Source organism: Rhineura floridana, chromosome 14 (genome assembly GCF_030035675.1).
Source record: "Rhineura floridana isolate rRhiFlo1 chromosome 14, rRhiFlo1.hap2, whole genome shotgun sequence".
NCBI lineage: Eukaryota > Metazoa > Chordata > Lepidosauria > Squamata > Rhineuridae > Rhineura > Rhineura floridana.
The window spans coordinates 24,336,489-24,480,201 of NC_084493.1; the positions used below are offsets into that span (position 1 = coordinate 24,336,489).

The 143,713-nt window shown below is 44.2% G+C and overlaps 5 protein-coding genes across 6 annotated transcripts in view; 4 read left to right on the forward strand and 1 right to left on the reverse strand.

Moving 5' to 3' along the window:
* The first annotated feature begins 5,969 nt into the window (after positions 1 to 5,969).
* LOC133369737 (cytochrome c oxidase subunit 5A, mitochondrial) lies at positions 5,970 to 23,296 on the forward strand. Its single transcript, XM_061595226.1, has 5 exons — positions 5,970 to 6,383; positions 11,124 to 11,240; positions 17,193 to 17,314; positions 17,987 to 18,109; positions 23,131 to 23,296. The coding sequence occupies exons 1-4, from the start codon at positions 6,305 to 6,307 to the stop codon at positions 18,098 to 18,100; spliced, it is 432 nt and encodes a 143-aa protein (XP_061451210.1). The 5' UTR covers positions 5,970 to 6,304; the 3' UTR covers positions 18,101 to 18,109; positions 23,131 to 23,296.
* Positions 23,297 to 26,307: 3,011 nt separating this feature from the next.
* Positions 26,308 to 44,595, forward strand: FAM219B (family with sequence similarity 219 member B). The gene is made up of 6 exons (XM_061595980.1): positions 26,308 to 26,517; positions 33,179 to 33,275; positions 36,130 to 36,223; positions 38,216 to 38,293; positions 38,723 to 38,771; positions 41,411 to 44,595. The coding sequence occupies exons 1-6, from the start codon at positions 26,431 to 26,433 to the stop codon at positions 41,564 to 41,566; spliced, it is 561 nt and encodes a 186-aa protein (XP_061451964.1). The 5' UTR covers positions 26,308 to 26,430; the 3' UTR covers positions 41,567 to 44,595.
* A 753-nt stretch (positions 44,596 to 45,348) lies between these two features.
* Positions 45,349 to 73,686, reverse strand: MPI (mannose phosphate isomerase). 2 transcript variants are annotated; one of them, XM_061595977.1, is made up of 9 exons: positions 73,598 to 73,686; positions 72,325 to 72,495; positions 65,392 to 65,519; positions 58,434 to 58,634; positions 56,708 to 56,849; positions 55,420 to 55,602; positions 54,473 to 54,646; positions 51,916 to 52,124; positions 45,349 to 49,542 (listed from the first exon to the last, which is right to left on the reverse strand). In XM_061595977.1, the coding sequence occupies exons 2-9, from the start codon at positions 72,338 to 72,340 to the stop codon at positions 49,324 to 49,326; spliced, it is 1,272 nt and encodes a 423-aa protein (XP_061451961.1). In that variant the 5' UTR covers positions 72,341 to 72,495; positions 73,598 to 73,686; the 3' UTR covers positions 45,349 to 49,323. The 2 variants fall into 2 exon arrangements, with proteins under 2 accessions (XP_061451961.1, XP_061451962.1); XM_061595978.1 differs by lacking the exons at positions 72,325 to 72,495; positions 73,598 to 73,686 and adding an exon at positions 71,947 to 72,246.
* A 269-nt stretch (positions 73,687 to 73,955) lies between these two features.
* SCAMP2 (secretory carrier membrane protein 2) lies at positions 73,956 to 112,693 on the forward strand. Its single transcript, XM_061595082.1, has 9 exons — positions 73,956 to 74,205; positions 87,996 to 88,076; positions 93,694 to 93,783; positions 95,569 to 95,686; positions 97,126 to 97,254; positions 106,233 to 106,392; positions 107,514 to 107,615; positions 109,875 to 109,992; positions 110,373 to 112,693. Exons 1-9 carry the CDS (start codon positions 74,149 to 74,151, stop codon positions 110,517 to 110,519), a joined length of 1,002 nt encoding a protein of 333 aa, XP_061451066.1. The 5' UTR covers positions 73,956 to 74,148; the 3' UTR covers positions 110,520 to 112,693.
* A 26,369-nt stretch (positions 112,694 to 139,062) lies between these two features.
* The window catches only part of ULK3 (unc-51 like kinase 3), a 19,802-nt gene continuing 15,151 nt past the window's right edge, over positions 139,063 to 143,713 (forward strand). The window contains exon 1 of the mRNA XM_061595868.1: positions 139,063 to 139,101. The gene's annotated coding sequence lies outside the window, so the exon portion shown is untranslated. The remainder of the gene's footprint in view (positions 139,102 to 143,713) is intronic.

A 143,713-nucleotide genomic window follows, 5' to 3' on the forward strand; every position in this document is an offset into this window, starting at 1 on the left:
ACACCCATGGCAGAGACTTATTGACCCAGCTGGGAAAGCTTGTTGGAACATACATGCCTTCTGTTAATTCCAGAAAGTGCAGATAGCGGGTGCCTGTCGTAACTCTCCAGGAATGCTCTTCCACAGAACAGGGACAGCCATACTGACAGCCAGGCTGTTGCTTCCTTTTCCCATACATTGAGTTGATTCACATGCGCCTTTGGCATGGCAGGCTGTGGGCTGACTGTGTAGTGGTTCTGCCCATGGTGGAGAGGCTACCCATCTGAACCCTTCCGTTCAAACGCAGGTAGTCAGCAAGCACATGTTCAGCCAAGATGCGCAAGTTCCTGCCTCTGAGCTCTCAATATGTCTACCGGCATTTTGAGCTTATGACTAACCACTTTGATGACAGCTCTGCTCACCGCAGGCATTGTTTTTATAACAAGTAAAACGTTCCATCTTAAAATTAGTACATGAATGAAGTGCTACCAAAGTAAAGCCTATGGCTCAGTTGGAGAACCTGTGGCGCTCCGGATGTTGTTGGACTCCAACTCCCATCAGCCTTGTCCAGTGTGGCCAATGGTCAACGATAACGAGAATTGTAGCCCAACAACATTCAGAGGACCACAGGTGCCCACCCCTGGCATATGCCTTCAATCTTTAGCATATGCACTTGGAAGCAAATCCCACAGAAATTATCAGAACTTGTTACCAAGTACACTTGCATAGGTCTGGGTTGCAAGGCAACTCCCTTGCAAATTTCTAATGTTATGCCACATGGTGAGGCTGTAAGTTAAATAAACATTTTTTTAAAAAAATGAGCAGAACACAGAATCAACAGTTTAATGATATTAAAACAAGATATGCAGGTTTTCTACTCCTGTTGTAAATACTACTACTACTAATAATAATAATATAGCAGATTTCAACCAAAGATTTTATGGTCTAGAATTTGGTGGCCAGGACTTTTATTCCTTTAATATTTGTTTAAAACAGGGTTTCTAAATTCATTGACCTCTTGAAAGTTGTTATCAATCCCAACCCAAATTCTTAGGAATGCAAAGGAAATAAAATCAAGGAATATCAATATATAATCAGCATTTATTAATCATCAATCACCATTACTAGGAATCATAAAATAAAAAAATAAGGAAACATGACAAGTGAAAATAGTAATACCATACTTTTAATCTTCTCTGAGATGAATGGGTCTGATGGGCTTTAACAAGTGTATGATTACTGAGCTGTAGGTTTGCGAATTTGTCTTAAGTCACCACATTCTTCAATGTCCAGGCTGTTTCTGTTGTTCAGAAAAGCAAGGGGGTGGGCCCTGTACATGTACATGCCCTGGGGCGACTTATCCATTAGGCACAGTAGGCACAGTAGGCACAGTGCCTAGGGCCCACGATACTTTTAGGGGCCCACGGAAATGTTTCAATTTCTTTTAAAATCAGAAAAAAATGAACTTTTAGGGTCGAAGAGTACTGTACCTTTTAAGTAATCAAAACGGAGAACACTTTGATATATGCACTATTATTTTGTACTATAGTGAGAAGCTTAGTGACTGTAAACTGTATGGCCAATATGGCCTTGGCCATAGGCACCAACTGAATGATGGCGGATAGGAGGCCCACTTAGCTTCAGCGCAGTTTACTTCTCGCAATAACCAAGATACATACTTCGACTGCATTGGTATAAAGAAGCTGGATTATATTCATCTTTATACCAACGCAGTCATAAAATATATTTTTAAATATTTTTTTATGGAGGAAGGGGCCCACGAAGGCAAAAGTGCCTAGGGCCCAAGAAAGTCATAATGCGGCCCTGTACATGCCCTTTATTTCTGAGGCTCACGGTTCTTAATAATGTTTTCAGACTACACCTCTTTTCCACCCCAGCCCTTTCTCAACACTTAGGTCTTTATTCACCTACTGCACAGTCCCATCAACCGCACGGGGTCAATATTGACCACTTTGCAAATACCCTGAAGGAATGTTGACTTTCTCCTGTCCTGAATAACAATCTGCAATCTGCCCAGATTCTCTCCTTTGCATCAAGCTGCATTAAAAACATAAGTGTCTTGCTGGATTGGACTGAGCATCCTGCTTTCAATAGTGGCTAACTGGATGCCTCCAGGAAGCCCACAAGTAGCACAGGAAGGCAACTACTGTCGTTTGTCCTTTCTCCCCATAGCAACTGGTACTCAAGGCTAGATCACCTAGGGACAGGTTGGGGATTCTGTTGGTGTACCGTCCACCTTGCTGCCCAACAGACTCCCTAACTGAGCTGACGGAGGTGGTCTCGGAGATACTGTTGAGATCCCCCAGACTGTTAGTAATGGGGGATCTCAACATTCATGCCGAGGCTACCTTATCTGGGGCAGCTCAGGACTTCATGGCCGCCATGACAACCATGGGGCTATCCCAGTATACCATTGGCCCCACCCATGTAGCAGGGCATACTCTAGACTTGGTTTTCGCAACTGGACAGGGAGACGGTGATCTGAATGTGGGGAGCTTTACATCAGTTCCTTTGTCATGGACAGATCACCGCTTGTTGAAGTTTAGACTCACAGCGACTTCTCCCCTCTGCAAGGGTGGAGGACCCATTAAGATGGTCCGCCCCCAGAGACTAATGAATCCGGATGGTTTTCAAAGGGCTCTGGGGAGTTTTCCAGCTGATAGGGCTGGCGCTCCTGTCAAAACCCTGGTTGAACTGTGGAATACAGAAACGACCCGGGCAGTTGACATGATCGCTCCTATGCGCCCTCTCCTATGTCGAGCTCATACAGCTCCATGATATACTCTGGAGCTGAGAGCAATGAAGCAACATAGGAGACGGCTTGAGTGCAAATGGAGACGAACTCCTGACGGATGCAATTATACACTGGTAAGTGCCTATACCAAGTCATATTTAGGGGCAGTGAGAGCAGCAAAAAAGCAGTATTTTGCTGATACTATTAAATCATCCCTCTGCCGTCCAGCGGAGCTTTTTAAAATTGTCCGTGGATTATTACATTCTGGCCCTAGGGACTTGGTAGAACCATCAGAGGCCCGCTGCAATGCTCTTGCTCGACACTTCCAAGATAAAATCTTTTGCATCCGTCGGGACTTGGACTCCAATGTTATTACAGTTGAATCAAACGAGGTATCCGGAACACAGTCTTGTCCTGATTTTTTGGATGAATTTCAGTGCAGCTTGAGGATGTTGACAAGGTGCTTGGACAGGTGCGTCCAACCACTTCTGTACTGGATCCTTGCTCTTCTTGGCTATTTAAAGCTAGCAGGGATGGAACAGCCAGCTGGGCCAGGGTAGTGATTAATGCCTCATTATGAGAGGGAGTGGTCCCTGACTGCCTAAAAGAGGCGGTAGTGAGACCACTTCTGAAGAAATCTTCCCTGGACCGAGGAAACTATAACAATTATAGGCCGGTAACAAACATCCCATTTTTGGGCAAGGTCCTGGAACGAGTGGTTGCGGACCAGCTCCAGACACTCTTGGATGAGACTAATTATCTGGATCCATTTCAATCGGGTTTCAGGCCTGGTTTTGGCATGGAGACAGCCTTGGTCGCCCTGTATGATGACCTCTGCCGGGAGAAAGACAGGGGGAGTGTAACTCTGTTGATTCTCCTTGATTTATCAGCGGCCTTTGATACCATCGACCATGGTATCCTTCTGGGGAGACTCGCTGATTTGGGAGTTGGAGGTACTGCTTGGCAGTGGTTCTGCTCCTACTTGGCGGGTCGTCTCCAGAAGGTAGTGCATGGGGAGCATTGCTTGACACCCTGGGTCCTCCAGTATGGAGTTCCGCAGGGGTCAGTTCTATCCCCCATGCTTTTTAACATCTACATGAAGCCACTGGGTACGGTCATCAGGAGTTTTGGAGTGCGCTGTCACCAGTATGCTGATGACACGCAGCTCTACTTCTCCTTTTCATCTTTTTCAGGTGACGCTGTTGATGTGCTGAACCGGTTCCTGGTCGCGAGAATGGACTGGATGAGAGCTAATAAACTGAGGCTCAATCCAGACAAGACTGAAATGCTGTTAGTGGTTGGTTCTTCTGACCAAATGATGGATGTTCGACCTGTTCTGGACGGGGTTGCACTCCCCCTAAAAGAACAGGTTCGTAGCTTGGGCGTTCTCTTCGAACCATCCTTGTCACTTGAGGCTCAGGTAGCCTCGGTGGCACAGACTGCTTTTTACCAACTTCGGTTAGTGGCCCAGCTACGCCCTTATCTAGACAGAGACAACCTTGCTTCAGTCGTTCATGCTCTGGTAACCTCTAAATTAGATTACTGTAATGCGCTCTACGTCGGGCTGCCTTTGAAGACGGTTCGGAAACTGCAGCTCGTGCAAAATGCAGTGGCCAGATTGTTAACTGGGACCAGGAGGTCCGAACATATAACACCGATTCTGGCCCACTTGCACTGGCTGCCTATATGTTTCCGGGCCCAATTCAAGGTGTTGGTTTTAACCTATAAAGCCTTACACGGCATGGGACCACAATACCTGTTGGAACGCCTCTCCCGATATGAACCTACCTGTACACTTCGGTCAACATCGAAGGCCCTCCTTCGGGCGCCTACTCAGAGAGAAGCTCGGAGGGTAGTGACAAGAAAAAGGGCCTTCTCAGTGATGGCCCCCGAGTTATGGAACGATCTCCCCCTTGAAATACGCCTGGCGCCAATGTTAATATCTTTTCAGCGCCAGGTTAAAACGTACCTCTTCTCCCAGGCATTTTAAGCACATTTTAATTATGTTAATCTTTTTAATCAGTTAATCTTTTTGCATCATAACATCTTGTATTTACACATCATATTTATAGTATTTTAGTATATTAACAGTTCACTGTTGTATTTTTTTGAGTGTTTTTAATTTTATATGTGGTTTTAAATTGTATATTGGTTGTTTTATTCTGTTGTGAACCGCCCAGAGAGCTTCGGCTATGGGGCGGTATAGAAATTCAATAAATAAATAAATATCACCTCTGGCCATGGAGGCTCTATATGGCATTGCCATTGCCAGTAGTGGTTGGTAGATCATGAATTTGGCAAATTTTCTTTTACCAATAAAAGTATGGTAGCGCAGTTGTGTGTTTCTAAACAACTAACCCTTAAAGGTCACAAAGGAGTGGGAAAGCTTTTGAGTTTATCCAAAGTATGATGAGCTGGAAAACTTCTGATGGATTTGAAAGCTTGTTTGTGACCTTTTAGCTAGTTCAAATACAAATTCATTCTACTGTAGCATATTTGTTTCTTTATTTAGAAAGATCACGTCATGCATTTCAATCAAAGATTGGTTCACAAGTTGTTTTAAAGCAACAATGCTATAAAAACAATCTTTGGGATTTCCTGCTCCTAACGGATCCACACAGCTACATGTAATCACACACACACACACCTGGTAAAGCAAGCCAGTGTCTATCACCAAATCTTGCATCACTGAGTTCCCAGGTGGATTATGTGGGAACATACAAGATGCCTTATACTGAACCAGACCCTTGATCCATCAGTATTGTCGAAACTGCCTCTCGCACCAGTTTTGGAGAAAAGAGATAAAAGCAAAACTCTGCTGGGTTCTTTCTTTACCCAAACACCCTTTAAATAACAACAACAACGATGGTGATTTATTGAATTATTGATTGTAACCCCCTTGGGGCTCGGATCTATAAAGGAGCCATGCACGTACACGACTAATATTTACATAGTGCCATCTATCCGCGTGGCTCCTTACAAAGTACAAAAAGGCAGGGTTCTGCCCCGAGCATTTCACACTCTTCAAAAGTCCAACAGACTGAGCAACTCCCATGCGAAAGCGCCTCGCCTACCGCCGACTCCCACCCAATTCTTTCGGGGAAAAGACGAGCAACCCCCGCCTCCTGTGAGGAAATAGCGCCTCTGTCGCCGCCTTTCCTTTCCCTCACAAGAAGGCCCCGCCCCTTCACTCGGCGGCGCTCTCCCAGAAAGCGAGCGATTGACGGCGCGTGCGCAGCTCCGGGAGGTTTTCTCTCTCGCTTTCCCTCTCTTCTCTGTCTCCTCCCTTTTCTTTTTGATGGGAGGGCAAAGGTTTGGCTGCCTTACGCCACCGTAGCCTCAGCCCCTCCCACTTTTGCCCTCGGAACGTCTCGACAGCGGGGAGTAGCGGCGCGTGGCTGTAAGAGAGGAACGGGCTGCCGGAAGCCAAGAAGCGAGCAGCTGCAGTAGCCGCGCGGGCGCGCGCCAGCCCACCGCCTCAGCCCTGCCGTCTTCTCTCTCCCTCTCCCGGCGCCACACACACGCACACCCGTTTACTTCACAGTCGCCCCTCTTTCTTTCTCCTCAGCCATGTTGGCAGCCGCTCAGCTCCTCCGCCGCTGCGCCGCGCCCGCCCTCCGCGGCTTGGTCCCGAGGGCGTCCCCCGCAGGTGAGGCGCCGGGTGAAGGGGTGACCCTTCTTCTCCTCCTTCCCCTACCTGGCTTATTCCGCCTAGGCTGGTGGCGCCGGTGTCGGCGGCTCTTTTCCCTCCAAGGCCGCGCCGTGTCCTTGCCGTGACCCCGGTTGCCTGGGAAGTCACTCGACGACCTGCGGCCTGGTGCCAGATCACCGACCCTGCTCTGGGTCTCTTCTCTTGTTTCACTGCTCCGTTGCCCATCTTTATGCCACATCTTTCGGTTCCGGCCCAGCATGGTTTGAGAAACGGGACTTTTTCCTCTTAGCCCCCCTCCCACACACACACGTTTCCTTCTAAGGAGGATCGGGGCAACAACACCCGGTCACTTCCCTTTTTCGTCCTCACAACAACCCTGTAAGGTAGGGTTGGCCATGAGAGACCGGTGTGACCTTGAGACAGGCATTGTTACCATCTTCGGCTGGCACAAAGAAAGGCGGATGGGGCGGTGGCAAACATTGGTGTTCTGGGTCTTGTTCGCTTATCAGGTGGTGGGTGAGCCTCTCCACGCATGCACATGGTGTCTTGTGTTCGCTGTAGTAGCTAGGTGACATTGAATGTGTGACTGCTCGATTTCGAGGAGAGAAGGAGGTCAACTGGGTGGAGGTGTATTGGGGAAGAAGAAGCAGTTTTGCTTGATTATTGCAGTGTGATAAAATGATTTGGACCGTTCTTAGGAATTTTGCATTTTTCACTATCTTTGGCCTTGGTTTCTCTTTTTTATTCTGTTATTTGGATTATCTCTCCAAATCCATCCCCCCCAGCCACATTTGATCTGCAGTGCATTTTTGTCCTTCCTTTACTGATTTCACTTTTTGTGTAGTTCTTTGCTGTAATTTCCTACACAGAATAAATAGGTTGAGTTTACAGGCCTCAAGTAACTGCCAGTCCAGGCTTGAAAACAGGCTGTTGCAGTCAGGCCATGCATGGTCTTAGTATCCTGAAGGAAATGTACAGTTTATTGGGTGACTTTCGGCCAGACACTCAGCTTTGCTTATTGTGAGAATACAAAGGAGTGGCTGATCATGTATGAATGCTGTGCTGACTTCCTTGAAGGGAGGGTGTGGCAATTATGTCATAACATCTCCCATGCAGTAACACTGTCTCCCATTCTAATTACAGAAGAGCAGTTAGGGTCATATTCCATTTCTCAGTACTTTGTAGGAGGGATTCAAGCCAATACAGGATCTTCAGGTTCGCACAAATAAAGTGGATTAAAGCACTGTGTCTCCTTAGCACAACACATACACTTTAAAAAATCTAAGCTTTTTGCAGTTTGGAAAGTGATGGGTAAATGCATTGAAAAGTATGGGATGAACAAATTATTAATGGGAAGACAGAACCACCCTGCAAACAATTCAGAACAAATGTTCAATAAAGACTGGATGTTGTCTAATCACTGCATAAGCTTTGTGGAAGCAAATCCGATGAATACTGGGGGAAAAAAGTGGAGGAGCCCTTAGAGAGCAACATCTTAAAACAATTCTAGATTTCTGAATTTATGTATGTGTAGATTTGACTTGTAAACCATGATCTTTTCAAGGTCATTGGAATCTCAATTTACATCTGACTTAGCTCTCTACAATCGCTCCTAGTGATGCTGTTCGCATCTTAAACCATTTGCTTATTTTTTTGCCTTGCATGCTGACAGATCCTTTCCCCAGATGTTTGCCAGATCAACTTTTTCTGTATAATCTTGTGTATTGTATTTGCAGGAGTCACATACTAGATATTGACATTTCAAAACTTAATAACTGAAGTGGCTCACAAATCTCAATCTGTGGTGTTCTGTTGCTTAAAGTGTGGGTGATATTTAAGAAACCCAGGTTTAAACAGTCTTGTCAATTATGTATAAAGCAGGGAAATTGGGGCCTGGTTCTTAGAGCAGAAGGAGAGCATGAAGTTAGGGGTGTTAAACTGCAGACAAGGAGGAACGTTTACCTCCTTGCAGCCTCTGTCCAAACATCCCATTCCCTACCACCTGGGTCTGATATTGGAAAGGGGGCTTCTTGGGAGAAAAGCACTTGGGGGTTGCAGAGAAACAAAGTAGGTGTAGGTTAAGCTCCTCTCGCCAAACCATATGCAGTGAAATCAGTCACCATATCCATATGCTGCTGAGACAGACCTGGTTTTAAAGAAAAAGATCTCTTATTGAACCATTGCGTATGCCTTAGCTTGTTAAGGGCATTTAACATCAAGGTATCCAGAGTTGCTTATTTTTTTGAAGCTGGCTAAGATACTTACAACTAAGATTTTCCCTTTACATTCTCTCTTCTGTCTGCCGTTGGCCAAACCATTTTAAAATGCTTAATGTTATCCAGACCTTTTCTTTTTTCCAAAGTTTTAATGTGCGCATGCTGATCTCAAAGTCCTGAGCCTATTGCAAAGCCTTTATTGGCCTTAGTTCAGTGGGATTCATGCAAGCAGTTGCTGAGCTGGCTACAAGTTAGCCTTGAAACTGGTCCATAAAGGTGTGTTTAAAGGCAAGTGTCTCTATATTGTGTTTGATGAGACAGTGAATGTGAGAAGTTCCTTGGAACCAATGTTGTGCCCTGTTTTCTCATCAGCCTGCTCTCTGCTAGTGGTGCTGAAATCTTAAGACAAATAGGTCAACTTAGTGATGAGTGTAGTGGAACTTCAAGGAATTAGCTTTGCAATTATGGCAGATCCCAAAGAGATAGCTGGGTTAGTCTGCCACAGTAGTCACAAGTTTTGTAGCTCCTGAAAAAACAAATGCATTAACAACCCATCTTGGGTCACAATCTTTTAGTCTTTTAAGGTGCTGCAAGACCCTTGAGTATGGAATGAGTATCTAAATCAACTCCCAGCATGGAAATGGGTACAATAAAACATGACTAATGTTGCTATAGGGCATTGGAGAATGCTGTTGCTGATGTGATCCTGACATCAGTGTCTAGCTGTTGGCCTAGATACTTAAATGCTGAATTGTGTCTTGTACATATCCCCCAAGTTCAGATGAAGGCACTAAAAACTAATAATGCATCTATGTTAAAAACGTCAGTAGTTTTTACATTCATTTAACAGACATGATTTACCTCAAAATCTGACAAAATAGTAATTACCAAGGGTACTGAAAATTATCTTCGTCCATCAGCATTGCAACATTGCTTGTTATACTGTGGGGGTAGTTAACTGTGGAACATCTGTTCTGAGGCTGAGGCTTATTAACTTAAGAACCCAAACATCGAGAATGAAATGGATAATTTGCAGCATAAATGCCAGCATTACATTTTTAGGCTTTGGGTAGTCTTTAACACCTGGTATTTTAAAATTCTAAACTTACCTAGTTTCCTCTGTGAATTGTGCAGCACTAAGGCAGCTTCCTGAATGAAAGATGTTCTTATGCTCATTTTAGTTTATTGTCCTGCTGAATTGGACTAAACGAAGTGAAATTTTGAATTAAATATTCTTTCTGCAGCAGCAAATGTAGTAATTTGAAAGACTCCTCTAAGTGTGGTTTAATATATTTTTAAAAACCCAGACAGATTTATACTAAATACCTATGAAATGACAGTGAAGTTATATGCTGTATTGAGCAGAGTGTGAACTGGTACTCGAGTCACAGATGTCTAACCTATCCCCACTTACAACCCTTAGATTATATCTGTTCCAAATTTCTGCCAGGCAAAATGGTCAGTGCCTTATCTTTGAAACTTTTTGCCTTCAGATATTCATATGATCCAGTCCCTCCCACTCCTTAAGAAGCGCCTCAAGACATAACTGTTTTCTCAAGGTTGTTCCATTTAAGTGAAATTTTAATCTTTCCATTATCTTCCCTTCTTTCCTTTCTCCCATGTGTCTGTTTTTGTTTAGGTTGTCAAATTGAGGGAAGGTTTTTGTTGTTCTCTGAACTATTCTGTTCAGGATCCTGACTGATTGTAGATGCTTACAAAGTAGTAGTAGTAGTAGTAGTAGTAGTAGTAGTAGTAGTAGTAGTAATCCTGGCTTCCACCCTTAAGCATTCAGGGACTTACTGTTTTTCCCTGGAAGTACCAAACTAGCTTTTCCCCACCATTTAAACAAGCACACAAGTTACCAGCAAAAAATAAAAGGTTTGGAGGGATATTTGTAGTGTATGAATTAAAAAATCCAGATAATTTACAAATTGGTAATTAGACTATGGGAAAGCTTACTCTTCTTAAGGGAGGGTAATTAGAAATGTTTTAGGTGATTTAACTTTCCGTGAAAGTTGAAAATACATTGCTCCAACAATGCAAATCAATACTCTGGAGTAATTTTTCCACTGTTTGCCTGCTGTCACATGTAAGCATATGCCCACACTCTCTTCTGCCAGGAAATGGGGAAACTCTTACACAGTAGCCATTGTGCACAACTGTGTTTCCCCAGCTGGGTGAACCTTGCACAGTGGTGTGGCTGCTGCCTGCTTTAGTGCATAGTTTTACTCTAGTAGGAGAGGGAGAAGTGACATAATGCTTCAATGTGTTTTCCTTGAGTGGGACACCTCGTGCTGTGCTGTGGCAACTGTAGGATGGCAGTGACATGGGTAGGCAGGCAGGTGCATTTGCAGCTTGGCTATGCAGGGACAATTGCTCCCAGCCTCTGGTAAGCAGAAAACTGCATTACTGGGATATCTGGTGTACACAGACTTGGTGTGGTGTACCTGCTATAATGCAGCTTTACCCTTGAACTCTTTATCCGCTTTCTTTTCTCCCCACTTCTGTTTTTGTGTTACAGCGGTATTGCCTGTACGCTGTTATTCACATGGGTCACAAGAGTCAGACGAAGAGTTTGATGCTCGCTGGGTGACATACTTCAATAAGCCAGATATTGATGCCTGGGAGCTAAGGAAAGGTAAGATTGAGAGGGAATATTGAACAGCCTAAGAATCCTCTTTTGCTGTGTGGTGGTGCTGCTGAATGTATTTTTGCAAGCCAGTTGTATTAAGCAGTATTATCTATCCCTTTTCAGTCCTTGCCTAGCATTCCATCAGCTGTAATGGAACTACTCCAGAGTGAGAACTTCTAAGACTAAAGCTCTGATGTTTTAGTTACTGCATGAGTACTACAAGATTGTAATTTATTATAAATAAATAATAAATATAATAACCTGTTGAAATTAAAACTGATTCAATGATTCTGTCAGTCCCTTGATATTTATTTATTTATTTATTTATTTATTTATTTATTTATTTATTTATTTATTTATTAATTTATTAATTAATTAATTAAATGTATATACCGCCCGACTAGCAATAGCTCTCTGGGCGGTGAACATAAAATAGCATAAAAATACAATGAATAACAAAATAATACTAAAATACAATCATCAATCCAATACAATAAACATTTTAAAAAGTAAATCAGTGTAACTTAAAATGCTTCAGAGAATAGGAAGGTTTTGACCTGGCGCCGGAAGGAGAGCAGAGTCGGCGCCAGGCGTACTTCCTCGGGGAGACTGTTCCATAGTTCGGGGGCCACCACTGAGAAGGCCCTAGATCTTGTCATCACCCTCCGGGCCTCCCTGTGAGTTGGAACCCGGAGGAGGGCCTTCGTAGCAGAATGTAGTGCACGGGCCGGTTCATATCGGAAGAGGCGTTCCGCAAGGTATCGTGGTCCCGCACCGTATAAGGCTTTATAGGTTAATACCAACACTTTGAATCTAGCCCGGAAACATATTGGCGACCAGTGCAAGCTGGCCAGAACAGGTGTTATATATTCGGACCGCTTGGTCCTTGTCAGCAATCTGGCCGCCGCATTTTGCACTAGTTGTAGCTTCCGAACTGTCTTCAAAGGTAGCCCTACGTAAAGCGCATTACAGTAATCCAAACGTGAGGTTACCAGAGCATGTACCACTGATGTAAGGTCCTCTTTACTCAAATAGGGACGATATTTGAGCGATGCCTTGCCTTTTTCAAGGCATATCTTTGTGTTGGAGAAATAGGTAGGACTGGCTGTATAAGAACTTCTGCAGTACTTCAGCAGATAGTGATATTAAGACTCTATGAATGAGCACTAAACTTATAAAATCTCTTTTACTGCTGGACTACTGTTTAAGATAACTAAGACAAATAGTGGTAACGAGAGAGGAAATTCTAGGCTTAACAGACAATATAAAAACTGACAAATCACCGGGCCCGGATGGCATCCACCCGAGAGTTCTCAAAGAACTCAAATGTGAAATTGCTGATCTGCTAACTAAAATATGTAACTTGTCCCTCAGGTCCTCCTCCGTGCCTGAGGACTGGAAAGTGGCAAATGTAACGCCAATCTTCAAAAAAGGATCCAGGGGGGATCCCGGAAATTACAGGCCAGTTAGCTTAACTTCTGTCCCTGGAAAACTGGTAGAAAGTATTATTAAAGCTAGATTAACTAAGCACATAGAAGAACAAGCCTTGCTGAAGCAGAGCCAGCATGGCTTCTGCAAGGGAAAGTCCTGTCTCAGTAACCTGTTAGAATTCTTTGAGAGTGTCAACAAGCATATAGATCGAGGTGATCCAGTGGACATAGTGTACTTAGACTTTCAAAAAGCTTTTGACAAGGTACCTCACCAAAGACTTCTGAGGAAGCTTAGCAGTCATGGAATAAGAGGAGAGGTCCTCTTAGGGATAAGGAATTGGTTAAATAACAGAAAGCAGAAAGTAGGAATAAATGGACAGTTCTCCCAATGGAGGGTTGTAGAAAGTGGAGTTCCTCAAGGATCGGTATTGGGACCTGTACTTTTCAACTTGTTCATTAATGACCTAGAATTAGGAGTGAGCAGTGAAGTGGCCAAGTTTGTTGACGACACTAAATTGTTCAGGGTTGTTAAAACAAAAAGGGATTGCGAAGAGCTCCAAAAAGACATCCAAACTGAGTGAATGGGCGGAAAAATGGCAAATGCAATTCAATATAAACAAGTGTAAAATTATGCATATTGGAGCAAAAAATCTTAATTTCACATATACGCTCATGGAGTCTGAACTGGCGGTGACTGACCAGGAGAGAGACCTCGGGGTTGTAGTGGACAGCACAATGAAAATGTGGACCCAGTGTGCGGCAGCTGTGAAAAAGGCAAATTCCATGCTAGCGATAATTAGAGCTGGAAACACTCTTGATCTTGTTTTTTACACAGGATCAGATGAAGAGATCTTAGCAGTCTCTGACTTATCTATTCGTCCATTACCATGGACGGATCATTAATTAAATTTAAAATTCCACCACTATTTACCCCTTCTACAGGAAAGAATCCCATTAAAATGATTCGTCCAAAAAGATTATTAAATCCAACAACTTTTTTATCTACTGCTGAAAAACTCCTAGTTCCTCGACCTAATGAGTCTATTGTTGATCTAGTAGATTTCTGGAACAATACAATGTCCAGAACTATAGATATTATTGCTCCGTTACGCCCTCTCACACACTCTTGATCTAAAGTTGCCCCATGGTTCTCTAAGGAGTTGGCTGATATGAAATGGACCTATAGGGACTTAGAACGCCGTTGGCTGAAGACATGGAGCCCCTGCGACCATCTTCAGGCAAAAAATTTTTCTGAAACACTATATGTCATCTAGAATTACGGCTCAAAGAACCTTTTTCTCGGCCAAAATTGCATCTGCTGATGGCCGACCAAAAGAACTCTTCCGGGTGGTTAAGAATTTACTTAACCAAGACCAGCATAAGCCGAATCCTGATCATTCTGCTTCTCATTGCCAAGAACTAGCCACGTACTTTAGTACTAAAATTGCTCAGATCCGTTTCGACCTTGACACTAAGAATATTATAATTTCCAACCCCCTCCCTGCCACTCATGTCTGCGTTGCCACCTTAGACTCTTTTCAGATCGTACATCCAGCAGATATAAATAACCTTTTGGAAGGGATGAGACCTACCACTTGTCTACTTGACCCTTGCCCTTCCTGGATTATAAAACAGTCCAGAAAGGGACTCGCAATTTGGATCAGTGAGTTGATTAATGCCTCCCTCCAGCAAGGTCACCTTCCAGGAAGCTTAAAAGAAGCAATTGTTATTCCATTATTAAAAAAGCCTTCCTTGAACCCTTCCTGTTTAGACAGTTTTCGTCCTGTTTCTAACTTACCTTTTTTAAGTAAAATCATTGAGAGAGTTGTAGCCGCGCAACTCCAGAGTTTTCTGGAGCTGACGGATTACTTTGACTCATCTCAATCTGGTTTTAGGCCAGGTCATGGAACTGAGACTGTATTGGTGGCCTTAGTAGACGATCTTCGGAGAGAGTTAGACAAGGGGAATGTGTCCTTACTAGTTCTCCTCGATCTTTCTGCAGCGTTCGACACGATCGACCATAAAATCCTCCTAGACTGCCTCTTCGAGATAGGCTTGCGAGGCACTGTTTTTCAGTGGCTCCGCTCGTTCTTGGAGGGCAGATCACAGAGAGTATTGCTTGGGAATTTTAGTTCTGATCCCTGGCCGTTATCATGTGGAGTTCCACAAGGCTCGGTGCTTTCACCGATGCTATTCAACATTTACATGAAACCGCTAGGAGAGATCATCCGGAGGTTTGGAATTCGATTTCACCAATATGCTGATGATACCCAGCTTTATTTTTCCTTTCCTCCGGATACGAAAGATGCCATCCTCCCATTAAACAATTGTCTAACAGCAGTAAAGACCTGGATGACGCAGAATAAACTTAAACTAAACCCAGATAAAACAGAGGTGCTGGTGGTTGGACATCGAACTAAGTTGGAAACAGGGAATGTTCCGATATTAGACGGAGTTGTACTCCCTTTAAAGACTCAAGTCCGTAGTCTCGGTGTTCTCCTAGACTCGGCCTTAACTCTAGAGGCTCATGTTCTTGCAATCTCTAGAAGCGCTTTCGCCCGCCTGAAGCTAGTTCGCCAATTGCGTCCTTTTTTGGAGCTTTCTGACTTGACCATGGTTACCCATGCCTTGGTCACGTCTAAACTAGATTATTGTAACTCACTTTATTTAGGTCTTCCCCTTAGAATACTCCGCTAATTGAAATTGGTTCAGAGAGCAGCTGTTAGGATGCTAACTGGGGCGGACGTCCGAGCTCACACTACTCCGCTTTTAAAACAACTACACTGGCTTCCAATCTCCTATCGAGTTCAGTTTAAAATCCTGGTTTTAACGTTTAAAGCTTTATCGGGCTCAGGTCCTAGTTATCTATCAAATCGTTTGTCATTTTATGAACCGGCCCGTCCTTTAAGATCTTCTTTAGACCCTGGTCTTAATATTCCCTCCTTTTCCCAAATTCACCAGACAGGCATTAGGAATAAACTGTTCTCAGTGGGGGCACCAACTCTTTGGAATGCTCTTCCCCAGGAAATTTGTTCTTCCCCTTCTCTGTTTAGTTTCCGTCGCCAAGTTAAGACCTTTTTATTTCGGTTAGCTTTTGAATTGTAATGTGTGATATACTGTATATTTCTTATAATGTTTTATAACTTGTTTGGTATGTTATACTGTACTATGTTGTTTTATTATGCTATTGTTTGCCGCTTAGAATTCCTTGGAACTGAAGCGGGATATAAACTTTTTAAATAATAAATAAATAATAAATAATTAGGAAAGGTATTGAAAATAAAACAGCCAATATCATAATGCCATTGTATAAATCTATGGTGCGGCTGCATTTGGAAAACTGTGTACAGTTCTGGTCGCCTCATCTCAAAAAGGATATTATAGAGTTGGAAAAGGTTCAGAAGAGGGCAATCAAAATGATCAAGGGGATGGAGCAACTCCCTTATGAGGAAAGGTTGCAGCATTTGGGGCTTTTTAGTTTAGAGAAAAGGCGGGTCAGAGGAGACATGATAGAAGTGTATAAAATTATGCATGGCATTGAGAAAGTGGATAGAGAAAAGTTCTTCTCCCTCTCTCATAATACAAGAACTCATGGACATTCAAAGAAGCTGAATGTTGGAAGATTCAGGACAGACAAAAGGAAGTACTTCTTTACTCAGCGCATAGTTAAACTATGGAATTTGCTCCCAGAAGACGCAGTAATGGCCACCAGCTTGGAGGGCTTTAAAAGAAGATTAGACAAATTCATAGAGGACAGGGCTATCAATGGCTACTAGCCGTGATGGCTGTGCTGTGCCACCCTAGTCAGAGGCAGCATGCTCCTGAAAACCAGTTGCCGGAAGCCTCAGGAGGGGAGAGTGTTCTTGCACTCGGGTCCTGCTTGCGGGCTTCCCCCAGGTACCTGGTTGGCCACTGTGAGAACAGGATGCTGGACTAGATGGGCCACTGGCCTGATCCAGCAGGCTCTTCTTATGCTCTTATAAGAGGAGGTTTAGAGATCTTATTAGGCACATTTTATTTGGTGAGCTTTTGTAAGAGGAGAGGCTGAACAGCAATGGATAGCTTAATAAGTAACCTTTTAGAAAATCCTAATACGTGTAAGTGCTTAAGTGAGCAGGAAACATATTTACAAACATTCAGAATTTTGAAAATTTTGACTTTGAACTTCAAAAATCAATTCAATAAATGCAAGTTTTGTTGTTGCACTTAGAATCTGTTGTTGGATAGGATGCAAATAAAAGTAAGGAAATTGAAATTTTGGAACTGAAATAGCAAAGCTGAGATTTGTTCCCAGAGTTTGCATCCTGAATGTAAGCAACATCTCAGGTTAGCTCTACAAATTGTGAATGCTGTGACAATATCAGATGGTGTGAAAAAATGGGTTCAGAAGACACTTGAAGAGCAGAATAAAATTTGGTATTAACTATCTGTTTGCTTGGATATATTGAGAAATATGAATGTTGGGGAAAGAAATAGAATCTGTGTGGCACACTTCTGAATATGTTCTCACTGTTGTTTGCTCTGACAGGAATGAATACACTTGTTAGTTATGACCTGGTTCCAGAACCAAAAATCATTGATGCTGCTTTGAGGGCATGCAGACGACTAAATGACTTTGCTAGTGCGGTCCGTATCTTAGAAGCTGTAAAGGTTAGTGAAATGGCACTGAGTTTGAACAGCCAACATCCTGCTTTTGCATTTGGCTCTGTTTGTAGTGTATGTATATTTGGGGTGGGGGTATGGTTTTGACTTTGCTAGTGATCCATAGAAAGAGCTAGTGCTTTGTGTAAAGAGACTTGTTGGATGAGCCTTGAGGGCCTTACAAATCTATCTAGCCAGCATTGTCTACTGTAACTAGCAGTGGCTTTCCAAAGCCTATGACATAGATCGTATCCCTGTTAACCTTGACCTTTTTGACAGGGGATACCTGAGGTTGACCGTAGAACTTTCTGTACATAAAATGTGCTCTACCTGAACTATGGCCCCGTCTGGTAAACTTTCAATCTTTTGTCTGTTTCCGTACCAAAGTTTATCAGGCTACTTATAATGCAAGCCTATATATGTATGCAGAAGTAAGCCCCGTTTATCTCACTGGAACTTGTTATCAGATGAATATGCAGCCTTATACAGATGCAAGTGGCCTTAAAAGTTGGATTTTGAAGCAGAAACTTGTGGCTTATTAACTCTTGATTAATTTTTTCTTCTTGTATGAATTTTTGGGTAACCATTGAAGGATTAACCCTTTTGGCCTTAGGTATAAATCTGTCTTGATTTTGTTAGATCTCTGCCCTTTTTTTAAAAAAAATGTGTTATTTCAATTAGGAGAAAGCAGGACCTCATAAGGAAATATACCCATATGTTATCCAGGAACTTAGACCGACTTTGAATGAATTGGGAATCTCAACTCCAGAGGAACTTGGTCTGGACAAAGTGTAAACATAATTGGTAAGAGAACAAATCTTCAGTCCTTTAGGAGGAGCCATCCAACTTTAAATGCCAAATGGGGAATGTTATTGTTAGAGGGAGTTGTGAAGAACTCTTTAAAAAAACTGCATGCTGTTTTAGTATGCAATTAGAGAAATGTTGGTGTACACCTGCAGAAAGGCTAGGCTACTTGATGTGATCCAAATAGCTGAAATCCTATCTTGTGTAGAACATGTAGGCTCATTGTCTACATTTGCCTGAGAAAAAATGACTTGCAGATTCCCTGCATTCACCTAGGTTTGCTTGCTTTTTTTTGTGGACCATGCTGGATTTACTTGAAATACAGTTCTTGCACTTAAATGATCTAAATACTGGAGAAAAATGTAGTGAACACCTCTCATATATCTTGGCTGGGATAACAGTTCACTGCTGGCAACCAGGAGTATTTTCCCTGCAGTCATATTTGTTGAACTCACAGTAGGGGTTCCCTAAGCTTAGTAACTGCTGTTCTCTTAACAGAGCAGCATCAGAAACTATGCAAACAAGTCAATCTCTTAAATAGGACGTTGCTATGGGAGCAGGATATTTTGTGGCAATGCATGCAGCACTCTGCTAGCTTTAAAATGTAGCCCTTTTAGCCTACAGGAAAAAAGCAGCAGAGCCCCTATTAAGGGTCATGGTACCAGAGAGGGGACAAGGAGGAGCACTGTAGACAAGCAGAGCCAGATTCCTCTAAATTCATTTGCAAGCCTGCACAAATCTGAATTTGCTTTGGTGATAAAATACTGCTTCTTCATAAATATTCATCTTGGGAAAGTGGCCTTCGCAGGGAGAAAGTTTTTTTAATATACAGTGCCATGAAAAAGTATTTGCCCCCTGTCTGATTTTCTGCATAGTTGCATGTTTTTGGCACTGAATGTTATCAGATCTTGAACCAAACCTAATATTAGGGAAAAGGGAACCTGAGTGAACAAATAACACCATTGTTCCAGAACTCTGGACGATTGTCCAGGTGCTTGTGGGCAAACAATGTTCTATGGACAGATGAGTCAGAGGTGGAACTTTTTGGGCAACATGGGCCCTGTTGCATTCCACATGAAGAACCTCATACCAACGGTCAAGCATCGTCAGTGGCAGTGTCATGGTTTGGGAATGCTTTGCAGCATCAGGACCTGGATGACTTGCCATCATTGAAGGAGCCGTGAATTCTGCTTTGTATCAGAGAATTCTACAGGAGAATGTCAGGCCATCCGTCAGCTGAAGCTGAAGCACGGCTGGGTCATGCAGCAAGACAATGATCCGAAACGCACAAGCAAGTATACATCAGAATGGTTGAGGAACAAGAAATTTAAAGTTGAGAGCTGTGAGAGACTGATCGAAAACTACAAGAAGTGTTTGGTTGCAGTCCTTGCCAGGTTTTGAGTCTAAGGGGGCAATTACTTTTTCATACGGGGGCATTGGGTGTTGCTTAACTTTCCTTAATAAATAAATGAAATAAGTATCAAAATTTTGTGTTATTTGTTCACAGGTTCCTTTTTCCCTAATATTTGGTTTGGCTCAAGATATAACATTCAGTGCCAAAAATATGCAACCATGCAGAATATGACAGGGAGCAAATACTTTTTCACAGCACTGTATGTAAGAAGGATTTGAGCTATTCTAATGCTACAATCGTTGTAGTGAACTGTGTCTCAACCTGTGTCCTTACTTGCCACCACTTAACCATAATCTGCAGCTAGGACACCATATACTGTGTGTTCTGGGTAAACACTAGAGTAATGCAGACTTTGAATGAAGAGCTACCACTCTACACATTTATAGTTATATGCCAACCTAAATTAGAAATGGATTTTGGTGGTTCCTAATCCTCTTCCCTGCAAAGTCATTCAGGAGTCTGAAACATGAAGATTTTGAAGCTGACTTCCTGCATATCCTGGAGATGGTTTATCAAGAATATTTATTTATTTATTTATTCGATTTCTATCCTGCCCTTTCTCCCAGCAGGAGCCCAGGGCGGCAAACAAAAGCACTAAAAACACTCTAAAACATCATAAAACAGACTTTAAAATATATTACAACAAAACATCCTTAAATACATATTTTTAAAAATCTTTAAAAGCATCTTTTTTTAAAAAAAAAGCTTTAAAAACATATTAAAAAGCAATTCCAACACAGACTGGGATAAGTTCTCTACTTACAAGGCTTGTTGAAAGAGGAAGGTTTTCAGTAGGTGCCAAAAAGATAAGAGATGGCACCTGTCTAATATTTAAGGGGAGGGAATTCCAAAGGGTAGGTGCCACTGCACTGAAGGTCCATTTCCTATGTTGTGCAGAACACACCCTGGTATCTTCAGGCAGCCCTCAACTGCAGAGTGCAGTGATCAACTGGGCATATAAGGGGTAAGACAGTCTTTCAGGTATCCTGATCTGAAGCTGTATAGGGCTTTGTGCACAAAAACCAGAACCTTGAACTTGGCCCAGTAGCTAATGGGCAGCCAGTGAAATTATTTCAGCAGCGGGGTGACTTGTTATCATTTTGCACCAGCTGCAGCTTCCAGAGCAATCTCAAGGGCAGCCCCACATAGAGTGCATTACAGTAATCCAGCCTGGAGTTTACCAGTGCATGGACAACAGTAGTCAGGCTATCCCAGTCCAGAAATGGCCACAGCTATCAGCGGCTGAAGCTGGTAAAAGGCACTCCTAGCAACTGAGGTCACCTGGGCCTCTAGCGACAAAGATGGATCCAGGAGCACCCCCAGACTATGGACCTGCTCTTTCAGAGGGAGTACGACCCCATCCAAAGCAGGCAACTGAACCACTGATCCACAGCACCTCTGTCTTGCTAGGATTCAGACTTAGTTTATTGGCCCTTATCCAGCCCACCACCGAGTCCAGGCAGCGGTCCAGGGCTTGCACAGCCTCTCCCGATTCAGATGTTAGAGAGAAATAGAGCTTTTATATCCTACCTTTCCATTAAAAAACATGCCCTAGAGAGTCCTCCAACCTTCTGGCGCAGATTTTCAGGGTGTACAGGGGCTGCAGGGGAGAGAAGGAGAAAATAGTATTGCAGAAGCAGAAGTCTGCTACGCTAGTAGAACAGCAGCATTAGATACAACCCAAAGCAGTAAGCAAGCCTAAGCAAAATCAGTCCGGTATACCAAATTCCTGTTTAACTAAAAAGTATACAAGGGCAAAAAAGTTAAGCAAACATAGCCATAGAACAAAGAATTGGAGGGCTGCTGAGATATATGGAATAAATATAGGAAAAATAAGTAAACTAAAATAAAGTGGACTGCAGGGTCTTTTAATTCCTTAGAATGTATATATGTTTTGAGATAATGGGGAAAATACAAAGATAACCACAAAAAAACGGGGAAGAAGTCACTACCAGTATATGAATGAATGGGCAAAGAAGACAAGAGGCAATGGAGCGTGTAACTGTGATACAATGCAAACAGATGTTACAAATGGTCAAGATGACAGTGAAATACACTACAGATACCAAAATACAGGGCAAATCACAACAGACAGTTAAGTATGCTGCAAATGCCAAAACCAGTGAAGTGTAACACTATGACAGCTCTGGATTGTAAAAAAAGTTTCAATGCTTCTTCAGTTACCACTACTTCGAAAATTACTGTTTTTTGAATCAGCAGCTGGCCTTGATTCTCCCACAAAAATAAACATTGTTAAAAATATAAGGTGAAATATGTGAAGATTGGAGGGAGAAATATCAATAATTTAAGATATGCAGATGATACCATACTACTAGCAGAAACCAGTAATGATTTGAAACAAATGCTGATGAAAGTTAAAAAGGAAAGCACAAAAGCAGGATTACAGCTGACAACAGAAGATTTACGTAACTTCAAAGTTGATAATGAGGACATTGAACTTGTCAAGGATTATCAATACCTGGGCACAGTCATTAACCAAAATGGAGACAATAGTTAAGAAATCAGAAGAAGGCTAGGACTGAGAAGGGCAGCTATGAGAGAACTAGAAAAAGGTTTTCAAATGCAGAGATGTATCACTGAACACCAAAGTCAGGATCATTCAGGCCATGGTATTCCTGATATCTGTATGGATATGAAAGTTGGACAGTGAAAAAAGTGGATAAGAGAAAAATAAACACATTTGAAATGTGTTGAAGGAGAGCTTTGCAGATATCATGGACTGCGAAAAAGACAAATAATTGGGTGTTAGAACAAATTAAACCAGAACTATCACTAGAAGCTAAAATGATAAAACTGAGGTTATCATCCTTTGGACACATACCGAGAAGACATGATTCACTAGAAAAGACAATAATGCTGGGAAAAACAGAAGGGAGTAGAAAAAGGGAAAGACCAAACGAGATGGATTGATTTCATAAAGGAAGCCACAGACCTGGAACTACAAGATCTGAACAAGTTGGTTTACAACAGATGCTGTTGGGGATCGCTGATTCATAGGGTCGCCACAAGTGGTAATCGACTTGAAGGCACATAACACACACACAAACACACCAACATATGAATGATAAGGATATAAAGATGTTAGAACTAAAAAAAAATTGGAAATAAGTAAATACCTCTACTGGAGAAAATGCCAAGTATTCCCAGGAAAAGCTAATCTTCAAGAAACTGGCAAGAATGCCTTCTTATGTGGTAATTATCCCTACAGTTGTATAAACCAAAAGCCAATTGGTTTAATATTAGGAAATCCAAATTGCTGAGAAGTCCATATTATGCCTCCTAAAGGATAAGCAAAAAAACTCTTACCAGGAGAAAAACTGAACGCTGCTCGAAACCCGGCTGGACCCACAGCTGTATTTGTATGAAAATACAAAGATGACACAAGACTTGAGGATACAAATGGTGGTCTTTTTAAACCGCTCTGTGCAGCAAACTGTTCATCTGCAGCTGCTTGGCATGCAAACCGGAGCATCTTCCAACCATATCATCCTTTTTCTGAAGTGTTGTAGTGGTGGGGAGAGATGGAGAAAGCCTGAAAAGAGTATAGAAATGCCTGAACTAATCCATGATATCTGTTCTTTTCCAGATGAGCTTCCCATGGGTTTATTGTTAATGCTACCTGATTCTACAACAATTGCCTGGATACAGACGTTATAATATTACTTATTTGAAATTACTACTTCCTTTTATTGAGTCCTGGAATATGTGTTGTGAAGCTGGACCTAATAAAGGGGAACTGGTTTGAACTGAAAGTTATTTGTAACCTGTGTGATTATATACTGGAGAAGAAATAGTGTTGTTTTCCTTGAGAAAAGTGAGTATACATGGGGTGTTGAACTTAATCCTCAGTTTCAAAACCTGAGATGGGATTCTGACACTTCAGGATGTTGACACCAATAAATGAGATTCAATTTTTTATCACCTGCATGTGGACCCATACTTAGGTTCTGAAGATCTTTATCATTAGATGCTTTTGTTCCAAACCACCATGTGAGTGCATGAAATTAGGCATGGAGTTTGACTTCCTGTCCCTTGCACAAATTGCTATGCTGCTAGAGAAATACAGAAAAACCACAGCATTAAACTTGCTTGTTAATATCAGCTTTTATTTCATTTGTATAATACCTGGCCCTTCCTCCAATCAGATGCACAGAGGTGGCTGATGGCAAGAACCAGATAAAACAACATATGAAGACATACAATAAGAAAACTGTAAATAAAACCACACTTTCTGATAATCAGTGATAGTAATTTATAGTACCACTCCTGTAATGCCACTTTTTAAAGAAGCAAGTTTGTAGCTCTTATTGTGGTAGATGCTTGAAAGTGTGTGATAAATACATGGTGAAACCTCGTAAGTTGTAGATGCTAAATAGATCCAGACTAAGTTAACTGAACTTAGATCAAATTGAACTCTGTGGGGCGTTTGTATCCCCATTGAAATCAATGGGACGCAAGGGTAACTACCTTAGGCTGCAATCCTGTACACTCTTACCTAGGAGTAAGTCCCATTGAATTCAATGGAACTTACTTCTGAGTAGACATGTATTGCATTGCACTATTAGTCTGGAACCAACCCTAAAATTTCCGTTGGTCAGATAGCAAGGCTTCCTCTTCACTAGTAAATTGCAGAATTATGTAAAATAAGAATCCTGCAAATACATTTCATGTGCACAAGTTATAGAGGTAACGCTTCCTTGGCATACTTTTCTTTTTTGCCCAGCATGAACACACAAGCACATTACATCATTATTCTTAAGGCCAGGGGTGTCTAACCCATGGCCTCATTAATGTTGCTGGACTGCAGCTCCCATCATCCCTATATGCTGGCGATACTTGTTGGACTTGTCCAACAACAACTAGAGGGCCACAGGTTAGACAGCTGCATTAACACCCTGATCAATCTGGAATGTGCAAGAAGGCCCATGAGAAGCAGCACATACAGCTGTCAGACACGTATTTATATATATATATACATTTGGGCTGAGAACACCTTGCCATTCTCTAAGGGAAAGGTATGGCGTTGGCCTCTAGGAGCTCCTGTTCATTGGCAATGAGGCAACTTCAGCTCCTGATCTATTCCTTCCCTCCGATTTTTAACTTCAATAGCATAGTGAAGTGTTTCTGTGTGTGAGAGGGAGAGCACTTGTATCTCAAAATCAAACTCACTATCTTTTTGTCAATAGTTCATATTCCATAGCACAGAACTCTGTTCCTCTTCCCAAAAGGTTTGAATGGTAATAAGTCCTTGGAGTCTTAACTTGATTAGATTTGCGCAGTATAAGGAGGGGAAATAGAACAGGAAGAGCCTTAAAACCTCACCTTAAAACTTCTTTGCTAGTAGTGCCAAGTTTACATTTCAGACCTTTGTACTTACAATTGTAAAAGCAGCTTTTCCTCTAATCTGTACCTACAGTCTGTAATGAACAAAATGTTGGAACAAGTTATATTTTCAGCATCACAACTAGGTTTTTTTTTGCTTTAACAGTGCTGAAAACTGGATAAAGAAATAATCCTAGTACCTGGCAATTAACAGTTTAAATACAAAGAGCTTTTCTTTGTCATCAGTCCAATCAAAAATTTCAGGAAGCAACCTTTTTGCCTTGCTATTAATGGGTTTTGCAATCTTTGTTTTTACTTTTCATAATCTTCTATTGCTGCTCTTAAAATTATACTGACCAACTGCAGGAGACCTATAAACATGCAGGAGACCTATTACCAGTTCTTGGCTGTGTGTGTTGTCTAAAGCCATTGAAAGGAAATTAGGAAGCTAATGCTTCTACAACAGCTAGGTTTATGAGGGTTTTTTTTTTAGAAAACAAGAAAAATTTGCTTAGATATCGTAAACTAAGCCTCACCAATTTTGATTGGAAGACGGGAGTGATAGCACATCCTGAATATTTAGTGGTAGTTGTTTCAGACCTTAACAAATAACCCTGACCTAGAGGAAGGGCTGTGGTACATGATTTGCACACTGTTGGTCCTGGTTCAATCCCTGGTGGCATCTATAGTTGGGTCTGGGGAAAACACCTGCTTGAAACAATAGAGAGCTGCTACCAGTCAATACTAGGCTTGCCAGGCCAGCAATAGATGTGATGTGGAGTAAAGCAGATTCCTAGGGCTGCAAAAGGCTCTATCACATTAATGAAAGCTCTTCCATGAAACAAAGGGGGAGAAAACCCAACAAATTACCTGCACATTGAAAGGTTGCATTACATGTAGCCTGGCAGATATCTATTAAAGTTGTTGCCCCCTTGATATGCTGGTTTTCGGTGTGCAGGGATTTGTTTAGTGGTAGGAAAACTAATCAGAATACATACTCCTACATAACGCGTTAAATAAATCTTTACGGAATTCAATATCGGGGAAAGGAGTGTCAGTCTGGAGTGGTACAATCTGTGTGCCCCCCCCTTCCCCACAATAACTGGGCCTTTCTTACACCGCTGTATGGAATCCTCGTCTCGAGTTTCCCAGGGGTGCGATAAGACGGCAAGCTTTAAATTATTGACAGACGGCTGAGCTATGCGACGCTTAGAGTCACCATAAACTGCGACACCGCCAGGAGCCTAGACTGTCGCCTCCAGTCCTATTAACTTTTAGTTGCTCTTCCTCCTTTCCTGTTTGGAAAAGGATGGTGAGTCGCCTCGCATTGGTTGGTCCTTCTCCCCGCAACAGCAAATGAGCGCTGCCAACTCGGGTAGTAAGGCGTGGGACACTTTAAAACTGACCAATCGAGGGGAGGGTGGAAGGAGCGTGAGGCACCGAATTTTGGAAGTCTCGATGGGGCGGAGGGGAGGAAAGAGCCTTTGTCTTGTGATTGGCGGGCCAGTGCGATGATGCTGAGCTGGAGGCGTGGCTTCACTATGCCTCTCTGAGGAAAGCGGCTATGGCGACAGGAGATGGAGGCGGGGAGGAGGTGCCGAGTCGGAGAGATGCCGGGCCGCAGCCTGGGCCTGGGCCGAGCAGTGACTTGGTGAGGGGCTGTCCCGGCCTGGGCCTTCAGAGGGGAGGGGGCCTAGCTTGAGGGCTCTGTATTGGGAGAGGGATTCGGTGGCAATTTGGGGCCTTCTCGCCTTGGAGCCCTCCTGATTCAGGCCGAGGGTCCCTCCAGTCCCGCATCCTGTTAACCGCAGGGACTCTGGGAAGCATGAAGATCGCAGCACTCCTGCTGCTGTTGTGCCTCTTCCCAGTGGCTCATATTTAGGGGTACATTGCTCCTGCACATGGAGGTTCTATTCATAGCTGTCACATTTAAAAGCTGTGTATAAACCATGACTTTGCATAGCACCGGCCAGCATGACCAGTAGTCAGGGATGATGGGAGTTGTCTCACAACCCCTGGAGGGCCACAGGTTCCCCAATACTGCTCAAGTCCAGCATCTGACTGTAACATATACATACATGTGCAGACAGACATGGTTGTTACCCCTCTGCTCTACAAGTGGTTTTCAGAGGTAGAATTTCTCTGGACAGTAAGGTTCATTTCTTTCCTACCATGTTTAAGAACTGTGGATAAACCATGACTCTTTCTAGTCTAGGTGTGGGAAAGCCTTCCGCCGTGACAAAGTTGCTGAACTACAACTCCCACCATCCCTGGCCATTGACCATGCTTGCCGAGGCTGATGGGAGTTGTAGTTCAGCAGCATGGGGAGGATCAAAGGTTCCCCACCTCTGTTCTAGTCCCTGCTGCATCAGAGCACATGCCTCTGAGCATATGGTGAGTGGTGACAACACCTGTCATTTCTATAGATAGAGAATTATATTTTTGTATGTTTGTTGGTGTTCTTATTTTGCTTCTTTTCTGTGTTACTACTGTTTCTACAGAGAATCTAAACTAGAAAATTTTATTTTCCTCATTATTCATCCCAGAAATCTGTGTCAAATTTATTTTTATTAATTTACAAACCTTTTTATTGGTCAGTGTCATATGATGGTGTAGACAGCCTTTTGTGTTTCAAATTGGAGGTTATGTTCTATTTCTATTTTGAGTGCATTAACAGTGGAATCTGAAACTGTAGTTAGATGTAAAATCAGACTGATTCCAATATGTTGCTCCTTCAGCAATGACTCTAGCTGTTGGGAAAAAGAGGATGCATGTTTTCATCCTGCTATGAAATGCATCCTTCATTTAAGGCAAGGTGGGCGCGGTCAATTAAAAACATAGAGCACACCTAGCATTTTGCTAGAATATATTTCACCTCCCACTGTTTTATCTTGTGGAAATTGACACACTCCTGAGGTCCACTGGAGACTGTTCTGCAGAAGTCAGTGCCATTATTATGTTTGGAGTTTTTTTAGTGTAAATTTTGCAAAGTGTTGCTGTACTTCACATATTCACAGAAATAGAAACAAAAGAAAATGATTTCCTATAGGAAACTTCACTAAAATTGCAAAGGAAATCAGACATATATATTCAAAGTGACCATCTGAACTATATCAACTGTCTTAATAATGTTGCTTCCTCCCTGCTAAAACAAGATCAGCACAGCACATGTCTTCTTTCTATTATTTGGGCTGATTGCAGGTGTTGCCACCACTCACCATATGCTCAGAGGCACATGTTACCAAATTCTTCCAAGCTACACAGGAAGTGGATTGGACTGTGAAAGACCAACCCAAATGGTGTTTGCTTTTTGACCAATTTGTAGGGCAGTACAATATCTCAGAGAGGAGTTCAGGTCTCCTGCTCCCCTGGTGCATTCACTATAGCTACCCAATTTCCCTGCTTCTTAAAGTTTGATAGAAATAGCTGTGGGCTATAGGTACATTCTTAAACCGCAAGGTTTTTTGCCTATTAGTGAATTTCCCTGCTTTTTAATCCGGGAGGTAAGAGATGGGATCCTGTGCAGGTTAGCACCAGCAGTAACAGAAATAGTTCAGCAGTGTATTTTAAATGTTATATTAGCATCAAGAATGCCTTTACTTTTATAATAGGCTCATGGCTTAGTGGCAGAGAACATGCTTTGCATGCAAAAGTCCCCACATTCAATACCCAGCATCTCCAATTAGGGCTGGGAGAGATCCTTATCTGAAACCTTGTCAGTCAGTACTGAGCTAGGGACGTCTATTGTTATAGGAGAAGGCATTAAAAAGGATCTTATTCTCAACCCAGCAGCAAAAAAAGGAGGGGCATGGCTGTGACTATCATGAAGAGACCCTGCACTTTTTAATTTGCTACTGCACTACTGGTCACAAACAGAAAAACCACTTGGTCACCTCATTAGTGTAATATGGTATTACACTAACTGCAAATGTTTGATGCCCCTGCAAATGTTTGATGAAGACCTTCTGTTCTCTGCAAAAGATGAAGAGGAAAATACCTCTTCCCTACACAGCAAAGGCTTTCACAAAAATGGGAGGCAGTGACCAACACAGCACTAATTTCAGATGGGGGCTTCAACACAGGACTAACTTCAGATAGTGAGTGAGTGAGTGAGTGAGTGAGTGAAAGATTTAAGATTAAACAACCAAGAGCTAAATTCAAGATTAAAGTGTTAAAAACAAAGAGTCGCATCAAATCTCAAAATAACTACAGCAATGTTATGAGCACAGGTCAAACAGCCACACACACTTTAAACAAAAAGTATTTGAGCGTTTGTCATTTATAAACCCATTTAAGGATTTATACCACCAGCATCAACCCAAACACAAGAAGCCTCTATTTTTCTCCCATGAGTGGGAAAGCAATGATCCACCCATTGCCGCCCTGGACTCCTTCTGGGAGGAATGGTGGGATATAAATTTAATAAATTAAAGAAATAAATGCTGCTGCTACAGTCAATTTAAAAGTTCTTTTCAAAAAAGAAAAAGAAAAAAACACAAAACCAAGAGACTGAACAGCACTGGACTACACTTCAGGGTTGTCATACACAACTCCCTCTCAGCCCCCCCCCCCAATATCTGTACAGCCACACTAGGCTACTTTGCAGGGCTGCTGTAACCTATGCATATATCCACCCCTCCCCACTGCTACACTATGCATTTACTAATGAGTGTGTGTGTATATGTGTGTGTGAGAGAGAGAGATAAGATCCAAGAGCTAAATTCAGGATTAAAGTGTTACAAACAAAGTGTCTCATACAATCTCAAAATAACTACAACAATGTTATGAGCACAGGTCAAACAGCCACACACACTGCAAACAAAAAGTATTTGAGCTTTTGTAATTTATAAACCCATTTAAGGATAGGAGGTGGGGAGTGGCAGGGCGATTGAGCCAGCGGAAATAACAAGCTGCGGGAGACAGCGGGGGTGGGAACACACACACACATCACCATAACTCACCTCCATGCTGCTGCTGCCTTCTCCATCATCTTTGCCCTCTGGCTTTCTCCCTCCACAGGCCATTTCCCCCCCCCCTCTCTCGTGCTTCCTCACACAGAGCACGAGGGAGCAGCAAGCTCAGCAGAAGGCCAGTGTGAGTCACATGTCTGTTGCCTACCAATCACAGGAGCAGACTTCCCCTGCTTCCTCCAAGTAACTGGAAGGGGGGGGGAGTGAAACGAAAGAACTGCTTTCTACTGCGCCTGTGTGACGTTACCACCCACATAATGCATTTTTTAATCTATTAATTAAAAACAAACCATGCCGTTTTTTTACTTTAAACCTACTGAAGATGAAGGTCTGTGTTTGGGGCAAGCTCAGGGATTTGATTAGAGATACCTTACAGTCATCTCTGATTTTTAATGAATTTCAACAGTTTATGAGAATTTCTCAAGAAAAAAGTCCAAACAGCTTCTTGTTTTTCTCTCCCCCATTTTTCACTTTAACCTGTGGATTCTCCGTTTGGGGGTTGTGTATCACCAAGAAAACTTTCAGAGTTGTAGAGCAAGTGATTCTGAATCCAACAGTATAACACTTGTAAGTTTTTGTTTTGAATTGGGACTATACAAAGCACCAGAAAGGGGTGTGGGGGGGTATTTTCATTTAACATGGTAGAACGTGAAAAATCCCTACTGGCTATAGTATACAGCCACTCTTGTGGCTGTATAATAACTGACATATATGATGTCAGTTGCAGGACAAGTAAAGGTTGGATTTGGACAGAAGAGGCATTGCAGGAACTGCTGGGACTGTGAACTGATTGTTGGCTAGTTGGGAAGCGCTGCACACACTTCTTTGCCTATGTAGTCTGATTTCAAACTCCATGGGCAAAAACAGGTCATCTGCCGTAATTGTGATGTCAGGTGATTAACAGCTGGGCAGATCTGCTCACCTGTCCAAGATAATTCCCCACCCCGGTCTAGTCTATCCTGTTTCCCACAATGCCCACAAATGGCTCTGGGAAGCCCACAAACAGTGAATAAAGTTGATAGCTATTATTCCCCCAGCAAACTGATATTCAGGGTGCTCCCTTGCACATGGAGAGTCCATTCTTAAGAACTGTACATACTCCTTAACCTTAATTTATCTAAACCTTTTGTAACAACATGTAGACTTGCTATGATTAAGGTCTGCCTTCCCCACCAGCTTATTTGCTGCACAGTGGTTGTTCAGATGCCTCTGGGGAGCCCACAAGCAGGGCCTGAAAGCAATACCTTCTCCCGCTGTTGTTCCCACAGCAACATGTATTTGTTGCTACATGCTCTACGCTGTCCCTAAATATGTTCAGCTGTCATGGCTAAATGCAAAAATGAGAATCAGTGGCTATTGGTCATGATGGTTGGTTACTGTGGCCAGGTTCGCAGACAGCATGCTCCTGAATACCTGCCCTGGTGGGGAGCAACAGCACGTGCCTGGTGGTATCCATAGGTGACAAGGACCTGCATGTAGGTGAGTGAGCGGGCCAGTGGAGGAGAGACAGAAACCAAGTGGGCTTCCGAAGGAGGGAAGCCCTTTCTTCCATGTCCGGCGAAGAAATGCAGTGGGCCTCTGGAGGAGGGGGTGCAATTAATCACATGGACAATTTGGGCAAAGGGAAATTTGCTGTTAGAAATACTATATTGGCAGGTGATGGACATTATCATCATCATTTACTAGTGGGACTTGCAACAAAGTGCTCCTTGTTCAGGATCCCTCTGCTGTCAGCCGCCAGTAGGCTAGTAAAGGTTTTTTCACAGGCAGGTAACTTTCATGGGCTTATTTACCAGGATGGTCTAATCTTCTTTTAAAGTCATCTAAGCCTTAGGAAAGGGGGAGCCAGATGTTGAGACCTCTGGAAAAAGAAGGAGGGGTGTTGTGGAAAGTCACTGAGCCAGAGTTTAGGACTTTGCTTTGGAACGTGTGCCGAGGATGGGGGTGTTGAGAATTAGATTTAGGTGGAGGGGGGAGGGTTACTAACTGTTGGAGGAGCTGGGATACAAGCTGAGACACATCCACATTATCATTCTTTCCCGTTTTCAGGCCGTTGCTTATGTTGCCAAAACGGCACCACCCACAAGAGGGAAGTATCAGCAGTCTTGGGGAATCCCCAAAATTTGCATAAGCACTAAAAATCTTTAGAGGAAAAAACTTTAAAGGGGTGCAAGATCCCTAAAATGCCCAGTGGCCATGGAACAATGAGTTGACTGTTGGGAGGAAGGGAACAGAACGGAGTGGCTGTGATCAGGCCAAAGGCCCATCTAGTCCAGCATCGTGTTCTCACAGTAGCCAACCAAATGCCTGCGGGAAGCCTGCAAGGAGGACCTGAGTGCAACAGAGCTTTCCCCACTTATGATTCCCTGTAACTGGTATTCAGAGGCATACTACAGTGGGAGAAAAAGCTGGAGTAGCAGAATTTGCTGAACCCCATATGCTAGAGGTTACTAAGTTAGCTGCTTAGAATGATAGGGGAGGATCTAGGAAGTCCTGGACATGGGATTTGGGACAGGTTTAATGTCTCTGAGGAGGCCCCACCCTTTCCTCCTGCCTGCCAGTTCCTCTCCCTACATTGCTGTTGGGTTGGGCCTACTTTCAAACTGACTTTTAGTGCTGAGTGCAGGAAGCAAGACTTCCTCAAGGAAGCTGGCACTTGGAATGATCTTGAGCTGGGTTTCAAGCCCCTGCACCTGCAAACAACCACATGGAAATAGCTGAATGATGCAAGCAGCCTTGAGTGAGCACTTGAGACTCTGATTCTTGCATGTTTGAAATCTTTGCACTGGTCGTCTTTCCTTTGACCTAGAAGTGTGCATTGAGTGCTAAACAGGGAGGAGGTGCAATTAATCACATGGACAATTTGGGCAAAGGGAAGTTTGCTGTCAGAAATACTATATTGGCAGGTGATGTAAATCTATATAGCCCTGCCATGAGAGAGAGTTGAATTTGGGCATCATCATCTTTATTTAGTAGTGGGACTTGCAACAAAGTGCTCCTTGTTCAGAATATCAGCTACTCTGTTCCATTACACACATGCATGTACACACACTAGTCCTTCAACATTCAATGTTTACTAAACACACTCATCCTTCATTCGGCTGTTTTGGGAACAACAACAAAATAATTTTTGTACTTTTGCAAACCTCTCAAGGCGTCTTATGCTAAAGCAGTGCAACAATGCCATAAATAAAAGGTGTATATGTGTGATACGGGGCCCGCAACGTAATCAATAAGAACCTTGATATTCTAAAAGGCAGGGAAACTCTCCTACTTAGGATCTTTGTGCTCTCTTTGGGGTGGACATTATTCATTGCAACTGCTGTTAAACTGTTCTAACAGGGGCAGAGGGATAAGAAGAGAACAAGCAGGGAAGCTCCAGTGGAAAAAAGGGGGCCGTACATCATGAGCAAAGTTCCTTCATTGCAGAATAAGCTACGTAAGTCAAGACCAGAATCTAAATCACATGGGAAGCCTTCACAGGTACAGTAGTCTCCCCACTTGAAGAACATAGGAAGAGCCCTGCTGGATTAGACCACAAACCCATCCTCTCCAGTATCCTCACAGTGGCCAACCAGATGCCTATGGGAAGCCCACAAAGCAGCACATGTGCATGATAGCATGCTCCCCGCTCATATTCCTGAGCCACTGGTATTCAGAGTGTTGAAAAAGGGATGAATATCACCCCCTTTCCTGGAGTTTTCCTTATACAGTAGGGCCCTGCTTCTCAGCATTCCGCTAATACGGTGCCAGTGAGGCGATCAGCTGGAGGGGGGGAAGATCAGCTGTAGACCGCTACAGCTGATCTCTTCTGGTGCGATCAGACTCCTGTGCTCAATCTGATCGCGCTGGAGTAGGGGAAGATCAGCTGTAGCGCTCTACAGCTGATCTCCGGCGCAATCAGCGGGTTAGGTGCCAGACCCCTGTGCTACAGCTGATCCGCTTTTTGGTGGTTTCCGCTTTTCGGCGGTTTTCACTTTTCGGCAGGGGTCTGGAACCTAACCTACCATATGAGTGGGGCCCTACTGTTTGGTTAGGTTAGAGACAGTGTTTTCGCTTTTAGCAGACACTTGCTTTTAGCATTTGTTGTTGTTCATTGTCCCAAGGCATTTTGAAAGAGTCCCTGCTTTGACTCAGGATGCCTTGTACAAATCTCATTTTGCCTCGAAGAAGCCCAGAATCCCTCTTAAACACCCCACTTTGATTCATTATTTGCCTGACACTGCTGCTCACCTCTAGTTGAAACGAGATTGTTGTTAATAATAATATGTCTGCTTATGGCCATCCGTGTACATGGAATTTTTCAAAGAATGACAATAGAGGTCCATGCTCCAAGGGACTTACAAAGCTATAAGGGAGACAACAAAAGGGATGAGAATGGAGGCAGGAGAAGAATATGTGATGACTGCAGTTGTACATACTTATTATTTATTAGATTTATGTCGCACACCTTCCTCCAAAGGAGCCCGGGGCTTAATTAGGCTTAATTGCAGTATGGCAGGGATGATGGAACCTTCATAGCCAGTGGTCAGGGATGATGGGAGCTTCAATCCAATAATGTCTGGACAGTCACAGGTTTCCCCAACCTGCAGTAAGGCATGGAGACTAGGGGGTGGTGCCAAAGGCCTTGTGGATTAATTTTTCCCTAATTGACTTGACTAGGGAGGCAGAAACAGTCACGGTTTTCTCCAATGCTAGGCAGAAAGTGCGTCAGGAGGAAGGAATGGAAATAACATGGGCAATAAGACTATCAGTGACCACTAGCCAGAATGGCTGTTGGAGGCAGCGTGCCTCTCAAACCTAGTTGCTGGAAATCACATGTGGGGAGAGTGTTGTTGCAGTCAGGTCCTGCTTGCTGGCTTCCCAGAGACATCTGGATGATGGCTGTGATAACAGGATGCTGGACAAGATGGGCCTTTGACCTGATCCAGCAGCGCTCTTATGTTTTGAACAGACCTTCCCACCCTGCATTTGGAAGATAAGCAAATGGTGTGGATTCACCCGTACACAAGGGAGAGGGCCTTCTCAGTGGTGGCCCTGAAATTATGGAATGATCTTGTTGACGAGGTGCGCCTGGCGCCAACACTGTTATCTTTTCGGCACCAGGTCAAGACTTTTCTCCCAGGCATTTTAGCATGTGTTTTTAAATTGCTTTCTAAAAATGTGTTTTAAATTTGTATATTTGTTTTTAATGTTTTAATTGTTTTAAGCCGCCCAGAGAGCTTCGGCTATGGGGCAGTATACAAATGCAATAAATAAATAAATATATAAGTATAACTGCATGGGTGGGAACGCTTCGGAAATTTTCTGTGATGGCTCCAACAGCAGTGGTGTAGTTAAAGCAGTGTTGCCATACCCCTGCTTTAATGGATAGCAAGCATTTGTGAAAGTGTGTTGACATCTTGCTGTGCAGCCACTGGATTAAGATGACTAACTTTCTGTGCAGGTAGAGTTGTTCCAGTGTGGATTTTTGTGTGAACTTGTCCTGGAGGCAGCATAGATTGATAGGCTGTGGTTTTGGGGAGGTCATCCTCCCCTGGAACATGAAGACAATGAATACTCACTGAACATAAGAATATAAGAAGAGCCTGCTGGATCAGGCCAGTGGCCCATCTAGTCCAGCATCCTGTTCTCACAGTGGCCAACCAGGTGCCTGGGGGAAGCCCGCAAGCAGGACCCGAGTGCAAGAACACTCTCCCCTCCTGAGGCTTCCGGCAACTGGTTTTCAGAAGCATGCTGCCTCTGACTAGGGTGGCACAGCACAGCCATCACGGCTAGTAGCCATTGATAGCCCTGTCCTCCATGAATTTGTCTAATCTTCTTTTAAAGCCGTCCAAGCTGGTGGCCATTACTGCATCTTGTGGGAGCAAATTCCGTAGTTTAACTATGCGCTGAGTAAAGAAGTACTTCCTTTTGTCTGTCCTGAATCTTCCAACATTCAGCTTCTTTGAATGTCCACGAGTTCTAGTATTATGAGAGGGGGAGAAGAACTTTTCTCTATCCACTTTCTCAATGCCATGCATCATTTTATACACTTCTATCATGTCTCCTCTGACCCGCCTTTTCTCTAAACTAAAAAGCCCCAAATGCTGCAACCTTTCCTCGTAAGGGAGTCGCTCCATCCCCTTGATCATTCTGGTTGCCCTCTTCTGAACCTTTTCCAACTCTATAATACCCTTTTTGAGATGAGGCGACCAGAACTGTACACAGTATTCCAAATGCGGCCGCACCATAGATTTATACAACGGCATTATGATAAACTGAGTTTGTGTTGGTCATTTTTGGGGTTACAGAGAAACATCGTGAGATGGCAAAGGCGATGCTGCGGAGGAAGGGAGGAGCGCTTTCAGGAGCTGTCCGGCACCAGCCCAAGCCAGCAGCCAAGAGGTCCAGTCCATTTTCCTCTTATTGTTGAATGGTGGTGATTGCTTTTCAGAATTCCCCAGTATGCAGGGCATACGGGAAGCTGAGCATCTCGAATACATGGTCCCAGGTATCTGTCTTGGATAGGTGGGAGGGTTAGGGACAACGTATGCAACCTCTGGGTGCAGAAAAACTGGAACTCATCATCACAGGGCAGACCACTGCTAGCCAGTGCTGTTGACTGCATTTATTTTTGAATGATGGAATTGGAGAGATCACGAGCCAGAACAGGATCTCTTGCATGGCATGATAGTGATGAGTGGTGAATGTCATCTCTGCCTCAAATACTAGAGAGCTGCTCTGACTTAACACAAGTACTTTGCTCTGGAGTAGAGGCCCGCCTGTCCTCCCCCTTTGGCCCACAAGGCCATTTCATCAGGTGTGGGGCAGGTAAAGATGTGGCTCAGCCAAAAGGGGTTTGCAGGCATCATCCATCAGCTGATTGGTAGCACCTGTCAAGCCCTGTGCAAAAGGCGCAGGAAGACCCAACACTCCACTGAATTTCAAGTCTTGCAAAGCTCCTTAAAAAGTGATCAACAAGATCTACCAATCAGCTGATTGGTGGATCTTGTGGAGTACTTTGAAAGGTGCTTTGCATGCTGTGCATTTGCCCACCTGGTTTGATTTTAAACCGTGAGGGCAAAACAGCATTGCCTGACATCATTGTGTTGTCAGGTGATTAAAAGGTGGGTGCCCCATTCACCTGTCAAATTTGGCCTGCAGAAGGTGAGAGAGAGAAGGATCTGATCAGTGACCTGCTCTGGAGCAACAATGAGGAACCTGTGACTCTCTACTTGTTGCTAGACTCTTATCTCCATCATGATATGTGGTCTCGGAGTCCAGTTGACAGAATACTAGGCATGGCTTCAAATCCTACTATACCCAAGGATTTTTGAGGTCTTTGAGTACATTCCTCTTTCTCCTCCCATTCTTCCTCACCTAAAAGAAAACAAAAACAGGAAATATCACAGGCCTGCCTAACAGAGCACATGAGATGATAACTGCAATGTTACTCAGCACACTGAAAATAATAATATGCAGAGCTATGCACCTGTAGACTGGATGCCAAAATCAGCATGTTGGTCTTTAAGAAAGCAAGCTTCTTCTAGTTAAGTTTTGATGGGGTCTTGGAAGTTAGAGCTGAGGAAGATGTTGCTGATCGTCTGCTTATTTTCTCAGAAGCAGGTCCTGAGTTCAGTGGGAGTTAACTAGTAAGTGTGCATTAGACTGCAGCCTTGGTGTGCTGCCTAGCTTAGCTGTTTACTGCTCTCCATGACTAACAGGGTGGCATGAATTATGAAAATAAGCAAATGCCTCTAGAAATGGGCAGCTTGCATAGTTTAAGAGAAGGGCTGTAGTTCAGTGGTAGAGCACATGGTTTTCATGCAAATAGTCCCAGGTTCATTCCTCAAGGGCATCGAAAAGTAGGGCTGGTAGAGACCCCTGTTTGAAACTCTAGAGAGCCGCAGGCGTTCAGTGTAAATTATACCGAGCTAGATTGCCCGATGGTCTAATGTGGTTATGGCAGCTTCTGCTGTCCCACATATCCACAAGTCAGCTTGACTGCAGAATTCAGCTTTGAATTAATTTGAATTTTGTTTCCAGAATTAGACACAGAACTTGATACAAAACCTTTGGCCAGAGTATGAACAGCCCCATCTGTACGTTCTTTTATAACACTTTGCTCTTCCCCTCCACCTCCAATACCAAGATTGTGCTTCATTCATTGTGTCTGTCTTATTTCACTTCTGACGTTGCAATAGCCCCATCAGGTTTGTCCAGTTGAGACAATGTGACTTACCCAAGGCCATTTTCTGCCTGAGTGAGGATTTGAATGTAGGTCTTCCACATCCGAACATTGCACCCTGTTCACTGCACCGCACCGTCCTCTTCCCTCCCCCCTTTTCATTCCCTTACACTTAGATGCTTTCTGTTGGTTTGTAACTCTATCTCCAGGTCAGTGAAGTTCAACAAGGGCTATGCTGCTCTCAGCCAGACCTCAGACGAAACCCTGGTGTCCCTGGATTCTGACAGGTGAGTGCTGAGTGGGACCTGCTTGTTGTTCTTGGGCAGGAAAGGGCAAAGAGATTTGAACGTTGGCCATCAATTTAGAGGGCTCCAAAAAGGGGAGTCAGCAAGGTGGATCAGTCTACGAAAGGCTGCTGGTCACAGTGACTATGTAGGATCTCCAGGTTCAGAAGCAGTATGCCTCTGAAGATCCATTTTTGAGGCACAACCACAGGGGATGCTTATTGTGTTCATGCCTTGCTTGTGGGTTGGCTGCTTTGAGAACAGGATGCTAGACTAATCGGATCCAGCAGGGTCACCTTATGTTCGTATGGGTGTCAAGCTTCCAGTGATAGCACAAAACCTTCTGATTTTTATCAGTGAATTGGGAACCAGAAATGTATTAGAAATACCCTTTTCACTTGTCCTGACCCCTTAGTTTTTTTTGTCTCCTAGTGATGAGGAGTTGGAATCAAGATGTTCTTCTGGTTATTCCTCTGCAGAGGCAAGTCTGGTGCATATCTTGTTTCTTAAATATATGTATGTTTATTTATTTATAAAAATATTTGTATACTGCTGTTTCGTTAAAAACATCAAAGTGGTTTACAACATATTTAAAACAACAACCATTGAATAAAAAACATTAAAAATGCAATAAAACAAAGGTCAGTTGTTGCGAAAAAAGCATGTTCTTAATTGCCTGCATAAGCCTGGTGGAACAGAAAGTTTTCAGCAGGTACTTAAAGGTTAAAACTGAAAGCACCTGCTGAAATTCTATTGGCAGAGTTTGATATGCATGCGGTGGTGTCTGTCTGTCTATTTGTTTTTAACTTCAGATGGCTAGTGAGCAAAGACTTTTAGCTGGAGTGTCTGTGACGAACCCTGGATGTTTTTACACTCATCATTCCCTCTCCCTAATATCCAGTGGTGGGAAACCTGTGGCCCTACAGACTTTGTTAGACTTCAACTCCAGTCACCCTTGCCAGCTTGGATAATGGTCAGGGATGTTAGACTTGGTAGTCCAGCAACATCTGGAGGGGCATCCCTGCTTTATGAACATGCATACGTGTCTCTGTATTTATATTTGTGCCTACATCTTCTCATAAATTCATGGTGATGAACAACATTATTTCTGGGCAGAAGAGTTCTGTAGGCCTTTCTTCCTCATTAAGACTGCAATCGAGTCCTGTAAAGGTTGTTGTTATGTGCCTCCAAGTCGACTACGACTTATGGGGACCCTATGAATCAGCGACCTCCAAGAGCATGAACCACCCTGTTCAGGTCTTGTAAGTTCAGGTCTGCGGCTTCCTTTATGGAATCAATCCATCTCTTGTTTGGCCTTCCTCTTTTTCTATTCCCTTCTGTTTTTCCCAGCATCATTATCTTTTCCAGTGAATCATGTCTTATGATGTGTCCAAAGTATGATAACCTCAGTTTCATCATTTTAGCTTCTAGTGACAGTTGGTTTAATTTGTTCTAACACCCAATTATTGGTCTTTTTCTCAGTCCATGGTATCTGCAAAGCTGTCCTCCAACACCACATTTCAAATGAGTTGATTTTTCTCTTATCTGCTTTTTTCACTGTCCAACTTTCACATCCATACATAGAGATCAGGAATACCATGGTCTGAATAATCCTGGCTTTAGTGTTCAGTGATACATCTTTGCATTTGAGGACCTTTTCTAGTTCTCTCACAGCTGCCCTCCCCAGTCCTAGCCTTCTTCTGATTTCTTGACTATTGTCTCCATTTTGGTTAGGGTTTTCATGGTAAGAGATATTCAGAGGTGGTTTACCATTGCCTTCCTCTGAGTTCGGATGCATCTTAGTCTGGTGTTTCAGCTTTGACCATTCCACCTTGGGTGCCCCTGCTAGGAGTCTAGCCTCTTGGTCTAAACTCCTGACGGCATTGCTCTTAGCTTCTTCAGCACTCTCAAAGCCCCTCACCACGTTAAGGTGTGCATCCTACAGGGGACCTGTAAAAGTACTTTCTCCTAAATAGATATGCATAGGATTGTGCTGTTAATTGGTCTTAGGGCTACAGCTTCAACACACACAGAAAGCCAGTTGGAAAGAAAAGAGAAGCTGCCCTCCGGAGAGCTTTCCGTTGGGGCAATGGTGGTCAGGGATAATGGGAGCTGTATTCTTGGAAATGAACAGACGCTAGATTTCATTTCCCCATGGCAACATACAGTCTCCAAGCAGGTACAATGGGCAAATCTATGTGAATTGCAGGGGAAGGATCGTAGCTCAGTGCTAAAAGCATCCTTGTGTTCTTGTAAGATGTGTGAAAAGAGATTGAAAGTCCAAGCCTGGCGTTTGTTTTGTATGCATTTCATATAAGTTCTGACACTTAGTGGTAATTAGAGGCGGAATTTAAACTACTTTTGGCAAGATACAAGGTTTGGGAACAGAAGGGATCCAGATGGACAAAAGGTGTTGTAATAAAAGACTAGGGAGGTTTAAAAAATGAGGCTTATTCACAAAATCAAGATTCAATTCTTAGATATGGTGGGTTTATTTTCCTAAGTTGAATACATTGGCTTCGGCTGAAGACATATTCCCTTGCACAAGGGGCATGTGTCCCCTGATTGCCATCTAGTCACTCTTCATGCTGCACCTGAAGGACTCCTGAGGCAGGGAAGGAGCAGAGAACAAATGCAGGCTGAATCGTCCCTTCATTGAGAAAGCTTTCTCACTCTGGGCAGTCTCCCACCTGAGAAGGGAGGACTTTGAAGGCACAGAGTGGGCTGCCTGACAGCCGATGTGACCCACCCCTTCAACACTTCCTGCTGTCCCTCTGTAGATGAGGGAGCTTTGAAGGCTGCATCCCAAACGCACATGCGCGCACACACAAAACATTTAACTCTGGGACCCCACGTGTATTGGGTGTGCTTGAAACAGCACAGTCCGGAATGCAGCACAGAAGCGGTAAGTCGGAGGCAGGGATGAGGTACCTGTCGCCCTCCAGGGGACATTGTCGGACTCCCATCAGCCCCAACCAGCATGTCCAATGGCCAGGGATGATGGGAGCTGTAGTCCAGCAACATCGGAAAGACCCCTGCTTCAGGCTATAGAGATTCTACAATCCTTGAACGTCCCTCAGCAGCAGATCTTTTCACCTCTTCCCTCCTTTTGCTTCTCAGGTCAACCAGGACCTCAGCCGCCAGCTGCTGCAGGATGGGTATCGCCTCGATGAGATCCCAGATGATGAGGACCTTGACCTCATTCCTCCCAAGCCTGTGTCGTCCTCGCCTTGTCCCTGTTGTTTTGGGGAGTCTGCCTCCTGCTCCATCCAGTAAGCCGTGGCCTGAGGGGTGGGCCTGCACTTCACAGGTCAAGAAACCAGCACTTTCCCCCTTACTTTTGGATGCCTGGCGGCAGAGTTCAGCATCAAGCCTTGGGTCAAACCAGCGGGGCGGGGGAGGAAGGGTGCGTTGGCGACCAGAAGAGCAGGACATACCATTGCACTGTTGGCACTTGCTTGGGAGCACCAAGCCTTTTTTCGAAGCTATTTCCTGTGGTGCAATATAGAACTGTTAGGTGCAAATACTCAGAAGGCTTACAGCCAGCGGGTTACCTTGCCTAGGATTGCCTTTGTGGAAAAATGCTGCACAGCAGATGGGAGAAGAGGCTGGAATGAGAGCTCTTCTCCGTAAAGGCAAACTGCCAAACTTTTTCCTTTTTTTGGTGAAAGAGAATGAATAATGGATTAAGGCAAGGTAAAACTCTAGTTTACGAAAATCTTGGGATTGCAGAAAACAGCCAAACACTACATAGGGTCAAAGCAAGGTCTTCCCAGCTTGCTCAGTGGATCCTTCACTGGACTTCAGTGCTTGGACTGCCACCTCCATGGGTGGTGAAGGCCTTGCAGAGATGGATGAAGATGTCTTAGTGCAGACTTCCTCGGACAGAGAAGCTCCCCTCACAAGCTGCGTGGGTGGAGCAGCTCATGCCTCTGGCTCGGAGTCTCTTGGATGCCTGGCTAGCCATCTGATGGCTTTGGCATCCGAAAGCATATTGCTCATACCCTGTTCCCTCGAGGGGCTTTCGAAGCCCTCCTGCGGCATAATCTCAGATTGGCCCTCAGCATCCTAGTCTCAGCCTCAAGAAAGAGAGACCTACCAAACCTTTTTTTTTGAGGGGGGGGAGATGTAGTTCTCCCCACCACACACACACACACACAGATGGAGGAGAGGGTCACTCTTCCTGTCTTGGAGGCTGAGCTTCTGACAAAATGGCCCATGAAACTGACATTCCCCTGGGAGGCTGCAAAAGGTCATGGTTGGCTTAGGTCATTGTTGCAGCAGTTTGCTCTGATGGGGGAGTTCGCACTGATTCAGAGAAGCTTGTTTCCTTTTCCCTACCCTTTTCGGAAGTGAAATGGAGGCCAAGCAGAGAAGGAGAGGGTAGGCTTTTGGCTTCCATGGCCTTATTTTTATCGTTGCCTGCCTTGGTGTGGTCAGGTATCTAGACCAGGTATCTAGACCAGTGGTGCCTCCTAGTGTCTGTGGACATGCTAGTTCAGTCCTAGTGGACATGCTAGTTCAGTGCTGGAGAACCTGCGGGCCCTCCAAATGTTGTTGCTGGACTACAACTCTGATCATCCAGGACCATTGGCCATGGTGGCTGAGGCTGATGAGAGCCTCAACCAGGTTGAGGAAGGCTGATCTGGAGGGCCACAGATTTCCTATCCCTGCTTTCGTTTCTGACTTAATTTGCATAGAAATACGAAGCCTCACTTTGCATTCGGGCCTCTAAAAGCTGCAGGAAACAAGGGATGTTTTCCCCATTGATTTCAAGCAGCTTGTAAGGGTCATTTTGATTGTGTTTCCATGTATGCTAAATGATAGTTTGGTAGCAAGAGCTGAGATCCATCCCTTCTGAGCCACGAGCACCAGTCGTGGCTCGCTTTATGTAGCAACTGTAGAGAACGGGAAAGGAAGGAATTGTCACCATTGTGTGTGGGTTCTTCATGGTGGGTGCTGCTTTGTGTGTGGGGGGCCCTGTTAGCATGTACGATTGAGGCAAGGGGAAGTAGCTAGCAATTATCTTCTTCAGTATGGTGCCCTCCAGAGGTTGTGGACTACAGGTCCCCATCAGCCCCAGCCAGTGTGACCTAATGGTTAGGCATGAAGGGAGCTGTAGTCCAGCAGCACCTGGTTGGGGAAAGCTGATGTACCCCGTATAATAATTGGGCAGTCCCACTGAGCTTGAATTTTGGGTGGAAAGAATAAGTCAATATGAATGGAACAGTCTTTGGTGCATCAGTCTTCAGGGACCACAGCTGGATATTACATCTGCAGTCTAAGTAGCATTACAGTTTTAATAACAAGAGGCCCACAGGTCTCTGACTGCACTAATGCAACTTGAGCACGATACCACCGCACTGTTGTCCTCTGCATCTCATTACTATAAATAGCCAAAAGTGGCCGCTGCTTATATTTTCCTCTCTGGAAACTGTTACCGGTAGGCATGAAGTTCCTGGAATATAGGCCTTGCCCTTCTGGCTTCTTTGCAGACTTGATCCTAAATTGGAATCCTCTGTGCTCTCCGATGCAACTCCGGAAGCTGTTTCCAGTTGAACGTGTGTGCTTTGCTATAATTATTGTTTATCAAAGGAGAGGACACCATAGCACAGACCAATGTTTGTCAACTGGGGAATATTGTTCACAAGTGGAAGCCAAGTAAACTTTGCCCTTTCCAGTCCATCAGTAAAAAGTAAACTTGTGCACATGCATTTATGACAAGTTGGTTGCTGGTGCAGCCACTGGATTATGCATGCAACCTCTCCCCCCCTCCGTTGCCTTTAATTTTCTGTATTTATTTGACTGCTGCCTACAGCGTACTTTGCCTGGGACATCTTAGAGACAATTTCTCAGTGGTAAAAGATAGAGGTCCCTGGACAAGCTTGATGTATTCATTTTATATTAGTTGCAATAAGCTTTAATGGTTTGCAGCGTTCAATGAGATTGGCAGGAGAGAAGCTAGACACTAGTAGGACCAGTGGAGATAAAAACTGCTAGCTCTCTGCTGCAAAGTAAGCCCTGAAGGCTTGGAGAAGGGGTGTTCATGTGTACATGGGGATTTTAAGGTAGAGAAAGGAGTTCAGTGACTCTGCCCAGTAAAGGGTTTAAAAAGCTGCCTTAAAATACTGAAATGCATTATATGAAATGCAATTGAAAAACAAACCCTGAAATGCGCAGAGGACAATCTTATTGGATATTAATATTATTGAATATATATAGAGAGAGAACTATCTAGCAAATAGTTTTATAAATACTGAGCAAGAGAAGTGTCTGTCAATAAAACTCTACCTTGTACTACACAAGGCTTGGATCATTTCTTACCTGTACGTGTGTGTTGGTGGAGGGGCCTACAATGGTGGAGGATTAAGAGACAGTTTTGTGTCCAGAGTGGTGAACCTGTGGCCCTGCATGTGGTGTTGGGGCTCTGAGTCCCGTCAGCCCCAGCCAGTGTGGTCCAATGGTCAAGGATGATGGGTGTGGATCCTTCAACATCTGGAGGGCCACAGGTTCCCAGCTCCTGATACACGGAGTCTGAGCTTGAAAGGCATGAATGAATTCACGAAGCTTGCTTTATACTGGCTCAGTTCATTTGCACAGTATAGTCTAGTCTAGGTGGCAGCAGCTCTCCAAGACCTTAGTACAAACAGGTCTTTCTAGGACCTCCTGCCTGAGATTCTTTTGATTGGAGACCCCAGGAACCTTTTGCATCCAAAGCATGTGCTCTGTCACTGAGGTGCATTCCTTTATAACACAATCCTGTGCCTGTCCCAAGACATTCAATGGAATTTACTCCTATAATGGGGCTAAGATCACAGCCTTAAGGGGGGGGGGGAAGGCCTCTTGAGCCCAAGTTCGCATCTGACATCTGGAAGCCCACAGGGTCCCACCCCTGATGTAGTCTCTAAAATCATGCAGCAGCGAGCACTGCTCCAAGCTCTTCCACCCAGCAGCTTCTCTCGGACATTAGAAACGTTATCACATTCACCTGCCCTGTGCTATTCTCTTTTCTCTCCCCACCCCCATTTTGAGGTCTTGAATGTCCTGACTGCTTCTACTTACTCAGGCAAGGGTCTTTATTAGGCCTTTCGAAAATGCATTTGTACAATCATCTTTAATCTAAGGGAAAAAATACACCAGCCATCTTCTCAAGGCCTGCTTTCTGCAGTGCCTTCTTTACTTAGACAACTTTAACTCATTGCATTTGACTCTAACAACTGGTGGATTTACTCCAGCAGGAAAATTTGGGGTGACTGTCCCCATCTGATACAACCCCACTCATTTCATTAGTAGATTTCGTTTAATTATTAGCCCTAACTAGAGCTGTAAAATACAGAATACAGTACAGGGTTTAGAAGGAATACTGGCTCTTGTGGGGTGGGGGTGTGTCTCTACTTGTAGACTGTCTGTGTATCACAGGCCTCCTCATGCAGGCTAATTTGGGTGCAAAATGATTTTCATAAAAGGGTCCAGCAGGGTCTTTTCATCCCCCATCTACATAAATGATAAGAACTGGTTAATTTGGACGTCAAATGCTAAACTTACAGTGCCACAGTTTAGCAGTCAAAATCCATCTGAAACATTTCCTATATGTGAAGTCAGTATCTCAATTTTTGTTTCTGGATTCAAGATTCAGATTCTGGTCCAGAACTCTTTAATAACAACACACATCTCCCATCAGACCCCTAACCTCTGATTCCTTTCATTTGCAAGTAATACTTCAACTTTTGAATGTTCTCAACATTAATTTTTTTGCACTTGTTTTTGAATCATTTTGCAGGAGACCACAGCCGTTTGGCACCCTTCTAGAGTACGGACTTGTTCTTTCTAGGCTGGATGCAAAAAAAAAGTTGTGATAGGCCCCTTCGCTAAAATATACTGGGCTCTGAATGAGCGAGCATGAATATTCACGTGGGTGGTGGTGTAAAATTAAACCAGAGATTGAAAGTAGCAAGTACACTTTTTCTTCCTATGTAAACAAGAAGAGAATCTAAGCCACGATTTTAAACTGGGTTGAAGGTAGATCAGCAGGGCTCCCCCCACCCGACAGAAGCCCTAGAGTTGTACTTGTGCGAGGGTACTGCCAAGCATGGGGAGCTTATGGCCCTGTAGAGGTTGTGGGACCAACTCCCATCAGCCCCAGCCAGAATAGCCAATAGTTGTTATTATTATTTATTTATTTGATGATTAGAGAGTTAGAGATGATGGGAGTTGTAATCCAGCAACATCTGGAGGCTGCAGGTTCTCCCACCACTAGGCTATACCTCTCCTCAGCACTAAAATTCTTAGCAACGCTTGAATGCATTGACATACCCTAGGATTCATCTTTCAATGAACCCTTGCCCAAGAGAAGGGTGGAAGCAGGAGTAGCTTATAGCTGTTGGATTGTTCACTTTAGCAATTGGCACATGTCATAATTTTGAAAAACTATTTGAAAAGCTACACTGGAGTTGTTGTTTTTTAAGATCTTAAATGATGATCTACCCTTAAGGTCCCTGCCCTTCCCTGTTGGTGTAAAAAGTCAAGCATGAATTGTATTCTAAGATTATGTCACCACCATACAAGATATCATACTATACTGCTCAAAGGAGGTAACACTTTGTGCTATGGAATTCAAAGCAGGTTAAAAGCACTAGTAGGCATAGCAGAAGACGGTGCTTAATGCAAACCCATTTGTTTTCCTATCCCCTTAATGGTATATGGGTCACCTCTTCCCCTCCCCACCCAACTGTATGAGAGTGCCAGTTTGACAATCTTATCTAGTCAGTTCCCAGCAGGCAACAAAAAGTTAAATCTACACCTAACATTAATACTGCAGTTGGGAAAGACCATCAGTTTTTCCTGGTTGTCAACAAGGGTCTGCCCTGACTCTGAATAGGCTACAAACTACTGCCAGGAAAAGTATATACTGGCTACATTTGGATTGGAATGAGCCTGGCTTTCCTTCCGATCACACACACTATCTCTAGTGTGACAGGAGGAGGCGTTTGGAAGCTTTTGCTGCTGATTTCCATTACTAGTTTTTAATGCCATGCCTCAACTCCAAACTGGTCTCTCTTCAATGATGGTTTGTTTGAAACAAGCCAACCTCATTTTCGAAACACCACCGTGAGCTTGTTTCAAACAAAGCCTAGTGAAGATTAACCACAGTTTGTCTGGTTCTGATGCCACACTGGGGTCAAAACTGAAAACAAAAGCAAAAGGTTCTGGTCTCAAAGCAGTGCTGGTGTGGGGGAGGCTCAGCTAATCCTCATCATGATAAACCATAGTTTATTGTGACATCCAAATGCAGCCAGTGGGTGGAACTGCTTGGAGTTTTCCACATGGTGGTGGTGGGAAGATGCCATTGAAGGAAAGCAGGAGGTGAAAAGCCAGTCCGAGAGGCCAGAGCAAAGGCCCTGCCTCTGGAGTTTATGAACAGAACTGCATTGTTCGCTTAATTAAACAACAACTTCCCATTTCTACTCTCACCTGGGCAAGGATAAAAGTCCAGCAACTATTTAGCCTCTAAAAATCAACAATGCCAGTGGTTGTATTCACCTAAGTCCTGCTCAGAGTACACCTATTGAAACTAATTAGCTTAAGTTAGTCATGTCTACCTGAGTAGAACTAGCATGGAATACCACCCTAAGCTTGCTAAAAGATGCTGCTACAGGCCCCCACTTGTGTTCCCTGGGCAGAGGACTCTAAGCCTGGGAAGTTGCTAGATGCCAGCTCCCAACAGGCCCATCCCATACGGCCAATGCTAAGGAAAAATGGGAGTTGCAAGCCAGCATTTCAAGTGCACACACATTTGCCACCCTGCTGCAGGCAAATGGAACTACTTCTAGATTTAAGGACTAGCCTTCAGTCCCTCAAGGAGTAAACCAGGTGTGGGGAACCTGTGGCCCACTGGATATCGCTGAACGACAGCTCCCATCAGCCCCAGCAAGCACGGCCAAAGGCCAGTGATGATGAGAGTTGTATTTCAGTAACATCTGGAGGGCCACAGGTTTCCCCGCCGTTGCATTACAGTCACAGCAAACTTTGCTAGCAAAGTACCAAAGGAAGTGACAAGAAATAGCCAAATAAAGAATAAAAACAAGCCTCTATTTGTTCTGGCTCCTCTGGCATCTGCTAGGATCTGAGGCAAGGCAGAGAAAAGCTTTGCCCAGCCCCTAGAGTGAGAGCATTCCTGAGAATGCATTGGCTTAGAGAAAATGTCACAAGCGGAGGAGTTTCAAAAAACAGCACTAAGACATTGTTCCACTGTCTTTCCGCATGCGGTAGGGGCTAGAGATATGCCTCGTTGACTACACTGCAGCTGTCAGTTCCATTAGTTATGTAATATTTTTCAGTTTAAGGTATGTAGACCGATAACCCACAAAAGCAGCAAGATCTAGTCCAGGGGCAGGGAACCTGTGGCCTTCCAGGTGTGGCTGGACTCCAGCTCTCTTCAGCCCCAGCTAGTATGGCCAGGGATCCAGGATGGTGGGAACTATAGTCCACCAACATCCAGAGGGCCACATATTCCCATTTGTGGTCTGGTTGCAAGAAAAGGAGGTATTCCAGATGCAGCTCAGATTGCAGCATCGGGAGAAATCAACACCGGTGTTTTCCCCCTCCAATTATACCAGGGCTGGGGAAACCTGTGGCCCTTCAGATGTTTCTGGACTACAACATTCATCATCCCCAACCATTGGCCATGCTGGCTGGGGGGCAGATGGGAGCTGGCATCCAGCAACATCTGGAGGGCCACAGATTCCCCAGTACTGGATTGTACAGTGGAGATGGTACAATTTTTAAAAATGACAGGGCTACCAGAGAGTTCCCAACCCTGCGTTTTACAACAACCATTAAAATGAACAGTAGGATTAGCTCAGGCCAAAGTCAAGGAGGATGGGGAACGGTGGCCCCATCATATAGGGGTGAGCCCCAAATGCTTTGGGCTTTTGACACAGTGGTTTGATGGATGGGATAACTGGCTGTGTGGAGGGTGCAGACCAGTTTCTGTCTGAGTCTCGGCAAGGGGAAAAAGAGCTACGTGTCCCATGTTATAAGAGACAGCAGGCTCGAAAAAGCAGCATCCCATCAGCTGCAGACAGGTGCAAAGAGACGCTCTCGTTGGCAGAGATGAAGAGCACGGCTCCTCGGCGGAGGGCCATTTCAGACACGGCCGCAGTAGAGGTACCGACAGCAGTTCCTTGGACCACCAACAGGATGCTAGCCGAGTCGATGGCCGAAACAAGGTACAGCTTCATGGAGGAAGGAATCTGCAATAAAAAGAAGAGGTGCTGCTCAATAGAGGAGGTGAGGTAGGTAGGTAGGGCCTGGGTGTTTAACTGCCTGTATCATCGAGTACAGCCACATCTGCACTATGCATTTAAAGCAGTATCATACCACTTTAAGCAGTCATCGCTTCCCCCAAAGCATCCTGAGAACTGTAGTCTGTTAAGGGTGCAGAGAGTTGTTACGAGACCCCAATTCCCCTCACAGAGCTATAATTTCCAGAGTGGTTTATCAATCCATCTTCCCAGGGAATTCTGGGAATTGTAGCTCTATCAGGGGAATAGAGGTCTCATAACAACTCTCAGCCCCCTTAAACTACACTTCCCAAGATTCTTTGGGAGGGAGTCAAGACTGTTTAAAGTGGTATGAAATTGCTTTAAATGTATAGTGCACACATCGCATAGGAAACCACAGACACGTCTAGGACAAAGCTAGAGACAATGTAAGAGTCTTCCAAAGTATTTAATAGTGGAGTTGTGTCAATTTCCAGAAGATCAAGCCAAACAGATTTCAGCAACTGTGCTAAAGGTAAGGAAGGACAGATCATTCTCTTTCTAATCCATGTCAATTTCGCACACATTCCCTCCATAAATCAACCACATTTCCATCTTAATGTCCATTTTAAAAAAGCTCCACAAAAAATATTTATTTAAATACACATTTCATCACAAAATACATATTTAAATATCTCAGGGTACTTATTGCAATATATGTATTTCTAAATGTATTTTATCCTAATAGGTGCATTTTGGTACACATTTTTGTTGTAAACTATCACTAACGTTTAGAATAGTGTGAAAATTGGAGGACTAATTACATTCTGATCTGCACAATAGTTCAGGAAGTATGGATCAAGTACAGGCATACCCCGCTTAACATCGCTTCACTTAATGTCGCCTCGCTATAACATACATGCTCCATACGCCACCATACCCCACTTAACGTAGGCGTGCTTTGCAATTACGGACACTTAATGGCATGATGCCACTGCCATCTAGTGGCGATTGCCGTGCAGTACATGCATAGATAATTGCTTCACTTTAAGTACATTTTCACTTTACATACACTCTCTGGTCCCATTGCGTATGTTAAAGCAGGGTGTGCCTGTATGTTTCCATTGGAATTTACAGACACTGAATTCCTCAAGCATCCTTAATTGAAGGCACCGGATTACATCACTGAAGAAGGATTAAAAACATAGCTGTGTGTCCTTGCTCAAACCTTCCCACACTCTGTGCTCACAGACCCACACAAGTGCTCACATCTATACACCTCAAATCCGCTTTCGTAAATTCTGTCTCCAAGGTTAAGGCTTTCAGAACATTTGCGATGTTTTGGGAAGGGACTGAAGCTTGTGAAATGACACATTCATAACTTTAAACAAGACCCAAAGATCCTGCTGATTTTTTGTTGCTGAATTGCATCAGTAACATAGGTGAATAGGCTTTGGAGCTATGCAAGATTCTTGCCTGCTCAGGGAGAATTGCACAATTTGTAAGCTTACTACACCAAAGGTTCAGATGCTACCGTATCTTATTGACCTGTTTCAGCTTCTATCTGCAACCAGCACAAAACCCACATAACTGAAGAAGGCTTCCCAACAGCTGACTCTGGAACTCCTTCAAAGTGTATTTCCTAGGGCTGAGTTACTCCCACTTGTGCGCAGCCACATTCTAAGCAATATCTGTAACATTTTATTGTGCATTGTAGCATCTTCTCCACTCTGTTGTGAAATTCACTGGGAGACGTTGGGCCAGTTCTCTCTCTCTCAGCCTAAACTACCTTGCCAAGACTATTTTGATGATAAGGGAGTGAGGGGCAGGGGAGAGGACAGAAAACCACATATGTCACCCTGAGTCCCTTGGAGGAAGGATGGCATTAAACTGGAATAAATAAATAAGGTTTGGGAGTGTGCAGAGATGGGGAAGAAATTTGTTACTGCTAAGTCACACTTTGCCAAACAAACAGGCAAGCGTCCTTTGAAATCCAGAGTTCTCCAAATTTTGCAATACAGTTCTTGCACCAAAAATGCATACATTTGGGTACAATGCACACGAAAGTGTACGTTAGTGAAATTAATCTACAAAAGTACATTATATTTGGGGAAGTTGTGGGCAAAGAAACATACTAAGAAACATACTGGTGGGCTTTAAAAAAAATAAAATTGCAAACCGATATGGAAACAGGAGAAATGGAATCTAAGATTGAAAAACATGGGAAACCAAAGTTGACAGATTCATCCCCTAAGCTGGGTGGTAAGCATTTGAATAATGTTACCGAAACCAAGTAGAATCTCATCGCATGGAAGTGATTTGCAGCAGCCTTTGTTGGGGAGGTGAAAAACGTAAGAAACTCACCTCTATCCTCATGACGGAGAAGTCTGGAACAGGTGGGTCGTAGAGATAGATGCAAGGATCCAGGCGGCTCTGGACAGGGGTCAAGAGCTTGGAGCTGCTAGGAGCCGGGGTGTAGTTCAGCATTTCGCACAGGGTGAGAACGTCAATGAACTTGGGAGTCAGGCCGGCCCGTACCGTGTTGTCGGAGCACGCCATGCACTCAATGCAGTCTGTGGCATGGAAAAAAAAAGAGAGAACAGCTGCCCATTAGAATGTGTGGATGTTGATCCCAATGACAAGCAAGGCTGTCTTTGGGAACATGTCCCCCTCCCCAAAAAAACCCTTCCCTCCACTATTTATTTATTTATTTATTTTGTATCCCACCCTTCCTCCCAGCAGGAGCCCAGGGCGGCATAGCCCTTTGTCTTAAATTAAGAATTAAAGGATTTTAGACTTGGAAAAGACTTCAGAGAAGAACTAGTGTGGCGCCGCGATCTTGCAACTGCGGCAGGGATGGGGAACCTGGTACATCTCCCATCATCCTTGGCCCTTGGAGAACGGCTGTAGCTCAGTGGGTAGAGCATCTGCCTGGCATGCAGACAGTCCCTGCTTCAACTCCTGGGATCTCCAAGTAGGCCTGGGACAAACCCCTGCCTGAAATCCTGGAGAGCCACTGCTCATCAGTGTAGACAATACTGAGCTAGATGGACCAATGGTCTGACTTGGTGTAAGGAAGCTTCCTATGTCCCATGCCTACTGGGCGTTGGAGGGCAACATCGTCTGGACGGCAGCAGGTTCAACTACCCTTCAACTGCTGCTTAAGCAAAGGAAAGCCCACCTCTTCCCGAGGCAAGACATCCTGCTGTCTGAACAACTCTCGCCGTTGGAAAGTTTCATCTAAAGATTTGCCAGAATCTGTTTCTCTTCCGTAGTTTAGTGGTACAGCATCCGCCTTGCATGCAGAAAGTCCCAGATTCAATCCCCGCAGGTAGGGCTGGAAGAGAACCCTGCCTGAAAACCTAGAGAGCCTCTGCCAGTCAGTGTAGACAGTACTGGGCTAGATGGACCAATGGGTCTGATTCAGAATAAGGCAGCTCCCGTTGTTCTACATTTCTAGGTGCCATTTCCGTCTGTTGGTTCTACCATTGCCCTCCGGAGCAATAGAGAACAAGTCTGCTTCATCTTCTGTGTGACAGCGTTTTAGATATTTAGACACAGCTACCCCACCTCCCCTTCTCCTCTACTTCTCCAGGCTCCATATACCCAGAGCTTCCAACTTTTCCGCACAGAACTTGGTTTCAAGACCCTTCATCATCCTGGCCTCCTGTTGTGTCTCCCTCAGAGGACTTAATGGAGGATGAAGGGGAATGGGAGAATTCAGACCCAGGGGAAGGGATGAGCAAAGAGGCAGCTCAAGACCCTTCGCCCTTAGACAACAAGCAGGATTCTGCTGAAGCCCTCCTGTCCGATTCAGGGAGCGACCAGGAAGCTACTCTGACCCCAGCAGAGAGGAGATGCCAAAGGGTGCTGGAACAGAGAAGGCAGTGAGCCCATTTAAGAACTACAAGTTCTCGAAAGAGGGCAGGTTGATTGCAAACACCTGGCCTCAGACACTGAACGTAAAAGGCCGTGAGTGGCTTAGGCTCTTGTTGGAAACAACATCAGACCTCCGTGCCAGCTCATGGCCAGGCCTGCTCATGTTCCCGTGTCTTCGACTCTGCCCTACTGATTGGATCTCCGATACCTGGATTTTGGACTCCCAAAGACTCATCTGTTCTACACTCACTCGGCTCTTCCCATCTGGTATTCAGCTTTCTGTAGTGCTGACCTTTCCACCTCAACTCAAGCCTGACAGATTTACATCCCGGCTGCTGGGCATTATCTGCTATTACTTTCCTGCAGCTATGAATTATTTCAACATGGTCAGCAGAGACTGACACCTCGCTCCTCTGATTGTCTCTCCAGTTTACTAACGTGCTTCTTAAAATATAGAAGTAAACACAGCAGTCCAGGCAATGGCAGCTGGCAGCATGTCAGTGGAATCCACTCTGGGTTTTAGTCCAAACTGTCCTTGGACAGCTCCTTGAAAGTTCAGACTAAAACCCAGAGTGCATTCTGCTGACACGGAACCACCAGCCACCACAGACTGCCCACGAGTGGGAGCCTCTCTCTAGGTCACAACCTTTACTAGCCCTATTCCACTCCCTCTTCAAGTGCTTTTGCCTGGCTGGAATGTGCCTTTTCAACAATGCCTCTCACTTGTCAGGATAGAGAAGTTTGTATATACAAACCTCTGACTTTTGCATGGCTGCAACCTAGCCTACTGTACAAAGGTCAACTCGTGGCCCCACCCACCTCCAGCATGTGGCACCCAGAAGGATGCCCATGAAGGAATGTGGCCCTCTGGCTGAAACAGGTTCCCCACCCCTGCCATTGATCATGGAATTCAAGCAAAGCAGTCTCCAGTGTGTAGTAGTTATCAGGAGAGAGACTAAACCCAAGATTGGCGAAGTGCCTGGGAAGTTGCATCAAGGGTGGATCCGGCTGAAGTCGATTTTATTCCCATTCGGAAACTCACCTCCATAGAGATAGGCATGAGGCTCGTTGGCACCCAGGAACATGCACTCCCCTGGCTGCAGCTTCATCAGGTTCAAGAAATAGATGGCGAAGCAGCCGATGTCTCCAGGGTACTGGGAGTGAAGCCGGAGAAGGAGCTCTCCGCAGCTGGCTGAAGTATCTTTCCCTGTGTCTGCTGTGGAATACGATACATGTTGAGAAAGTCTGGTGAGCAGCAGCCTCTGGGTGTCATATTTCATCTTACAATGGGGACCCTAACCAAGGGGTGGGGAGCCTCATACCCCAGCAGAACAGATGCAGCCTCCAGACCATTCTATCTGGCCCTCAGAACTCTCCCCAGAACATAGCCCTCACTGGCCCTGCTTTGCACGGAGAATGCTTTTCCCTGGCTGGACTGTGTCACTGAACTCTGATCATATAACCTGCTTGCCTGGATGGAGGTTACAGAGGAGTGTGTGAGTCTGTGGTACAAAGGTAACATTTACATTTCTTGCTCTACCCAGCACTGGCATGTGGCCCTTGGAAAGTTGCCCAGAAGGGAATGCTGAAAAAGGTTCCCTGCCCCTGTCCAAACCCCTGATACAGACTCTATGAAACAATGGTGGCAGGTGGCTCCATGTCTGTGGAATCCGCTCTGGGTTTTAGTCCAAACTTTCAAGGAGCTGCTTGAAAATTCAGACTAAAACCCGGAGTGGATTCCACTGCCCACTGGCATGGAGCCACCACTGCCACAAAACCACGCACAACACAAAACATCCAGGCTTCAGTCTATACCAGGGATGATGGAGCCTGTGGCCCTCCAGATGTTGCTGCCTCCCATCTCCCATTGGCCCTATCCAGCACAGCCAAGGATGTTCAGAGTTGTAGTCTCAACAACATCTGGAGAGCTACAGCTTCCCCAGCCCTTCACTATGCCAGTAGAGTCTAAGAGTCTTGCACAAAACCAACCTTCTTGAGAAATCCGCTTCACCAGCATGTTAAGCTGGTCCACAAAGACCTTCTTCTCACTCTTCATCATCCTGGTGAAGCAGACACGCAGCGCGGCTGAGACGCCCCGGGGGTCATCACCCACGCTGCGCTCCAGCTGTTCCGCCGCCACGTTCCCAATTAGGGCCCGGAATTCAGGGACATCTGCAGGAAGCCAGAAACACATCAGCAGTCGCCAGTGTCAGAATGCATACCTGGAAGTCTGTAGCCATGTACATTTACTCTGTCTAACAGGGATGGAGAATCTGCATCCCTTCAATGGTTGCTGGACTCCAAATCCCATCAGCCTCAGCCAGTGTGACTAATGGCCAGGAATGATGGAGTTGTAATCCAGCAACATCTGAAGGACCACAGATTCCTCGTGCCTGCCATACAACTCCTTCAGGCGAATATCTGGAATGGCATTCACAATAAGCCTTCCACTGCCCAATTAAATGTTATTCCAAGGTCCACATCGCAGCAGAGCAGAGGAAGGATCCACAGCATACATGTGTGTGTGTCCCTTCCTTGCATCCCAGAGGTCCTTCTTAGGTCTTGTCTACACCAAACATATTTCAAGCCCACTTACTGTTACGACTCTCAAAATAAATTCTGCAAGTATAGTCCTAGGAAACAATTCAGAAAACATACAAAAAGTCTCAGCAGCCTTATAAGACTATGTTTCCCAGAGGATTTGGGAAAAATCTGCGACTAAACTGATTTGAAGAAGTTTTCAAAGTCATAGGCTGCATTTGGACAACACAATAAACTATGGTTTATCATCTTGGGAATAAACCTAGCCGCCCTCCAGAATGACGCTCTGTTTCCTGTGGCATGGCTGTGAGGCTTTTGCTTCTGTTTTCAGTTAATCGCAGCCCCTCACATCAGGTGAATCCAAGTAGTTGTGTGGTTAACCTTACTATGGTTTGCTTGAAAACAGACAAATCTAAATTATGATTAATGAAACTAGGTTGTTTCAATATACCACTGTTAAGATTAATCAAGGTTTAGGGTTCAGATGTAATGGTAAGCTGGTTGATTCAAATTGGAAGCAAAACCTTCTGGACCCTTCTAGCAGCTGTATCAAGGAGGAGGGAAGGAAGTGTGTGAACCTCTGGGGAGGCTACCCTTGTTCCCATCACAATAAACTGTGGTTCCAGGAAATTATTCCATCACCAGTTGGGACCACTGAGTCCTTGTATCTTACTGTGATTGGTACTTGGACGATACTTATTTCTTTTCCCACTTCGCAGTCCCATTGCATGCTTACTCTGGAGGAAAGCCACAATCTCTTCAACAGGGCGGAAGCCACACATGCCCTCAAAGGGGGTTAGGGCGATTGCCATCTCTGGCTTGTGGTTGACATCTGGATAGTGCTCTGGATGTTGGGCATGAAGCTTCTCTGCCAGTTCCTTTAGGGGGGAAAGGGGGGAGAAGTGTTAAAACCCTAGGTTCAATGCAAGCATCACAGCTGGGCTGCCATGTCTTTTATGGTCCACAGAGCCCTCAAGGGATTATGCAATGCACACCAAGGTGGGCTAATAAATAAAGGATGGTTAGAGAAACAAAAGCAAGCAGAAAGAAGCCCAGAAGGATCTGAAGTTATCCATTAGCAAGAAGCTTTGAGTTGAATCCAAAAGGTTCCCTTTGCTCTTTGGTGGAAGGCCCTCTGTTGGAAAAAGAGAACCTTTGGATCCAGCCTTTTAATATTAACAAACGGAACATACTATGACCTGCCTCACTTGCGTAACATTCTAATCTTTGGCTTCAGCCTCTGATGCACCATCTGCTCCTAGACCTAGCAAAGTCCACCATGGTTTGCCCTTCCTTTTCACTCCACTCTTATTTCCCAATACCTCCCTGCCCGGGATCTTTGCTCCTCCAGCTCCACCACCTACCATAGTCTGAAGGTCTCCTACCCTCTTAAAAGACTGCCCATTCTCCCTTGCTGAACCTTAGGCCTGGAGCTTCTGCCCTAGGACACCCATGTGATGCTTTTACTTTCTTCAAATCCCTCCTCAAAACTCACCTTTTCCATGAAGCCTTTGGCACCACCCTGGAATCCCCATGCCTCAGGCGGACAAGACTTAATGAGATCTGCATTGCTTTTTACTAGATTCCCACCAACCAGAGCCTGGTGCAAAAGAGTGTTTGAGAGGGGCAGGGAAGGAGCCCATGACCTACTTGCACCCCAAGCATCCTACATGCATCTGCAGGTCATCTCACCTGAATGACTACAGATCAGGGATTTGAATGCACAACTCCAAAACTGGAGCCGTGGTTAAAGGCAACCAATTCATGGTCCAATTTTACAAGTGAGGAACACGGAGGCAGTGATTAGCACAGGGCAGCCATGACAGAGAATTTTAAATTTTTACTTGCTATTGTTAAAGTACTGGGAGTCAGAAGCCCTTGCTGTTCCACAGCAAGTCACCCAGAGATTTATCTGGAGAACTTAACCTAGTTTCTGTTTCTTGTGTGACAGACGGGGGAAACCCTTGCATCCGTTTTAGTTTTGATCCGATTCGGTTCTATTTGGATGTATTGGGTTGCATTCATCCAAGTCCTACTCAGAGTAGACCCACTGAAATTAATGAACCAACCTTAGTCATGTCTGTTAGCTTCAATGGGTCTACTCCAAGTAGGACTAGCATTGAATACAACCCACTGGATTGTTTTTATGAATTACATTTGTTATGACCCACCCCGTGACTGTTTACAGTTTAAGGGCAGGGATATAAATGTTAAACCTAAATATCACAAATAAAACAGGGTGATGCACCTTGATCAGCCCACCTTTATCAAGAGACAGGCAGCAAAATCTGGCTCCAGATTGTACCTCTTAAGGGATATTCAATATCCATCACGTAAAACCACATTTCACATGTTGAAATGTGTCTTGTCAAGAGCAAGGCGACAGCATTTCCTACAGAAAGAACATGATGGGAGAGTGAAGCAGGATTCTCTGATGTTTGCACACCATGCGAAGGCCTTACCTTGGTGGGATGGGCCTGGATGGACAAGGCTGAGTTCACAGACAGCACTTTGAACAAGAAAGGCAGCTGGCCCTGGAACACGTCTTTGACCTTGGAGCCTAGGCACCCGGGGTTGTCTGCAATCCACTGCCGTAAGGTCTTCTGGGGGATGCGATTATCCAGAATTATGGCATCTCCTTTGGGGTGAGCACCCATCCAAAGCTAGGAAGAAGTGAGGTGGGGGAGAAGACACACACATGCACAAAATGTCTTTAAGTGCAGGCCTGAGGAACCTGTGGCCCTCCATATGTTGCTGGGCTCCCAACTCCTATCAATCCCAGCATGGCCAATGGCCAGGGATGATGGGGACCCTAGACTAGCAACATCAGGAAAGCCACAGGTTCCCCCAGCCCTGCTTTAGTGTTTAGGCCACTGTTTTCAGTTCCAGGCTTGAACAAAACAGTACAATAGGGCTAAGCGATCAGGCTGATTGTGCCATTTCCCTTATATGTTTTACTCGCAATGTTATCCTGCTATTGTAGCACCATCAGACTTTCTTTTGTCTGTCCTAAATCTTCTAACATTCAGGTTCCTTGGACGTCCATGAGTCCTAGTGTTATGACAGAGTGAGAAAACCTTTTCTTTATCGCTTTCTCCACACCACATACCGTTTTATACACCTCTATCATGTCACCTCCTACTTGCCTTTTCTCTCATCTAAAAAGCCCCACATGCTGCAACCTTTCCTCATAGGGGAGTCGCTCCATCCCCTTGATCATTTTGGTTGCCCTTTTCTGAACCTTTTCCAGCTCTTCAAAACCTTTTTTGAGGCAAGGTGACCAGAACTGTACACTGTATTCCATGCGCACATGCAGGCCAAATCTGAATCGCACACATGAGGCCACCTCTATCCCAGCTACCATTCTTTCACATTCTGGCTAATAAGATGGTTCAGAAACTGCAGTTAGTACAGAATCAGGTGACAAGACTTTGAACCGAGATAGCTTGCCCAGAATTCAGTTTAGCACTGTTAAAAGATTTACGCTGGTTGCCATTTCTGAGCCCAATTCACAGTGTTGGGGCTGAACGTTTCTCATGGCATGGGCTGTACTCTCAATATCAACCTGCCCAGATGTTAAGGTCATCTGTTATAGTACCAAGGACTGGTTTACCACAGTGGCTACAAGACTGAGTCCTTATGGAGAAACTAACGCAGAAATGATGGTTAGCCTGGGATCAAAGTAAATGGAGCCGCTTTTTTGCCATGTGGTTTAATTTTATTGATTATTTATTTACTAAATTTATATCCTGACCTTCCTCCCAGTAGGAGCCCAGGAGGAAAACAAAAACACTAAACACACTCTAAAACATCTTAAAAACAGACTTTTAAAAGACGTTTTGTTTTAATATATTTTAAACATATTAAAACAAAACATCTATTTTTTTTAAAAAAAAGCTTTAAAAACACCTTAAAAAGCAATTGCAACACAGACGTAGACTGGGATAAGTTCTCTGCTTAAAAGGCTTGTTGAAAGAGGAAGGTCTTCAGCAGGCACCAAAAAGATAACAGAGATGGCACCTGTCTAGTATTTAAGGGGAGGGATTATACAGATTCACCAGAACATTTTTTTAAATGTTTTTAACGTTGTTTTGTTTTAATGTATTTTAAGGTCTGTTTTTACAATGTTTTAAAGTGTTTTTAGCACTTCTGTTTGCTGCCTTGACCTCCTGCTGGGAGGAAGGGCGGGATAAATAAATATTTATAATATTTAATAAACAAACAAACAAACAAACAAGGGAGATTCCTGCCACAAGACTATAAGAGACAATGGGTTTCATAGTTTTGTGGGCTGCCTCTGACAATCAGTATAACTTGGAGATTATGATTACCCTGAAAATTGAAAATTTTGTAAGATAGTTTATTTCCTCTCCTCCCAATCTACAACTGTATGTACTTTTCGACCTGTCATCTCTCCAACCTCCTTTATTTCTTCTTATTTCTCATTTTTACTGGCCTATGGGCCTGTTTGTGTTTGAAAACTTTGCAATAAAATTTATATTAAAGACTGAGGTATGAATCAAGTCCCCAGTTCAAATCTTCCTTCTGACAAAGGCAGGAGAGGGGAATCGTTTCTAACCAAGGGCCGCATTCTCTTCTGGGGGCCACATGGCAGTGGAGTCAGAGGCAAAGGTGGGCGGAGCAATAAGTGTAAAACTGACCTTAACACAGTAGGCTAGTTTTTACACACACACTTCCACCCAGGTAAGCAAAAGGCACTATCATAGTTGAAGAACACGCTCCAGGCAGGGGAAAGCTGTCGAGGAGGGCACAGAGCAGAGTTGGCGAGAGGCGCGGCTGGTGAGAATCTAAGGGCCAAACTGAAAGGATGGGGGGTGCATCTGACACACACACACACCTGGGCCTGACATTCTCATGCTATACGAGGGGCTTTAGGCAAGATTCTAAACTAAGCCAGTCCCCCATCTGATCATATTGACTTACCTTACAAGATTGTTGTAAGGATTACAACCAGATAACGCATTTGAAACATTCTGAACACTTGAAAGTGCTATATAAAAGTGTTTTTGTTATGTGCCTTCAAGTCAATTACGACTTATGGCGACGCTATGAAACAGTGACCTCCAATAGCATCTGTCGTGAACCACCCTGTTCAGATCTTGTAAGTTCAGGTCTGAGGCTTCCTTTATGGAATCAATCCATCTCTTGTTTGGCCTTCCTCTTTTTCTACTCCTGTTTTTCCCAGCACTATTGTCTTTTCCAGTGAATCATGTCTTCTCATTACGTGTCCAAAGTATAATAACTGTCATGGCCCCGTCAGAGGACTCCTCAGATGAGGACGACTCGGGAGTAACAGCAGCAGACCCAGGAGCAGCAGGAGACACGGAGGAGCCTCCTGAGAATCCAGCTCCTTCTGCCCCTCAGCTGCAGAGCACCCCAGGGACAGCAGAGGCCCTGCAGCCAGACACAGACAGTGAACAGGGTACTCCCCCCTCACCTGCAGAACGTAGACAGCAGAAGGTCAGGCAGAAGAGAGGCAGGCCTGTCTCCTTAAGGCCCAAACGCTGAGGGCTCACACCTGCTGTCCATCCTGCTCTTTATAAGGCACACCTTGGCTGCAGCTTGTTGCTGACTGCAACGTCAGGCGTGGCTTTGTGTAGACCTAGTTTCCCTGCAGCATCTCTTTGACTGACCTCCTTGGCAATTGATCCCGGACCTCCACTGACCTCGCTTCTGGACTTCTGACTCGGCAAGTATGCTTCAGATAGGCCTGACAGATTTACAACCCGACTGCTGGCTAAGGACTTTCCTTCCCTGCCAAAGACCCAGGAATTTCCAGCCCCCCCTGACACTGCTGATGCAGTGTAGAGCTGACAATAACCTCAGTTTCATCATTTTAGCTTCTAGTGATAGTTCTGGTTTAATTTGTTCTAACACCCAATTATATGTCTTTTTTGCAGTGCATGGTAAGTGCAAAGTTCTCCTCCAACACCACGTTTCGAATGAGTTGATTTATTTCTTATTTGCTTTTTTCACTGTCCAACTTTCACATCCACACATAGAAATTGGGAATACCATGGTCTGAATGATCCTGATTTTAGTGTTCAGTGATACATCTTTGCATTTGAGGACCTTTTCGAGTTCTCTCATAGCTGCCCTCCCCAGTCCTAGCCTTTTTCTGATTTCTTGACTATTGCCTCCATTTTGGTTAATGATTGTGCCAAGGTAGTTGTCAACTTTAAAGTTACATAACTCTTCTGTTGTCACTACTTTAGTCTTCTTGACTTTCAACTGTAGTCCTGCTTTTGTGCTTTCCTCTTTAACTTTCATCAGCATTTGATTTAAATCATTACTGGTTTCTGCTAGTAGTATGGTACGGTCTGCATATTAGATTCTAAAATTTCTGGTTCTTCATCATATGTTTCCTCCATGAATGAGTCTGTCATCCTGGCATCTCTTTTATAGAGTTCTTCAGTGTGTTGCTTCCATCTTCCTTCTATTTCATCTCGGTCAATCAGTGTGTTGCCCTGTTGATTATTCAACATCCCTACTCTTGGTTTAAATTTCCCTTCATTTCTCTAACCTTTTGGAATAGGGCTCTTGTTCTTCCCTTTTTGTTTTCTATTTCTATACAGCAATTATTGTAATAGTTCTTTGTCCCTACGTACTAGTCACTGTATTGTTGCATTTAGGGTTCTGACTGTGTTTCTATCTCCTTTTGCTTTTGCTTTCCATCTCTCTTTAACCATTTGAAGAGTTTCTTCAGTCATCCATTGGGGTCTTTCTCTTTTTTTAGCTAGAGGTATCGTCTTTTTGCATTCTTCCCTGATCATGTTTCTGACTTCACTCCATAGTTCTTCTGGTTCTCTGTCAACTAAGTTTAAAGTCACAAACCTGTTCCTTATTTGATCTTTATATTCTTCTGGGATATTATTTAAATTGTATTTTGGCATTATGATTGTTTTGTTGTATTCTTTAGCTTTACTCTGATTTTTTTATACGATCAGTTCATGATCTGTACCGCAGTCTACTCCTGGTCTTGTTTTCTTGGAAAGTATGGAACTTCTCCATCTTCTGCTGCCAATTATATAATCAATTTGATTCCTATACTGACCATTTGGTGATGTCCACATGTACAGTCGTCTTTTTGGTTGCTCAAAAAATGTGTTTGCAAGAAACAAATTATTGGCTTCACAGAATTCAATAAGTCTTTCTCCTGCTTTTCTATCTCCTAAGCCCCATTTTCCCACAATTCCTAGTTCTTCTCTGTTCCTTGCTTTTGCATTCCAGTCCCCCATGATTATGAGCACATCACATCACATAAAATAACATAATATGATTATTAGCACATCACATAACATAAAAGTATCACCATCATTATTTTTACTGTTAATTAGAGGTGAGGCAGGTGATGGCCAGGGAGACAGAAGTTTTGACTTAGCCCTCCTCTCACGTGGAACTGTCTCCCCTGAGAGGCTGTAAATCCCTCTATATTCTTCCAGGCCAGTTAGGGATTTTAAATCATTGCTTTTTAAAATAAATATTTTGTGTTGTTTATATTTATGAGGATTGTATTTTATGTTTTTACTGATGACTTGGAGTGTTTTTAACTGAAGTTTGTTTGTAAACCACCCTTGAGTGTGTGTGTGGAGGGAGAGAGAGAGATCCCCCTAATAAAAAATCCTGAGCATTAAATAGCACTAATTGCAGTTCTGAGTGAAGGCAATTGCAATTCTGAATGAATTCTGGGGCAGAAAACCAGGAACACAGAAGAGAACAAGAAAACTCTTTGGATGCAGTAGCAAAATAAAGCTCCATGGGAATACAAATGTAAAAGTCAATGACAATGTTCACTGTTTATAACTACTTTCCACAGAAGATCCAGCGATGATAAAAATAGGAACCTGCTTTCTACTGAGATGGACCATTGATCCATCTAGCTCAACGTTGTCTACACTGACTGGCAGCAGCTTTCCAAGGTTTCAGACTATGAGTCTCTACCTGGAGATGCCAGGGGTTGAACCTGGGATCGTATGCATGCAAAGCAGTTGCTGTACCACTGGGCTACTGCCCTCCCCCAATCCGGAGGGAACCTGTAGCCCTCCAGATGTGGCTGGACCCCAGCTCCTATCAGTCCTATTCAGCATAGCCAAGTCAGGAATTATGGGACCAGTGGTCCGTCTACATCTGGAGGGCATCTTTCCACTAGGTATAGGCCATAGCATTTTTAAAACATAAAGCACAGCACAAAACCTCCAAAATTCAAATACATACAACTAATCATACCAATATTGTATCAAGAACAAAATAATCAGACCGTAAAACACATAATCACACAGATAAGATGCTGACACCAAGCTTCAAATAATGGGGCCTTCAAATTCCTCCTGAACCACAGATACCAAAACTTCCAGAAAGGTACAGTCAGAGATATTTTGCTGTTGAGGTGGATGCAACGGCAACTTCTCTCTATTCCATGTACAAAAGCCAACCGTACTGGCAGCTGAATCTCACTCCTGCGCCAGTGATGGAGAAGTACCCGAAGCAGCAGGCTGGATTAGGGCCCTCCAAACAGGCTGTATGTCATACCTCCAACATAGGGGGAATGGCCAGGGAGCGCAGGAGGAACAGGTAAGGGGGCTACTGTCCCTGAGCATGTGCTGCCAGAAGTGCTTGCCTCACATTGCCTGATGACAGGGCCGGCCCCAAGTAGCAGCCAGCTTGCAGCACGATCTTCTTCACTGTATACTCCACTGAATTCATTTGGGCTTGCTCCTAGGTTAATGAGTTTAGAGTTCCAGCCATTGTCTATTATTGCAAAAAGCACCTTAACAGATTTATAGTAGTGGACCCTAGTCCACAAAAACTGATGCCACAACAAATCTGCTTGACTTTCAGATGCCATAAGGCTCTTTGTAGGTTTAGATCAGGGGTAGCCAACCTGGTGCCCTCCAGCTGTTCTTGGAAACTACAACTCCCATCAGCCATGATCACTGGCCCTGCTGGCTGGGGCTGATGAGAGCTGGAGTCCAACACCAACCGGAAGGCACCAGGTTGGCTACCCCCATTTTAGATACAGGCTGCATACATTTAAATCACATTTCCCCCACCCCCGAAGAATCCTGGGAAATGTAGTTTGTTAAGGTTGCTAGAAATTGTCACTCTATGAGGGATAAACTACAGTTACCAGGATTCTTTAGTAGGGGAATGTGTTTTAAATGTATGAAGTGTATGCAGCCATAGTACCATACCTTAAAAATTAGTTATGATTATGAAACGGCCCTCCCTCAGTCACATTTGACAGACGAAAAGGCTAAAAAATCTTGGCAAGAACTGGGCTATGATTCTATTGGTTCCTAGCAGTATACTAAACCGCTCGGTTGTTTTGAATGGGAAAGGAGGAAGGCGAGGAAAGACTGGCCCTGGCAGCCCCCAGGGACATGGGTAGGAGGCACTTACCTCAGCATATGGCTTGTCTGCTTCGATCTGGACCATCGGATCACTGCTTGCCAAGAGCTTGGCCACTTCACTGTTCTGGCCTAACTTGCCCCAGGCATAGTTCTGCACAGCACAGGCAAGGGGAAACACTGAGCAAGCAAACACAGACAGAAACAGGAGGTTATTTATTTATTTATTTGTTTGTTTCATTTTTAAACCGCCCATAGCGAGTGGCTCTCTGGGCGGTGTACAAAAGATTAAAATACAGAATATCACAATAATATTACCTGAGGACACGACATGGGCGACCGCGGCTGGCATCTAGCATCACCCAACAGCTACTCAAACTCTCTTATGCTCGGATACCCCCCATTGGGTAAGCCAGCCCATTCCCTTCTTAACCTACATCTTCACAAAGGCTCCCATCTGCACTGTACATTTAAAGAGGTATCATACCACTTTATACCATCACAGCTTCCCCCAAAGCATCTTGGGAACTGTCATTGGTTAAAGGTCCTGAGAGTTGATAGAAGACTCCAACTCCCCTCCCAGAGCTACAGTTTCCAGAGTGGCTTCCCAGGGATGTTCAGTGTAGATGTTTTGATGTTAGATCAGGATGGGAAACCTTGGCCCTGCTGGACTACAGCTCCCATTGTCCCCAACTATTGGCCATGCTGGCTGGGAGCTGATGGGAGTTGGAGTCCCAACAACACAGCGCATGGTTAAGCTATGGAACTCACTCCCACAAGAGGCACTGATGGCCACCAACTTGGATGGCTTTAAAAGAGGATTAGACAAATTCATGAAGGATAAGGCTATCAGTGGCTACTAGCCATGATGGCTATGCTCTGCCTCCATAGTTGGATGTGGTATACTTCCAGATACCAGCTGCTGGAAACCACAGGAGGGGAGAGTGCTCTTTGCACTCAGGTCCTGCTTGCAGCTTTCCCATTGGGGCATCTGGTTGGCCACTGTGAGAACTGGATGGTGGACTAGATGGGCCGCTGGCCTGATCTAGCAGGTTCTTCTTATGTTCTTAACATTTGGAGGACCACAGTTTCCCTACAACAGCTCTAGAGACTGTGAATTCCTGGAATTCTGGAAACAACTAGTCTAGAACTGCTCTCTTATTCCAGGATGATAGAAGTGAATTCAGAGCTGGGGATCTCACTAGAGTAGCTTTCACCAACTTGATGAAACCCTCCAAACATTTTGGACTACATCTCCCATTGTTGGCTGGAAGTTGCAGTCCAAAACATCTAGAGGGCACCAGGTTGGCAAAGACTGCTCTAAGGACTGCTAGTTCTCTTTCCACTCACTTCACCCTCGAAGTTGTCCATTCAACCTCAACAAATCAGAGCTTGATGCAAGTTCAAGGAGATTTTATTGCAAGACAACTAACTGCGCAAAGAGGCTGCAAGGCATCCCTCCATTCTGATCTTTTCTGGTATTCTATGTCTTCCACAGTCATATTTCAATGGAGAGAAACAGAGGCAATGGAAGATTATGATGGTTACAGTTCCAAAATTCTCAGGACAGTCCATTTACTATAAATAGTTGGAGCACTTTGAAAGACCATCGTCACGTGCCTGACCTGGGCTTGGTGTCTAATTTGGGAATGCCAGAAGAATTGGCGCTAGCTGGAGTGCCCCAGAAGGCACCAAGCACCCATCCCTGGCATTTAAATAACCTTTCCGCAATGCCTGCTTTCAACTAAATTAAAACTCACATACATTGTCCCCCTATTGTTCTGGGATCAGTGTACAGAAATACGCCCAGGCTACCTTATATACAGGCAGGGTGGGGGATGCTTGTTTGCTTGCATCTCTCCCTTCCACCTCCTTTACCTGCCACTGCTTGGCTTGGACTTCAGAAGACAAGGCCGTTGACTCCTCATGTCCACGTCCTGGCTGTGGGCCCAACAATGTGCCTTCACTTTGCTTTAAGGGCAGAAGGACTACTTAGAAGGAGGGGGCAATTCTCTGGTTGCCACACGCCTGAGACAAGCTGAGCACCTGGAGAAAGAGTGCACCAGCAATCTCCTGACGTGTCCTTGGAACAGGGGTGGGAAAGCTGCAGCCCCTCCACATGTTACTGGACTACAACTCCCATCATCCCTTGCCATAGGCCACACTGGTTGAAGCTGATGGGAGATGGCGTCCAGCAGCATCTGAAGAGCCACAGATTCCCAACACTAGATTATACAGTGGAGATGGTACAATTTTAAACAATGACAGGGCTACCAGAGAGTTCCCAACCCTACGTTTTACAACAACCATTAAACAAACAGTAGGTTTAGCTCAGGGCAAACTCAAGGAGAATGGGAAACAGTGGCCCCAGCGTATGGGAGCTGGAGTCACCAGCATCTGGAGGGCCACATGTTCCCCACCTCTGCTTTAGGAGATAACAGCTGTCCACTGGATCATCCCAAAAGGTCTATCTCGTTCAGGACGGGGAACCTGTAACTGTCCAGATGTTGCACTCCAATTCCCATAAGCCCCAGCCAATGGTGAGGGATGATGGGAATTTGGAGTACAACCACATTTGGAGGGCCATGGGATTCCCCACCCTTGACCAAGTGCAATATCCTGTTACCTATAGTCTATTGTCAAATCTATTTCACTGGATGATCCTGAAATTCTAGTGTTATGAGAGAAGGGAAGAAAAATTGTGCCATCCACTTTTTCCTCTTTTAAGGGAGCTTTATGCATAACTCAGAAGAATCATCCACTGCTTCTCCAGTCCACCAAGCTGTTTATCCTATGAGACGAGAAGGTACTCCAGGTATTCTCCCTGGTTTAAGATCAGAAGTCAAAATAGAACAGTATGTACAGCCGCTATAGCACTGACCATCCTACCAGGCAGCACTATGGAAGCTGCACACATGGCTCTGTTCCTACCTATGGCTGTTCTTCCTGCGCTTACAGGGGCATTTGGTCACAACTATTACTCACCATTCATAACTATGCCAGTGTTAAATTATAAAACTGCCTACTAAGACTGGAAGAGAGGGCAAGTGGTGTTCAGGGCCCAATTTAAATGGCTCCAATAAGGAAGCCAACAAAAGGCATGGCACATGCATTATTTCAACATAACACAACTCTATGCACTAATACATGTGCACAACCTGTACGCAAGCACATCCACATCCCAGGTGGAAAACCCAATGATACACAGATGCTGAATGCATGTAGGACAGAGGAGGGGAAACTATGGCCCTCTAGATGTTGCTATACCTCAATTCCCATCGGCCCCAGCCAGCATGGCTAATGGTCAGTGATGATGGGAGTTGTAGTCAAGCAACACCTGGAGGGACACATAATCTCGACCCCTGAATGAAACATCAACTAATTTATAGGGCAACCCATTGCAAAGGAGGACAGAAGTTCCTGCATTTTTTATCGCTTCTTTCATGCTTGCAGGAAGCACAACCCACACCTGCTAAAATTCCCTCTTATGCTCAGCTGTTAAAATACACAGGAGAGGCATCCTGTCCTCCTTTGTAGCTGATCCATCTAGGCTGGATTAAAACAGTTCCCTGCATTCCCACAACCTGCCGATATATGGTGGGGAGAGCCTGGCTGGTAGTCCAGAGTCTGTGAGTTCAAATCCCCGCTCGTGTCTCCTGGGTGTCAAGGGCCAGCTAAAGATCACCCCCACAGTGAGTGGCTCAGGGGTTACATGCCCTGCCACCTGTGCAGCCGTGGGCAAGCTGCATAGTGCCAAGGAGCCTAGTTGCCCCCCAGCTGGCAGTTGCAGACAAGGAAGGGGCTGGGTTATGCAGCTGTGGCAAGCTGAGCAGGCCCTAGCCAGCTGGGGAGGCCTAGCCTCAGTGGGAGGCAATGGTAAACCCCCTCTGAATACCGCTTACCATGAAAACCCTATTCATAGTGTAGCCGTAAGTTGGGATTGACTTGAAGGCAGTCCATTTCCATTTTCCTTGACCGTTATGAAGCTTTCGAGTTTATCGAAAACCTGAACATGTACAAGTGTACAGCATCTTAGTCCAAGGGGTGGGGAGTCTTTTGTCACTCTGAGGGCCGCAGTCCCTCACAAGGAACCTTTCTGGGGCCGCATGCTAGCAGTGGGTGGGGCCAGAAACAAAATTGGGTGGAGCAATTGATTTGACATAAGCCAGAGGTTTCCACACCCACACCCAATGAGGTAAGCAAGAGGCGCCGTCATCGTTCAAAGACACCTTCCAGCCAGGCAAAAAGGCTTGAAACCAAGCCACTTAGGGGTATGGCCTGGGGAGGGTGAGTCTCAAGGGCCAGATAAAGAGATCTGGAGGGTTGCATTTGGCCCCCGGGGCCTGAGATTTCTCACCCTTGATCTAGTCCAAGTCAGGGGTGGGGAACCTCAAGCCTGGAGCCAAATGCACCCCTCCAGGCCTGTCTGTCCGGCCCTCAGAACTCTCCCCAGGCCACACCCTTCCTTAGTCCTCCTAAACCCATCAAGCGCTTTTGGTTTGATAATGCATCTTGCTTGCCTGGATGGAGGATAGCGAGCCTATTGTTTTTTGTTGTTATGTGCCTTCAAGTAGATTTCGACTTACGGCGACCCTATGAATTAGTGACCTCCAACAGCATCTGTTTTAAACCACCCTGTTCAGGTCTTGTAAGTTCAGGTCTGCGGCTTCCTTTATGGAATCAATCCATCTCTTGTTTGGCCTTCCTCTTTTTCTATTTCCTTTTGTTTTTCCAAGCATTATTGTCTTTTCTAGTGAATCATGTTTTCTCATTACGTGTCCAAAGTAGGATAACCTCAGTTTCATCATTTTAGCTTCTAGTGATAGTTCTGGTTTAATTTGTTCTAACGCCCAATTGTTTGTCTTTTTCATGGTCCATGGTATCCGCAAAGCTCTCCTCCAACACCACATTTCAAACATGTTTATTTTTCTTTTGTCTGCTTTTTTCACGGTCTAAATTTCACATTCATACATAGAGATTGGAAATACCATGGTCTGAATGACCCTGACTTTAGTGTTCAGTGATACATCTTTGCATTTGAGGACCTTTTCTAGTTCTCTCAGAGCTGCCCTCCCCAGTCCTAGCCTTCTGATTTCTTGCCTAGAGCCTATTGTACAAGGGCAAACATTTACATTTGTTGCTCCACCTACTTTTTTGGCTTCACCCATCACCGAGCTAGGGTCCTCGGGAGGTTGACCAGAAGGTAATGTGGCCCTTGGACTGAAAAACATTCCCCAGCCCACTCTAAGCTAAGCACAAGCTCAAATATAGGGCAATGTTTTACAACATGCCAAACCATTCGCCTACTCTGACTGGCAGCAACTCTCCGGGATGTCAGGCAGGGGTCTTCCTCATCACCTGCTATTCTGTCCTTTTTGTATGAAGATGCCAAGGACCATCTGCATGCCAATCTACATGTCGATCTTGTGCCTTTCTTAAAATGCAGGTTCAAGTTAGAAATACATTATCAGTTGCCTTGCAAAATAAATTTCTCCGTGCAACACACAGACAATCAAATATAAAACAAGGTTAAAAAACACAACAAAGTTACAGTCCATTCAACACCAAATCCAAACCTACCATAAAATAATAAAACATAAATAAATGGAAACCACAATAACTAACAGAATCAACAAAAAGGGCTAAAACCACCTCATGTGATGTTTAAAACCAACCCCCACCAATCAGGAGTGACTAATATGAAAACATTAAATGGGGTGAAGCATTTTTTTTTTAAGGCCTGGGAAAAATAACAGGACTTTGCTGGGCACTGAAAAAATCCTGTCAAGCATCAGGCAAGCCTCTGCAGAGAAAGCATTCCTTGGCTAAAGGGGCCACCGTGGAAGAGGCCCCTTTCCTGGTTGCTCCCCTCCGCACTTCAGACTGAGTGGGTGCTTGGAGAAGGACCTCCATTGATTCTCTTAGGGAGCCCTTCGCACTGCCTGGGGCTGATGGGAGATGAAGTCCCAAACATCTGGAGGATGCCAGGCTGGCAAAGGCTTTCTTAAGGGAGACATTTATGGGAAGGGATGCTCCTTCAGGTACTGAGGTCTCAGGCCATGTACAGCTTTACAGATTAACACCAGCGCGGGGAGGGGGGAGGAGCCTGTGGCCCTCCAGATGTTGCTGGACTCCCAACTCCCATCAGAGCCAGCCAGCAATGGTCAGGGATTATGGGAGCTGCAGTCCGGCAACATCTGGAGGGCTACAGGCTCCCAATCACTGAGCTTTTTCCAGTAACCGTGCCAGGTCAACAACAGCACCAAACCTGGCCGTCCTATCAGCATGAGTCAAGAGCAGGCTGGCTACAAGATGGGGGACCGGTGCCATCCTAGGCATGGTGTGGAGAAGGCTAGAAAAAAACCCTGCTGCGGCTTTTAGATTGGATCTACATGGTCATCGGCAATTTTTAAATTAAGCAAACGCAGAAAGCTACCTCATCCCGAGTCAGACTGTTGGTCCATCTAGCTCTGTACTGTCTACACTGACTGGCAGCGGCTCTCCAGGGCTTCAGGCAGGAGTCTCTCCCAGCCCTACCTGGAGATGCCGGGGATTGAACCTGGGGCCTTCTGCATGAGCGATGGCCCTTCCCCCGTAGCAGCCTTACCCGCACGTCAAGCACAATCCTACGCAAGTCTACTTCGGAGAAAGTCCTATAAAGTTCAGTGGCGCTTACTTCCAGGTAAGCGCGTATACGACGGGCGTTGCTCTCAATTCAGACGTGCTTTCTTTTCCTGTTAAGCATCTCGATCACAATCCACCCTAGCCAGGCTTCCGCTCCCCTTATCCCCGAGCCCCATCCAGTTAACTCAGGGGAGGAGCCGCTACCCCCCAGGTTTCTGTACAGCACAAAGGCGGGCACCCTAATGCCCGATCTCCAGCCCGCCTCGTGCGCGCACACTTTGCCGAGCGGAGAGAAGAGCCGGCTTGACTTCGCTTTGCTTCCTCTCGCCTCTCCTTTAACGCTAGCCCGGCCATCACTCACCTCTCAACTCTGCCATACTCCTGACGGTGCTCAGCCTCGTTTCCCAGCCGGCGAAAAGAGCAGCGCCACCACCTACGCCACGCCCCTTCCAGGCTCTGGTCGTGCACGCCGGGAAAAGTAGTTCACGAAACGGGATTCTCTCCGAGTCGCAGTCCGATCGCGGCAATTCCGCTGAAAACCCAGCAGCGGGAAAACAGCAAAAAACCCGAGTGAATTCTGAGCCGCAGCCATTTTAACAGGGATCAGGTGGCTTTCTGGCTGGGCTCCCTGTGTCTTTACAGAGCAGCATGACAGGCAGAAATTCAACCGGTGCAACACCAATGTCTAGCATGGAGATGCACTGGAGGGATCTGATCGTTGGACCAATTGTATTTCGTGCTTGCCCTGTAGCTGTTTCTTAAATGCTACCAGCCTGTCCCAACCTTTGCGTTCCCAGATGTTGCAGGACTTCAATTCCCATCGTTCCTGACCATTGGTCATGCTGGCTGGGGCTGATGGGACTGAGTCCAACAACATCTTGGGACCCAAAGGTTGGGAAAGGCTGGTAGACAATCCTGTCGAGAGCAAAAGGTGGTGCTCATGTTTATTAAACTCAAGAATGATTAATGTGTACAGTGAGATTTGAACCCAGATCTAAGTTTTCTCCTGCACTGTTAACCTAACCATACTGATTCACATGTTATAGGAGAACTTTTCAGCAGCATATCCCAGCCAGTAGTGTAATGGCAAATTCAGAAGTGCAGGGTCCCTGCATGATAGCCACAACCACACTCCTCCCCACTTTTTTGCTGCTGGGTTGAGAATGAGATCTTTGTTAATGCCTTCTCCCACAACAACAGACATTCCTAGGAGCCAATCAGCATGAAAGGGGGGAGTGTTAGCTATTGAAAAGAGTCTTCTCAGTAGCTGACTCATCTCCGTTCACTCTGATTGGCTCCACTCAGCAGGAAAGGACAAGGGAGCATGTCAGAAGACTCTTCTCAGCAATGAACACATTTCCCTTTCATGCAGATTGGCTCATAGGATGCTGGAGACATTGGGACCCTGCTCCCAAAAAAGTAAGGTGTCTAAGACTCCTGAGACCCTGGATGACTACACCCCAGATTCCCACCTGTTGCCCAGCAGCGCTCCAGAATTTCAGACAGGGATCTCTCCTAGCCCTACTTGGAGATGCCGGGGATTGAATCTGAGCATTTCTGCTCTATTCCTCAAAGTTGGCAAAGGCTGATGTACACAATGGTAATATTATGGCTGCAATTCTATTTACACTTACCGATTCAATTAAACAGGGCAGTGTTCATTACACAGTACACAACCGGTATATGGAGCTTCCTCTCGTTACTAAGTGCGCATGCCCAGAAATCATCTCCCCTCCCCTCCTCCCCTCCCCCTCCTCCCCCCCTCCTCCTCCCCTCCCCCTCCTCCTCCCCTCCCCCTCCTCCTCCCCTCCCCCTCCTCCCCCCCTCCTCCTCCTCCCCTCCCCCTCCTCCCCTCCCCTCCCTGTCGGCTGCTCTCGTTCGCTTTTCCTCTGTCCCCTGAGAAGGCCTAAGGAGCTAGCAAGCTCTCTCGGCTCGCGCATGCGCCCCATTACACTTTCCTCTTCCCTTCCTCCCTGCTGCCTGATAGAGGTCACAAAGGGGAGGAAGCTTCTTTGTCACGTGGCGAAGGAATAGGCTAGCGTCTTGCGGGTCGCACCGCGCAGGCGCAGTGAGGAGAGAGAGGGGGAGGGAGGACCGTACTCCCGGAAGTGTGCGGTTTCTAGGGGAGTAGGAAGCGGACCGGGTTGGGAACAGGTGCGGCGGAGCTTAGTCCCGGAAAGCGGCCATGTCGGCCTTTGACACGAACCCCTTTGCGGATCCCGTGGAGGTGAATCCCTTCCAGGTAAGGAGAGACGGACCACTAACACTTTCGGGAGGGAGGGCTGTCGGGAGGGAGGGGTGATGAGACCAGTAGTGGCTACTCAGAGACAGGTAGGAGGCCGCGCCCTAAAGAGAGAGAGACCTCTCTTCACTCCTACACATCTTTCCCTCAAATGCAAAGGAGCCTTGTAGTCTATTAAAGGAGTGGGGAAGATAGGCCAGAATCCGGAGGGAGGGAAGAAATGGTGTGCAACGTACTGGGGCGAGGGGTTAGTAAGTGGTGGCCCCTGAGCTTAGTCTGGTGCCCTCTGCAGTTTGCTTCTTGTTAATCTCGCTTTTCTCCGTCCTCGTTTGTTTCTTACACTTATAGCCTGCTTTTCTTCCAAGGAAATCAACGTGAGGTACATGCCCCCCCCTTTTATCTTGAGAGTAACATCGCGAGGAAGGTTTTGCCCTCACAACAACTCTGGGGTCCCAGGATATGGTCTGAAGGCACATGAGGCCACTGCCTTGCTGAAGCTAAGCAAGACTGTGGAACTGATCAATACTGGATAGGAAACTGCCTGGGAACTATATATGTGCCACCTTACGTCCCATGGTGGAAGAAAAGTTCATTATAAATGTAATTTTTTTTTGTTTGAAGAAAAAAATAAGTTGAGAATGGTGGATCAGCTTCATAGTGTGGAAGGATCTGTGCTTGGGTTTTCCCAGGCCTATTCTGATACTAACTGCCCCATCACAGTTGCTTGGGAACAGGGTTTGTAGCCGAATCCTTCCAAGCTGTTAACTTGGAAGCAAACTCTCTAGTAAGAGCACAGAGAGCTCTGGCCTCTTAGCCCCTGTCTTGGCACTCTAACCAATATCTGTGTCTCAAACAATTAGCATGGTGTAGTGATTAGGCCAGTTGTTGGACTAGGACTGGGAAGATCTAACAGCCTTTCCCAACCAGTGTGCCTCCAGATGTTGTTGAACCACAACTCCCATCTTTCCTGACCATTGACAATGCTGGCTGAGGCTGATGGGAGTTGTGGTCCAACAACATCTGGAGGCACACTGGTTGAAAAAGGCTGGAGGAGGAAGGGATTGACTACCGCCTTGAGCCCTTTAAATGAAGATTAGGATAAAAATGATATGCTATGAATAAATGAAATAAAAATGGTCATGTGATTTTTTCTATGTCTTGATTGCTCAGTGAACATAATAAGACTTTCAGAAGCTGGTGCTATATCACAATGAATGCTAAAATAATAGGTTTAACTGCAGTAATGGGAAGGGGATGTTGCAGAGGGCATTTCTGATTTGGGTCTTCTTCAGTTATGAATGGATGTGGCCTTTGACCAATCAAGATGTGACAGTAGTGTGTTAAGGGGTTGGAGCAAAGCCACTGTTGCATATTTTCTCCCTGAAATGCCTATTGGCCCTTCGAACTGTCCGGTGGCACTGACGCCTGCAGAGTATCGCTGCACTTGCCCTTATATTGTCCGCTATGTTGCTTCCTTACCTGATCTATTTGGTATCCTTTCCATTAGGATTTTTCCCCACATACTATTTGCAGGTCTTTCTCTTTTGAGTGGAAGACATAGGCTGCTTGTTAAATTCAGGTAATTCTTTGAACTGTGTCAAGTATTGTAGGAGAGTGAATACTAGTGATAGTGCATACTACTGAGTACATTTGTACAGCATTTGTCTCTTAATGCATTTTAGCAGTGTTTAAGGCACATTTGCCATTGCTTTCCTTTGTTTAAAAGTATAAACGCTTCTTAGGGGAGCATCATCAAGTTTTGACAGTACAAATCGTTTGACTTTTCTCTCTCTTGTGATTGAGTATCTGACAGTGGAATGAAATCAACTCCTGTTTAACAACTGAAATATTTGGAATCTCTGACTTAAGTTTGAGATAATTTTATTCAGAACACAGGGCACTCAGAATCCCCAACCCAAGACCAAAAGGGGTTCTGTAGTGAGGCAGTCTTGCCTACAATATTTATAACCAAAGCCGGTACGGTTGGTGGTGATGATGAATAACTGGGATGGGGAACCTGTGGACCTCAAGGTGTTGCTGAATTTCAACTCCTGGCAGCCCCAGCTAGCATAGCCAGTGGTCAGGGTTGATGGGAGTTGTAGTCCAACAACACCAGGAAGGCTATAAGTGCCCCATCCCTGGTGCATAGATTGTTGGAGTAGAGATAAGAAGGTCCAGGTTTCAATCCCTGTTAAGCCATGAAGTTTAATGGATAGGCCACTTCTCTTTCAGCCCTAGCCTGCTTTATGGATTTGGTGTGGGCAAAATGGGACAACCATCATGTATGCCACTTAGCTCAAAGTGAGCTCCTTTGAGGAAGAGTGGGATGCAAATTTAAAGACTATTATGTATATAAACATAGATTCTAACAAAATCAAAATGCTCTTAATGTAGATCCAGAGGATCTCTCTCATAGATTTTTGTTTCTTAACACACAGAGATGGGATGGGGGTAGCAGTCCTGAAGTACCTTAACTGCATGTCCAAATTTACTCACAAAGTTTGTCTTGGAAAACAAGTTCTACCTTAGAGAGGTGAGTAGGAGGCAGGCAGAACTGTGACTTCATTGTTGGGCAAAGAGGAATGTTTGCTTGCTGTCACTTTTCAGGAGCCATAGTTCTTGTACACTCTGGAGTTTGTAACCATTTTCTGAATTATTTGGCCTGTATCTGCCAGAGCTTGCTGTTATTCCATTTCTGCTTGTTACTCCTCCTCATGGTGTGAGGATCATGAGCAAAGCTCTGCAGTGGTGTTGCAGTTTCTTTCTCTGATCTGTTCTGTTTGCAACTAACATGTTGGTGTTGGAAGAGATGTTTGATAGTACACTGCATTATCTCTCCCAAGGGCAGAGTTGCATGTGTGCATACTGTAAGAGTTCTACTTGTTAAGTCCTTTTTTTTTAGTTTAGATCAGGGGTTCCGAAACTGGTCCATGAACCCACCAGTGGTCCATGAACTTCATTCAGGTGGTCCTCTGTGTGTCTGTAGATTTGTGGTTGAAGATGGGTGACTGCAGGGACACTGCACATCCATCATTTTGAATATTCATATTGATTTTTATTATATTTGTATTGCTTCTTTTATTTTCCTATATTGTATTTTATTGTGTTATGAAATTGCAATAAAATACAATTGTATATGAAATAAAAGAAAATAAAATACAATTAAAAACTCATACAGCATTTAGTATCGTGCATGTATCACAGTGGTGAGGAGAGCCTGTCTGGGAGTCCAGAGTATGTCAGTTCAAATCCCCGCTCATGTCTCCTGGGTGTCAAGGGCCAGCTAAAGATCACCCCCATAGTGAGTGGCTCAGGGGTTCCGTGCCCTGCCACCTGTGCAGCTGTGGGCAAGCTGAATAGTCCCAAGGAGCCCAGTTGCCCCCTAGCTGGCAGTTGCGGACAAGGAAGGGGCTGGCTTGTGCAGCTGTGGCAAGCTGAGCAGGCCCTAGCCAGCTGGAGAGGATTAGCCTCAGAGGGAGGCAATGGTAAAACCCCTCTGAATGCCGCTTACCATGAAAACCCTATTCATAGGGTAAGCCATAAGTCGGGATCGACTTGAAGGCAGTCCATAGTGCATGATGATTGTTACAACAGGCATAAAAATAATTGTCGCCCTCCAAGACCCTCAGCAATTTTCATTTGGGGGGGGGGGGAGATTGGGAACCACTACTTTAGATTATGAGCCTGTGGGCAGGAACTTCTGGGTTCTTATTTGTGTACAATGCCTAGTATCCTTTAGGCCCTTTCACAAATCATAAATGACACCTTATCCACAAATCATGCACAGTGCTTAGTATCCTTTAGGTACTCTTACAAATAATGCAACACATTTTACCAACACTTCTATGACAAATGCCAGTTCTTTCTCTAGAGCAAGGGGGAGAAATCTGTTGTCGTTCCAGAGTTATTGGACTCCCACCTAGAGATGCAAAAGCCTGGAAAAAAACAATTTTTCTGTATTTGTCCCAATTTTTCAGAAACTTTTTTCCTGAATTTTTCCACTTTTTCTCCCAGGCCTTCACATCTCTACAGTACTCCCACCTCCCATCTGCTTCAGCCAGAGTAGCCATTGATCAGGGGTGATGAGAGTTGTCCAGCAAAATCTGAAGGGCATCAGGTTAGCCCCCCCTGTTGACAAGCCATCTGGCTGCCAGGCAGCCAGCCCCATCGATTTGGACACCTTTTTGTGTGATAGGGTGAACTTGAACATTAATTCTACCATTGTAAATCTATCTACTGTTCCCTTGTAATTGCTATAGGAAATCGTAATACTTTTATTTATAATACCTTCCCCTCTTCAATTTCCCTGTTACTGTTTTTTCTGTTAATACCTCGCTGTGTCATTGCTGCACTCACCCACATTCTCCTTTGCCATCACCCTGCTTGCTTTCTTTTTTTTTTTTTTTTTCAATAATTTTTATTCAGATTTTCATAAAACATACAAGACAAAATCATAAAACATTCAAAAACAAAAAACAAAATCAAAAATAGTTAAACAAAAAGAAAAAAAGAAAAGAAAAAAAAAATAAAATAAAAAATAAAGAGTAAAATATTGACTTCCCATTTGTCAAAGATCAAATCAGTTATAAGTCTATAATATATAACAATCCTGTCTCTTAAGTCATATTATAAAATCACTTTCCTCCAGTAGTTATCTTACTTAATCATCAAATCTCATAAACATTACTTTATTCTTTCCACAAAAAGTCAAAGAGAGGTTTCAATTCTTTAAGAAATATATCTATCAATTTTTTTTTCCAGATAAGCATATCGATTAATCCATCTCATTACTAATTATGATAATCTTGTTGTCATAACCATAGTCAAAATAAACATTTCAATTAATCCATCACATCAGAATCTGTTAGGTTCAGTAATTTCAGTAGCCATTGTTCTATTATCCCTATTAGTTCCATTTTCCATCTTCCATCTTCAGTAGTCTTGTTAAGTCCAGTAATTTCAGTATCCAATCTTCCATTATCAGTATTCCATAATAATCTTGCTGTCAAAGCCATAGTCATATAGTAAGAGTCTGATGGGAATTACCTCTATCCCAAATATTTTCTTGCCATCCATTCTGAATAGGTTGCTGAAATACTGCTGTAAAATCATATCTCTGTTCTTTTTTTCAAAATACACTGGGTCATCTCTTGAAAGTTTTTCCATTGTCACATGGCTGCAGTTAATTCCATAGATTTTCTCTATATTGGGCTCCATCACATCATTCCAGTCCAGAAGATTATCCATGCCATTGATAACTTTATCTCTAGAATCTTCATTAATTTCTTCAGAGATAACATTGAGTTCCAAACAATAGATTTTATTTCTAAAGTCCATAGACTCCAAATCTTGTTCCTGTTCCACGTTTGTTCCAATCTCCGGGATCTCCTCTCTCACAGGGACCCCTGTTCCAGTCTCCAGGGTCTCCTCTCTCACAGGGACCCCTGTTCCAGTCTCCAGGGTCTCCTCTCTCACAAGGACCCCTATGTCTTTAATCTCCTGTGTCTCCAAACAATAAATTTTGTTTCTAAAGTCCATAGACTCCAAATCTTTTTCCTGTTCCACGTTTGTTCCAATCTCCGGGGTCTCCTCTCTCACAGGGACCCCTTCCAGGGTCACCTCTCTCACAGGGACCCCTATATCTTTAATCTCCTGCTTCATTTTACTCAATTCAATTTTCAGCTCCTTACAACCCTGTCGCAGGTTTTGTTTCGTTATCTCAATCTCATCCATTATTTTCTGAAACATAGTTATTTCCAGCTTCTCAGCCACTTTCTTAATTGCCATTTTAAAAGAAAAATATAGGAAAACCACTTCTTATTTCAGCAACAATTGGGTTAATACTCCAAACTTGGTGACATCACAGTATAAACAGAGCAGACAGCCTTATCTCTCCATGCTAAAGTAAACAAAATGCAGTTCCCAGGATCGAAACAATTAATGGCGGTCGTCAGAAAACAGATTCGTCAAAATAAAATAGACCAAAAAGAGAGTAGTCTCAGACAATATAATATTCTTCAAAATAAAAATCTGGAATAGAAATCCCTCTTCTGTGTATATCTTTAGAATGCAAATCCAGGACAGCTTTTTGCAACAAAAACAGAGATAAGCTATTAATTAGTGAGTAGCAGAGAGAAGTTATGGCTCCCCAGTGAGATGTCAAAAACCGATCAATCTGGCAAATCTCTTTTAAACAGCAACAATTTATGTCAAGTAAAAGAAAAATATAGAAAGAAGGGTGCTTGCCTGTTAGTGCGTTCTCTCTTAGAAGATAAGATGAACGTTCGCTTTTCCAGATAGAGCTTGTTGTTAAAAATCCGTCCCACCTTCGTCGGCTGGACCTCGTCCCATAAATTAATGAGATCTGGTCGTCCCAACAAAAATAGGCTTTGAGGTTAATCTCTTCGTTTCTCCCTACCCGGGAGAAGTTTAATCAGTCAAAAAAAGAAAAAATCTGACTGATATATCTGAATAAGCTTCTTTTGAGGCAGGAGCCCGTCTCAAAAGCAGGCACAGGCTAAGTCACCCTTCCCGGAAGTCCTCCATCACCCTGCTTGCTTTCATTGGATGAAATGCAGCTTTACATGAGATGGGCAGAATGGAAACATGAGTGCCTACTATGAAAGAGTAGTGTAGTTCTAGTTCTGTTAGGACACCGAGGCCTCAGCCCTAAACACTTTGGTTAGGGAGTAAGCCCCACTGAACATGCTGTCTTCTGATTAAACATGCATACTCTGATACTAGATGGCTGTACACTTTCTATCCAGTCAGTCAATCTGATGTGCTTGGGTTTAAAGGAGCATAATTAGGACTTAACTTGGCTCATCAGGGTTAAGCCCTAACCTAGAACTTGCCTTCAATTGCAGAGTTCCTTTTTGGAGTCCATCGTTATCAACATTTATGACTTTATGACTGTTGACATGCTTAAATTAAAATGCATATGCATATGAAATAGATTATATATTTTACAGCTTTACCCTTCGGATGTATACTTTGAAATAAGGCCCAGTGAATTCAGTGACAGTTTCAAGACAATGTGCTTAGGATTGCACTCTTTCTCTAGCATAGGGATGGGGAACCTGCAGCCCCCCAGATGTTGTTGGACTCCCAGCCAGCATGGCCAGTGGGAGTTGTAGATAGCTGGAGGGCTGCCAATTCCCCAACCTTACTCTAGTGCAACCAAGAGAAGTTCTTCCTGTAGCCTGAGGTGAGGAAAATGCACTATACTCTACAGAAACAAAACTCAGCCCTACAGACACATCTGGGAATGTGGGTGAGCCAGTTGTTTTAAAAAAGCAATAAAAATGGCTTTGCACATTGTAAATGTGTGTGGCATAACATTTCTTTTTTGAAGGCCTGGTTTTGCATGTGAATCTATCGTTTGATACTGCTTGAACGCAGTACCTTGACACAACAAGCTGTTTGTATGAGCAGGTCTTTGTGCGGTTTCATGATTTTCTCAACACCACTGCAAAGAGAGAGCAGTTGTGGTGAAAACCCCTGGAACCCAGTGTGGGGAGCAGCCTCCATCTGGTTGTGCCTTCAAGAGACTTGCACACTGTTGAAGGCATATATGGATCTGGCGTAAGAAATGCCCTCTGCAGGCAAGGTTGATAGTTATGCACGGCCCTTTGAAAAAAATCCTGCTCCCCCTTTCTTGGTAAGGATCATCGGTTGGTGTAGAGGAAGCTGTTGAAACCCCTGAGTGCCAAGCACCGGGATGAAACGGTTTTCACAGTTGTGTCAGACAATGGGTCACTGGTGCAAAACAATCTTGCCCTTAATTGGCTTTATAGCCAGGGTGGGGAACCTGTGGCCCTCCAGGTGTTGTTGGAGTGTGTCTCCCATCAGCCCCAGCCAGCATGGCCAAATGATCAGGGAAGAAACAAGCTGCAATCCATCGATATCTGGAGGGCCAAAGGTTCCCCCATCCTTGCTTTACAGAGTATGTCACTTGATGTGGTACTGTGTCCCTGCACTGTAGTGCTTTTCTTTCTCCCTGTGATAACTTTGAGGTTATTTATTTATTTATTTGCTACATTTGTATCCTGCCCTTCCTCCCAGTAGGAGCCCAGGGTGGCAAACAAAAACAAAATAGAATTTAAAGTATACTAAAACAAAACATTTTTTTAAAAAAAACCTGTAAAAACATCTTAAAAAGCAATTTCAACACAGACTGAGATAAGGTCTCTACATAAAAGGCTTGTTGAAAGAGGATAATCTTCAGTAGGGTTCAGAGTTAAATTTTTGAAACTCCTAGGCATTGGCCTCTCTTAGCAGCTTGGAAGGGAATGAATAGCTCTGGGAGCTTTTCCATTCCCGGGGTGTCACTTTGAATTTACTAAACTGCATTGGCAGCTCCAGGCAGCTCTGAAATATCTCTTTGTTTACCGAGGGAGTTGGCAGGTGGCTCCCAAGCCAGCGTCTTAATCTTGGAGACTTGGGTGTGGGTGTGAAGGGTAGTGTGCTAACAGTCCAAATGCCGTTCTGCTTAGGGATCTGCAACAACTCCAGGATGATAATGACGGCATTGTGGTGAGGCTGTCCTTGGTGTGCATAGCCTCCCATTCCAAGGCTAATATGCCAAGAAGGAGAATTCAGGAAGTCACAGTTCTGAATGCCTGTCTTTAAACAAAACTTGCTTTGTAACAAATAGCTGTTACAGTGTGCAGTCCCTTTAAACCAAGGATCTTCAGACTTCAGCAAAGCTGATAATGGTATAGAGACCTTTCCAGTTGTTCCAAGATGTTTATCAGCATTCTCCTTGGAATGGGTGTAGTGTTGAGCCATCCTTTTTTTTTTTTTTACTTAAGAGTGGGGGGGGTGCCCATGAGTGTAACCTTTAATTGTTTAAAACTTTTTAATTGACTACAAAGGCAATTGATTGACATATTTTTAAGAAAAAACATAATTAGTACTTTTGTTAAATGTAAAAGACATAGATGGCAGGCAACAGTTTGAAAGCAGCGCTCCAACCCTACCCCTCCTTCAGTGCCTCTTCTAGGATGGTATCTGCATTGACTATGTTAAAACATAGGAGGGTATGTTTGTTTTCCTCTTCAGAGCTACTGAGCTAGCCACTGATCAAATCCTTAATATCTGTCTTCTTTTATCTCCCTTAACAGTGTGTGCCAAACTTACACACACATGCAGCCCACCTTCCTTTTCTTCTAGAGTTGTATCTGCTTTTTGTGATATATATATATTTGTTGTTGTTGTTTTAAAAAAAGACATTTGAATTACCATAATCATCATGTGACAATCCTAGGTCCTCCCCTTCTTTTCTTTTTGTACATAAATCCAAAAGCAAATCACAGATAAGAGGGTGTGGAAAGGGGGTGATAAGCAGAAAGAGTGAGGAGAGAGGCAAAAAGGACATATGTTGGCATGTTGCAGGCAGTAGATAAATGACAGATTTGGCAGCTTGGATTATTGTTTTCCCATAGGGTAACCTATGCTCTGAGCAGCCTGGAGCCTGTAAGTCACATGCTAGTTTACCATAAGTCTCTGTGGAGGCAGACTAGATGTCATGGTATGGGTGCTGGTATTTTAAATAATGCTACTTTGTGAATGGAAAGAGCTTGCAGGCCGTCCAGTGGGACATCAGTGGTGCTGTGTTTCCTCTGTGTTGTTGTTTGCTTCCAAAGAAGCAAATTATTTGTCATTTAGAGAAATATAATCACACATTTTTTTTTAAAAAAAATATATCTGCTTTTGAGTACTTTAAATTTGATAATTGGCTGAATAGGCTTTATCCCTGGCTGTGCAGTCCCCACTTTTTTCTTATCCCCAAAGACTAGCCATCCAAGGTGACATTTTTTAACCCCTAGGATTCATCATCACTTCCCACCTAGCCTGCCTCTATCTCCCATGCTTGGAGATAATCGCTAAATTGCCATCCTGGAAATATTAAGAGACTTCCATCACATTAAGCTAAAGCATGGCATAAGATGTGATGGTGGGCTTCCCTACCTTGATTCTTAAAGACCAAGTGCAAAACATTTTACTAAGCGGAAGGCTTTACAGTATTTTCCTGACTTCATTCCTGCAATAATGGTCCTGTGAAACAGCTTGCTGCTCTTCCTGTTTTGTGATCGAGTGAGGTAAAGAGAGTGACTTCCTTAAGGGTGACATATATCAGTGCCAGTCCAAATCCAGCACTCACCTCCATGCTCTCAGTGCTTTGATCTCTTGTCCTTTCTGTTGTGTGTTCCTTTTTAAGTGGCACTCCCATTGTCATTTTATTTATATAGTACCCTTTCATATACCATGTTCAAAGTCATTTGCATCCAAACGAATGACAGAAATCTTAGCAATATAACAAGCTGCAAATTGCAGTATAAAAAACATTGTTAACAAGATCATGGTATCAAGCAGTAATAAATATGATCTGTATTAAATGGTAGGAAAATACCTCTGAACTTACTATTATACTATTTCCAAGGAAGCTATTACTATTTTCATTTCTTCTTTGCCTTTTATGCCAGCCACTTTGTTGGCTTTGTTATCCATGGGTAACCCAAAGATCCAGATCTATTTTTGAGGAAAATGTTCTGCAGGCTACATCCTACTAGAACATCCATATACATGGATTCTTGTTCAACTTCACTTCTACCGCATCAACTTAAAACACAGCCTTGTATATACATTCTATCGTACTTTTCCTTTATTTGCTTTCAGAAAGGTGTGGGATTTACTGTGCTTTAGGCTGCAATTTGAAGCACAAACTAGGAAGTACCCCTTACTGAATACAGTAGGACTTGACCCTAGTAAGCACACATAGAATTGTGCTGTTAATCCAACATTTAGGCTGTTGGAAGATTCAGTACTGTAAATGTGTTCTCTGTGCTTTGCATATGTGAGAATTAATCACAATTTTAATCCTTTCCCCATCATTTCCTAAAGCTTATAACACGTCACCAGCATTGATAAGTGACCCATGCTTCATGTATGTGTCTCCTTCAATCTCAGGAAATCTCTACCTTCTTTTAAAATTAAATCTATCTTCTCACAACTCTTGTACTTTCTGCAAATTCTGAAGTATAAGGCATGAAAGCTAATTCTGTGATTCCTGCCCCTTTAGCATTTGAGCAAGTCCTGAATATCCACATACATCTTTCCTCTGTGCCTGTGCTCTTTATGCTGGTGTGACCCAGGGACTTTGCAGAAAGATCTTAGGGCTTTTTAATGGACATTTCTCTTGTATTGTACTGATATTTTAAGTTAAGTCTAGATTAAAATAATTAAGCAGTGCACTCGTAACAACATCACAAGTTCTCAGTTATCTAGAGGAAAGATATAACTAGACGTAGGAAGAGCTGTGGTGGAGAGACTTCCAAGGACAAGGCATAGCTCAGGCCATAGCTCAGTGGTAAAACTCATGCTTTGCATGCAGAGATGTTGAATTTCTGGCTTCTCTTGACAGGACAGGGGAAGTCCTCAGTCCGAGACCCTGGACAACCGTTGCCAGGAAGTGTAGCTAGATGAATTAGTGGTCTGACTGTGAAGAAGGAAGCTTCTTCTGTTCCACCCGAGGCAAGATTTGGAAAGCTAAACTTCTTGTGACACCAGTGACTCTGCAACTAACTTCCAACGCAGAATTGACTGTATGTTTTGCAACAGGAAACCCAACTGCTCATTTTATAGCACGGCCTGAGGTTTGAGCGTATTCATCTTGTTCCCTTAAACTATGCAACCAAACTCTCCTCTCTGCCGGCTGCTATGCCCTGACATTAGCCCCAGCTCACTTTCTCAAGAATATTTGTAACTGCTGCAGCCTGCCTTGCCACAGTCTCCCCCCCCCCCATTGTGATGCTCTGGTTCACTGTTTTCCTAACATCATGGCTATTCCTTGAGTATACGCTGAGAACCTTATTGGGTTCCTTAGTTTTCTTTCTGGATACCTCTTGAGCCTGCATCCCCTGATCCCGCAAGGAAAAGGAATGTGCAGCACAGTCCTGTGGATGTTTACTTTCTATAGCGGAAGCTGCCTTATACTGACTCAGACCACTGGTCCATATAGCTCTGTACTGTGTACACTGGTTGGCAGTGACTCTCCAGGATTTCAGGCAACAGACATTTTCAGCCCTACCTGGATTGAACATGGGACCTTCTGTGTGCAAAGCAGATGCTCTACTGCTGTGCTGCAGCCCTTCCTTGGTGGTTGATCCCACTGTGCTAAATAGGGACATCCTCCCTAATAAGTTTGTGTTAGGCGACAGCTTTCATCACCTGTCGGCTTGACCCTGTGTCCTCTTCCTGGAGTGATTCATGAGGTTGTGCAACATGCTTAGGCAGGGAGTGTCAGGGCCCAGGGCTGTTTGCCTGAAGTTATTCATTAAACGGGAGCTTGCAGTGTGCAGATAAAAGCTGCGATGACGCTAGATTTTGACCAGATCATATGGGCCTCCTGTCAGTAGGCTTAGAATTGCAGCACAAACTCTCCTCTCCCTTTTTTACTGACATCCTGATACTTATTCTTATCATTATTGCTTGGCTGAGTCTGAGTACTTTAATCCCATTCATTGTTTGCTTGGGCCAATCACTTTTTTTTTCAAGGTTTGGATTTATATGACAGTTGCTGGAGTATGCCCTATAGCTGTAAATGAAACAGCTGAGAATGGGATTCCCCCTATGCCCTTGGGGGACTCTTCAGCCTATCCCAGCTGAGTATTAGACTGGCTAGAATTGCCACAGTTGGCCCTACCCACATGGTGACAAATTTTGTGGCAGTGCTGTATTGTGGTCCCATGGGAAAGAGAGCTCTTGTGTCACTACTTTAGTGTCTCAAGGGCACCACTTTCACACCTCAGTCGTCTTTGCCTCCACCCAAAACTCTGCTATGGGAATTATACATTTCTGCCCTCAGATTGCTTCATTGGCTTCCCATCCTCTTGTGTATATAGCATAAACTTACTTTCAAAACTAGCCATGGAGCTTCCGTAACTTTTCTTTCAGCCTTTGTTTCTTGTTATGTCCTCATTCATTCCCTCTGCTCCTCCAGCTCTACCATCCTCAGTTGACTATCTCTTGCTTCATTGAACCACTTTGCCCATTCTCCTTTGCTGCCTCCTGTGAACGCACATGGTATAACTCCTTTCTCTTCCTTGAAAGAGCATAGCAAGCCGCCTTACGCTGAATCAGGCCATTGGCCCCTTTAATTCAGTGTGATCTATATTGACTAGTAGTGGCTCTCCAGGCAAGGATTCTTTCCCAGCCCTCCCTGGGGATGCCAGGACCTTCTGCATACAAAGCATGTGCTGTATCACTGAGCAGCTACCCCTCCCCAAATCCCTCATCAAAACCTACTTTTTCCACATGGCCTTTGGCTTACCTTAAACCTCATCCTCTACCTCAGCCAAGCTTTATATACATGCAACAGCATTTGGCCACGTTCTTCCCTCTGTTTTTCTCATTCTCTCTGTTCTAGACTGTAAGCTCTTTGAGAGCAGAGACCTGTCTGTTGCTTATGTACCTCCTGTAAAATGTTGTGTATGATAAATAAATAATAATGAAGTGTGGTCAAGAGGACATGTTGATTGAGTGCTTTTATTTGAAGGTAGAGGAGTCAGTGAAGCCATCGTAGCTGCCTGGGGAAGGTGGGAAGGGGCACATTCCACTATGTTTGGAATGGGGGCAGTCAAGGAACTTCCCAAGGAGATGTAAAGTGGATGGGCAATTTTAACAAATAAGGGACAAGCATGCATATCTGCCTGATCTACCTGTATGAACACACAAATGTACATACTGCTTAGAAGTTGTTTTACATTAAATTTTCTTTTCTGTTACAGGATCCTTCAATCACACAAATGGCAAATGCTAACCAAGGTGGCCTGGATGAATTCAACCCCTTCTCTGAGAGCTCCCGACTGGTAAGTGCAGCATGGGATTAGGCCTTGAACCAACAAGTGTGGTTGGTTTTGTGGATACGCTGGAGGGATCCACTCAGGATTGCAGGGTATAGGAATATTTAAGTGCCTGTGCCTAGAAAACCTCGTCTTTTCACAATACCTTTCTTTCATCACTTCCAAGCTGATAGACATGCTGTGAGAGGCAAAGACAATTAGAACGCAGTTAAGATCTGTTTCATTTCCATATTGGCCATGGGCCATAACAGAAATGCAGAAAATACAATACATAAGATGATTAATAATGTACCAGTCTGGAAGATTATGGGTTCTAATGGGCAAAACTAGTTGTCATTATAGCAATCATGGTGGCAGTTCACAACACAAGATTTGAAAAAAGCAACACAAAAATTAGGTGATGGTGGTCATGATGATGATTTATTAGACTTGTTAATCACTTGTTACCCATGGTCCCCAAGCAACTTAAAACAAACTTAAAAACATAAACTTAGATACATTATGCCATTTAAAAAATCATACAAAACACCCGCCATTCATTAAAATATATACACAAAACAACCCCTGTAACAGTCACAGGAAGTTTTGACAGCACACTAATGCAAGCAACAGCATCTGTCTGTCAAAAGCCTTGGGGGGGGGAGCCTTTACCTGCCGCTGAAAAGGTGTCTGTCGGCAAAGGCGCCAGGTGGTTCTTGCTGGGAAGAGCATTCCACAGATGAGGAGCCACAACTGAAAAGGTCCTCTCCCTTGCCACCACTCTCCAAGCCTACCAGAGATGGGACTTGGAGAAGGACCTTAAAAGAAGAACTGGGTAGGATCATATCAGGAGAGGCGTTCCAGAAGATTTTGGGGTCAAGCTGTGACTGGACTTACACCACTTCACACTGCTATTGGCGGCTCACATAACTGCACGCTCTTCCATATAAAATTAAACTCCATACCTGTAGCAAGCAAGCATGCTAGGGAGAATGTTAGGCTAGATTCCTTCTTCCTGATTACTAATTCTGTATGTGAAGAGGTTTTTTTTCCAGAGAAAGGTATTGAATAAGTTCTCACTTGTGTCTGTGACTTAGTGAGAATTAGATATTTGGTGCACGCAGCAGATGCTCTGAGTTATGAAGTAACAGCTTGGGTTGTCCAAAGTGCAAGGAAGGGGACTTAGCGGAGAAAGCTTTCACTCTGACCAAGCAGCAGCTTATAAGTTCACTCTGCCAACAGTTCACAGGCTAAGCCTGAAAGTGAGATCACCAAGAAAGCAAGGGGACAGATGCCAAGGGAAGGGCGGGGGGTTCTGGGTGAGGGGAGCAGGGTATTGGCCAATCTGCCCTGTCTGCTCTTGGTTTGGAAATGTGTATTTCCCTAGCTGTGAAGAAAGTCAGCTAGGACAGATCATTCCGAAGTAGACTAAGGAATTACAAAAGGACTAACCAGCACTTGGGTGTGGGCATAGAAATGGCTGAGGAAATGAAATGTTGAGGGTATGCTGGTGATGCCCACAAGGAACACTAATGCCATTTACACAAGAGCACATCTCCTTGTGACCACATGCAGCAGAATGAGATGGTAGAATGGACTGTGCTGCTACAAGTGGGAAATTGCATTTTTGATTACTCCCCTGTGTATAAAGCTCCTTGCACGCAGAACACTAGTAAAGCAGAGGGAAGGCTGAGCTAGAACCTTTATCCTAGATAAATTGTGTGTGTGTGAGAGAGAGAGGGAGAAAAGGGGGGGCATTCAAAGCTTGCATCCCTATGAGGAGCATTCAGTAGAGCAGTCTTCTCTACTGCTTTAGGATTCTTCTAACAACCCTTCAGTCTGCTGCATGCATAAGCCAGTCTTGAATGGAAAGGAACCTTCTGAGTCACTTAAAAGGATCCATCAAAATGGCAAGCAGTATTTTACTAATCAAGTAAAACAATTTGCCCCTATATGAAGCCACTGCTTGAGCAATGCTTGCAGTTCTGGTTACTCAGTCTTGGGAAAATAGAGTGGAAGTATAAAAAGTGCAGAGAGAGGGTGATAGCACATAGGCAAAGGATGGTGTTCATTGTGTACATGGACAGAGTGATGAGGATAGGTCTGTTCAGCTTGGTTGAGGCTGAGGGAGATACATAGAAGATCTTAATTAGATTTGGGGGAAAGCTTGCCTTTTCTCATAAAACTGTTGTTTGGTTCTATAGCACCACTTGCGTGCATAATGCTTTCCAGAGCATAAGAGAACAGACTTCCTGCCCTGAAGAGCTTACAATCTAAAGTAATAATTCTAGAACTCAAAAGAAGACTAAGTCACTGTCAGAGAAAGCATTTTCGAATGTATGGACTCAAGAAAAGATTGTTCTTTATATTATCTGAAATAGGGTTGAGCTTCAATAGCCCCCTCCCAGCAAAATGGGGGGAGAAGTGAAATAAGTCAAAAGGTAGGGTTAAGAGCTTCTCAGTGATGGCAACTGCTGACAGTAGCAGCTGTTTCTTTGCCATCCCCAAAGTCCCTTCTGCACACTCTTACACCTCATCACGCAGGGGCGGTTCCAGGGGAGGAGATTGCAGCCAGCAACCACTGAGAGGAGCTGCTGCCACTTGCCACGGCGGCAGCAAAGAAATAATAATAAATTTTATTTTTGAGTCACCTATCTGTCTGAGTTAATGGACACTCTAGGTGACGTACAATAATATAAAACACAGCATACATATCAAACAACCATAAAAACATCTAAAACCAGCCTTCAAATCGTACAATCCTATAGGCCTGCCTGAATAGCCAGGTCTTTAAGGCTCGACGGAAACCTATCAGGGAGGGAGCATGTCGAAGGTCATAAGGAAGGGAATTCCAGAGGGTGGGGGCCACAATCGAAAATGCCCTCTCTCTGGTCCGCACCAGCCTAGCTGTTTTAACTGGCGGGACCGAGAGAAGGTCTTGTGAGGCTGATCTCGTTAGGCGGCATAGTTGGTGATTCTGGAGGCGCTCCTTCAGATAAACTGGGCCGAAACCGTATAGGGTTTTAAAGGTCAGCACCAACACCTTGAATTGGGCCCGGTAAACAACTGGTAGCCAGTGAAGATCTATTAACACTGGAGTGATATGATCACAGCTACGGCTGTGCCTAATCAAGCGTGCCGCCGCATTCTGTACCAGCTGTAACTTCCGGACCGTTTTCAAGGGTAACCCCACGTAGAGCGCGTTGCAGTAGTCTAAGCGGGAGGAGACCAGGGCATGTATCACTCGCGGGAGCAGATGAACAGGAAGGTAGGGTCGCAGCCTCTGTATCAGATGTAATTGTTACCAAGCTGCCCGGCTCACCGCCAAAACCTGAGCCTCCATGGACAGCTGGGAGTCAAGAATGACCCCGAGGCTGCGGACCTGGTCCTTCAGGGGTAATCTCACCCCATTAAGCACCAGGTCTGTAATTCCTAACCTTCTTTTGTCTCCCACAAGCAACACCTCGGTCTTGTCGGGGTTTAGTTTCAGCCTATTCTCTCCCATCCATTCACTTACGGATTCCAGGCACTTGGACATGGTATTCACAGCCAACTCTGGTGAGGACTTAAATGAGAGGTAGAGCTGAGTGTCATCCGCATATTGGTGACACTGCAACCCAAAACTCCTGATGACAGCCCCCAGCGGTTTCACATAGATGTTAAATAGCATGGGGGAGAGGATAGAACCCTGTGGCATTCCACAAGTGAGAGACCAAGGGTCTGAAACCTCATCCCCCAATGCCACCCGTTGGTGCCTATCTGAAAGATAGGAACGGAACCACTGCAAAACAGTGCCCCCTGTTCCCAATCCCTCTAGGCGATTTAAAAGGATACCATGGTCAACGGTATCGAAAGCCGCTGAGAGATCCAGGAGGACGAGGAAGGTATATTCTCCCCTATCCAACGCCCTCCTCATATCATCCACCAGGGCGACCAAGGCTGTTTCAGTTCCATGACCAGTCCTGAACCCCGATTGGAATGGATCTAAATAATCCGCTTCATCCAAATGTGTCTGTAACTGTTTGGCCACCACTCGCTCAATCACCTTGCCCAAGAATGGTAAATTAGAGACTGGGCGAAAGTTATTCAGCTCTTGGGGATCCAAGGAGGGGTTTTTTAAGATGGGCTTTATCACCGCTTCCTTGAGGACTAATGGCATTGCACCCTCTTCCAAGGATGCATTTACCATTGCCTTGATCCCTTCGCTCAGTCTCTCTTTGCAACTCATGATGAGCCACGATGGGCAAGGATCAAACAGACAGGTGGTTGGCTGCACAGTACTGAGCACCTTGTCCACTTCCTCAGTGAGAAGAGGCTGAAACCGATCCCACCGGACCGGAATGCAACTGGCCGACTCTGGCCCACTTCCTGTATCCACGGCGAACGGAATCATGCTCTTCAGGCGCTCGATTTTATCGGCAAAGTGTTTAGCAAAAGTCTCACAAGAGGTTTTAGAATGCTCCAAGGGTTCCTGAGCAACTGGACCGACCAGGCTTCGGACCACCTGGAACAATCTCCTGGGACAACACTCTGCTGACGCAATAGAGGCAGCAAAGAATTCCCTCTTTGCTGCCTTTGTTGCCACCTGGTAGGCAGCTATTGCTGCTCTAACCAGTGTCCGATTGACTTCAGTGCAAGATTTCCGCCACCGGCGCTCAAGTCGTCTCACCTCCTGTCTCAGACCCCGCAACCGTGATGTATACCAGGGTGCTATCTGAGCTCTATTCAGGGGGAGAGGACGTTTCGGAGCTACGTTAGTTCCAGTCCTCCTTTCATTCTGACCCCTGGTTTGGATGAATTCACCTTGGAGGACTTTTAGCCCAGCAGTAAAAGCCTCTGTTTGCTGTTACTCTGATATGAGTTGTGGTTCCTGAGTCTTGTTTGTTGGTCTTTGGAAGATGCCATTCTCCAAATTCCAGGGATGGGCCTCAAGAAATCATACATAAAACACCCGTATCATGTTAAGATTTTTTTCCCTGGTGCTCTGGATCTCCCCTTCTGTCTGGCAGGCCTTTTGACTGATGCTGTTGTGCTGTGTGTAGTTGTGTTGCTTAATTTCTTTTAAAAGCAGCACCACAGCAGCAGAGAGTAACAGCAGATGTTGAAATGTGTATGTGCCATTGTGTGCATTTACCTAAGAAAGCAGGCTTTTACCCTTCATCAGCATCACTGAGACTGGAGACTTAGTAAAATAAGAAAAGCTACTTTATTTATAGAAATACATAGTAGATAGAAAAGGCATCCCTAGTTCTAACTAACTAGCTAAGTTGGAGGCGTAATGCCCAGGTGCAGGGGTTAGCTTCCTGCTTAGAGAGAGAGCAGAGACAAAAAGGGATGTCTCCTCTCTCACGGACAGCCAGAGAAGAATGGAATGGAAAGGGCGGAAGGAGGAGGGGCAGGTAAGCTTCCCTAAAGGCGTCACAGTCTAGCGACAGAAGGAAGTCAGAGCATCACAGGTAAAAGGTAAACAAGCCTATCCATCTGGAGGACCCTAGCTGTATCTTCCTTCTGGAGCACAAACAAAAGAACAAAACAGGAGTTGCTCTTGCCCCACTTCCAACAGATGCTTCTGCAGCAGTGGAACCAGAAGCCACTTTGACTGTCTTCTTGCAACCTTCTGATGTTTGCCTTTCCCTTTTCTCAGACGAATGCAGCTCAGACTGTTCCAGCCACGCAGCCCACTGGGCCTTCACAACCTGCTGTGCTGCAGCCATCAGTAGAACCCACTCCGCAGGTAATAACACCCCTCCTTACCCCCCTCTTAATCCTGGATTGTATCTCTGGAGACCTTGGTCTGCGGCATCCTAATAGGCAGGAGGACCATCTGGAGTACTGATCAGTATTGTGATCCTTGACAGTTCTGCTAACAGATCACTAGAAAAGGTATTGCTTAAGTTTCACTTGTATTCAGATGGATCCCTCTCCCTGTTTGCAAGGGCTGGTGGGGGAGAGTATGTTTTACAAACATGTTGCCTGGGACCCAAGATCTGGTTTGTGAATTTAAATTGACCTGTGACATTCTGCCTCCACCACCTTGGCTGCAGCATCCCAGCCTTTAAAGTTCCCTTGCTGGTCCATTATTACCTGCCAACCACATGGTGGGTGATAGAAGTTGTAGTCCAGCTGAACATCTGGAGGGCCACAGGTTCACCAGCCTTGCCTTTTGCGACTTCTTATGTGTGTGCGTGCCTCTCTCTTCTGCTCCCGTCCAACCCATGCTGTTTGTATGTGCCTCGTGTCTAACCTGTGAGAGTCTTAGTAACTTAGTTTCAGTGAGCAATCAGCCAAACCCCCTCCTGTGAGCTTAGACACAGCGTAGTTGTGTGTTGCAGTTGCTGCTTAGACAGGCCAGCAAGTACCTGACTCCTAAGTTCATCTCGGCAAGCTCAGAAGGTTCAGAGAGGCAGAGGTTGCTAGGAGAAGACGGCAGCACTCAGAGTAACCATCAGGTAATCATGGAGGGTAGGGAAATCGGTAGAAAGATGAGGCGTTTTTCTGTGCTTTCTTTTCAACAGCCATACAAGGGCTTCGCTGCCTCCTCTCAGAATTTCATCTCTTTAAAAAAAAAAAAATGGGGGGAGGCTGTTCTTGCACTTGTAGGATCAGGGATTTCTTCTTTTATTTTCTCTTTCCTGGATGCTTCTCTGCCCCCCCACACACACACACCCGCACATGCTTTTTCCTCCTGTATATCGGTCCTTTTCTGATAGTAGAATCATCAAAGAGTTGGAAGAGACATCAAACACCATCTAGTACAACCCCCTGCTGATGCCAGGGATGATGTTTAATGTTGTTTTGAATGGACTTTAAAATAGGTAAGCAGAAAAACATAATGCGAGGAGATCTATGACACGTTTACCAGCAGAGGGGGAAATGTTAATCAAGTTCCCTTCTCTGCAGCTCTAAAATGTTTTCTGACATGCATAAACTGAGGGTTCTAGGGAAGAACCTGGCAACAGTCTTGACAAAAGTCATGAGACTCTAGGCCTTGAACAAAGCACCTGATAACTCCATGGAATCAGAGACTGACCTTTTTGTTTGTTTGTTTGTTTGTTTTAAGTTTCTAGACCTCATTGGTTTCTAGGAAAAAATCAGAAAACACGTGTTCAGATTAAAGCCCAGGAAGGGTTTAACTGCCACTTCAGTCTACTCTTTAGCAATGTGCTATAGTGTAGTGGGCGATAACTGGATATGCATAGCAGTAGTTGACCTTTGTTTTTACTGTATTTTTAAAATTGTTTTTATTGTATGGTTTTTATTCACTGTAAACCGCATTGTTTTTTTAAAAATGAAATAGCGGTATACAAATATATTTATGAATAAATAGTAAGCCACTGCACGCTGCTCAAAGGTGATGCTTTTGGTGGTTGTATTTCTTACAATGCCCCTTCTCAAAATCAGTATACTTGGTGTCCCCTTTTTTTCCTCTTATTAGAGAGACACACACCCTGCCACCTTTGCTTTGAGCTTTGGTGGTGTTAGTTCCCATGATGATGATGATGATTTTCCTTCCCTGTAGGCTGTTGCCTCAGTAGCACAGGCTGGGCTCCTTCAGCAGCAAGAAGAACTAGAAAGGAAGGCTGCAGAGTTGGACAGGAAGGAGCGTGAGCTGCAGAACAGCGCGGCAGGCTTCAACCGTGAGTAGTGTCTGGGGCGTTTGTTTTATTTAGTGAAAATGTCTGTTCCACCCTTCCTTTGCCATATGGCCTTTTAAAAAGCAGAGGAAGTTTACAGTAATCCAAAGCAGTTTGCGACAAGTCAGTTGTCCTGTCTGGAGGGTTTCACTAGTTTTAAAATGTGACTGGAAGAGCAGTGTGGTGCTTGGCTTGAAATCAAAATGCTTCCAAGCAGTGCATGCCATACACATTCAATGGGCTGCCAAAGAATATAGGCAGCTGTCTTATACCAGGTCACACAGACTCTCTGTCTACCTAGTCCCAGTAGTGTCTACTCTGGTTGGCAGCAGCTCTCCCAGGATCTCTGGTAGAAGTCCTTCCCATCACCTGCTACTGATTCTTTAAAGGGTTTTCTGATGCTGGGGGTTGACCCTTGGGGCTTCCTGCTTGCAAAGCACATGCTCTGCCGCTGAGCTGTGGTACCTCCCCAAAGAGTGGTCTGAAGTATGGAAGCTCTGTAGTTAACCTAAGCAGAGCCCTGCTGAATCAGTCCAAAGGCCTTACTGTTTTGCACCACAAATGGTTCATCTCTATCAACAGCCTCCACAGGAGGTTGGACTTCCGGAAACTGCCATACCATTCTTTGTGTGAATCATTTTCTGGGTATCAGTGGATTTGTTGTGGGTAGATACAAAAAAACCCCACCACCCTGCTCTTCCACGCAAACCTCCTGGCTGCTGGAACAGTGGGCTTGACCAGCTTCTGGCTCTGAAGGAATTACTGCTCAATTCAGATGGCTGATAACTGCCCTAGCCTTGCAGATGGTCAACTGTGGCTGCTCTGAGTTAGCTTGAGGAACCTTCTGAGTATTCCCAGCATCTCTGTAGTGCTAACCCCCTAACATGGGTGTTGCAGTTGGTTTAGGGATTTGTGTGGTGGTGCTCACATATTGGAAAGTGCTGGGTTTGGGCTCTTTTTAATACAGATGTATTTGCTATTGTGGGATGTGAGATTTCATTTTTAAAGAGAACAACGTTCAAGTCCTCAAGGCTATGGGGGAAAACCTGAAAAGCACATGGTCTGTTGAAAAGCAGAGGAGCTTACAATAGTTGGATGTTTCCTCTTAACAGGTGGCAACTCGTAACCCTGGGCTATTCATGCCTTTTATGCTATTGTGTTCTATAAGCTGCAGAACTTCAGCCTTGTATATGTCTTAAAATGTAAACCATCTGAAATTGGTTTTTTAAAAATCTCCCTTATACAACATAATCCATACAAAATTAAGTTCAGTGTGTTGGTGTTCACTTTTTTGGTTTTCTTGAGAGCAGAATTAGCTCTCTGCAGAATTGCATATTATATTCCTCCATGATTTGATATCCCCCTTCCCATGTATCGCTTTGTAAGGAGGAAATTGAGGAACCCTTCTGGGAACTTCTCTCTCTCTCTGTCTCTCCTTGCAGCAAAACAGAACAATTGGCCCCCGCTTCCAAAGAACTGTCCAGTTAAGCCGTGTTTCTACCAAGATTTCTCTGCAGATATCCCAGCTGACTACCAGCAGACTTGCAAGATGCTGTATTATCTGTGGATGTGTGAGTAAAACTGCTGATGGGTCACTGGGAAGCTGTATTCAAAGGAAAGATGCAAGTGTCGTGATGCTGCTTTTCAGCTTGGAAAGGGCTGCAGTAGCTAGCCACAGCTAGAATAAGCTCCAATGCCTAGGGCTTGTTGAGGTGTTCTAAACTAGACATGATGTTGTTCATGCCTTTACTCATGTGTGGCTGTTTTAAAAACAAATTGGATCAAGACCATAGCAGGGGCAAAGCTTTAAAGGCCCTATGCCATGTTCCTGCTCCAGTACAGAGACCCCACATCTGCTAGTTAAACCAAAAAAACACACACACAAAGGCTAACAATGTGACAAACATTGCCTCTAATTTGTTCCATCTTTGGCATCTGGGGGCTTACACCCTCTATCTGTGATTTGAACCTCACTAATCTTAAATATTTTGAACCTGTAGATCCTTATTGGTGACATAGTGCCATATACTGCAGGCATTTTGAGGTTCCTCTAATTGACTATAGTTACTCCAGTTATACAACAAAAGAGATCCATCTGTGCAACAGTTTACTACATTTTCCATTTCAACATCCCTTATGGCTTTCCTCAACTATTTCATAGAATGCAACAGCACGCTAGATTTCTATCTTCTCTGCCACTAACAGATTTTTGTGTGTGAAGGCGGTAGGATTACATAGATCAATACATTTTTAAGTTCCACATCAACACACAAAAAGGAGATCCAGGGGTATCCATGGTTCTCTGTCTGCTAGCACAAGAGCTCTTGCACTAGCAGATAGGTGTTTTAATGTTGCACAGTGGAGGACTCCAACAAAACAGCTGCACTAGTGAAAACCCCTTACACAACAGATCATGTAATTTATTGTACAGCAGAGTTACCAGCAACCTACTCATGCATTTTCTTGCACAACCATGTTCCACTTCTGCAAAACATTTTGCTAGTGGAACAAGTTCACCGCTAAATGGCTTTAACTTAGCACTAAGTGCTACACTGGTTACAACCTCCATCTCAACTTAATCAAAAACATTGCAAAATAGTAGTTTTCCAAAATGGGACATTCCCATGAAACGCACCCATGCTGTTAGCATCATTTGCATAGCACTTCCAACAGCTAAATTGTTGTGTAGACTTTGTGCCTTTTTTAAAAAGAAAGATGTGCATATACATGGTTAATATGTAGAAGCATCTGGCAGTCTTTTGGGTGTGTCTTATTTCCTGATTGCTGTTGTGTTTGTTTATTTTATTTATGTATGTATTTATGTATGTATTTATTTATTATTTGATTTATATCCCACCCTTCCTCCCAGCAGGAGCCCAGGGTGGTGTTATTTCTCCGCCCCCTTAAATCAGGAACGGGCAACCTATGGCCCTCCAGATGCTACTGGATTTCAACTCCCATAATACCTGACCACTGGCTTGGGCTAATAGGAACTGCAGTGCAACAACATTTGGAAGGCCACAGGTTGTTCACCCCTGCCTTAAGTGGTCTCTACTAGGACATGGATGCAGGGAAATCAAGCGTAGGGTACAAATTAAATGTAAGGAGTCATGGGTATTAATTAGGAATCAAAATTATCAAAAATGTTGATGTGGGGAGGACATACCTCTGGCTTCTCCAGGGGTCTGCAAATACTGGCTTACTAGGTAGCTTATGTTTGTGCTTGACACCAATACCTTTCATCCTCAAGGGCTTTGTGGTGCACAGAGATTTGAGGGGAAATTTTGCTTTGAAAGGACAGAGAAGAGAAGGAACAGCACCCAAGACTCCCTGTTGGTTTTGTGCTAGCTGAAGTGCTAGTAAGAGTTTGAGGCGGGATTAGAGGTTGTGCTCTTGCGCATCCTTTGCAATGGAGGTCTGTGTCACTTAGCCCCTTGTATGCTCTAGAAACAGACTTATAAATTGCTTGCATCTCTTTTTTTTTTGTAATAATTTTTATTATTCAAATTTTTATAAAACAGACACAACAAAATCAAACAACAAAAACAATACAGCAAAAATAAAAAGAAAAAACTTGACTTCCGATTTGTTACAGATCAGCTATAGGTACATAATATATATCAAACTTGACCCCTAAAACATACAAAGTTCACTTTTTTCCATAGTCTGTCTTGATTAATCATCAAATCCCAGTATCATTTCATTTTTTTCTTTCAACAAAAAGTCCAAAAGAGGCTTCCATTCCTTAAGAAATGTATCTGTCGTTTTTTCTCTGAGAAGGCATGTCAATTTGTCCATCTCGACTAAGTCCATTAGTTTCAATAGCCATTCTTCCATTGTTGGTATTAATTCCATTTTCCACTTTTGTGCATATAATAATCTTGCTGCCGTGATCATATATAATATTATTCTTCCATATTTCTTTTCTTTTTGTTTACCCATAAAGCCCAATAGAAAAAATTCTGGCTTTGACTGAATATTTATCTTCAAGATTTTTTGCATCATCCTACCTATCTGTGCCCAGAATGATTTTGCCTGTTTACACGACCACCACATATGGTAGAAAGATCCATCTTGTTGTTTACATTTCCAACATACATTAGAAACATTACTATACATTTTTGACAACTTTTCTGGAGTCATATACCAACGACACATCATTTTATAAAAATTTTCTTTAAGATTATAACATAATGTAAATTTCAAACCTTTTTTCCACATATTTTCCCATTGATCCATTTGTATATTATAGCCAAAATTTTTTGCCCACTTGACCATACACTCTTTTACTTGTTCTTCTTCCATATCCATTTTCAATAAAAATTTATACATTTTTGCAATTATACATTCATCATTTGTACACAAATCTACTTCAAAATCAGATTTATTTATTTCAAACCCATACCGTTTTTTATCCATTTTGTATCTTTCTAACAATTGTAAGTAGGCAAACCATTGAGAACTATATCCTTCCTTTATTAGTTGTTCTCTCTCTTTCATTATATATTCTCCATGTACATTTTCTAATAATTCTTGGTAAGTTAACCATTTCTCTTTTCCAGCCATTTCTCTTCTATAAAATGCTTCTTGACTTGAAACACATAGTGGTATTTTCGAAAAGAATCTTGTTTTGTATTTATTCCATATTTTCAACAAAGGACGTCTTATAAAATGATTGTTAAAATCCACATTAACTTTTACTTTATCATACCATAGATATCCATGCCATCCCCACTTCAGGTTATGACCCTCCAAATCTAATAATCTTTTGTTCCTCAATACAATCCATTCTTTTATCTAGACTAAGCAACAAGCAGCAAAGTAAAGTCTCAAATTTGGTAAACCCAATCCTCCTCTTTCTTTGGCGTCTTGTAGTAATTTAAATTTAATTCTTGGTTTTTTCCCCTGCCAAACAAATTTAGAAATATCTTTTTGCCATTGTTTAAAAGGTAAATCAGAGGATATGACAGGTATTGTTTGAAACAGAAACATCATTCTCGGCAATACATTCATTTTTATTACAGATATTCTGCCCATTAATGACAACTGTAATTTATCCCATTTTAACAAATCTTTCTTAATCTCTGACCATAATTTTTCATAATTGTTATGAAACAACTTTGAATTTTTATTTGTCATAATGATACCTAAATATTTCACCTTTTCTTCTGTTTTAAAATCTATCTTCTCCATTAACTCTTTTTGATCTCTTAAAGATAAATTTTTCACCAGCATCTTCGTTTTTTGATTATTGATCTTAAATCCTGCTAATGGTGCAAATTCTTCTAATTTGTCCATCAATATTTTGATTCCTTCCAAGGGATTTTCTAATACAATTATCAAGTCGTCAGCAAATGCTCTCAATTTATATTCCTCTTTTTTTATCTTTATTCCCGAAATCCTTTTGTCTTGCCTTATGTCTCTAAGCAGCACTTCTAGAACCAAAATAAATAAGAGAGGGGATAGTGGACATCCCTGTCTTGTGCCCTTTTGTATTTCACATGAGTCCGTTAAATCCCCATTGACAATTATCTGTGCCTTCTGTGATGTATAAATCGATGTGATCCATTTTATAAAATTATCTCCAAAGTCCATTTGCTCTAGAACCTTAAACATAAATTTCCAATTCAAATTATCGAATGCTTTCTCAGCGTCCAGAAAAATCAAGGCTGCTTGTATGTCATTTCGTTGTTCAGGATACTCCAACACATTCAAAACATTCCTGACGTTATCACGTAATTGTCTTTTAGGTAAAAACCCCACTTGATCTTCCTGAATAAATTGTTGCAATATTATTTTCATTCTTTCTGCCAAAATCGTTGTAAAAATTTTATAATCATTATTCAATAAAGATATTGGTTGATAATTTTTTGTTTTAGTTAGATCCTGCTCTTCTTTAGGTATTAATGTTATATTGGCATTTTTCCAACTATCCGGTATCTTCCCTTCTTGCAAAATAGAATTCATTGTGTACTGTAAAGGCAATAGAAGTTCCTCCTCCAAGCATTTGTAATACATTGCTGATAGTCCATCCGGTCCTGGCGCCTTTCCTAATTTAATTTTACTTATAGCCTCAGATATTTCTCTTGACGTAATAGGACCATTAATAGCTTGTCTCTGAAAATCTGTAATTTTAGGCAAATTCTGTTTTGATATATATTCTTCTATTTTTTCAGAGGGAATTTCCTGACACTTGTACAAAGTTGAATAATATTGATGAAAAACCCCTTGGATTTTTACATTGTCTGTCAACATCTCATCTCCTTCTTGTATCTTTAAAATAAGATTTTTTTGTCGTTCTTTTCTTAATTTATATGCTAACAATTTCCCTGGTTTATTTGCAAATTCAAAAGTCCTTTGTTTAGCAAAGTTTAATTTCCTTTCAATTTCTCTAACTGTCAACATTGACACTTGTTTCTGTAACATTTTAATTTGATTTACAGTAGAAGCTTTGGTTGGATTCTTTTTCAATTCTTCCTCTTTTTGTTTTATTTCTTCCAAGATTAATTGCATTTTCTGTTGTTTCTTCTTTTTTAATTCAGAGTTACATTTAATAAAATATCCCCTCATAAATGCTTTACTTGTGTCCCAAACAATATTTTCATCTGTTCCTTTATATAAATTGTGTTCAAAAAACTCTTTTAATTTCTTCTTACATTCCTGCACTATTTTATCATTCTGTAATAAAGATTCATTTAGTCTCCATTTAAATCCAAGATTTTTTTTTTTTAAAGTCAATATCACTGGATTGTGATCCGAAAAAGTTTTTGGTAATACATCCATCTTGGAAATATCTTTCACTAAACTTTTAGACATCCAAATCATATCAATCCTCGAAAATGTTTTATGCCTTTCTGAAAAATAAGTAAATTCCTTTGCATTATTATTTATATGTCTCCAAGCATCCACCAATTCCAAATTTTCCATCAATTCAAAACAAATCTTCGGCAATTTGCCCTGTGTCTCTTTAATGTTTTTCTCAGAAAGTCTATCCATTTTTGGTGAAATTACCCCATTCCAATCGCCCATGACACACCAATGATCATATACAAACTCTGATAATTTTTCCGTAAGTCCAGTATAGAACCTTGTTTTATCTTCATTGGGAGCATAAATGCCCACTATCAAAATTTTTGTACCCTGTATGGTAATTTCAACTCCCACAAATCTGCCACTATCATCCAATAATATCAATTTATGGGACAATTGTGAATTAATGTAAAGGACCACACCATTTTTTTTTTTTTGATCCTGCCGAAATAAATTCTTCACCCAAATTTTTACAGATTAAATATTTGGAGTCTTTCTTCTTAATATGAGTTTCTTGTAAACAAATTATATCCAATTTTAATTTTTTCAAATAATGAAATACTTTCTTTCTCTTCTGCGACGAATTAGCTCCATTTATATTCCAAATTAGATATTTGTAATCCATTTTTAAGCATGTATTTTAGAAAAGTCTGTACCTGTTGCTCCCTTTGATTCATCATCATCCTTTTCTTCTTCTACCTGTTTCTGTTGACTTTGTTTCCCAGGAATTGTATCCATGTCTTTGAGTTTATCTTCTTCCATATCTTTTGAAGCTTTTCTCAAGAAATCCCTTGCTTTTTGAACAGTATTTAATCGATACTTCTGTTGTCTGAATGTAAAAATCACTCCCTCTGGAATATCCCATCTAAATTGAATTTTACATTGTTTAAGTTTTTCTGTGAAAAAAGCATATTCTTTTCTCTTTCGTAAAAGTCTAATAGGAATTTCCTTCATCACCAGTATTTCTTTACCGTCAATTTTGAAGCCATTGTTAAAATGTTGTTGCAATACCGTATTTCTAGTCTTTTTTTTTAGAAAATTAACAAGTACATCTCTTGGGATTTTTTTCATTGTTGCATATCTGGAATTAATTCTGTAAACTGTATCTATTTCAAATTCCATCCGATCTTCATTCATTTCCAAGGATTTTGCTAAAACAGTAACAATTTTCTCTCTGATGTCTTCACCTGTTTCCCCAGGAATTGCACGGAATCTCAAGCAATATTCTTTATCTCTAAATTCCATAACAGCAAAATAATCCAGATTTTTTTCTAATTCCACATTTGCAAAGTCAATTCTATTCTCTAAGGTTTGCACCTTATCTTTAACATTTTTTACTTCCTGTGTTAATTGCCCAATATTATTTTTAATCTCACCCACTTCTGTTTTGATATGATCTTGTAAATCTTTATAGTCCTTTTTCATATTGTGAAATTCATCTTTAAATTGTTGTCTGTCCTGTTTCATCTCTTGTTTCATCTCTTGTTTAAAATCATTAAATCCCTCCATAATTTTCTGAAACATGTCTATTCCTTCCTGTGTATCAGTTGAAACTCTTCGCTCTAAAACTTTGGCTGCTTTCCTGGTTGTCATTCTAAAAAAGTAAAACTTTTTCTATTATTAACCAATGTTTCCAAATTTAGTGGCAAACTGTTTCTTACTTTTCCTCAACAACTAAAGAGTTAATATAATCAGGCTTGTTAGTGTGATCTTAGCCAACACAGTTCTTATCTCCGGCACGTTCAAGAATGTAAAACAAATCCAGTTCTCAGCGTCCAGCATTCAGTAACATACACGAACAGCAGATTCGTTGAAAAAAAAAAACATAATCCAAAATAGAAAGGAATAGAAAATAGTCTCAGATATATTTCCTTCAAATAATCAAAAACATCTTGTCCAATAGGTTGCCTCTTATTCGTTTTAATCTTTATAATTCCAAATTTAAGCCAGCTTTTTGTCATATTAAAAAAAAAGAAAAGTAAAACAGGTTCTTTGAATTGCTCCCTTCTTCCTTAACTTTATGCAAAGCAAAAAAAAAGTGTGACTCACCCAAGTTTCTTAATTAGCTGATTCGTAAACAATCCTCTTTTACGGTAGTATTTTAAGTCCAAGATAAGATTTAGACAGATGGAGGCTAGCTTGTTAAAAACGTTTTTAAAGAGAGAAAAAAACGTCTCGCTTACTTTCAGCATAGCATGTTGGAAATCCAAGCTCCGTCTTCCGTTGCCAGGTAAGCCTTCTTATCTCAGGGGATTCCTGATCAAATCCAGCTATCTGCAACTCGACGAAGTTACGTGGATAATCTTCGGTTCTCCTTTTATCTTGGAGAACATTTACGCCAGTCATAGATTCCTCTTGATTGACTTTAAACTGAAATAAGCTTTCTCTGAGATAGAGCTCCCTCAGAGACAACCACCAGCCAGCACTCCTTCCGGGAAGTTAAATTGCTTGCATCTCAATTGTTGCTAGTTGTGGAATGGCAAGGAAATAAAAACAGTGCAGACCCACTCAGGTTAATAGACATGACTAACTTAGGTTCATTAATTTCTACTCTGAGTAGGACTTAGCTGAATACAACCCATCCATTTCCAATGGGCTAGCTATTCAGCAGGCACAGGAGATTGGCAGTTTTCTTTCCACTCAGTGGCTAGTAAAATGAATAGCGTGCAAGGTTCTAATAAATGTAAAGTAAGTGGGTCATGAAGCACTACTGATTTTCTCTCTGAACTACAAGGTTCATGACTCCCTCTATAGATGTAAAATGTGAAAGCCCTGGAAAAAAATCAGTGTACTCTTGGTACCTCCCTCCAAAAGGACAGAGACATACAGAACTCATAGCTTACGCTATGCGCTGCTTGGGTGTCTTGTGTGCATTGCATAAGAGTGGAACCTAAAAGCTCCCACAGATGTTAGAATTCTTAACTTCTGGGAGGTGGTCCCTTATGAATAATCAAAACAAGTTAGGTCCTCATGCTTAAATTCAGCTTTGTAAAACTTGCGAGAAATATCTGGTTAAAACTCAGAGGCAGCAAGTGACGGACACTTTTGCTCCCATGTCTCCATCATCCATCCTTTCCAAATATCCTTCCTTTTCTTCTTCCACTCTGCCATCACTGATCTTTGTCCAGGGGCACACTGGCCAGTTTTGATTATCGAATCTTGGCTTAATAAATTAAGATATGAATGTGCCTGTGGGAGCAACCTCTTCCCTAGTTCTCAGCACACCACATTAATCACCTGCAGGCTTCAGTTAACCACAGGTAATCAGACTGGAAACTAGGGCTATCAGGTTCAGAACAAGACAGGATTTTAAGCCAACTTTGAGGGTTTAAGACCCTCTCTTGTTCTGAACCTGATAACAAGAGTTTCCCAGTTGGACATAATTGAAAACTGTGGGTATCTAAGGGTTTCCTGGCTTATCGAAGCGTGCTGAAAAACGATCAGAGTGGCATGAGTACACAGTGGGGGCAGGGGAGAATATGTGTATTTCAGCTTATTAACCTGAGATTTGGTTGTCTGAATCAGGCCCCAGACTGCAGTTGGAATGAGCTGGTGTCAATGAAGTAAATCAATCTTGTTTGGCATCATGGGTCCCAAAAGCAAAACTTGCATGTTGGTGCAGAATTATTTTTGGCACACACATCCAGTCCGATCCACAGAGATCTAGAGATTGTAGACCCTTCAGCTTTTTAAGGGGGTCTTTTGTATGCCGATCAGCTTTGCTTTTTATCCTGGACAGTTCACTCGATTACCCTGCTGTTAAACCTGCTCGCCTGCCTGGCATGGTTCACAGATCAAAATGGGAGAGGAGTAGACTTTGGCCTGTCCATCCTGTGGTTTGTCTTGTTCACTCCCTGTGCTTTCCTCTGTTGGTATCGGCCAATTTACAAGGCTTTCAGGCAAGTACTGCATCCCAGATTGGGGAGGGGTGGGAAACTGATCTTTCATGTCTATATGCTATAATATAGCATAGAACCCACATCTGCATCTGTGTTAGATAAGCTTCAAAGCAAGTCCCCTTGAAGACATTTGTAATTATAAGATGCGGGATAAAATATTTGTACATAAAAAGTTGGGGAGATATTTTTGTGGTCACGTCTTTATCCCAGCTGTCTCTCACCCTTCTGCTAAGGAGTTCTTAATACATTAGTTTCTCAACAACAGCAGCCTTGTGAGATGGATTAAGCTAAGACATTGTTCCCCAACCTGGTGCCTTCCAGGAGTTTTGGATGACACCTCCAAGATATAAGCATGCACTTTCTGGAGCTGATGGGAGTCATCCAAAATGACAGGAGAGCACCAGGTTGGGCTAAGAGTTGGTGGCTTGTCAAAGACCACCCAGGGAGATTGATAGCTGAGTAAGGAATTGAATCCAATTTTCATGTTCCAAATACAGCATGTTAACCTTTTAGGGTAACTTTTTAGGAATTGGCAGCAGGTGGCTCCTGGCCAAAACCAGCCCAGAGAAAAGCCAACAAATGACAATCCAGAGTACATTCATCGGTATGGGTGTTCACTCCTTGCTTTAGTGTCTCAGCTGGCTAGAAGCTTATTCATGGGTTAATCATTTGGAGAGCTGGACCCCTTGCAAAGTTATCCTAATTGCTCCCTTCCATCAGTAAGTTTTGTAATGCCATGAGGTTGGCTGTGGAGCTATAGGGGTAACAGTGGTTTCGGGCAGTAACCTTGTAGGTTAGAGAGAAGGGGGGCATGTAAAAAGGGGCAGCCCATAAGAGGGGGAATACTATTTGATATGGGTAAAAGGGGTTGTCATGTTGGCCAAATGCTTGGCTCTAGATTGGCTAACCATGTGTTAAAAGCACGGCTGTACTGAGACTGTTCCATTCATTGCTGTAGGAATGATGCTGTTCAGTGACAGAATCCTTGTGTCTGTTCCAGTCACTGTACAAGATCTGGAGTTTGCACAGAACTTGGCTTAGCACCTAGCTTAAAAAGCTACATAGTTTTTATTGTATACTTCTAAAAACGTTTAGACTGAGGACTCCCTTTCTCTTTGCAGGTCCGACAGTTCCTTCAGCTTCTTTGTGTTCTTCTTTATATTTCTTTGCCAAATTGCCATCTACATCATCCAGGCCGTTGGCATTCCTAACTGGGGAATCAGGTAAGCCTGATTGCTGCGGTCCTTGATGAAAGGCAATACCGGTCAGCAAATGGTCCCTTTTGCTCCAGGCATACAGTTGCCTATAAGGCTTCCATAGTTGTGCTCTTCTAAAGCTTCTCTCTTTTCTTTTCTATTCTGCGGCTTCCACAGATCCCAGCAAAGCGCCTCTTAACTCCAATGCTTCCTGCTCTTAAGTCCTTCACCTGAAAGGCATGTATCTCCTCTAACCTTTCCTAATGCATCCTCATCTTACCGCCATGGTCCCTTGCATGCTCTCTTGTGTTTGTCTTCAGCAATCCTTCTTTTCATTGTTTTCCTGCTTGAGATAGTCTTCTCTTCCCATTGCCTGCCATCTCGTCCATTCTTGCTTGTTTGGAACAGACTAACATTGACAATAATGCAACATTCATCTTTTTGGGACTCCTCCTCAAGAGACACCAAATCAGCATAAATCTCCTAGTGGAGTTCAGTGGGGAAAGAGAAAACGGTTACAGAGTCTGGAGGAAGGGTTATGAACCTGTGGCTTTCCAGATGTTGCTGAACTACAACTCCCATCAGCCCCAGCCAGCATGGCATATGATCAGCAGTGTCATGCCATTAAGTGTCCGTAATTGCGAAGCACGCCTACGTTAAGCGGGGTATGGTGGCATATGGAGCATGTACGTTATAGCGAGGCGACGTTAAGTGAAGCGACGTTAAGCAGGGTATGCGTGTATTGACTTATTCTCATGATTTCCTCATTTTTTAAAAAAGGAGAGGTAAGCAAATGCAACTCCTTCAGTTGAACAGAACTGAGTTGACCATCATACAAATCAAATGCCCTTTTTGAAAGGCAGTTTGATCCATAGTTGAATATACCGCAAATCACGTAACTCAGATTAGCTACTAAATGTTTGCTCTTGCTTGTAGATCGTTAGATGATTTTGGTTTCCATGCTATCAAAGGCAGGGTAACAATGTTTGCGTAAATAAAATAAATATGGTTTTGGTATTATATTTTAGTCTATAGTCCTAGTGGTAAAATGCTGACTATTTCTCCCTGCCCCCGTTTTCACATACTGTGATCTTCTGCACGCTTTCCTAGAAGTACGTTCATTTGAACGCAGCAGGGCTCTCACTTCTGGGTAAACATGCACCAATGCGCATCCATGAGAACTGATGGTTTCCAAGCTGTGCTAGAGATTATTTGTACCATATTAAATAGCAAGACAGGAAACTAGAATTATGTGCATCAAATTGATAACAATGTATTCTAGCAAAGCTGGGTGAGTCTCGCCCCCCTTTGTACGATAGCAGCATTGGGCACTTTTTTTTAAAAAAAATGGAGAGGTAAGCTCTATGTAAATACCTGTAGATAAATTCTGCCTCAGACAGCTTGAATCCAATGGAAGGGTCATAACTCGGTGGTCAGAGCATGTGCTTTGCATGTAGAATGTCCGAGCTTCAGTGCCCAGCATCTCAAGCTGGAAAGCCATCTCTCTGAAACCTTGGAGAGCCACTGCCAGTGCCAGCAATACTAGGTAGATGGACCAGTAGTCTGACTTGATATAAGGCAGCTTCCTATGACCTTTCTCCTTCTGTTTGTCTTTGCCCATTGCAGAATTGATGGATATCCAGGACTTTCCAAAATGCAAGGTTCAGAGAAACAAAATAAAAATAGATACGCATTGATGTGCGGAATCTGGGCTCCCTCGCAGAATTTTTTTCCTTTTCTTTGGAAAATAAATTTCATTTATTTGAGACATGATTCCTTTAAGGAAAACTGATTCAACCTATTTGTCATATCTGCGTGTAGTTTTTTACTTCAAAATTATGAATTTAAAAGACAGTGGCAAACAAAGTATGCATGGCTGAGGAAAAATAATAATAATAAAAATCTTAACTAATTGTGTGCAACTAAGTTTACATAAACATAGCGATCCTGGATATGGAATTTGTGGGACAGCAAAAGTTACACATTACCTGATGGGTCCTTGCCTGCTCTATCCTCCATTCTGACCTATCCAGCCATGTGGAGCATTCATGTTCAGGGACAGTGTGCCCATGCATGTGAGTTGCTGGGGGCAACAATTGGAAAGGGGTGTTGTGTCTCTGGCCTACCTCTGGGCTTCCTATCGACATCTAGTTGGTCACTTTGTGAAGCAGGATGCTGGACTAGACAAGGACTGTGGTTTGATCCAGCAGGTGTTTACCTCACCCCGGAGCCTGGGTTGTTGGTCCTTTCCCTGCTCACCCAGGTTTTTCCACTCTTCTGTTCCAGTGGCTGGATTGCAGCTTTGACGGAGACTGGGAGTAACATGGCTGTGGCAGTCATCATGATGGTGGTGGCTGCATTCTTCACGGCCTGTGCTGTTCTCTCTCTCATCCTGTTGAAGAAGGTGAGTTGTGCACAGGATGGAAATACTCCACAGTGGGTCCAGGGCTACTGCAATTTCCATACTTTTACAGAAGGGAACTAACGGGGAGTTCTGCCCTTGGTTATACACCCTTCCACTCCCCTGGCCAATGGGAGTCATGGTGCAACAAATACCCGGAGGGCTGCAGATTCCCCACCTCCCACCTCTGTGTAACTGAGAGGAGTGCCTCCTGGAGCCTGTGTTGAAGAAAATGCACTGCTCTCAGTACAGATATTGCTGGACCACAACGCCCATCAACCCTGACCATTGGCCATACTGGCTAGAGCTGATGGGATTTGGAATCACAACAGCTTTTGGGGGATATGCCCATGTTGATGCCAGTCTTCTCTTCCTTTCCTAAGGTTCATTCTATGTATCGCCGGACAGGAGCCAGCTTCCAGAGGGCCCAGGAGGAGTTCTCCCAAGGCATCCTCACCAACAGGAACTTCCAGAATGCTGCCACTGGAGCAGCCTCTACAGCTGCACAGAGTGCTTTCCGGGGGAACTGAAGGCTCCTAGATGGAGCTTGCATCTTATTCCCTTCCACACTTGCTCTAATCACTCCCTGATCTTTTACCGTTCAGGATGCTCTTTTCCACGGATACCAGTCTTGACTCCCAAGATGCTTGCAAAGAGAGGTTTCTTTCAAGCTTTGTCCTGCCTGCATCAGTGTCCTTTTGGTGGGAAGGGCCAGGATCAGGGCAGTGTTTGGTGTGTGTCGTCCCCCGTCCCCCTGAAAGTATCCCTTAAATCAAATATATCTCTCCTTGTGACCTCAGTTTGTACATTTCTTTCACTTCCCCTTCCTTCCATCACAGGGGTTTTGGGAAGCCAGTTTTGCACTCTGACTTCTCTTCCACCAGACACTGCTGTGAAGGATGACTCCCCCACCCCCCAATATAGCCTCATTGAGGGTTCTAATGGTGGCCACTGCGCTTCTTGATTTGGGGTTTTAATTGGTTGCTGATCTTTCACTTGCAGCGTAAGAGGGATGTTTGGCTCATGTCTTTGGTGTGAACGTGCTCCGTGCTCCAAGGGGCTACCAGTAGAGAGATGCCTTTCCTTCACCACACAGCCCCTTCTCTCCCCCCCCCCCAATTCAATGGGACTTGATCAGTGGAACATAAAAATCTCCCCCCTGGAAGGATGATTTCCTGTGGATTATTTGCTGCAGGTGCATCCCTCATCCTAGCCTTAAACTTGTGGGTGTTAGGGATTATTCACTAGCTCCGTTGCCATCCTATAGGTTCCTTGTTGGGACTGTTATCTTGGGATCCAGGGAGCCGATGGGGAAGCAGGCTGGGTCATGAAATCAACTTTGAGAGGACAGGGCAATGAACTTTAAGCAACTTCGTAAATCTTTGCCATGATCCTGTGCTGATTTCAGTTACTATCCTAACTTCTGCTTTAAAGTGGTTTTCTCCTCTCCGAGCGCCTGCTTCCATTCTCAACAGTCCAGGGAGTGAGGTTTTCTGGGAAACAATCAAGAGTTGTTGCAAAAAAGACTGCAGTATTAGCTGTTTTTTAAAATGTGAGCTACTATATCCAGCTCCAGGTGAATGCATTGCGTGTTTCCTGACTGTGCTCCGTCTTGAGGGACACCTTTCCTGAAACTGCAGCGTGTTTGGTGTGATTCATGCAAAGCGCATTCAGTGACAGTGGTTTTGCTATAGCAAATGAATGGCTAATTTCACAGTGCCTCTACATATTCCACTACAGGGAGAATCCTGTTATGCTGAGTTTTGAGGTTGTGGAATTTCTGCCCCGATTGCTGCAATAACAGAATCCCTAGTTTTTGTTAGCTTACCTCAGTGAGCACAGGGTATGAAGAATATTCATTTCCATACACTTCCATATACACAATGGGGGTGTGAATGAATGGAAAGGCAGGTTTATGCCTCCAGGTCTATTTGAAAGGGTGGTGAGAACAGTGAACCTAGTAACACCCTGGATTGAAAAGTGGTAGTGGGAGAGAGACAGCCTTGGCAATAACTTGGAGGGGCAGGGAAAGGAGGAGGGAGCATGTGTGAGACCCAGAAGCTGAACTTGGGCTTCAGAAATGCCTTGGGGTGTGTTGAGTGTGTAACTGGAAGTGCTGTCTTAGCCTTTGTGGACAAATAGGTGTAGAAGCCAGAACTAGCTACCACCACCTACAGTGCTTGCTTTGACTTTTGTCTCCAAGAGGTGTGCTTTCTTGGGGAAATTTAGGTGACCAGGAATATTGCTCTAAAGACACTAATTGATCTGTCACTCACAGTTATTTCTATGACATACTGGCTTAACTGATCTGAAATGTGTATGGCGCTCCATCAGGTGAGTGGCCTGCAGGCTATTTTTAGTAGTACAAGGGAATATTCAGAGGAGTAAGACATTTGAAGTCTTGCTGAGTTTTTCTTCGCTTTTGCTCGTTTTCATGATCCAGTGTCTTTTTCTAAATAGGTCCCCTGATTGTTTCCAGATCCCTCATGGGTTTTTTATGCAGCCCGTTACATCTCAGAAATATCTCTTGACCTCTGTCTTCGTCCTCCTTTGAATATAAGTAAATGATGGAAGAAATGAGATTTTTAAAATGTCTTCCCCCTCCTGGGTGTATTTTCCACCTCTCTGATCTTTTTAATGTAAAAATGTATATGTCAACACTTTTTGTGCTTAAATACAAAAATAAAAATGTCGAGTGTTAGTATCTCCTTGTGAACCCATCTGCTTTTGAAAATATAGTTGTGTGTGTGTGTGTGCGTTCTTGCATTCCATTCAGCTGGGAAAGGTGGAGGCAACCTGTGGCTCTCCAGATGTTGTTGGATTCCAGCTCTCATCAGCCCCAGCCAGCATGGCCATTGGTCAGGGATGATGGGATCTGGAGGCCAACCACATCTGGAGGGCCGCAGGTTCCCCACTGTTGTAATAAATGGTGAAACACCTGCCTTTCACACACAGGGTTCCCCCATCTGTAGCTAAAAGGGATGGGGTATGGTGGAGAAGACCCTTCTGAGATCCTGGAGCATTACTGTCATATTATTATTAAATTTATATCCCACCCCAAAAAGAGTAAAATACTGGGCTAGAGGGTCATATAGTCTGACTTGGAGTAAGGTAGCTTCCTGTGTTCAGGATCTGTTAACTCCTGCCAGATGGGGACAGTGTGTCTACGTTGAAGGGAAAGGCTGTAGTTTAGTGGTAGAGCATCTGCTTTGCATGCAGAAGGTCCCAGGTTCAATCCCCAATGGTGTCTCCAGGTGGGGCTGGGAGAGACCCCTGTCTGAAACCCTGGAGAGCTGCTGCCAGTCAGAGTAGTCAATACTGAGCTAGATGGACCTGTGGACTGACTCAGTATAAAAGGCGGCTTTCTATATTCCTACTTTGGCCACCGAGGAAGCAAGAAAAGGGGTTGGGGAAAGTGGGGGTGGCATTGTAGAGGTGGGATTAGAGATGTAAAATTTCTGGAAATTTTGAAGCCATGGGGGAAAAGGTTTTTCCCCTTTTTTTCCCAGAAAAAAGTTTTTTTTAAAAAAATTGAAAAAATGCAATATTAGTACTTTTTACAGATTGAAAGTCACTTTGTTACTTCAGGACCATCAAATGTAATTATGTACAAGTTGGTTTGGCATAAAGTTACCACATTTGGTAAAAGTACATTTTATTCAAACAATTATTACAAATTGAATTTACTTTTTAAATTTTTTACTTTTTTTGGTAACAAATGGATCTGCAAGATCCTGAGCTGTAAGGAACCTCTTTCGTTTTGCCAGTTTATGAGGAGCAGGCAAAAAACAATTAAAAAACAACCATCAACATAAAGCATCCATTCCCATAAAAAGAACTGAGAAAAAAAGGGGGGACCAAGATTCAATGAAACATTTTATTTAAACTAGGACATTCCATAATTCATTTTTCAGAAGAAAAAACCCCAAGGCTTTGGGGGGGAAAGGGGGGGAAAGTTTTTTTTACGGGACTTCACACCTCTAGGTGGGATAGTATGTAGAGGGGTACAAGGATGATGGGAGCCATAGAATTCAATCCTGTTAAGGCGCATTTAAAGTAAAGTGGAATCCTTGAAGTATTGGAAAGTAAATTTTAATGTTTGGAAAGTAAATTTTAATGTTTATAATGTTATGGACTGGCCTGAAGATAGTGAAGCACTGTTAAGAGATTTCTACAAGATATAGTTCATGATGCATCAAGAACCAAGTTCCTGCATCACCTTGCCAAGTATGAATTTAGCTGTCTTGCCTCTTTATTAGGATGCCAGCCTAAGGTTCATGTTTTATTACTGCTGTATCATTTGTGTAGCAATCTTAATGTTTTATTCACTTGTCCATCCTCAAAATGCTTATATATGTGAGAGAGCAAGACTAAATTGAATGAAACCATCAAGCAGATTTAACACCACCTGACCAGCTTCTTGTTTGCTTCCAGACCCATGGAGATAAGGAAAAGATAAACGTTCATAACTTTGAATCAAAATTATGCCAGAAAATGTCCCTTAAGAATCAGACACACGATGCAATCAAATGTGCATAGTGCTTTATAGAGCAGCAAACAGAGTAATGGCTCTTCCCCAAGGAGCTTAAAACAAATTCCATAAAAGGAGGTGGAGAGGATAAAGTTGGAGGCAAGGGTAATGGGAAGAATATGTATTCTGATCTCTGGCACATATTTAGGATTAATCTAAGCAGGGGATAACCCCTTAGTAATTCCGTGAAAGGCTTCACCAGAAGAGATGGATTTAGCAATTTTGAAGGAAGAACAAATTGGACATAAAAGTATTGTGGGAAGGAGTTCTAGGACACCCACTCTAAATACACATAATAAACCAGCAGTGTTGGTGGTCTGTCCTTTTATCACTAATTCAATTCATTTAGTATTATCTTTGATTTCTTTCAAGTTTTGTTTAACATAGGACTAGCTAAGAGTCCCCTCCAGATGTGAGGTGCCCAATTCCCATCAGCCGCAGTCAGCATTGCCAATGGTCAGAGCTGAGTGGAGGGGTCAATCACAGCTATCTCGAACACTTTGACTGATAGGTTGTTTCGTGCCTTTACTGGCTGCAGGATACCCTAAAAATCAAATTGACAGTATGGGGCATGGCCAAGGCTGAGTGGCAGAGCAAATGCTTTGCCTGCCAGAGATGACAGGTTGAAACACCAGTATATCCAGCTAGGTCTGCGAAAAGATCCTGCCTGAAATGGAAATCCACTGCTGTCGGAAGGCAGAGCTGGGGTCCCAATCCCGGGGAGCTGGATCCCGGAGAGTTGGGAGAAGAGTATTTGGATGGATGGCAGAGGGAAGGGGGAGGAACTTCCCCCCTTTGGAGCGAAGACGAAACAGAGGAACTGCCAGTGATAAGGTCGCTTAGCAACGGGGAGCCTGAGCCCTCCCTGGACATTCTCACGCCTCCCCCTCTTTCAGGCTCAGAGCAAGAGGGGAAAGAGGGAGGGCTGCTCACAGCCGAAAAGCGGGGAGGCAGTTTACCATCAGCCCCTCCCCTATCCCCCATCCTGGAATCGGAAACTTCAGAAGAGGAGGGGGTGATGCTTCCCCCCTCACCGCGCACACGCAGACAGCTGAAAAGACAGGAGAGAAGGGGGGGAAGGCGGGCAGTACCTGAGGGGCAGTTAAGGAGGAGCGAAAGATTGCGCGCCCGTTTGGCCCCTTCTTAAAGAACAGGCTGGAAGAAGTCCCTTGCTCTGTCAACTTTCTCCCAATGCCGCAGGACCTGTATCCCTGTATTGCTTCATGAGAAAACGCAGTCTTTGTTTGGACATTACCCTAATAAAACACAAATTAACTACAGCCGTTGGTCTGGTTCCTGAGTCACATCCTGGGCCTGACAACTGCCAGTCATAATGAGCTAGCCGTTCCAATGGTTGGACTTGATACACAGTAAGGTGCTTCCTAAGCAACTTAACACATGCTTTTAAAAAAAGTTGTAATGCACTTAGTATAAGGCAGTTTCCTATTTTCCAAAGTCAGACCATTGGTCCATCTAGTGTAGCATTGTCTACACTGACTGGCAGCGGTTCTCCAGAGCTTCTGGCACAGAGTCTCTCATAGCCCTGACTGGAGACACTGGGGATTGAACCTGGGACCTTCATGATGACCTAACCTCTCAACTATGCCCCCCCTAATTTAATGCAAGTCAGCTCCTAAGTTACCAGAGTGACTGTCAGCCTTTTGAGTTGAGGTTGGTGTTTTTGTATTGTTTGTAAACCTATTTTTAGCTTTATTGTATTTACTGTAAACTGCCTTGAAATTTATATGACAAGCTATTTATTATTAACATGGACTAGAAAGCCAAAGGAATTTTGAAACCATTTTGAAAGGGAAACAGGTGTTGACCAATGCAGATTTTACTGCAATTATTACTGTAGACCCACCTTCTGGTGTGGCCTTCTGGCAACTTTTAGAAACCCAGTGCTTTTCAATATTTATTTTGTTTAAAACACATTGATTAGATTTTTCCAAGGCTTTTTACAATTGACCATTGCAACATGATCAAACACTGTAACTCCACGGCCCGATTAACAACAGTATGCAGTCTTGCATTAAAGATGACCGCACCAGAAATAAGCAATCCACCAGAGGCTACAAGTATAGGTAGGGGGCGAAAGGTCTTTGGTGCTTAAAAGGGATTGGCATACACACCAGGTGCCCCCCTTTTTTCTTTTTCTGCTTCTTGTCTTGCTTGCATAGTGGACACACCTGGAGAAAAATTGGTGCTAGCATCTGGCATCTTTAGGCAGCTTCCGGAGCCCCACCATGCTGACAGCATCCACTGCTGACCCTTAAGCCCCCTCTTATTTATTTTTATTTTATTGAGGTGCCACTGCAAGCAGCATTAGCCAGCTGCATCTTGCCACTTTTAATTTCCCAGAATGCCCCCCATCTACCATTGTGCTGGGGCATTATTGAAACTTTAAAAAAATGGTTTAATCCATCCACCCAGTGTTCCTCTGAGCATTGCCACTGCAGCCAGGTGAGTCTACCAGGGCTTGTTGTCAGAGCAAGAGGCCTACCACTTTGCCTAGGACCTATGAAGAAGAACTTTATTTACAGTCTTAGACCCAAACGAAATGGATATTATACATAATACAATATAGGGGTAAAAATAATAAAAACAATTCTTATATACATAAGTATAGCCTAGGACCTATGTAAATCCAGAACCTGCCCTGTCTCTGAGGAAGATCTTAGGCTCGACACCAGCTATCAGCTAGACTGGGCGCTGACCAAGAACTCCAGGGGCTTGGAAGGGCACTTTACCAACTTGAACCATCCACCCTGCTGTTTACTGCCTTCCCCACCAGGCCCCTGGGTACTTTTCAGCGATGAGCAATGGTGGTGCTTTTCACTGGGAGCCAGTCTGCAGTACCTGAAGAAGGATTGCAGCTCAGTGTTAAGAGTATCTGCCTGGCATGCAGAAAGCCCCAGGTTCAGTTCCTGGCATCTCCAGCTTTGGCTGAGAGAGACCCCAGTCTGGAATTCTGGAGATCCACTGCCAGCCAATGTAGACAATATCAAGGTTTTTTAGTGTGCAGTTGGACACAAAATGTGCAGCTGGAAACATGGGGAGGAAACCGGACACCTTAGGCATATGTCTTTATTAAGCACTTCCATGACACGCAATATCAGGGACAGCATGTACACAAATTATATAAGGGTAGAATTCACTCAGTTTCAATTCTTAAACTGCCCAAACCATATTAAAACACCATCTTATTTTGGAACTACCTCCTGATCATCTTCAGCCATTTGACACTTCATCACATCCTTCTAAATAGCCTTGAAGAACCCTTGTTTTTTTCATCGGTTGGCAACAACTTGATTCTGGAGACAATACAAAATACTCTGGCAGAGGGAGCAGTTGAGACCATCCTAGAGAGTACACACTGAACACCATGGCCAATCTGACTGGCTAATCAGCAATCTTAACAAAAAAAAGTGGAGCAACTAGTTGCAAAATTTTGACATTGAGGGTCACAGCCTGTTGGACTTTTCTATATCAGTGATAGAGATGCCAACAGATCCAGCAGCATTGACTAAAAGGGAGAACTTTTGCCGCCCTGGGCTCCTGCTGGGAGGAAGGACGGGATACAAAATAGATAAATAAATAAATAAATAAATAATGTACTCTCTGGACACATTGGCACCACATGGCCTGAACCTGGAGGACAGTACCAGCATTACTTAGCTTCTGCAAGTGAAGCCCCTCTGAGCATTCCATCCTCAAAGCTCTATAACTGCCACCTTGGTAACAGCATTTTTGTATGGTAGCAGCTGATGAAGGCGGAAGCTGAAACGTTTTGCTAATACAATAAAAACCTCTGTTTTGTTAATCACAATTACATTCATATATTTTTAGGTGATGAACAGAATCCTTATAGGGATCCAGAGCAAGCCTGAGTGAAATATAAATCATGTCTGGCCAACTATCAGTAGATTTGTTCAAAGGTACTTTTCAGGCAAGCAGTAGATCAGCATATATTTCAGTAGACCTGGCAATATTGGAATAGGTTTAGGGCACAAACATAGATCTCCCTGTCTTTCCCTTTGTCTGGCGGCCTTGTTGTGCTGCTTCAGCCTTCGTAGTGCAGCCTGTTGGGCCTCGTCACAGTTAGTTGAGGAGTCTCTGAGCTTGTGATGCTGCAGCTGCTATAAACTGAGAGGTTTGAGAAGGAAGGATGAGAAACCTTCCCATCCTGAACAAAGAGTTTGGGCTTGTCCTGTGATGTTTGTCTAAACAGGGCACTAACAATTATTGCTGTAAAAGCTTAGCAGAAGCAGGATTCATTTCTCTGAAGGGCTGAGGAAGGTGAGTTTCCAGACTTTCACAGTTTCCAAATTGTGTCAAGTACTAGTTCCCTTCTATTCAGCACTGGTTGGGCCTCCTCTTGAGTAATGTGTCCTGTTCTGGACACCACATTTTAAGAAGAATGCAGACAAACTGGTACAGGTTCAGAGGAGGGTGAGGATGATCAGGGGACTGGAAACAAGGCCCTATGAGGAGAGACTGAAAGAACTGGCCATATTTAGACTTGACAAGAGAAGACTGAGGGGAGATACGATCACACTCTTCAAGTACTTGAAAGGTTATCACACAGAGGAGGGCCAGGATCTCTTCTGGATTGTCCCAGACTGCAGGACATGGAATAATGGGCTCAAGTTAGGCAGATTTCGGCTGAACATCAGGAAAAACCTAATGACAATGGAACCAATTACCTAGGGAGGTGGTGGGTTCTGTAACACTGGAGGCATTCAAGAGGCAGCTGGACAGCCAACAGTCGATTATGATTTAAGCTGGATTCCTGTATTGAGCAGGGGGTTGGACTCGATGGCCTTTTAGGCTCCTTTTGACTCTTACTGTTCTAAGGGCAGAGGAGAATTGTACTTGCTGCTAGAGACAGTTTTGGCATTCCTTGCTGGCTAAGATAAGCCCAAGCCATGGTCGGTATCTGACTCTGTGCAGGGAGGTTTTTACTTAAGAATGGGGGGACCTGCTTTCCTGTTTTTTTTAGCCATATGTATGCCCCTCACCCCTGAACCCACAAATACACAAGCAACAATACCTTATGGTGTCAGTACTGCAGGCCTTTTTGACTGCAGTGTAAAATGGCCTATGGCCTAGTTCAGAGCTTGGAAGATTACTTTTAAAAAGTAATAAATTACAGTTAAAGTTACATGGTCCAAAAAAGCAGCAATTACCGTTACAATTACAATTGCTCTGAAAGTAACTGATTACTTTACTTTTCCTCCAAAGTAATCACTACAATTACATTTCAGTTACTTTAAAAAAAAAACGCCTACAAGGTGCTGGCCTTGGCTGCTGCACATCTAAGTAGCCTAAAACAACATTAAAAATAAACACACACATACAGAGGTAGTAGAATAATTATTTTTATTCATAAGATAGCAATGGTGGTCTCTCCGCTGGTAAGGGTGGTGGGGAGGGAGGCTGAGGCCACTACTCAGATCTTTGCACGTCAAACCAAGTGCAACCCCCCCACTCAGCCAGCCAGCATAATCTCTCTCACTTAACCACCTCCCAGACCCTGCCCTGCCACCAACTAAGGGACACTCACTCAAGCAAACATTTTCCCCCGAGATACAAAAAAGTTAAAATACTGCAAATGCAGCACAGTAGCCAGAGAGGGTGGTAGAGGCCACATTGTGTGCCAAGTGCCAACACAGTATTTTCTCTCTCTCTCTCTCTCTCACACACACACACACACATGTTGTCATCTTTCACCTCCACAGTTCTTTATCTCCATTCTGCTGCTGCCTCCTTCTCCTCCTTTATCCATGTTCTTAACCTCTGGATCCTTTTCCCCTCCACTCCATTCTTCACCACCACTATCCATTTTTTAAAATAATTGTTTTCTCCACTCCACCCCGTCTCACTCTCTGGCTCCTCCCTCGTCGCCTCCTCCCCATCCACAGAACATGAGGAAAGAGCAACACTGCACAGAAGCCCAGTTTGAGGCACATGATTTTCATCCACAAATCAGAGGAGCAGAAGACTTCCCCTGTCCCCCCCAAGTAATGCCCAGAAGTAATTCTGGAAACGCTACAATTACTCCACAAAAGTAGTGAAATTACTCCTAGTTCTATTACAATCAAAATGTAAAGGAATTACCCACTCGTTACTCAAAAAGTAATGAATTACAAGTAATTCGTTACTTGTAACTAGTTACTTCCAAGCTCTGGCCTAGTTTCAAGCCACCAGCTGTTTATCAGGCAATCTTGGTGGAAATGGGAGAAGCCCAGTGTTGGAGAGGTACCAGTTTTGGCAGCACAGGTTTCATGAGCCAACAGCAATGGACAGGCAACTTTCAGGATGATCCAATGGCCCTTGCACTGGCGTGTCACAGAGTTGGGATTTATATCTATACAGGAGCTATTGGGATTCTTGTGTTAGTGAACTAAGGCAAATTCATAAATGAATTGTTGCTGTATAGTAGATAAGAACTACTGTCTCCTATTGAGAAACTGCCAAACCCTGCTATGTGTGTGTTGGTGTGGGGTGTCCAATGGGGAATTTGTTCAGTTGGAAAATCTGCTTTAAAAAACTCTGATGGTGGATGGTTTGGGCCTCTCCAGCCCTAATGCTTTGCAGGGAGCCCAACTGTACCATATGCAAAGTAAAAAGATTTTTTTTTCATTTTAAAAAGGAGGGAAGGGCAGGAGATCTAAAGTCCACCACAAACAACCTGGGGCTCAGGTCCCCTAGGCCACACCCTACTTGAGACCCTCCTTGCTTGGCTGAAGCCTCCATTGAGGCTTTTGGAACAGGAGGTAAGGCTGCAAGTCCAGTGGTCATTCTGGAAAGGTTTCTGATGGCCATTTAACATCCATGTGCCTCCTGGAGTGTTTTGGAGATACCCTTTGCTTTTTAAACCTGGATGTCAGGAAAGTCATGTCACACATCAGTAACATCCAATCAAGTTACCTGGATGACCTGTTGGGATTTGACGCACGGATCCATTTGTTTCATGGCACTTACCATTTTACATAGACTACAATGGCAAGCGCTGCTGGAACAGACTGTGCACTTCATGCACTTAGACCTGTCTGATTTATTTGTCCAGGAGTGAGACCCTGTCAGCATATAACAGCTCTGTTCAAGGATCTGCACTGGTTACCAATTTGTTACCAGGCCAAGCTCAAGTTCTTACTATTGGTATATAATACCCTTAACACCTTGGGACCAGAATACTTGTGGGACTGCCTTACCTCCTATGTGGCCATTCGACTGCTTCGATCTGCTGAACAGGCACGGTTACAGGTGCCACATAGTACTGTACTCATTCCGTACTTGTAAGGTTTTTTTTCTTTCAGTATGGTAGCACCTACTTTTCAGAACTCTCTGCCTATTGACATCAGGCAGGCACGTTTGCTCCATTCCTTTAAGCACCTGCTTAGAACTTTTTTCTTCAGGCAAGCCTATCCAGACACATACATGTTGATAGGTTTTAATCTTTTTAGTCTGTTGCTGTTTTGTATCAAAATGTTTTTAATTACTTGTTCTTTACTGTCTTCTTGTTAGTTTTAATGTCTTTTGTAAATTGCTGATGTGGAAGCCAAAATAAACACCAGAAATGATTTCAAACTTTATTCAAACGACATGTTGGGATAGTTCACATGGACACCAAAGTGCACACAGAACTCCGCCCAATTATAATGGCTGCAAAATACTTATTGTCATAACTGAGTTTGTTTTTAACACATGACTAATAGCTGCTGTAACAGTCTTTAGAACAATGGAGAAAATACAAACTGCGTACATCTCACTCCTTATTTTCCACTCTCTCTCTCCTTCCTCTTTCTCACCTACCGTATAACTTGGCTTATTGAGGATTCTGCAGAAAAACCCATTTAACCATATCAATTCCCCCCTTTGGAAATACAATTTCCACAATCATTTACATCAGTTTGCATAATCTCATAGATCTCCTGCTGCAGGGATGAGACTGTGGTGGGACCATCAAGGGGCAAGCATTTCCACCTGCCTTGCCCCTCACCCCTGCTCTTAGTGACATTTTTCTGGGGACTGCCTTTTACCAGGAAGATGAATGCTTTTGGTTTGCTGTTCCTGTTTTTTTAGAGATGTTAAGACTTCGTTAGTTTGATTTTTTTTTTGTAAATTGTATTGTTTTTATTTGTATTTTGTATTTGTATTTTTTTTGTGTGTAAGCTGCCTTGGGTTGTTAGTCTCTTAATGTTTTGATGTTTACATGTTCTGCTTTGTACGTCGCTTAGAGTGGCTGACAATTCAGCCAGATAAGCGACTAATAAGTTGAATATTAAATTAATCTCCTGATCCCTACATTCTTTAACCTTTTCCATTTCCAACACCATTTGCCTTACTTCTTTGCTTAACTTCTCCATCACCTTTTCACTATTCTTTAACACTGGCTAATATAACACTCTATAAGTTTAAAGCATACATATAAAGCAACTATGCAGCATAAAATAATAAATGCATACTTTAGGGTGTTTTTAATAATTTGCCTACCCAACCCCCTATCTTTATGCACATTTTGTCCACACCTGCTCCCTTCAGCAATGTGGGAGCCTCCTGTGCCTTTAAACCCTATCCTGGGAAGCCAAGGCAATGTCCTCCAGGTGTCCTTGGACTACTACTCGTAGACCATTGGCCTGGATGGCAGGGCTGACATAGCTTTTAGGGGCTGATGCAACTTTGCCAAGGGATACTATCTCAGAGGCTGGGCTCAGGGTAGGGATGGAATAATCACTATCTTTTGGTTCTCACCGTCTCTCATTTTTCTAATCATAAATTCAGTTCACATTTCTGCAGCAATTTGTGGTTGTTGTGGTTTAAAAAATCCTCATGAAAATTCTTCAGCATTTTAGTGCAAACTTATATTTTTGTATGCACTTTTGACTAATGTACACATTTTCTTCAAACAGGTTATCCTAATATGATGCATTTTATATGTTATTTTCACCAATATATTCATTTTGTGCACACTTTCGCCAACACATACATTTCTGTAAACATAGCTGGTTGGAGAAATGCATTGCAAAATTCCAGTAAGTGTAAATTTCAAAGGATGGCTGTGTTTCAGCTCTCTTATTGTTTTGGAAAGAGAAGATTTGATAAATGCGGCTTGAAATGCAAACTGAATAGAATTTCTCACCCATCCCTAGCTCAGAGGCATTCTGTGGGGAAAGTAAGGGCAGCTGCATTGCCTTGCACTCCTCCTCTCAAAGCCAGCCAGGGCTGAGAAGTGCTGCTGCCTTTCTCACCACCAAATCCCACTGCCTCTGTTTTGGCCATTGCAGTTCTTAGGGGCAGCACTGCTGCTGAAACCCTACATCCCTGCCCAGTTCAATTGTCTGGAAGGGGCCACAAAGCTGCATCTCTGGTCCCCACTGGAGAACACCTTGCCCAGGACCCTCTCAAACCTGCCACTGCCCCCCCCACAAATATATTAGTTTTCAGCCACATGGGGAAAGTAATTTGCTTCAACAGAGATCATCAACAGAGACAAAAGTAAAATCAGTCAAAGCTAACCTTATTTATGAATTTAAAGATTAAAAAATTATACTACAATATAACAACAACGCCTCAAGCAACAAACACAAACAGTGCTTCCTCCATTGCTGTGCACAGAGCAATTTAATTCCTCTTATTCAAGGTCTTCTATCAGCTCTTCTGGATGGAAAAGAAGGAAACAGAAGTGAGTCTTAATTATGGCCAATTTATTTGACTTTGCCAGGCCCAGACTCAATGCACAGAATATTTAGGGAGCTGATAGGAGCCCTTATCCTGAATGGGCCCAATGGGACTGCCTGCCACCCCGCCCCCATCATCACCACCCTTGTCAGATTTTTTGACCCCCCCCTCCTGCTGCAATCATAATTCTTCAGCACTGGTGGCAGGTGTCACTGCAGCAGCTGGCAACTGCCAACTGCCACTCACTCATGCCCTCACCCCGCTTTTTTGGCCTTGATGCAGGAGAGCTGGGATTTCGTGACCCCACAATCAGCTGATGCTACAGCTAAGAAGTGGAGCCCCCTCATGCCCCAATGAGGCTACAGACGATGGCTTTTGTACGGGAAGTGAGGCCTGTGGGTTGGGTCTCTGCTTCTAGGATGGAGATCTTACTTTCAGTGGTTTTAGGGCATAGCCAGGACAGCTCAGGAGGGATGATTGTTCCACAGCCTCCAGCTGTAGAGATAAGAAAATGCTGCACCACATCCTTTTTTCTGCTACTTCTGTTCCTGTGAGCAGACTGGAAAGTTATAATCTTTTGTAAGCCACTTTGAGAGCCTCTTGGCCATAAAGCAGTTATAAGTATTCTAAATCAATGAATAAAGGTGAGAGATTATGTCATCAGCAAAGATGGTGGTTTAGACTGTCTGCTCCCACTCATCCACTTAAAATATAAACTAAAAACAACCCAAATCGACAGACAAAAGCATTTCTCATAAGTACCTGGAAAGGCAATGCTCCACAGCCTCATGGGAGGAAAGGAAAAACTGCTTACAGCTTACTTTGTTCCACGAAGCTCTGACTCATCAAACAGCGTCCTGGAGGGCCATGAGGAAGGCCCTACCATGGCATACAGATCCAATGCTTGAGCTCCTTCAACAATTTAAAAAAACTTAGTGAAGAGTGGATAGCTACAATTAATCCTTTAAAGAGGAGATCAAGAGCCTTTCAGAGAAGATTGCCAAGATCACTAAAACAGCAGACCCGGCCCTGGACCTAGGCCTAAAACATAAAACTGCCATTTCAACATTACAAAGGGCAACTTCAGACATTCATCACAAGATGTCTGAATGGGAGGATCTCAGCCGCAAAAATAACCTGAGGGCCCAGGGGATTCCTGAATCAGCAGGGAGCCAAAACCTCCTTTCTTTATCACTTGGACTAATGATATCTTCACTGATACACATTTGGAAGAGAAAGACATTAAAAGCATTCACAGGGCCTTAGAGCCAAAGTTACCTCAGGGACAGCATCCTACAGCATTATAATTAGATTCCGCCATGACCAAGTCAAAGAAGAAATAATGTGTGCAGCTCAAGCAAACCCAGATCTCATGTGTGCCGGAGAAAAAAATTACCTTTTTCAAAATCTAAGTAGTGAAATACTGCAAAAAAAGGTGGGAGTTCAAGAAGTACACTGAAAAACTGAGGCATGCTGAAATCAGATACAGGTGGGGATATCCCTTCAATTTTTTTTTTTTTTTTTATAATTTTTATTCAAAATTTTCCAAAAACAAACAAAACAAAGTAAAAAAAAATAACAATACAACAACAAAAAATGAAAATAAAATAGTTGACTTCCGATTTGTCACAGATCAGCTATAAGTATATAATATACATCAAACCTGTCCCTTAATATATACATACAGAATCCCTTTTCTCCATAGACTGTCTTAATTAATCGTCAAATCCCAGTATCATCATTTTATATCCCTTCAAATTGATTGTAATCAGTGCAGTAATGGAACTACGCTGACTGCTACTACTCATGAGAAAGCAAAAAAATTACTTGTGAGGCTGAAACTGAAGGAGTCAGACTCAGATGATATGATCAGAGTGACCCAGAACAAGTCTGCAACCATCTGTAAAGGAAAAAGATAATGGCACCTGAAAACAGCCATGCCTGAGATCTATATCTAAAGAAGGGTGTTTTCTTATGTCTACCTGTGACATCTATTAGCTCAGCAAAAATGGGTGTTCTTGTTAATATTTGATTCACTTAGAGTAACTGGTTTATTATAATTATAACCATATGTAATTTGCCTTGGGTTTCATGAGAAGATGGGGTATAAATGTAATAAAATAAATAAATAAAATTCCTTAAATACTGGAAAGAAACTTGGTTGTTTTTCTGTAGTGTAGAGGATAGTAATAATAGCAGTATGGGGTGGGGCGGGGGGGAGGTGGTAAAAACATCCTCTACCTAAACTCCCTATCCATCATTGCCTCTCCTGAGGGAATGGACAGACTCTGGATATGTACTGAGACTGTGGAGGGCACCTTGTTTGTTCGGGAGAAATTGGGGGTGGAGGGTTGTTCACTGTTGAAGAGGTGCATATTCCATGTGTATTTTTGCTATACATATTCATTTGTATACTTGAACTGTCTCTGAAATTTAGTGCTGAACAGTTCTTGATTTCTCTCAGCAGTTCAAGAGACCAAACATCACTCCTGAGGGCTATAAGTTGGTTAGTTTTAGCAGATAATGATCTCTTGCACCGTTTGATGAAATCAAACCTGTGGCTTATTTATATTACTAATTAATGGAAAGGGTAGGTCTACACTAATTCTAACAATATTACGGGTCTGAAAGTCTGTACGTGGAATATTAATGGTATGGGCAATCCAGTTAAGAGGAGAAGAGTATGCTTTGCATTAAAAAAGAAGCTCCAGACATTATAATAGTACCAGAAACTGCCCCCCAAAAATCCACAGATTTAAAACCTTTGATCCCTTGCACACATGATGAATGGCATATGGCCCCAAGCACCTCCAAGGCTAGATGTGTGGCAATTTCCCTACAAAGCCATAAAGTTCTAGCTTACGAGTCAGTGGCTGCTGCCCCTTTAATGCATTCCTCTCTAAAAGGAAGGGGCAGAAAATAGGAGGGCTGATATGGCCCCATAAAGCCACCTGGTCCCTTGCTCTATCCTGCCTCCCTGCGGGCTTCTTCTCAAGCTCAAGACTGGAAAATGAGCCTCTCTGTTCAGTCTTTCTTGTCCGTTCTCTCTATTTCTTGTACATGAAAAAGGAAGAACTCCTCCGGGGTGAGTTGCTGAAAGGGGAAAAAAGTCAGGGAAGCTTTGGTCGAGAACGGGGTGCTCCCAGATCCCAGGAGAGCAAACAATCCAGAATGGACATTTTCCTGGGTTTGGGAGGGGGAGAGGCAAACTCCTGCACCAAGAGCTTTTGTACCCGGCCTTCACTTCTGCTCCTGAAGATACTAACCTCAGGCGAAGGGACAGATTTATCCACCTGCGGTTCTGCAATGGAAAGAAAGGAAAAGATGTGAAGGTTCGTTCCTCACATTCGTTATTCTGACCTCTTCGCGTTGATCTTCCCGCTTCTTCTCTTAAGTCTGTCCCCAACCCTTTCAAACCTCTCCATGGCTTCCATCCCTCACTCATTATGCTTCTCCTCAGACCCTTCCCTGGGCAGGGCCTCGCTATCTTTTAACTGAGCTCCAGATGGTCCCCTCTGCCCCCTGCCTGCCTGGTGGCCTCCATCCTTCCCCTCACATCTCCCCCTCGTGGAGGGCTTTCATTGGGCCAGGCATCCAACTCCTATTCCTCTCTTTCACATGTGGCACCTTCTCCTCCCCCTCCTCCTCACCTTTCCTTTCTTTATTCTGCATTGTAAGGCGGGAGGTGTGAAAAATGGTGCATGGAGTGGACCGGAAGAGCTTTTTCTCCCCCTCTTGTGATGCGAGAGCCCAGTGGGCACTTCCAGTGAAGCGGAAGGATGGGAGATTCACGACACGAGAAGAGGAAGGGCTCCTTCCTCACACAGCACTGCATCGCTCAAGGATGGAACTCCCTACCACTAGATGTGGTGATGGTGGCTGCTGGAGAAAATAACTACAGAAATTCATGGAGGAGTAGGCAATTGATAGGTCCTAGTCAAATGACTATATATGCCCCCCAGAAGAAGAGGCAGTGTGCCTCTAAATAGGAGCAGTTGTTGGGAATCTCAGGTGCGAGAGGGGTCCTGTGGATGGGTCCCATTGTGGGCTTTGTCCCAGCAGCATCCAGTTGGCTATTGTGGGAACAGACTGCTGGACTAGATGGGCTTTTGGTCTGATCTAGCAGAGTGCTTCGTATGTGGAAAACCTGAGCACCAGGTTGCCATCATCCCAGACTTTGTCATGCCATCCTCACTTTCTCCCTCCCCACAAAACGGGACACCTGCTAACAGAGGCAGCCTCACCTGGCCTGGCTTTGCCTACTAGCGCAACTCGGTTCCTCCTCCATTTCAAGCAGGGACACTTCCACCTTTTTTTGGAAGCCTCCGCAAAAGGGGTAACCTTGGCAGTGCGAGCCAGCAGGCGCCGCAGGCATTTAAACCTAGAAGAGATGAGGGAGAGGACAGAATGAGGCCCATAGCCAGAAACGTTGCGGGAGGGGACTCTGTGTTCTGGCCTGACTGTATTACTCTTGTGTAGATGTACTCACAGAAGACTTTAGAGGAGAGTCCTCCTGGTCTCTGCAGCTCAGGAGGTGGTGGAGGCAGGCCTTGTGTGGCCCATTAAGGGACGTCTGGAGCCAACAGAGCAGGAGGACAACTGTGTAAGGCCACGTGAGGATGGCTCTCCTCCAGGATATAAAGAAAAGCAGAAAAAACCCTACTTACAGTTTCTGCATGACTAAAGCTCTTGGAGGGCAACCACCTCTCCAAAAGCCCCTCCTAATCCTAATCTACCCGGACCCTGACCCTAAACCCTACCCCCAATCCCACCCCATCCCCACCCCTAAATAAGGGGTAAGCACTAAAATAAATAAAAATATAAACCAACAAAATAAGTTACAAAATAAAATATAAAGAAATAAAATATAATCAAGAAAAGAAACAAAAAAATAAAAATTAATAAAAAGAAACAAAAGATATAAAAATAAACAAAAATAAAAACCAAATGCCTCTTCCCTTTCCTCCCTTCCAATGCCTCCTACTCTCCTCCACACCTCTAACTCCTCCACTAAAACTTATGCTGGACACCTCTGGTTGGGGGCTTTTATACCAGCAGCAAGAGTTGTCACAAGGGAGGGATGGTGCGTGAGTAACTGTTACCTTGGCAACCCACCTGTCCTGACAGTGGGCATTACTCCTGCAGCGCCTGGATGTTGCTTTAGACCCTTGAGGCACCTGAGGTTTTGTCTCCCGTTTTCCTTCACCGCCTCTCTTTGTTTTCATATCAATCAATCAATTTGTTTATTACGGTCATAGACCCGAACAAAACAGAAAATACAAAATATAAAGCCTGTCTGGCATACATAAGATTATAGAGTAGCAATATACAACAAATATAATTAAAAACTAAAATGGTTTGTCATGGAAGTAAAAACTAATGTAAGAATAAAATTAATAACATCAGCACTGAAGTAGTCTAGCTTGCCTTTTCCGTATTAGTTGCGCTATATTGTCATGGCCCCGTCAGAGGACTCCTCAGATGAGGACGACTCGGGAGTAACAGCAGCGGACCCAGGAGCAGCAGGAGACACGGAGGAGCCTCCTGAGAATCCAGCTCCTTCTGCCCCTCAGCTGCAGAGCACCCCAGGGACAGCAGAGGCCCTGCAGCCAGACACAGACAGTGCACAGGATACTCCCCCCTCACCTGCAGAACGTAGACAGCAGAAGGTCAGGCAGAAGAGAGGCAGGCCTGTCTCCTTAAGGCCCAAACGCTGAGGGCTCACACCTGCTGTCCATCCTGCTCTTTATAAGGCACACCTTGGCTGCAGCTTGTTGCTGACTGCAACGTCAGGCGTGGCTTTGTGTAGACCTAGTTTCCCTGCAGCATCTCTTTGACTGACCTCCTTGGCAATTGATCCCGGACCTCCACTGACCTCGCTTCTGGACTTCTGACTCGGCAAGTACGCTTCGGATAGGCCTGGCAGATTTACAACCCGACTGCTGGCTAAGGACTTTCCTTCCCTGCCAAAGACCCAGGAATTTCCAGCCCCCCCTGACACTGCTGATGCAGTGTAGAGCTGACAGTTTCCAGTCAGCCCAAACAAAGCAGGCAACAAAGGAGTGGGGGAAGTGCTGACCATGGAGCAACTCCAGCAGGAAAACTTGCTCCTGTGCTCACAAGTAGACCAGCTGCTGTTGGCCGTCCAAGGCTTGCAAACCCAGCTAGCAGCAGCCCCACTCCCTCTCCCTACAGGGAGAGCCAAGTGCCCTGTGACTCTCCCAGAGAAATTTACTGGGGCTTCCGACCAGTTCTCAGCCTTCTTGGCCCAGGCCCAGCTCTTCATGGAGTTACGTCCAGAGGCCTTCCCAGATGATAAGACCCGGGTGGGATTCTTGATTAACCTCTGCACCGGGGCGGCAGCTAGATGGGCCACGCCCCTGCTCCTCGAGCGGAGCCCCGTGCTCAACGACCTCGCCGCCTTCACCAGAGAACTGAAGGCTATGTTCGAGGACCCAGTCCAATCTGCCACAGCCAACCGCCGGATACGCAGGCTGCGGCAAGGCCGACACCCCTTGGGGGAATATGTAACAGACTTTCGTCTATTGCAACAAACCCTGGGCTGGCACGAAGCCGCTCTCATGGACCAGTTTCAGGAGGGGCTGTCGGATGAGCTCCTGGATGAGCTAGCTAGGGTGGAGCGCCCTGGAACCCTGCAAGCCCTCATACGCCTGTGTCTCCAGATTGACGGGAGGCTGGAAAGCAGGCGTGCTGCCAACCCGACCCCGGCCAGTCTACAGAGCATCAGCCCCAGTGGCTGGGCCCTTGGAGCCTGTCGGCAAGGACCCTACACCCCCGGCAGAACCGATGCAGCTGGGAGGGGCTCGGCCACGTCTCTCTGCGGCCGAAAAGCTGCGACGCCGTCAACAGGGCCTCTGCCTGTATCGCGGGGCCCCGGGACATTTTGCAGCCCAGTGTTCCGCGAAACGCCCCACAGCCCCTGCCTCGGGAAACGCCCATGCCCCGGCCTTCACAGGCCCCTGAGCCGGGGCACCCTCATGGTTCAAGGGGCCTGCCACCTCAGTTTCTCACCGCCCAAGCATCTGACCGTGTTGATCGCACTGACAGTCCCCGGAAGGGGGACCCTACAAGTACCCGCCATGCTGGACTCAGGATTCACCAGCAATTTTATGGACGTGTCCTTTGCCAAGCTCCACCGGGTTCCTAGTCAACCCATTCACCGCCCCCTCCTGGTGGAGACTATTGATGGCCGGCTTCTCGCCTCGGGCCCTGTAGTACAGGAGACAGTGCCGCTCGACATGGCCCTGGGGGAGCACGAGGAAAGCCTCCAGTTCTACCTGGCTGCCGCACCCCACTTCCCGGTCGTGCTGGGCCTGGCATGGCTCCAGCGGCATGACCCCATCATCCAGTGGTCCACGGGCCGACTGACCCTCGGATCCCCCTATTGCCAAGCCAACTGCTGGAGGCCGAAGGAGCGCATCCTGATGACCCAGGAGGCAAGCTCCGTGCCCGAGGCCTTACCGGAACAGTACCGGGAGTTCGCGGATGTGTTTGGGAAGCAAGAGGCAGACCAGTTGCCGCCCCATCGTCCTTACGACTGTCCCATTGATCTGCTCCCCGGAGCCAAGATTCCCGTGGGCCGGCTTTATTCCCTGTCAGAACCCAAACTGGCAGCCCCCAGAGAGTTCCTCGACAAGAACCTGCGCCGAGGGTTCATTCGCACTTCCACATCCCCTGCAGCCGCCCCTGTCCTCTTTGTCAAAAAGAAATGTGGGGAACTCCGGCTGTGCAATGACTACCGCGCCCTCAACCAGATTACAGTTCGGAATCGCTACCCTCTGCCCCTGATCCCAGAACTGCTGGAGCGGCTGCGGGGCGCTCGCATTTTCACCAAACTAGACCTGAGAGGGGCCTACAACCTGGTGCGTATGCGGGAGGGCGATGAGTGGAAGACAGCCTTCCGCACCCGTTATGGGCACTTTGAGTACACCGTGATGCCGTTTGGCTTGTGCAACGCTCCTGCCGTCTTCCAGCACTTCATGAACGACATCTTCCAGGATCTCCTAGACCGCTTCATGGTGATCTACTTGGATGACATCCTGATCTACTCACGGAACCCCTCAGAACATAAGGAGCACATTTGAGCAGTGCTGCAGCGCCTGCGGGAGCACCGCCTCTTCGCCAAGCTCGAAAAATGCGCCTTTGACCTCACGACCGTGGATTTCCTAGGCCATCGGTTCTCGCCCTCGGGTATCCAGATGGACCCCGCCAAAATTTAGACCATCCTCCACTGGGCAGCTCCGCGAAGCCCCAAAGATGTGCAGCGCTTCTTGGGCTTCGCCAACTATTACCGCCGGTTCATCTCCCACTTCTCCAAACTCACCACGCCCATATCAGACCTGCTTCGAGGCAAAGAGAAGTTTGTTTGGCTCAACAGGCCTTCCGGCGCCTCCAACATGCCTTTACATCTGAACCCATCCTCCAGCAACCCGACCCTACCCGACCTTACATAGTGGAGGCCGATGCATCGGATAAGGCAGTGGCAGCGGTCCTACTTCAGCCGGTGCGGAGCAAGCAGTCCCTGCTCCCCTGTGCGTTCCACTCCCGGAAACTCAACGCTTCGGAACAGAACTACACCATTTGGGAGAAGGAGTTACTGGCCATCAAAGTAGCCTTCGAGACCTGGAGTCCTCTCCTGGAAGGGGCACGCCATCCGGTCCAGGTACGAACAGACCACCGAAACCTGGAGCACCTGCAAAGCGCCCGACGGCTGAACCAACGCCAGATCCGGTGGTCCCTGTTTTTCTCCCGGTTCCAGTTCACGGTCACCTACCTCCCTGGCCGCCAAAACACCCTAGCAGACGCACTCTCTCGCAAGCCGGAATACCGAGCCGAGCAGGTCGATCGCCCCCTTCGCCCAATTCTTCACCCAGAGAACTTCGCCGCTACCCACCAGCCACAACCCCTCCTGGACCGGTTGCAGGAACAGCAGCAAAAGGACCCCTACGCCCTGGCCCAGCAGCGAGAGCTCCAGTCAGGGATGCCCGCCTGGGACAGCCCCTTTTCCTTGCATCAGGGCCTCTTGTATCACCGAAACCGGTTGTACGTTCCCCCGGGAGCTCTGTGGGGAGAGGTGCTCCACCTCTGCCATGACAGCCAGCCGGCAGGGCATTTTGGAACGTATAAAACCCTCCACCTGGTCCTACGGGATTTCTGGTGGCCCCGGGTCCAAGCGGACGTCAAGGACTATGTAGCGGCCTGTGATACCTGCCAGCGAGCCCAGAGCCACCCCGGCAAGCCCTCGGGGCTCCTGCTCCCACTGCCTACCCCCCCCGGGCCCTGGCGCTCGGTCTCCCTGGATTTTATCACGGACTTACCGGCCTCCCCGGGAATGACCACCATCCTCGTAGTCGTAGACTTGTTCACCAAGATGGCCCATTTCCTCCCCTGTGCCGGCCTACCCTCTGCCCCAGAAACTGCGCAACTGTTCTTGACCCAGGTTTTCCGGTTACATGGCCTCCCCGACCACCTGATATCTGACTGAGGAGCCCAGTTCACCGCCCGGTTCTGGCAGGCCCTGTTTCGGGCCCTGAACGTCCAGATCCACTTGTCCTCCGCCCACCACCCTCAATCAGATGGACAAACAGAACGTACCAACGCCACCGTCGAACAATACCTGCGGTGTTACACCTGCTTCCAACAGAACAATTGGGTGGATCTGTTACCGCTGGCGGAGTTCGCGTATAATAACTCCGTGCATGCCTCCACGCGCCAGACCCCGTTCTTTGCCTCTTACGGCTACCACCCCCGATTCTTCCCCTCAGTGCGACCCCCGTCGCCGGTCCCCGCTGCGGATGTCATGCTGCAGGAGTTGCAAGCCCTGCAGGCAGTCCTGAAGGAGCACCTGGAGCAGGCCAAGGACGCGTATAAGCGCTTTGCTGACCGCCACCGCCAACCAGGCCCGCCGCTGAAGGTAGGGGACCGGGTATGGCTCTCAACCAAATTCCTGCATTCGCAACGGCCGTCTCACAAGCTGGAGGCTCGGAATGCAGGTCCCTTCCGGATCACCCAGCAAATTAACCCGGTGGCGTTCCAGCTCCAACTCCCTGCCTCCTTCCGCATTCACCCTGTCTTCCATAGATCACTGCTGACTCCCGCTTGTTAATGTATGTAAGAATATGTTGTTTTACAAGGAACTGTGATTGAAGGGTTAATAGCAACAGACGCCAAGACAAGCCGACAGGTGTGAGTAATTAAGGGTGGGACAGGCTAAATCATCCTGTCTGTTTGGGTAATAAAAGAGAGAGAGAGACCCAGAGCTAGTTGAGTTGCTGATGCTCTCCATATCTCCAACGCTCAAGGACTGCTGCTGTTTTGCTTGGCATGCTGATGTTCTAATCACGGACGGGTTTTGCTGTTGGGAAAGCGAAAGGACTACACGAGCACACTGAACCTCTGGCTGTGCTACTGTAAGCAACCTGTAAATAGACTGTTGACTGTATATATCAAACAAATGCTGTTTATCTTCTGTTTGTGCAACGTCTGAAGTAAAAAGACTGCATTTAGCACTATAACGTGTATCCTGACTCTGTGGGGAAAGGGTGGGGACTGCACAAAAATCCTTTCAAAGGTTATGGGCCCAGAACCCTACAAACCCCAAAGTCTAGAGTCCAAAGTGCTAGCAGTGAAGACTAGTGGTTGTGGTGCACAAAGGAATAATGGCAATATCCTTAAGTGCAGGAATGCCGTTAGAAAGATTGACAGAGAGAAATTATGCAAGTTGGAGAGTAAAGATGGAAATGCTACTTCGAAGGGAAGATTTATGGGATGTTGTAGATAAGGATCCACCAGATGACCCTTCCCCCGTATGGCTGCGGAAAGAAGAAAGAGCCAAGGCCACTATAATTCTTGGTTTGGAAGACAGCCAACTGCCGATGATAAGAGGGCTAACATGTGCAAAAAATGTTTGGACTACTTTGCAAAATATTTATGTTAGAAAAACAGCTGGGAGCAAAGTTTATTTAGCAAGGCGTCTATATCAAACACGTCTGCAAAAAGGAAGCTCCTTGCCTGACCATTTAAAGACACTGCAAAGTTTATTTGCTGATTTACAGGAAAGAGAAATGACTTACACTCCTCTGCATCAAGTGTATATAATTCTTTCATCTCTTGACGAATCCTGGAACAATATTATCTGCACCATGGAGGCAATGGCAGAAGCAGATTTAACCCTGACTTACGTCACTGGGAAACTATTGCAGGAATGGGAACGAAGGCAAGAGCAAAGTAGGCTACTCGAGTCCAAACAAAGACGTGAAGCTGCTGCAACAGAAGAAGGCCAAGATAACACCCCAACAAAGATATATGGAGTGCGTCATTGTTATGAATGTGGGTCGGGACAACACATCAGGAGAGATTGCCCAAAGGCTACACGGAGTGCTGACGTCGCAGAAAAGGGAAAACACTGGAAAAAGTTTTCTTCTGCACATCTTGTGAAGACAAAACAGAACATTGCAAACAATACAGACTGCATTACTACCTCAAAATGGGTGATTGATTCGGGAGCTACACATTTTTTGTCCAAGGACAAAGCACTGTTTAAAACCCTGGCTTCCACGAGTATGTACTCTTAGCTGATGGTACACGAAGGAGACTGGAAGGAAGAGGAAATGTTTATGTTAACTGTATAGGAACCATTGTAACTGATGTTTTGTTTGTTCCTCAATTAGAAAATAATCTAATGTCTGTTTCTAAGCTAGATTCTATGGGTTACACAGTACTATTTAATAAGAAAACATGTAAAATCCTAAAAGGGACACAGTTATGTACAATAGGAAAGCTAGAGGAAGCTCTGTATACTGTGGATAATAGTAAAAACTATCTTGACAAAATACTAGCAAATGAGATTACCAATAAGATATCACATGATAATTGTATACACCTTTTCCATAGACGTTTTGGACATGCAAATTTTAGAACTATAAGTAAAATGCCTCATTTAAGCGCAGACTTAAAGATGAAACCTTGTAAGTCATTCATGGAATGTGAGATATGTAATAGGCAAAAGGCAACAACAGCCCCTATTCCTAAGACTTGTGACAGAAGTACAAAAAGGATATTTGAGTTACTGCATATAGATCTAGCAGGCCCATTTCCAAAAACAATAGGAGGAGCTAGATACTATATGGTAATTGTTGATGACTTCTCACGTTTTGGTTTTGTTTACTTGTTAAAAAGGAAAGGAGATGCTGAACGAATTTTCAAAAATTTTGTAAAATGGATAGAGGCAAAATACAACAAGAAAATAGCAAGCATATTGACAGATAGAGGAGAATTTACTGCAGAAACATTTGAACAATACTTAACTGAAAAAGGGATAAGACATGCGCTAACAGCACCTTATTCCCCATCTCAAAATGGAATTTCTGAGAGAAGAAATAGATACTTGCAGGATATGGTGAGAGCAATGATCAATGATTCACCACTTCCTATAACATTTTGGAGTGAATGCATTACATACGCTAACTATATTCAAAATAGATTATATGCCAGTGCTATCAATACTACACCATTTGAAGTTTTTCATGGAAATAAACCCAGACTAAATCATTTGGATCAGAATGTTGGGTACATGTTCCAAAAATGAAAAGAAAAGGAAAATTAGCAGCTAGAGCCAAGAAGGGAATTCTAGTAGGATTTGAAAATGCATATTACAGAGTGTGGCTACCAGATGAAAAAAGACTAATAGTCAGTAGAAGTGTGAAAGTGTATGAACAAAATTGGAAAGATGTAGGACAATTCACCACTGTGAATTTACACGTTAAGGACCCTAACCAACCAGATAAGCAAGAATTCAAAGTGAAGCAGGAAGAAATAGATAAGGCAGAAGAATCTGACGAAGTGCAGAATGAGGAGGGGAAAGAAGCTGATATACAACCAAAGACAAGCCCTTCCCCAATAGTACTCAGAAGGTCAGAGAGACCAAATATTGGAATACCCCCTGAAAGATTTGTAATAAGTACTACAAAGTCAGAATTTATCTCTAGAGAACCAGATACATTGCAAGATATAGAAAAGTTACCCCCAGCATTAGCTCAGAACTGGAAAATGGCCATGGCAGATGAAATTAATGCTATGACACAAAACGCTACATGGACATTGACTCCATTACCACCTGACAGAAAAGCAATAGGCTGCAAATGGATCTACAAGATAAAAAGGAATGCAACAGGAAATATTGAGAGGTATAGAGCAAGATTAGTTGCTAAGGGATATAGTCAAAAATATGGAGATGATTATGACACCGTGTTTGCACCTGTAATAAAACATGAAACGATAAGATTACTATTGAAAATAGCAGCAATAAGTAATTTACAAGTATTTCACTATGACATAAAAACAGCCTTTCTGTATGGAGACCTAGAAGAAACCTTATACATGGAGCAACCTCCTGGTTTCATTACTGACCCCAATTTGGTGTGTAAACTAAATAAATCCATCTATGGATTAAAACAGAGTGCAAGGTGTTGGAACATCAAAATAAACCAACTGTTAGAATCAATGGGTTTCAAACAAGGCATAGCTGATCAATGTGTTTATGTTAAAAGTCATGGCAAGAGATACATATATTGTTTGTTATTCGTAGATGACATTCTCCTGATATGTGAAACAGAGCAGGAAAAACAAGAATTTGAGACTCAGTTATCAAAAGATGTTGAATTGAAAAGTCTTGGTCATGTAAAACAATATTTGGGAATAGAAAGAGAAGCTGATGGGAGTTTTGTTCTCCATCAAGGAAACAAAATAGAACAACTTTTATTTGATTGTGATATGCAAAACTGTAAACCTGTAGCAACACCAATGACGGTGAACTTCCAAAAGGAAAAGGAGGACACATCATTTGAGAACCCAAAATTATACAGGAGCATTATTGGGAAATTGCTCTATATTGCTAATGTATCCAGACCTGATATTAGCAATGCTGTAGGAATTCTAAGCAGAAAAGTGGAGGAACCAGCCCAAAAGGACTGGAACTGTGTAAAAAGACTCCTTAGGTATTTAAAGGGAACTGTAAATAAATGTATGCATCTATCATCCAAAGGAACAAATGACATAGTATGCTATGTAGATGCTGATCACGCAGCAGATGAAACAAGTAGAAAATCAACCTCGGGTATTGTAATTAAATATCGTGACTCAGTGATTGACTGGCACAGCATAAAACAGGGAGTGGTTGCAATATCCACTACTGAAGCAGAATATGTGAGCCTTTCAGCTGCATGTAATACACTTGTTTGGTTCAAACAATTGTTCACTGATGTAAAAGTAAATGTAACAATGCCTTTTACTGTATTTGAAGAGAATGAAGCATGTATAAAGTTAACTAATGCAGACGCTGGGACTAACAGAACTAAACATGTTCACATTCGCTATCATCATGTAAGGGATTGTGTTCAACAAGGCTTAATAACCTTATGATACTGTCCCACAAACGAAATGATAGCAGACCTGTTTACAAAACCTTTAACCGTGGAAAAGCATGAAAAGTTTGTGGAACAATTAGGTTTGTATAACAAACAGTAAAATGCTAATTGGCAATCATGTTCCTTTGTAAAAAGGAGGGGTATGTTAATGTATGTAAGAATATGTTGTTTTACAAGGAACTGTGATTGAAGGGTTAATAGCAACAGATGCCAAGACAAGCTGACAGGTGTGAGTAATTAAGGGTGGGACAGGCTAAATCATCCTGTCTGTTTGGGTAATAAAAGAGAGAGAGAGACCCAGAGCTAGTTGAGTTGCTGATGCTCTCCATATCTCCAATGCTCAAGGACTGCTGCTGTTTTGCTTGGCATGCTGATGTTCTAATCACGGACGGGTTTTGCTGTTGGGAAAGCGAAAGGACTACACGAGCACACTGAACCTCTGGCTGTGCTACTGTAAGCAACCTGTAAATAGACTGTTGACTGTATATATCAAACAAATGCTGTTTATCTTCTGTTTGTGCAACGTCTGAAGTAAAAAGCACTATAACGTGTATCCTGACTCTGTGGGGAAAGGGTGGGGACTGCACAAAAATCCTTTCACCACTCTCCCGCCTCACCCCTTGGGTAGTCAACCACGGCCCCCACCACCGATACAAGTCAACGGGGAAGAGGAATTCAAAATGGCGCAGATCCTGGACTCCCGGAGGCATCGGGGCCGCCTCCAGTACCTCATAGACTGGCAGGGGTACGGCCCTGAGGAACGCTCATGGGAAGATGCGGCGCAGGTGCATGCCCCTCATCTGGTCCGGCGCTTCCACCAGCGCTACCCGGATAAGCCGGGCCCCGGCGGGAGGCGGAGGGTTGGTCGTGGGGCGGGGGATAGTGTCATGGCCCCGTCAGAGGACTCCTCAGATGAGGATGACTCGGGAGTAACAGCAGCAGACCCAGGAGCAGCAGGAGACACGGAGGAGCCTCCTGAGAATCCAGCTCCTTCTGCCCCTCAGCTGCAGAGCACCCCAGGGACAGCAGAGGCCCTGCAGCCAGACACAGACAGTGCACAGGATACTCCCCCCTCACCTGCAGAACGTAGACAGCAGAAGGTCAGGCAGAAGAGAGGCAGGCCTGTCTCCTTAAGGCCCAAACGCTGAGGGCTCACACCTGCTGTCCATCCTGCTCTTTATAAGGCACACCTTGGCTGCAGCTTGTTGCTGACTGCAACGTCAGGCGTGGCTTTGTGTAGACCTAGTTTCCCTGCAGCATCTCTTTGACTGACCTCCTTGGCAATTGATCCCGGACCTCCACTGACCTCGCTTCTGGACTTCTGACTCGGCAAGTACGCTCCGGATAGGCCTGGCAGATTTACAACCCGACTGCTGGCTAAGGACTTTCCTTCCCTGCCAAAGACCCAGGAATTTCCAGCCCCCCCTGACACTGCTGATGCAGTGTAGAGCTGACATATATAAAGAAATTTAGCTACTTGTTTAGTTATAGAGTTATCATTATCAGATAAAAGGTAGTGAACAAACCAATTTGGGGTTTGTTCCTGATACCCTGAAATAAGGGGTAAGATAATTTTAGTTCTTAAATCTTGGTATAGCTCGCAATTAAGAAATACGTGTTCTAGCGTTTCAGCTGAGTTTGAATTACAAATGCAGAAGCGATTATCTCGTGCAATACCTTGAAACCGTCCCGTTAAAAGAGCAGAGGGTAGGCAATTGAATCTCGCTCTGGAGAAAAGGAATCTATATTGAGGGAAGGTTAGTGTTTCTAAGTATGACGCATGCATTGGAAAACGAAAATTCAAGTCAAAACAAATCGGAGAGCAAGATGTTTTGGCCTTAGAAAATAGATATTGTCTATCAAGGTCCTTTATACGTCGGCTAATAACAGATGTGGCCAGTTTAAAGCTCCAAGATGACAATAGTTCTTTGGATAGGCCTAGAAGATTTAGCTTTGCGTTAAATATTTTAAACCAAGGTCTTTCAAACGGATCATCCCATAATAGATGTGGGAGCCCAAAAGAGGGCCCGGAATAGGCTACCTTGAGCCAAAATTTAAAGGCTTGCAACCAGGCGGTGCACTCTAATGAACTGAATCCCGCCTCTAGTCAGAGGCCCGCTGAAGAGGCACATTTTGGGGAGCCGAAGATGTTTAAAAGAAAATCTGAGAGAACTGCTTCAATTCTTTTGTTGAAGTGTGTAACCCATATTGGGATACCATAAAGGAGTTGTGAAATAATTTTAGATTTGAAAACTTTGGAGACTGCTGGGATAAAGCAGCCTCCTTTGGTATAGAAAAATCTAATTAGGGCTTTAGAGATGTTTTGTGCTACTTGGATCGCAGCCTTAATATGGGTAGTCCAAGAGAGTGTAGAGGTGAATATAATCCCTAGGTATTTGTATTCGTGGACCTGAACAAACAATTTTCCTTTTATTTTCCACTGCTGTAGTGCCCTTTTTTTAGAAAAAGCCATTATTTTTGATTTTGTATAGTTAATGGTGAGAGAATTTTGTTCGCAATAGATTATGAAAATTCGAAGAAGGCGTTTGAGGCCTACTTCGGAAAAAGACATTAGGACCATGTCATCTGCGTATAATAACAGAGGGCAGCTCATTCCTGCAATGTTAGGGGAGTGCAAATTTTCGTTGTAACATTTGATGTTTAGGTCGTTAAGAAAAAGATTAAACAGGTCTGGAGCCAGAGCACAGCCTTGACGTACACCAACATTTGCGACGATAGATCTAGTTAAATTTCCGTCTGGCCCATATCTCACTCTTATCGACGTACATTTGTAGAGTTGGCTGATCAAAAATAGCAACCTCTTATCAATTGAGGTCTTAGATAATTTTGCCCACAATAGATCTCTTGGGACTGAGTCAAATGCTGTTTTGAGGTCTATGAAAGCTACAAATAGGCCTCTATTTGTTCCACTCATATATTTTTCAGCCAAGTATCTTAGTACTAAACAATGCTCAATGGTGGATCTATTCTTACGAAAACCTGCTTGTTCATTGCCCAGTATATTTTCCTCCTCTAACCAGTATTGGAGTCTAGCGTTTAAAAGACTCACATATATCTTACCCACCACTGAGAGGAGGCTGATGGGCCTATAGTTTGCAGGATCCCCTCTATCTCCTTTCTTATATATGGGGATAATCACCGCCTCAAGCCAAGATGAGGGGATTATCCCGGTCAGATTTATCTGGGTGAATAGAGAGGCAAGTAGTGGGGCCCACCATTGGATGTTACTTTTTAGCATTTCAGGAAGAATCACATCAATGCCTGGGGCCTTTCCATTTTTCAGATTTTTAATCAGTATAGCTACCTCTTCCTGCTCTATCGGGGGCCAATCTGGTAGGGTATATGGACTTGGGCTAAATAAATTCCATCTTGGCTTATCTTCGTATTTTGAAAATTGCAGTGAAAAGTAGCGCTCCCAAATTTCAGGTGGAATAGTACATTGCGAGGGGGCATTGGAACCTAGAGCATTTGTAACTAGGGCCCAAAAAAGCTTTGTGTTATTATTTAGGGAAGCATTTATTAAAGACTTCCAGCTTTCCTGTTGAGCCTGTCTTTTTTTGCGAACTATTAAATCTTTATAATTCTTCTTTACCACAAAATATTCTGATGGAAGGGTTTTTGCCTTTGATTCCCTATAAGTGTGATATATTCTTCTTAGCGGCTGTTTAGTGTCCTTACATTCTTTGTGGAACCATCTGGGGTAATTCGAATTATCTAGGTGGCGGGGACGTTTTGGCACACCCAGGGTTTTTACTAGAGCAAGAATTAATAATGAGTAATCTGACAGGGACTTTGAAGTTCTATTTGATGTTATTATCCTATTTCTAATAGTTAGGGCCTTTTGGGAGATTAAAAAGTTATTCAGCTTGGAGATGGTATGAGCGGTCCACTGTGGTCTTTTGGTATAAATTACAGGTCTTGAATTATTACTTGGTGGTTTTTTAAGATTAATACTTTCCCTAGATAGCGACAGATTGAGTAATAGGGGTAGGTGATCACTTTCCAACCTATCACCAATTGTAAAATTGGTAATAAGTGAGAATAAAAAAGGGGAAATCAGCACATAATCGATCGCACTGCTTCCTTGTCCCGAAATAAAAGTAAACTCTGCGGTCGGATCAATTGCTTCGTGCCCATTGACAATTACCGTATATTCCGGCGTATAAGACGACTTTTTAACCCAGGAAAATCTTCTCAAAAGTCGGGGGTCGTCTTATACGCCGGGTGTCGTCTTATAGGGCGGGTGCTGAAACTTCCGAGCCTTTTGTATAGTATGGACAGTCTTTGTCAAACAGTTTTGGTATAGTATCAACAGCTTCAAGCAGCTGCAGTATTCAAATAGTCGCAAGAGGCAGCAGCAGTAGCAGAGAGAAAGCTATGTAAATCACGCTGTGGGGCTGCCAGAAAGCCTTGGCTCTGCAAACTACAGCCCGTGTAATTGAGACCCCGCTTTTTGGCACTGTAACTGACTAGACAGAAAGAGACAAATAAAATGGCGGCCGCAAAAAACAGCGGGAAAATTGGCCAATCAGAGAAGCTTGGGGTGATAAAGAAGCAATGGCGGTCATAGGAACGCACCAGCAAGCACAAGACAGTCTCAAACCAAAACTCTGGGGCCGCTGGGCTGCGAGAGCATGATTGGGCTCAGCAAACGAGGGAAAGAATGAGCCGCAGCTGCGGGCTCTAAAGGCAGTTGCGGTAGGCTTAAGATGCCGCAGACGAGCCGGGGGAGGCGGAGCAACCCTCCCAGATAGGGGCTCTGACACAGAGCCGCAGCTGCAGGCTCTGGAGCTGCCATGAAAAAGGTAAAGTGGCAGCAATACTGAGAGCAGCAGCCGCAAGCTCTCAGTTAATTCTAGGTGGCTTGCTGAGGGGGGGAGAACCGCAGCCGCGGTTTCCGGTAACGTCACTGAGCTTCAGGAGGCAAAGGAAGCCGTATGTACAGGCTCCTTATGTAAGTAAGCCGAAGAAGTCAGGAAAAAATGCCGCGGAGTGGGCCAGGAAGCCGCGATCGCAAGCTCCTGATTAGAGCTGCTTCAGCCGC

Excerpts from the sequence above, each read along its gene's own strand:
- SCAMP2 (XM_061595082.1), top strand. The coding sequence starts at position 74,149 with ATGTCGGCCTTTGACACGAACCCCTTTGCGGATCCCGTGGAGGTGAAT. Across the intron at positions 97,255-106,232 it reads GCTGTATTATCTGTGGATGT|TTCACTCGATTACCCTGCTG; the intron begins GTGAGTAAAACT and ends TATCCTGGACAG. Across the intron at positions 107,616-109,874 it reads ATTCCTAACTGGGGAATCAG|TGGCTGGATTGCAGCTTTGA; the intron begins GTAAGCCTGATT and ends CTTCTGTTCCAG.
- MPI (XM_061595977.1), bottom strand. Across the intron at positions 56,850-58,433 it reads TCCAGGCCCATCCCACCAAG|GAACTGGCAGAGAAGCTTCA; the intron begins GTAAGGCCTTCG and ends TCCCCCCTAAAG. Across the intron at positions 52,125-54,472 it reads TCATGCCTATCTCTATGGAG|ACTGCATTGAGTGCATGGCG; the intron begins GTGAGTTTCCGA and ends TCCATGCCACAG.
- LOC133369737 (XM_061595226.1), top strand. The coding sequence starts at position 6,305 with ATGTTGGCAGCCGCTCAGCTCCTCCGCCGCTGCGCCGCGCCCGCCCTC. Across the intron at positions 6,384-11,123 it reads CCCGAGGGCGTCCCCCGCAG|CGGTATTGCCTGTACGCTGT; the intron begins GTGAGGCGCCGG and ends TTTGTGTTACAG. Across the intron at positions 11,241-17,192 it reads TGCCTGGGAGCTAAGGAAAG|GAATGAATACACTTGTTAGT; the intron begins GTAAGATTGAGA and ends TTGCTCTGACAG.
- FAM219B (XM_061595980.1), top strand. The coding sequence starts at position 26,431 with ATGGCGACAGGAGATGGAGGCGGGGAGGAGGTGCCGAGTCGGAGAGAT. Across the intron at positions 36,224-38,215 it reads CCCAAGCCAGCAGCCAAGAG|GTCAGTGAAGTTCAACAAGG; the intron begins GTCCAGTCCATT and ends CTCTATCTCCAG. Across the intron at positions 38,772-41,410 it reads CTGGTTATTCCTCTGCAGAG|GTCAACCAGGACCTCAGCCG; the intron begins GCAAGTCTGGTG and ends TTTGCTTCTCAG.